General features: G+C 46.6%; 4 protein-coding genes across 5 annotated transcripts; 1 reads left to right on the top strand and 3 right to left on the bottom strand.

Annotated features, from left to right (window-relative positions):
• Window positions 1-49,013: 49,013 nt before the first annotated feature.
• Window positions 49,014-69,858, bottom strand: IDS (iduronate 2-sulfatase). Of its 2 annotated transcripts, none has more exons than XM_066581789.1 (9): window positions 69,710-69,858; window positions 66,326-66,471; window positions 65,721-65,898; window positions 62,191-62,279; window positions 58,831-59,031; window positions 57,060-57,230; window positions 55,828-55,954; window positions 54,594-54,764; window positions 49,014-49,600 (listed from the first exon to the last, which is right to left on the bottom strand). In XM_066581789.1, the coding sequence occupies exons 1-9, from the start codon at window positions 69,813-69,815 to the stop codon at window positions 49,125-49,127; spliced, it is 1,665 nt and encodes a 554-aa protein (XP_066437886.1). In that variant the 5' UTR covers window positions 69,816-69,858; the 3' UTR covers window positions 49,014-49,124. The 2 variants fall into 2 exon arrangements, with proteins under 2 accessions (XP_066437886.1, XP_066437887.1); XM_066581790.1 differs by having other exon boundaries at window positions 69,605-69,735.
• Window positions 69,859-71,814: 1,956 nt separating this feature from the next.
• Window positions 71,815-84,718, top strand: TMEM185A (transmembrane protein 185A). The gene is made up of 7 exons (XM_066581788.1): window positions 71,815-72,015; window positions 74,996-75,172; window positions 77,585-77,795; window positions 78,928-79,011; window positions 79,115-79,291; window positions 81,526-81,649; window positions 81,723-84,718. The coding sequence occupies exons 1-7, from the start codon at window positions 71,978-71,980 to the stop codon at window positions 81,965-81,967; spliced, it is 1,056 nt and encodes a 351-aa protein (XP_066437885.1). The 5' UTR covers window positions 71,815-71,977; the 3' UTR covers window positions 81,968-84,718.
• A 3,350-nt stretch (window positions 84,719-88,068) lies between these two features.
• On the bottom strand, window positions 88,069-92,893 carry LOC136580888 (protein EOLA1-like). Its single transcript, XM_066581787.1, has 2 exons — window positions 92,505-92,893; window positions 88,069-88,564 (listed from the first exon to the last, which is right to left on the bottom strand). The coding sequence occupies exons 1-2, from the start codon at window positions 92,755-92,757 to the stop codon at window positions 88,326-88,328; spliced, it is 492 nt and encodes a 163-aa protein (XP_066437884.1). The 5' UTR covers window positions 92,758-92,893; the 3' UTR covers window positions 88,069-88,325.
• Window positions 92,894-98,035: 5,142 nt separating this feature from the next.
• Window positions 98,036-102,815, bottom strand: LOC136579827 (protein EOLA1-like). The gene is made up of 2 exons (XM_066579882.1): window positions 102,465-102,815; window positions 98,036-98,445 (listed from the first exon to the last, which is right to left on the bottom strand). Exons 1-2 carry the CDS (start codon window positions 102,694-102,696, stop codon window positions 98,207-98,209), a joined length of 471 nt encoding a protein of 156 aa, XP_066435979.1. The 5' UTR covers window positions 102,697-102,815; the 3' UTR covers window positions 98,036-98,206.
• Window positions 102,816-144,179: the final 41,364 nt, after the last annotated feature.

The raw sequence follows: 144,179 nt of genomic DNA, 5'->3' as shown, positions 1-144,179 counted from the left end.
GAATTAGATTCCATACGTAAAATTTGGACGCTAATTCTTTTGCACTTAGAATTGAATAATCGAGTTGGAACCCATTAACTTTTCTTATTTATGACACAATCAATGCTCGTGCCAAATTTCCTGTTTCTATGACACCGGAAAGTGAGAAAAATACATTCCGTACGTAAAATTTTGATGCTAATTCTTTTGCGCATAGAATTGAATAATCGAGTTGGGACCCATTAGCTTTTCCTATTTATGACATAATCAATGCTTGTGCCAAATTTCATGTTTCTATGACACCGGAAAGTGAGAAAATTACATTCCGTACGTAACATTTGGACACTAATTCTTTTGTGCATAGAATAGAATAATCGAGTTGGGCCCCATTAGCTTTTCCTATTTATGACATATTCAATGCCCGTGCCAAATTTCACGTTTCTATGACACCGGAAAGTGAAAGATTTAGATTATGTACGTAAAAGTTTGACGCCAATTCTTTTACGCTAGAATTGAATAATCGAGTTGGGACCCAATTATTTTTCCTATTTTGGAGATAATCTATGCTTGTGCCAAAATTCATGTTTCTACGACATCGGGAAGTTGGAGAACTTTTGGCGAGTCAGTGAGTGAGTGAGTCAGTCAGTCAGTCAGTGAGTGAGTCAGTCAGTCAGTCAGTCAGTGAGTCAGTGAGGGCTTTCGTCTTTATATATATAGATGTATAGACTTTTGGAACCTGAATGGGATACAGTATGTACTAGCAAAACAATACTAACCATCTGCAACCAAAAGGGCCAGCTTTATCTTCAGTTGGAAGAACAATGTCCATCGATTGCAAAGAAGGCATCAGCATAGAGCATCACTCCCTTGTACGAAGTGCATGAAATACAAATAAAAGAACAATCGCAATCTTTAGTATGGAATTTTCCTTAGTTTATTCACTACATACGCAGACGCGAATGACTTTAGATTGAGCAGATATGTCACATGCACATGTTTTGAATGAAGTATGGGAAAATTGTGTGTTGAAGTCCGTACGGTGTTGCCTTTTTTGTGTTTGATGTACACTGTATAAAGCCTCATGCACATGACAGGACCAGATTTCGCCTGCAGAATCCCGCACGGGATCTGGCCTTGACCGTGTAGGGTGACCCTGCGTACCTGTGTGTGCAAGCAGGGGCTTCCGGGAAGATCTCTCTTCTTCCAGGTTTTCTGTACTGCGGATGGTCTGCTTGGCTCGCCGTCCGACATGTGTAGTACAGAATTTTTTTTTAAACTCCTGTTTTTCCCAGGGATTAGATGGCTTCCATTGACTTCAATGGAAGCTGTCCATGTGGAAACCGCAGGAAAACAAAGCATGCTGGAAGTTTTGATCTGCGAGCAGTAACCGCAATTGGTTTCCGCTCGTGTGCATGAAGAATCTTTTTTGCATTGGATGCCATGGTGGGTTATTGCTGCGGAATCTGGAGGCGGATGCCCGCTTTGGATTGCACAGCAAAAATCCACCCGTGTGCATTGGGCCTTAAGGAGTGATCCAGGCAGTAGCTTCGCGACTTTCAATGGGACTTTCTAATGTTAAATCTAGAGGTGAGTGAACATATTCGTTTAGGGCGATTTCGCAATCGAGCACCGCTTTTTCCGAGTAACTGACTACTCGGGCAAGAAGATTCAGGGGACCGGGGGCGACGTGGTGGAGCGGGGGGTAGCAGTGGGAAACAGGGGGGGAGCTCTCTCCCCCCCCCCCCCACTCCCCTCTGCAGCCCCCCGCTCACCCCCGGCACCCCCCGAATCTTTTCGCCCCGAGTAGTCAGTTACTCGAAAAAAAGCGCTGCTTGATTGCGAAATCGCCCTAAACGAGTACGTTCGCTCATCTATATTAAAACCGCATCGCAAGTTGGTGCTTTGCAATTTTTGTGCGATGTGGTTTTAACATTAGAAAGTCCCATCGACAATCCGGTGAAAAAAAAGCAGCGATATCGTGTGAAAAAAATGCGCAAGAAAAACGCAAGTGTGCAGGAGCCCTAACAGTGTGTGTGTGTGTATGTTCATATAAATGTGGCATAGAGTGAGCATCAAAGTATATATGTGCGGGCTTTTATTTGTCTATGTACAGTATGTATATCACTATCCAAGTCTGGCCCCATATGCCCCTAGATCCAGGCAGTAGTAATATGCATGCAGCCCATACTTCTGTGAACCGTGCTGCATTATAGTCAGCTCTATTTGACTTGGAAGAACAAAAAGCAGCTTATAAGTAATATCAGGGATTTTATATTGAAAATATAAAGAGGAAGGCCTTGTGCTTAAAAAAATAGCTATCCATCTTGCTGACAACTTTAATCCTTCCTCTGAAAACAAGGTCAAACAACGCATTAGCAGCAATATCCGTGGTCCTCTAGGAAGGTAAAAAGTTTACACCTTTATCACTGGTTCTATAGAGTTTGTTACAAATTAACACCTAATATTCTTTGTATTTAATGACGAAGGCTCAATAACGTGAGCTTAAACAATGATTTAGGCCGAATGCACATGAACGGGTCGGATTCCGGATAGGGTATCCGCACCAGAATCCCACCCTATGCCAGGCTGTTGCCCCCGCGTACCTGTCATTTTCTGTGCCGCATCCGGTCCAGACGGTTGTCTCATCATTGGCAAAGAATGTGTCTCCTGGAGCAATCAGTTGCTCACCTTGTGTCCCACTCCCAACACACCCAGCAAAAAGTTGGGGGAAGCTGCAGGTCAAATCCACCAGAACGGGAGCCACTTGTACACAATGGCCTTCGCTTTTGGATCATAGTGAGGGTCCCATCTCTGTGTTGTCCATATGCCCTAACAGAGTTTATTGATAGTGGTTGTCTTCATGCGACAACCCCTTTTCAAAAATGCTGGCTACTTGCAGCTGTCACTAGAACAAGATGACTGCATAGATGTTTATACAACTATTAAATGCAAACCAGCTGTATGTGCCAAAATATAATGAACACAATTAAAAATCTGTGTCTAAGGAGCTCCAATAGTGGCAAACACAGGTAGCAACACATTGAACATTATGGCTGTGGAGTTGGCTCATCCAGTTGGCACAGAAAAGGGATTCGCAAAACGTGTTTATTGTCAGATAGAAAACACCAGTGTTTTGACAGTTGGCAACCTTCCATCCGTCTACTGATTGTGTACAAGGCTCACGGTGCTCTGTGATATTCTGGATTTTTTGATCCTAGGCTCCAGCTGAATCCATGCTTTCCATGACAGTATGATGACCCCTTGGCGTCATATAAACCATCCAGGAATTTGCACCTCACTTTGATTGATAAATCTCCCAATATTTTCTTTATGTTTGATACTTATATTAAGTATTTTACCATTTCCAATCCAATTTCCCTGCTATCTGCACACTTATTTATTTCGGGTGGGAAAGCGCTTTGTGGATTTTTTGGAATTACTCAACTGAAACACATAAATATGAACTGTCATGATGATTTTATTAGCAATTTTTTGAAAACTAATAGAGATGAGCGAGCACGCTCGGAGAAGGCAGTTAATCGAGCGAGCATCGCTCTTCTCGAGTGACTGCATTCTCGTCCGAGCAGGCTCGGAGGGGGGGGGGCGGGCGGGGGTAGTGGGGAGAGGGGGGAGAGAGTGCGATCTCTCTTATTCCCTCCCCCTGCCTCCCCTCCACTCCCCCCCCCCCCCCCCCGAGCCTGCTCGGACGAGAATGCAGTTACTCGAGAAGAGCGATGCTCGCTCGAGTAACTGCCTTATCCGAGCGTGCTCGCTCAGCTCTAAAAACTAACAACTTCCAATCCAGTTTTAGCCCTCCTCCGACATTAAGATTTCCCTGCATAGTTCTGATTTCGGAGGCTGCTTTGCATATGTATGCTACAGTATAGAGGACAGCGCTCCATACTTTGGTTGTGATCAATTATGTTGAGCCCTAAATTCTATCTTCATAAACAAAAATGAAAAACTATTGATTTTAATAGTTAATAATTGCACTTACCATTACTTTTTCTTGAGAGTAAGGATAGGTTCCTAGCTTCTAAATCCTCGATGATGTAGCATTATGACACTAGAAGAAAACTTTTTCTGCCAAAAATGTTTTTGGCAGAAAATCCCAAAAGTAAATACTCTGTGAAGATAAAATGTATTCTGCTAATAAAACCTCTATACAGTCATGTCCTGCACTGGAGTAAAAAATGTCACAGTAAAGTACTCGCCTCTCTTCAATCCGGTATTGTATGTATGACAGGATGATAGGAGTGATAGTAGTAGATGAAAGGTATATTTCTCCCAGATGTCTATCATTCTGTCAGATAACAGTCTCACCAGCAAGATAATTTATTAGTTGCTCCAATGGGTTGATGGCAAAGGGCAGATGAAATGTACACGCTCTCTCTGGCTTGGAGACACCTAATCCGGGAGAGCTGCTATATCATGAAACCTGGTGTGAGAACAGGACTTGTTGCTATTATGCTCAGGCTGCATGTAAGTAGTCGATCAGTCGGCAGTTAGCACCAATTAAGCTGCTTAAATTGAAGCACGCCATGTGGACTATAATTCCTGACGATCCAAGCAAATTCCCTCACATTTGGAACAGGCGTTTTTTATTGCGTTTAGCACGGCGTTTGAAATGCCCCCGATAAAAACACTGTGTGAACCTCCATTGATTTCAGTGGGGTTTCTCAGATGAGAGTTCGAACACAGCAATTTTCAAATGCTATCTGTTCCTATTTTGGTACGTTTCCGCGATTTTTAACGCACCCCATCACCCACTGCAATGATGGGGTGCATTCAAAACACGTTTGAACATGCTACTCGAAAACTATGTAAAACGCTGTGTTTTTACTAGTGCCTGTGTCATAAGCAGCAACATGGAAGGCGTGGTAAAAGCGCTGATGAATGCGACAGCAATGGAATAAGATACATGAAGCTACTCAGCAGGCTGCAATCCAGCAAATGTCCCCAGCAGACTAGACATGCAGCTCAACTGTTGTCAATGCAGCTGGCCTTGTTGACCAAGGCTTCAAACAAAGAGCACCAGAGTCTGCAGGAGGTGGTACAGTCTGTGGCCGAACTATCTGTGGTATAAGCAATGGCGCAACTCGTGGCGCAGCCAGCCAGAAAGCTGTGAGCCAATACACCTAGAAGATGACGGCAAACAATGATGTTAGCGCCTTTCTTCCAACATTTAAGAGGATAACGACATAAGAAGCATGGGCAGAAGCACGCTGTGCCAGCCTGATCGCCCCCTTCCTCACTAAAGAGGCACAAAAAGCATATTTTGATCTAGAGCTGGACTCAGCTCAGAAATGTGGTACCCTGAAAGCTGAGGTCATGGCTCGTTAAGTTCTACATCTCCTGTATATAGAGATATGGACCATGCTGATATAACCTGGGTTTGTCCTGTATATAATTATATATCTACAGCTGGTATACGTTATACATCTCATGATATGAAGCATGTTGGTATAACCTGGGTATTTCCTGTATAGAATTATATTTGTACAGCTGATATAAGGTCTTATTTACTTGAGCGTATATTGCTGGCATTTTCATGGCTGGCTGATATATGCTTCCATATGAGCAGTCCCCGCTTTCCCTCTCTCTCACCGTCTCTCTGCATCTCTCCTCCCCCTCCAGCCATTTTCAATAGGAGTGGGCGGGGCGGGGGTGGGCCTAAGCTCCCACCTCTTGTCTGCAGCCAGCAATGGGAGTGGGAGGGGCAGAGTGGGGCTTAGCTTCGCCCCTGCCCCCTCCCATTGCAAACGCCAGAGTGAAGGAGAGAGTCGGTGAGGGGGAGGGAAGGGGGGACTGTAGTGATGCAGCAATTTTATATTGATACTTTCCCTATGTTCTTTGTCTACTTTTAGAAGTCACTTGTTATTGTGCTCAAAAGGTTTTGCACTTATTAACATGGCTGAGCACTTCTCATGGCCCCATAAATGAACTTTGCTCCAATATTCTCTGCATTCTACCTGATGTACCTCGCCAGTCCATTTGGCGCATCAGAGGGTCATCCTGTTCTCCAGCTGTTTCTACTTTCCAACTGATATGACCGTTTAGAGTGCCAGCCACTGCCATTTGCCATAATCTGCTCCAGCTGTCTCTATGTTCCAGTGGATACGACATTCTAGTCTTTGATTACTACTCTAGCTGTCTGCCATAATCTGCTCTAGCTATCTCTATATTCCAGCTGATCCAGTTCTCCACTCCATGCGCTATCAAGAACATCAACAGCTGTCGACCATACCCTTCTCCAACCATTCCTAGGCTCCCGCTGATACACCTCAGCAGACTCCACTCCAGTGTGCCAGCTAATGCTGTCTGCCATACTCACCTCCGGCCACCTTGTTGGCTGTCTGAATATTGTTCGGCTGACTCTGCTTCTGTTTCTACAACATTTGTTCCCAAACTTTATTTTTAACCGAACTGTATCCAGTCCAACATTTCAATAGCTAGTTGCTTAAAATAATCATGACCTTTGGATCCAATTATTCCAACCCATTGAAGTGGTTTTGATGCAGGCAGCCAACTCCATGCTACACAGAAGACTAGAGCAATCAACATTTTTGTTTTTAATAGGAGCCATGTATTAGCTTTTATTCAGTATTTCACATATCACAAGCAATGAAAATCTTTTACAGAACCCGAAAAAATTGCTCGTTATTTTCTAGTGGATCCAAAATTAAGTTGAACTACAACAAGACGAAGTGACCTCCCGTATCCTCAGTAATTACTGAGTCAACAAAATGTTTGAATAAAGCTGATTTGTAACGGTTGTATAGAGACCCGCTGCCTAGACACTTGTTCTCTCTGTTTTATGATGCTGCATAAGCAATGACATTCAACGATACATTATTGCAGGAGATAAACACTACTAATAGCTATAGACTATATATTGCTAGACTGATAACTATAATCTGGAGTGCAATTCCATTGCAGTTCAATTCCTCTTACCAGCTGCACAACTACCAACCGCCAACTAGAGCCGAGATGTTATGCTAAATGCATGCTGAGCAGCCTTAGGATGTGTTCTACCACACAAATTATAAACAGCATGCCTCCTACCCTTCATATGATGTCAATTTCCAAATCACATTGAAATACAGGATCCAATATACCTCCTGTTATTCGGTAAAGCAAGGTTATCGTCAACAGCAATATTCTTCTGATCGACACATGTTTAAAGGGAAACAATATCCCAAAAAATGCCCAGATCAGAATCTAAAGATTTTTCTTAAGCATCTCTCTAAAGAAGACTACAAACAGGTCAGAAGTAAAAGTAAGGAAGGAAAGTATATGATTACTATTACACTTCTTATTTCACTGATATGGCAAAACCGGCGATGTTACCTACTCATGCATTAACCTGTATGATAAGTGCTGAATGGCTGCAATATACATATATCCAATGAGTTTTAAATTAAAGACACCCCAACAGACACTCAACATGTGCTCATTCACCCATCATGAGAAAGTAGAAAGCAGGGGGCTTTACTGTGGCGCTCACCAAAACTTGCAGTGGGCTTCCCACTAGAGATGAGCGAGCACGCTCGGTTAAGGATGATGCTCAAACGAGCATCAGTCTTCTCGAGTAACTCATTACTCGTCCGAGCAAATACAGGGTGGGGGGCGGGGGTAGCGGGGCAGAGCGAGAGGGAGAGGGAGAGAGATCTCTCTCCCCCCACCCCCCCACCCCCCACTCCATTTGCTCGGATGAGTAATGAGTTACTCCAGAAGACCAATGCTCGCTCGAGCATCAGCCTTAGCCAAGCATGCTCGCTCATCTCTACTTCCCACGAAAACTTGATAGGATAAGTGAAGAGTCTTTTTTGACCAAAGACAAAAGAGGACAACTGCTATGCGTCTCACTACTGTACTAGTGGCTTCATCAGGCGATGTGACATTGACCTACCCAATGAAGCCACTAGTACAGCAGTGAAACGCATAGCAGTTGTCCTCTTTTGTCTTTGGTCAAAAAAGACTCTTCAATTATCCTATCAAGTTTTGGTGGGAAGTAGAGATGAGCAAGCACGCTCGGTTAAGGCTGATGCTCGAGCGAGCATCGGTCTTCTCGAGTAACTCATTACTCGTCCGAGCAAATACAGGGTGGGGGCGGGGGTAGCGGGGCAGAGCGAGGGGGAGAGTGAGAGAGATCTCTCTCCCACCCCCCACCCCCACTCTACCCCACATTTGCTCGGGCGAGTAATGAGTTACTCGAGAAGACCAATGCTCACTCGAGCATCAGCCTTAACCGAGCGTGCTCGCTAATCTCTACTTCCCATCAAAACTTGATAGGAAAAGTGAGGAGTCTTTTTTGACCAAAGACAAAAGAGGACAACTGCTATGCGTTTCACTGCTGTACTAGTGGCTTCATCAGGCGATGTGACATTGACCTACCCAATGAAGCCACTAGTTCAGCAGTAAAATGTATAGTAGTTGTCCTCTTTTGCCTTTGGTCAGTAAAGATTCTTCACTTATCCTGTCAAGTTTTGGTGTGAAGCCCACTGCTATCTACTTTCTTCTCCTGAACCAAGCACTTCCGTTGTTCAGGGCTGGCAGTCGCCTCCATGCAGGCAGGGCTGTGAGTGATGCCAGTGATATTCCCTCCTGTATATCAGCAATGGAGCGAGCATCACTGGGACCATGGTGTCGGCCATCATTTGTCCGACAGCTTCTCCCATCTAAATAGGTTATTAGGGTCAAGTTTAAGGGAAAATGCTATTGTAGCTGTGCGATTTACAGCTATCTCAGGTGTGCAGTTCTACTATCTGTGTGGGGGGAAGCTGAAATTTACTATTGGGGTACTACACATGAAGTGCTTATTTCTGTACTTTATCTAGTGCATCCGCCCATCATGACACCCACTGATGTTCTCCCTCACATCCCCTCTCAGCCAACCAAACCCACTGATGTGATCAGTCACCCGAATGGCTTGGACAGCTTCTGGTACTGTATGGATAGGTTCACATACACCGCAATCCCGGCAGAAATCTCGCGGTTTGGCCACAGAGAAAAACTGCGAGATTTCCGCCGGGAGAAGCACTGCTTCAAAACCCGCAGCACTTAGCCGCGGGTTTTGAAGCAGCCTGGCCGCTCACTCTTCCACTGTGGCCGGTGCTCCCATAGAGCAGAGCGTGGCTACAGCGGAAGAAGAAAGAAAATGTACATGCTGCGCCCGGGGAATTCTGAGAAATCTCATCCACATGGCCGGCTAACCCCGGGATTAGCGGCCGCAGGCAAATCCGTGGCAAATCCGCCCCAGCCTACAGCTTATAATCAGTTACATGGGAAAAAAATGGTTGTCAGCTCTTTGTATTCTTGATGCAGTGGAACTGGAAGGAAAGTTGTGGCAACAGCAAGAGGAACATGATTGATTGTACATTCCGCCTACACCACATTAGACCAGCCATATATTATAGACGTGACATTTCATTTATTTTGCAAATGACAGATGGAACAATGCCTCTACAGCGCCACCTATTAGAAGGTAGTATTCCTGCAAGTCAAGTCTGACCTTTTAACAAGCCTTATAACAGTGACTGTGAATATGAGCCAAGGCCAGAGTCTTCTCCAGAAGGCAAAGATAACCATGTACACAGAGACTGATTCGAGATGTTTGCCCTTCATCAGTGTAAGGTAGATTGCTGGTTGGCTGGGTAAGTGGCCTATGACGTGGGTGGTCAAGAGTGGTATGGTAGTTGTTTTACAACATTTGCATTATAATTCAAGACTGCCTGACCATTCTTCCACAAATTGCACCAAATTCTGGGGAATTTTTGGCAACATCAAACTGTCCAGAAAAATGCTGCTTTTTATATATGTGCCTCAATATGGTGTTGATTATCAGTCAATGTCTGTAATAGCATTAGCTACTCTCACAGAAGACTGCTCACAATTAGAGAAACACAAAAACAAAAAAGTAACAACTTTAACATTTTCACCTTTTTTTCACAGCCACGTATAACAATGTGTTAAACGCTATGGAAATTTGGTTTTCTACTTTACTTAACAAAACCTGAATCCAGCTATAAACTTTTATGTGCAAGTAACAGAATGCATATCATATTTTAAAAGCAGATATTTATGGAACATATATTTACGACCAAGCTGAAACAATACATACAGGTAAAATACTGTTCATACTAAAACAGTCAAGGTGTGCCATTTGTAAAACTAAACTCCCACATTTCCGAAATACTTATAAATTCTAAACTAAGGAAAAACCATCATAAATATAGGAAATATCTTTATCTGCCATAACTGCATAATAAGAAATGTAAATGCAAAAGAAGAAAATGACTATTTCAATACCAGCCCAGCAGTTGGACATTACCTCTGTGATGCAAGTGATTGGGTGCTTTTGTCATAACTATCCTCTGGAAAGGTGCACATAGAAGCCCTATACCAGTGGTGGCGAACCTAGGGCACGCGTGCCATAGGCGGCACTCAGAGCCCTTCCTGCTGACACATGCCACTGTCGACCGCTCACCACGTTAGTGAATACGAGCCAGAGGCTGTGGCTTCGCTACCGGTATTCGCTCAGCAGCACTGATCCAGGCGCACAGTGTGATTGCAGCTGGGATCCTCCTCCCCTGACACCTTACTTGGTTCTGTGAAAGAAGAGGGGAGGAAGCATCTGACAGCATACTGATGTGAACCTGGGTTAAGAAATGCTGCAGCATGTCCTCAGCAGAGATTTCCAGGGCAAATTTCTGCATTCAAAAAGCAGTCAAAATCTGCACGCTGTCTATTTTGAAACAGCCCTGTCCTTTTTTTAGAACAATGGAGGTAAAAGTCATACGTCATGAATTCATGAATGGGTGATTGAGAGCTGCCTCTGATTGTGAGGGCTGTGACCAATCAGAGGCAGCCCATTCAGCAGGCGGGGATTTTAAATCCCCGCCTGCTGAATACTACACAGAGCAGTTCAGGAGAACTGCCGGCCGGCCGCGGCTGAACTCCGGCTGCAGGGAAAAGGTGAGTATATATATATATATATATATATATATATATATATATATATATATATATTTTATTTTTACACATTTTAGGATGGTTTTCAGGGAAGGGCTTATATTTTTAAGCCCTTCCTGAAAATTCATCCCGCGCTCGCCGGCAGCCCATTGCTTTCAATGGAGCCGGCTGTATTGCCGGCTCCATTGAATTCAATGGGCGAACATCGTTCTTCTCTGCCACAGCTGTTACAGCTGTGGCAGAGGAGAACGATCTTTATAGTATATGTTTTCAATGGGGTCGGCGCTGCTGCCGCCAGCCCCATTGAGCGCATATATAGAACACAAGGAATCGCAGAACGCAGATAGGCGCGTTCTGTGAATCGTTGTGTCCTTTAATTTATCGCACATATGCATAAAAAGCAGACATGTGACCGATCCCATTGCGAAGCATTGGGTCTATATATGCGCGGATCGCGCGAAAAAAAACGCCCGTCTGACTGAGGCCTTAGACGGAACGATTTTCATTCAGAACATCATTCAAATGAGCGAAACCGAACAATAATTGCTCCGTTTAAATGCAGGAATGAACAATTAGTGCAGGAGAACTTAACAAGAATCATGCAGTCTAAACAGGCTGCCGAGGGCGGACAAGCTGATGATGACGTCACCAACTCATCTGCTCGGGCAAACGAGAATCATGAGCTCCTCGGCCGTGTAAAAGAACCTTGACAGGTGTATAGCTCAATACATCCTACAACAAATGCAATAATTCAATAGTATCTTTGGATCAAGTCAAAGCAATGTGACAGTGAAGTGCGTGGCTTCTTCATGTTCATCAACAGACGATGAACTCTCTAGTAAGTGCATCTTCCTACACAAAAAGCAAAATACACAACGGAAACTTATTGCAGGAGAAGAACATGAAATCATCGATCCTCCGGGGAGCCGCCTTATTGTGTCTCTGGCCTGGAGAGCAAATGTAAGTTCTCATTAATGCCATAAATAAGTCTCTGTGAGCTGGATCCACACCGGCCATGGATCCTGGCGGACTGTTCTCTCTCTGTGATCTGGATGCAAGCTATGTTTTACATTGCCCTACAAATCTTTTTAGTGAGGGTGCAGCAAGAATTAGTGAGTATTTTTAATCATCAAAACACTCAAAACACTGGAAAAACACAATTATACCCATCATAACAACCGCTATAATGTAATATCAGAAGTTTGCTGTTATGAACAATATACACTAAGGCCTTAGTCAGACGGGCGTTTTTTTGCGCGATTTGCGCATGCGCATGCGTCCGGCGATTTTTTAAAACCATTGCTTTGCAATGGTATCGGACACATGAGCGCTTTTTATGCGCTTGTTCGATAAATTATAGAACAGAAATCGCAGATCGCACCTATCTGCGATCTGCGATTTCTGTTCTCTTCTCTATATGCGCTCAATGGGGCCGGTGGCAGCAGCGCCGACCCCATTGAGAACATATAGAAGACAAATCATTCTTCTCTGCCACAGCTGTAACAGCTGTGGCAGAGAAGAACGATGTTTGCCCATTGAATTCAATGGAGCCGGCAAAACAGCCGACTCCATTGAAAGCAATGGGCTGCCGGTGTGCGCGGGATGAATTGTCGGGAAGGGCTTAAATATATAAGCCCTTCCCTGCAATTCATCCAGAAAAGTGTTAAAATAAAAAATATATACATACTCACCTGCTCCCGGCAGTCGGAGTTTCGTGCGGCCGGCCTGCAGTGGGTGTGAAGGGGGTGTGAGTCAGACCTGCCCCCTGATTGGCTCAGCGCTGAGCCAATCAGGGGGCAGGTCTGACTCACACCCTCTTCACACCCACTGAATGGGTGTGAGTGAGACCTGCCTCTGATTGGCTCAGCGCTGAGCCAATCAGGGGGCAGGTCTGACTCACACCCCCTTCACACCCACTGCAGGCCGGCCGCGCGGAACTCCGACTGCCGGGAGCAGGTGAGTATGTATATATTTTTTATTTTAACACTTTTCTGGATGAATTGCAGGGAAGGGCTTATATATTTAAGCCCTTCCCGACAATTCATCCCACACTCACCCGCAGCGCATTGCTTTCAATGGAGTTGGCTGTATTGCCGGCTCCATTGAATGCAATGCGCTGGACAGCTCCAGACCGTTTCTAATGAAACGCGGCTAGGAGCAGATTTTCGAGCGATTTTCTGGCATCGGTCACGCGATTTGCGGATGCGCATCCGTCATTCGATCCGCTAATCGCGCGAAAAAACGCCTGTCTGACTAAGGCCTAAATGTAACCTTTATTTTGTAAACATTTAGCAATCACACAACATATTTATGTAAGGCTGGGTTCTCATGGGGCGGATTCTCGGCAGAAATCTCGTGGTGTGGCCGTAGCGAAAAACCGCGAGATTTCCGCCGGGAGAACCGCTGCGTCGAAACCTGCAGCAGTTTTCAAGCGGCCCGGCTGCTCGCTCTTCCGCTGCGGCCGGCGCTCCCATAGAGGAGAGCACAGCCGCAGCTGGAAAAAAAAAATGGACATGCTGCGGTCGGCAAATCCGCGCCGCAGCAGCGGCTTCTGCCAGCTTAGCCGCAGCAGATTTGCCATCCCATGTGGACGAGATTTCTCAGAAATCTCATCCACATAGCTGGCTAATCCCGGGATTAGCGGCTGCATGCAAATTTGCCGTGGCGAAATTCCGCATGGAATTTCTGCTGCAAATCCGCCCCGTGTGAAGCCAGCCTAATAGATTTTACTACGTTTAGTCTTTTTGCTTATGTTTAGTTTTTTTTAAACTCCCTTTGTCACCATATTCTGAAACCCAGAACTTCTTTTCTGTTCTTCCGTCAGTGGACCTGTGTGAGGTCCGTGGGGAGGGCTGAAGTTTTTCCTGGTACCATTTTGGAGTACATATGTCTTTTTGATTCTAATTTTTGGGAAGTGAGGTGACCAAAAAACAACAAACAATGTTGGTATTGCGTATTTTTATTATAATAGTTCGGGATTTCGTTGGTAATTTCCTGCAGTATCAGTTATGTTTATTTTCTATTTACATTTTTAAGTCATGAATGGCAAAGGGAAGCTTGAACCTTTTCATATGTGGGTTTCTTGTAATTTTTGAATAAACCTTTTCCATTTTTTTGCTAGTCTTAGAACGGGATTGGAATATGAGATCACCTGTGATTGTTAGCCTGTTAACCCCTTCAGGCTGCAGTCATTTTTCGTTTTCTCATTTTCTTTTTTTCCCCTCATTTTCAAAAAAATCTTACCACCTATTTTTCCAGTGACGGAGCTACATGAGGGCTTGTTTTTTGCAGGAGGAGCTGTATTTTTCAATAGTACCATTTAACGTACTATATAACGCAGTTAAAAACTTTTTAAAATTTTGAAGTCGGAACATGGAAAAAATGCAACTGCACAATTTTCAGCAGGCGTATGCTTTTTTGACATTCGTGATTCAGTAAAAATGATGTCATCTTTATTCTGTGGGTAAGCACAATTGGGATGATACTGATTTTATATAGTATGACTTAAAAAAAAAGCTAAAATACTTAAAAAAAAATTTGCTTTCTGTTTTTATCTCTTGACCCCCCATTACTTTTTTTACTTTTTTGCGGCCTGTATTTTTTATCACTATAATTTTGGAGTGCATATGACTTTTGAATCATTTTCAAATTCAGTTTATTCTTGGATAAGGGTGTTTATATTTTGATGAGGCGACTAGGGAAATTTTTTTTTTTAACTTTTATTGCTTTTTAAAAAATATTTAATAAAACTTATTTTTTACTTACTCTTTATAAACGTATTGCACTATACCACGTTCTGACAAGCAGTCTATTAAGATGTGACATGCACACGCCGTGATAGGCAATCATTAATGGCAGTCCTAAGGGCCTTCAAAAGACCACAGGCTGCCATGACAACCAAACGGTACCCCCAATCGCACTGTGGTGGGACGTTTGGGACCCCACGAATGATCAAGGCATTTGAATGCCACTGTCAGAAATTACAGTTGCATAGAAAGTGGGTGAATCCTAATCGCGGCTGTTGCCTATAGGTGTCAGCTGATAAAGATGGCTGACACCTGCTGTGTATGCAGCAGGCCTGGCTCCTGAGCCTGTTCCATATACAGACACACAATGTGTGACTTACATGTATGGCACATGTCGGGAAGGGGGTTAAGCCCTCCCTTTAGCAACGCCTAATAAAGTCCATTTTACATGCAACGGTTATCACTCAAAATTTATTAAAACAATAGCTTTTGAGTGATAATCGTTGTGTGTAAATGCAACCATCGTGCACTTTTTTTTAGTTCAGCATAAAAACCATCCTACACACCGCACGCTGGGAGCAGGAGATTACATTGTATTCTCTGTGCAGCCAATGGCTGAAAACAGCCCTTAAAGGGGTTGTCCCGCGAAAGCAAGTGGGGGTATACACTTCTGTATGGCCATATTAATGCACTTTGTAATGTACATCGTGCATTAAATATGAGCCATACAGAAGTTATTCACTTACCTGTTCCGTTGCTGGCGTCCCCGTCTCCATGGTGCCGTCTAATTTTCAGCGTCTAATCGCCGGATTAGACGCGCTTGCGCAGTCCGGTCTTCTTCTTTTCTGAATGGGGCCGCTCGTGCCGGAGAGCGGCTCCTCGTAGCTCCGCCCCGTCACGTGCCGATTCCAGCCAATCAGGAGGCTGGAATCGGCAATGGACCGCACAGAAGCCCTGCGGTCCACCGAGGGTGAAGATCCCGGCGGCCATCTTCACCAGGTAAGTAAGAAGTCACCGGAGCGCGGGGATTCAGGTAAGCACAATCCGGTTTTCTTTTTTAACCCCTGCATCGGGTTTGTCTCGCGCCGAACGGGGGGGGGGGGGGCTATTGAAAAAAACAAAAAAACGTTTCGGCGCGGGACAACCCCTTTAAGCTGAGTTCTGCAACAGCTCCCGAAGGCTCCTTTGCATGCAAATGAATCTGATAAAGTACTAATGGACATTAGTGCCCATTAGTACTTTATGCAAAATGATCGCTCGAAACTGTCATTCTCCTTATCTTTTGAACAAATTTTGAGCAATCATCTTCGTGTGTAAATGGGGCTTAATAAACTTTTGTACATGGAAGTCTATTGTTAGAGTCTGTTCTGCATTGACAACCACTAAGTACCCTGCAATTGTGGGTTGCCTAATTGGGTAAAAGAGTTTTTTCCCTGTTTTCTAACCACTTAGATGCCATGATCAATATACTCAGGCTGAACCTGCTGTGAATGGAGTGTTTTCAACTTCTGAGCTACTTTATAGCTTGCTCTGCAACTTCCACAATACATATATGTGCAGATGAAAGAAGAAAAAAGTCTGGCACATGGTGCAACCTTCCAAGTAAAGAGGTTTTTGACAATGAATAGTGGATCAAATTTTCGTTCTTGAAAAATCATAGGCAGAATAAAATCAGCATAAAACGCATTTCAAAGCAAATAGCCTAGTCTTTAGTCAAGCCGGATTAAAGACAGCAGGGTCTGATGAGGTGCCAGCTAAGCTATCTATGCTTCAGGCAAAGGGTTACACACCAGTTTGGGACATCCAGAAATGTGCATCCAGCCGGTCTGACCAGCTGACTGAAGAAGAGTCTATTCCCTTTGAAACGCGTTTTATGCTCGTTTTATTCTGCTTAGGACTTTTCAATAAAGAAAGAGTTTTATCCTCCCTTCATTGTCAAAAACATCTTTACTTGGAAGGTTGACTTTTTTCTTCTTGCATCTGCACATCATCTCTCACCTACTACCTGGGAGGCATACATCTGGCTGGCAGCACCTCCACATAGAGCACTAACTCGGTCTGATAGCCTCACCATGGCCTTCACCCAGAGGCGTAACTTGAAGCTCTCGGGCCCCGATGCAAAACTTGTAACAGGGCCCCCAACTATAATGCTTTACTCATAGTACTGGGTTCCCTATATGGAGAAGAGAGGCCTTATGGGCCCCCTAAGGCTCCTGGGCCCGGGTGCAACCGCATCCCCTGCATCCTCTATAGTTACGCCCCTGCCTTCACCTTCGGGAACCACCATAGAGTTGCTCTACCCATCCTCTTCTGGACACAGAATATGGTGGAGTTAGAGGATGTTTACCTATCTCTCGTTAATGGACATAGGATGAAATCAGGGATCTCAAATTAGTTTGACATAATTAGACATTTTTAACTCCATTATCATTTTATATTTTGAGGGAAATGAAAAATTTCCTTCAACATGAAGTCCAATTAATGGAGTATATGATACAGATTGCGGTTACCGTTGTTTGCTAGACAGATATATCAACCCTCAAAACAGAAATCTAAAAAACTTACAAGCCGTAACAATGTGTTTTTGAAGTTTCTACTTCACTGCCCTATAAAAAAAGAACTTCCACAAGAAGTATTAGCAGATGGGCTCTTACTATATGAAACTGTTAGCAGGGATCCAGATGGCGACTAGAAAGGGAACATTAAACTTAAAATTTTAAACATGTAAAAGGGGTATATGGGGATTTCATTAAAACACAGAGCAATAAATGGACTGCTCAGGTCCAACCGGTTTCTTTTATTATCATAACATTTGCAGTGTGTGAGGAAGCAGTATGTATATTCGTATGAAACATTGCCAAAAACCTGCACAGACCCCAAACCACCTTATAAATGCTATACTTGGCAAAGGATTGCTGACCCACATAGTATGCTCTTTGTAAGGCTGAGTCTCAGTCAAATTATAACAGCTAAATAGCATAATTACTTCTTTAGGGACCAATAGTAATTCTTAAAAAATGTCAAGTTGTGACAGAATACGGACAACTTCCTACCATAAGGCTTTAACTTGATTAGACAATAAAATACATAAAATGGGTAATTGAAGAATGGCCAAATAAAGTATCAAGCACATGAAAAAAATATATTCCCAACATGAAATATCATAATTGACAGGTGATTTACATTAGCTGTTTTATAGGTGAAAAAAAAAGGGCACCTGTCAGCTACACGCCAGAGGCGGCCATTTTCGGAGTTAATTGCACCTTATAACCTTATTCTAGCTGGAGTCTCATGAAAAACACTGGTGGGGCTCATGATTGGTTTTACTCCAAGGGTGAAGAGTGCAAATATTTTTAAAGTATTTGAGGCTATTAAAAAAAACATAATCGGCAATGAATTTGATATGGGTTAACCATTCAAACTGGACGAAAAACTATATTAGCTAATCTGGTTCATTGAAACTTTTCCATATACTCTGAAGTATGCACATCTGAAACAACCCGAGCAGGTGAGGGCTCCGTCCTCACTTCTTACTGGGGTAGGCCTGGGTGGGGTTCTTGGTCTATCTTACCAGTCTGTCTTGCTGAAGCTGTGGACATGGTAAGCATCTCTGGCTGCAGGGCCAGCTCCAATGTTTGCACAGCCAAGACTGATATCCCATATGGTTGGAACACCACATCCATTATTCATTCATTCGGCGAGAGCTGCCTGTGATTGGCTGAGCAACTCAGCCAATCACATTCAGCTCTTTCAGCAGGCGGGGATTTTAAATCCTTGCCTGCTGATAGATGAGCACTACAGAGCAGGGGACAGCAGGAGAAGACGCTGCTGAGCCCCGGCAGCTGCAGCAAGGTGAGTATCTATTTTTTGGGGTTTTTTTACAGCACTTTTACTGGATTTTCAGGGAAGGGCTTATATTTAAAGCCCTTCTCTGAAATCAATTGACGGGGTGCCAGCAGCAGAATCCTCTACCGCAGTTGTCATGTGTGACAGCTGCGGTAGAGAATTGAAGAATTCCTCTGCTGCATCTGTCACAGATGTGGCAGATGTAGCAGCAAGGGATTTTTTTTACTAGCTGGGATGAAGGAAACATCTGCTGCCTGCGGTAGATGTGTTCTTCATCCCCGAGGGGGACACGGCAGCAGTGGACAGGTAAGTTTATTTATTTAATTTTTTTTACACTAAAATTTTTGATTTTCAGGGAAGAGCTTATATGTAAAGCCCTTACTTGAAAAAGAATGCAGGGGTGCCGGCAGACCATTGCTTTCAAGGGAGCCGCCGGCAGTAGCCGCGGCTCCATTGAAAACAATACGTGCATTCACTACAGTGCACGCATGTCCTATCTTTGCAGGCACGCTCCTGTAAAGCACGGACATGTGCACACCATAGGGAATGCATTGGAGCTGACAGACGTGTGTTTTTGTGCGCGCGTATGCACACACAAAACACACGCTCGTCTGAAGCCACCCTTAGAGAGTACAACTTCTCTCACAAAACTAAGGCCTCTTACATCTGTATCGGTTACTGGACAGTGTTGCTTCAATTGGACCCTCAGTATTAAAATAATAAAATTAACTATACTTACCTCTCATCACCACCGGGATCCAGAGCTACAGCCTCACTTTGGTCCTGCTGAATGTTCATAGATGTTTTTACAGGCAATGAGGTGACTGGTGCAGCCAAAAAGAGGCGTCTTGTTCCAGAATTTCTGGCATTATGGGTGTAATGCCAGGAGAGCAAGATGAAGTGGTCCCCTGATTTCCCTATCTGTCACAGCAATCACCGGGACCACAGCAGGGCTGCAGCACTGTAGTTGTGGAGGGATAAGTATAATTGACTTTATTATTTTAATACAGAGTGTCCAATTAAAGCAGCAGTTGTCCAGAACTGAACAACATCTCTTTGGGACACCATTGGCGAGATGACACATTTCTGTACATAACTACCAAGATACTTTTATTGACTCGCTGGGAACACACTGCACTTTATTGTGTTGGCTTCATACCAGTGGCAAACAAAGTTTTTAACCGAACCTGCAAGCATCTAACACTTACACAAAATAGACCCGTGCAAAGTGGGGTAATTCTGCTAGTAACTGATATTTATACATCGCACCATAGAGCTAGGGTTAATTTCTTTGAAGGTAGTGAAGAGGAGAAGGTGCAGCACAGGAGGAAAGTGATTATACCATCAAATTCAATCAGCTGGATTATCCGTCTCCACTATCCCTGACCTTGATTCTGTTTGCCAAGGCATGAATAACCTACCCTCAAAACGCAATGATGGGTCCTTATGCAGCACATCACATCTTTCTTTCTGTCTAAAGATGTAAGAGGTCTTGAGAAAAAAAAAACACAAGATGAAGAACGGAAGGAGAGTGAAATAGTTTTATTCAGAGAAAGAGTTTCTGTGAATGTCTAATAGATCTGAATGTGAGGAAAGGTCCTCCTAACTCTTAACCTGCGAGATTGATCAGCTACTTTATAGACATCTCACATACATAGATATAGATAGATATATAGAAAAGGCCGTTGATAATGGGATTATCTTTCTCCGGGTTATTTTATTTTTTACAGACTGAAAGAACACAAAGTGATGCTGATTTCTCACATACGATGTACTTTATAACTTTACATATGAGGGTTTGCTAGTACTGTAGACACATTTAAAGGTTCTCATTCAATTTTCTATTCCAATAAAACTATATCCGGACTCTGAGAGACTTTGGAACTCAGTGCCTCAACATGTGGTTTTTGTGCCCCAGAGAGTATGTAAAGGGGTGCTCCAGCATGAACTGACTAAAGCATCCCTTACACATTGGTGCATTCAGACTTACCCCTCATTGCTGTCAACTAGAGCTGCTGATGTGCAACATGCGACAAGTGGGAAGAGGTCTGCACTCTCTTAGTGGTTTCTGAGGAGTGACTGAGGAGCTGTGTCACGGTGGCAATGAGTGCAATGCTCTCTATATGATCTTGCACACAGATGAAGGTATGCAACAGGATATGGTCAACTAATGGCATTAGATGAACGTGACGCCAGTGCCTGACTTAAAACATCTTGGTAGCGAAATAAGACTCACACACCTGAGTTCCAGAAGTGACAGGAAGTAATGTCAAACGCCAGGCGCGAGCCAGGAGCAGGGTGAAATGGGTCATCGGTGCGGCACCAGAGCTGCCGCAAGGAGACCAAGGTAGCTGATAGAGGATCCGTCCAGCAGGTAGAAGAAGAGGAGTGGGTCTCAAAGCAGCAGGAGGCCAGAGAGTGAGACCGCCCCAGGAGAGGTCCCGACGCTGAGCCTGCGAGTGACGACATTGGCTGCTGAAGAGGAAAACTGCTGCTGCTGCTGACAAGGGCTGTTAAGTATATTCTGTGTGTGTAATTGTCCGTGTGTAAGTGCCTGTGCGTAAGTGTCAGTAAGTGTCTGTGAGCGAGGTGTAAGTGAAGCAGAAATGTGTGACTGAGAGCAAGCAGTAAGTGTGTGTGCTTAAAGAAATAAAAAAGCGTGAGCGGTTGCAAAAAAGGCTGAGGCATGTGAGCAGTTGCGAACGGGCGGAGGCGCTTGAGTGGTTGCAAACGGGTGGAGGCTCGTCAACAGTTGTGAACAGAGGTGCATGAACGGTTGCAAATGGCCGGAGGCATGTTTGGAGTTTGAACTAGTCAATCTTCACTACTTCCATAAGTAAATTGTTGATCCCCATTAGGATGTGCTCCATACTTGACAATGCCGTCCAGTGTGCTACTTTTGCAATTTATGTGGTGCTTAATCAGTCGATCGAGGGTGCATACTATTGCGCAAGATGCGTGCTTGTCACGCATTTGGAAGCCAAAATCCAGGATATAAATGAGCAACTGGCAAGGCTGAGAGCCATTGACAACATGGAAAGGAGTTTGCTGCCCACTGAGCAGGCACTTGCTGGGGTAGAGGCAGGGGGTGGATGGTAGTTTGGAAGAGCAGGGGGAGCAGGCAGCTAGCTGGGTCACAGTTAGAAGGGGTAGCACAAAGAGAACCTGGGAGGCTAGTCATGAACTGGCACACCCCAACAATTTTGCAAAGTTAGCAGTTGAGGGGGATGCCATTACAGAGCCGGCACCACTGCAGCACGACATGCCCTCTGAATGCCAGGGAGATGACTGCTCCAATGAGAAGGGAACGGGGAGCGCAAAGCAGGTTAGACAGGTCTTAGTGTGGGAATTCAATTATAAGGGGGATAAATAGGGCAATCTGCCACAAAGACGGGGATCGTCGAACAGTGTGTTGCCTTCCTGGTGCTTGAGTTCGACACATCGCGGATTGGATTGACAGATTACTGGGTGGGGCTGGTGAAGATCCAGCAGTCATGGTACACATTGGCACCAATGAACAAATTAGAGGTCAATGTTGGGCCCTCAAAAATGATTTCAGGGAAATAAAATTCAAGCTTAGGGCGAGGAGCTCCAAGGTAGTTTTCTCAGACATACTACCTGCACCACAAGCCATGCTAGAAAGGCAGCAGGATCTTAGGGAGGTAAACAAGTGGCTCTGGAGTTGGTGTAAGAAGGAGGAGTTTGGGTTCATGGAGAACTGGGCTGACTGTGCTGTTGGCTACAGGCTCTACCGTAGGGACAGGCTGTATCTTCATGGGGAGAGTGCAACTGTGCTGGGGTAGAAGATGGCTAGAAGGCTGGAGGAGTGTTTAAATTAGGGACTGGGAGAGGGCAAAAAGACAAACGGGGGGGTAGACAGTGTAGATAGCGACCTGGGACCACGTAATGGGAATGGGGGTCAAGCAGGGAGTGGGCTTACTACAGTTAGAACTGACAGAACAGCTAATAGTACCATTAGAAGCACAATGACTATAAAGAGCAACAACAGCCATATAAATTGTATGGCAACGAATGCAAGAAGTCTGATTGGTAAAGTGGGTGAGCTTGAAGCCACAATGTCTGATGAAAATTAGTGGGAATAACGAAAACATGGCTTAATGATAAGTGTGATTGGGTGGTGAATTTACAGGGCTACAATCTCTTCAGAAGAGACTGTGGGGAACAGAAAGGGGGAGGGGTATGTATTACGTTAAATACTACTTATGCCGAGGCTACGGGAGGATATAGGTGCAGCAGATGAACACGTGGAATCTCTGTGGGTAGAAATACAGGGAGAAAAAAGTAACAAAATAGTGGTAGAGGTTTTTTATAGGCCACCAAAAGCAACTGGAGAAGCTGAAATCTTTAATTATCCGGATGTAATATGGGAAGACAAAATCTACAAATCTCACAAGGGTGAAGTTCTTGAGAACAATTAAAGATAACTACCTTACCCAACTCGTGCAGGAGCCAACTAGAGGGAGGACCACTCTTGACTTTTTTATTAACTAACAAACCAGACAAAATCTTGAGGGTGCTGGTTGAGGGACACTTGGGAAATAGTGACCACAATATAATTAATGTCCAGCTGTCATTCAATAAGAAGCCTTGTCAGGGAGCGACAAAAAAAATAAACTTTAGTAAAGCAAAATTTGATCAGCTTAGATCTACCATCGGTAACATTAATTGGGACAACATCCTCATAAATAACAGTGCAGACAGCAAATGGGAAAAGTTTAAAAACATCCTAATCACCTCATGTGAGCAGTTCATACCCTTTAAAAATAAAAGAACTACAACTAGAAGGAAACCAATGTGACTCGACAAGACTGTAAAGGGGGCAATAAACAAAAAAAAGAATTTAAACTACATAAACAAGAAGGCAGCGAAGAACCGTTAAAATCATACAAGGAAAAAAACTAATCATGTAAAGAAAAGATCAAAATTGCTAAGGAGGAGGAAGAAAGACTGATCGCCAAAGAGAGCAAAAACAACCCGAAACTAATCTTCAATTATATAAACAGTAAAAGGATTTGCACTAAAAGCACTGGTCCTCTAACAAATAATGCAGGAGAAACCATAGAAGATGATGGGGGGAAGGCAAATCTATTAAATAGTTTTTTTTTCAACTGTATTTACGAATGAAAAAGAAATGTCACACAAGATGCAGGGGAATAAAACAACCCCCCACCCCCGCGCTAAATATTGCATCCCTAACACAGGAGCAAGTGCAGACCTGGTTAAAGAGAATTAAAATCGATAAATCGCCGGGCCCAGATGGAATACACTCAAGGGTGCTAAGTGACATGATAGCTAGACACGATTTCTTATATTTATGGACACTATTGAGACCGGGGTTGTACCACTGGATTGGCGCATTGCTAATGTGGTTCCAATATACAAAAAGGGGTCTAAATGAGGCTGGTAACTACAGGCCAGTAAGTCTAACTTCAATAATTGGAAAAATATTCGAGGGGTTTGCCATCCTAGAATACCTCAAGGAGAACAACGGAATAACTCCTCATCAGCATGGGTTCATGAGGGGTCAATCATGTCAGACCAATATAATCAGCTTCTACGATGAAGTAAGTTCTAGGCTGGACTTGGGAGAGTCTATTGATTTCGTATATCTGGATTTCTCAAAAGTATTTGACACCGTGCGGCATAATAGGTTGATATATAAAATGAGACAGCTCGGTCTGGGCGAAAACGTGTGTATCTGGGTAAAGAACTGGCTCAGAGATAGAAAACAGAGGGTGGTAGTAAATTGTTCCTACTCTGATTGGGACACCACTGTTAGTGGGGTGCCACAGGGTTCAGTATTAGGCCCCATTCTATTCAATATATTTATCAATGACCTGATAGAGGGACTGCAGAGTAAAAGATCAATATTTGCAGATGATACAAAATTATAGAAGACAATTAATACAAAGAAGGACAATGAGCAGCTACAAAAGGACCTGGATAAAAAGGGGGCTTGGGTAGAAAATGGCAAATGAAGTTCAATATTGATAAATGTAAGGTTATGCACATGGGTAGGAGAAACGACTGTTGCAAATATACACTAAATGGGGTACTGCTAAGGAAAAGTGAGATGGAAAAAGACCTGGGGGTACTAGTGGATTGTAGATTTAACTGGAGCAATCAATGCCAGTCAGCTGCTGCAAAAGCAAATAAGTTCTTGGGGTATAAGGCACTTGTCAGGCCCCACATGGAATGCTGTGTACAGTTCTGGACACCGATGCTCAGGAAAGATGTTGCAGTGCTTGAGGGGGTGCAAAGAAGGGCAACTAAATTAATAAACGGAATGGGAGAAAATTGGGATTATTTACCCTGGAAAAAAGACGGCTAAGGGGCGATCAAATAACTATGTATAAATACATCAGGAGACAATACAAGGACCTCTACTATGATCTGTTTATATCTAGGACTGCAACGGTAACAAGAGGGCATTCTCTACGTCTAGAAGAAAGCAGGTTTTATCACCAACACAGAAGGGGGTTCTTTACTGTAAGAGCAGTGAGACTGTGGAACTCTCTGCCTGAGAAAGAGGTGATGGAGTTTAAGAGGAGACTAGATGCCTTCCTAGAGCGTTATGATATTACAGGATATAGACATTAGGTGACCAGTGGGTTGTGGATCTCAAATGTTGATCCAGGGATTACTCTGGCTGCCATTATGGAGTCAGGAAGAAATTTTTTCCTCTAAATTAGCTAAATAGGCTAGTTGATTATTTTTGCCTTTCTCTGGACCAACAAGGGGGAATGGGTTGAAACAGGCTGAACTACATGGACATTGTCTTGATTCAGCTTAAGATACTATGTTACTATATCCTTAACAGCACTCTAGGTCAATGTCCTGCAGGTGGAGCATGAATTGTGGGACATTCATCCTTGTCTGTCTCCATCTCAACCCCGTCCTCATTCTCCTCTTTATTCACCTCTTCATACCACCTTTCAATACCCTCCACATTGGCACAAATATCTGTATGTGATAAAACCCATCTCCATACAGCATCAGTGACGGGGTGAATCCTCAGGCTGTCTGGGGGCTTCAGCCAGAATGCCACCTGGCTGACCCTTGCTGGGATTGGGAAGGGTCCCATGTAGAGATGAGCGAGCACCAAAATGCTCGGGTGCTCGTTACTCGGGACGAAATTATCGCGATGCTCGAGGGTTCGTTTCGAATAACGAACCCCATTGAAGTCAATGGGCGACCCGAGCATTTTTGTATTTCGCCGATGCTCACTAAGGTTTTCATGTGTGAAAATCTGGGCAATTCAAGAAAGTGATGGGAACGACACAGCAACGGATAGGGCAGGCGAGGGGCTACATGTTGGGCTGCATCTCAAGTTCACAGGTCCCACTATTAAGCCACAATAGCGGCAAGAGTGGGCCCCCCCCCCAACAACTTTTACTTCTGAAAAGCCCTCATTAGCAATGGATACCTTAGCTAAGCACCACACTACCTCCAACAAAGCACAATCACTGCCTGCATGACACTCCGCTGCCACTTCTCCTGGGTTACATGCTGCCCAACCCCCCCTGCACGACCCAGTGTCCACAGCGCACACAAAAGTGTCCCTGCGCAGCCTTCAGCTGCCCTCATGCCACACCACCCTCATGTCTATTTATAAGTGCGTCTGCCATGACGAGGAACCGCAGGCATACACTGCAGAGGGTTGGCACGGCTAGGCAGCGACCCTCTTTAAAAGGGGCGGGGCGATAGCCCACAATGCTGTACAGAAGCAATGAGAAATACAATCCTGTGCCACCGCCATCAGGAGCTGCACACGTGGGCATAGCAATGGGGAACCTATGTGCCACACACTATTCATTCTGTCAAGGTGTCTGCATGCCCCAGTCAGACCGCGGTTTTTAATTCATAGACACAGGCAGGTACAACTCCTTATTGTGAAGTCCCTGTGGACCGACAGCATGGGTGGCTCCCTGGAACCCACCGGCGGTACATAAAAATATCCCATTGCATTGCCCAACACAGCTGAGGTAGTAATGTCGTGCTTTATGCAGGTGGGCTTCGGCCCACACTGCATGCCCCAGTCTGACTGGGGTTCTTTAGATGTGGTTTCAGATGCATTTATAATTCTCTGTGGACCCACAGCATGGATGGGTGCCAGGAAGCCACCGGCGGTACATAAATATATCCCATTGCATTGCCCAACACAGCGGATGTAACGTCAGCTGTAATGCAGGTGGGCTAAAAATTCATTTGATTACACTGTAGGCGAGGGCCCACAAAAATTGCTGTATCAACAGTACTAAGGTACATCCAAAAAATTGGCCATGGCCAACCAAGAGGGCAGGTGAAACCCATTAATCGCTTTGGTTAATGTGGCTTAAGTGGTAACTAGGCCTGGAGGCAGCCCAGTTTAACGAAAAATTGGTCCAAGTTAAAGTTTCAACGCTTTTAAGAGCATTGAAACGTATAAAAATTGTTTAGAAAAATTATATGAGTGAGCCTTGTGGCCCTAAGAAAAATTGTGCGTTCGGCGTGATTACGTGAGGTTTCAGGAGGAGGAGCAGGAGGAGGAGGAGGAGGAATATTATACACAGATTGATGAAGCAAAAATGTCCCCGTTTTGGATGGTGAGAGAGAACGATGCTTCCATCCGCGGGTGCAGCCTACGTATTGCTTAGGTATCGCTGCTGTCCGCTGGTGGAGAAGAGAAGTCTGGGGAAATCCAGGCTTTGTTCATCTTGATGAGTGTAAGCCTGTCGGCACTGTCGGTTGACAGGTGGGTACGCTTATCCGTGATGATTCCCCCAGCCACACTAAACACACTCTCTGACAAGACGCTAGCCGCAGGACAAGCAAGCACCTCCAGGGCATACAGCGCGAGTTCAGGCCACGTGTCCAGCTTCGACACCCAGTAGTTGTAGGTGGCAGAGGCGTCACGGAGGACGGTCGTGCGATCGGCTACGTACTCCCTCACCATCCTTTTACAGTGCTCCCGCCGACTCAGCCTTGACTGGGGAGCGGTGACACAGTCTTGCTGGGGAGCCATAAAGCTGGCAAAGGCCTTGGAGAATGTTCCCCTGCCTGCGCTGTACATGCTGCCTGATCTCTGCGCCTCCCCTGCTACCTGGCCCTCGGAACTGCGCCTTCTGCCACTAGCGCTGTCGGATGGGAAGTTTACCATCAGTTTGTCCACCAGCGCCCTGTGGTATAGCATCACTCTCGAACCCCTTTCCTCTTCGGGAATGAGAGTGCAAAGGCTCTCCTTATACCGTGGATCGAGCAGTGTGTACACCCAGTAATCCGTAGTGGCCAGAATGCGTGTAACGCGAGGGTCACGAGAAAGGCATCCTAACATGAAGTCAGCCATGTGTGCCAGGGTACCTGTACGCAACACATGGCTGTCTTCACTAGGAAGATCACTTTCAGGATCCTCCTCCTCCTCCTCCTCTTCCTCCTCCTCAGGCCATACACGCTGAAAGGATGACAGGCAAGCAGCATGGGTACCGTCAGCAGTGGGCCAAGCTGTCTCTTCCCCCTCCTCCTCATCCTCCTCATGCTCCTCCTCCTCCTCCTGAACGCGCTGAGATATAGACAGGAGGGTGCTCTGACTATCCAGCGACATACTGTCTTCCCCCGGCTCTGTTTCCGAGCGCAATGCGTCTGCCTTTATGCTTTGCAGGGAACTTCTCAAGATGCATAGCAGAGGAATGGTGACGCTAATGATTGCAGCATCGCCGCTCACCACCTGGGTAGACTCCTCAAATTTTCCAAGGACCTGGCAGATGGCTGCCAACCAGGCCCACTCTTCTGTAAATAATTGAGGAGGCTGACTCCCACTGCGCCGCGCAAGTTGGAGTTGGTATTCCACTATAGCTCTACGCTGCTCATAGAGTCTGGCCAACATGTGGAGCGTAGAGTTCCACTGTGTGGGCACGTCGCACAGCAGTCGGTGCACTGGCAGATTAAACCGATGTTGCAGGGTCCGCAGGGTGGCAGCGTGCGTGTGTGATTTGCGGAAATGTGCGCAGATCCGGCGCACCTTTCCGAGCAGGTATGACAAGTGGGGGTAGCTTTTCAGAAAGCGCTGAACCACCAAATTAAACACATGGGCCAGGCATGGCACGTGCGTGAGGCTGCCGAGCTGCAGAGCCGCCACCAGGTTACGGCCGTTGTCACACACGACCATGCCCGGTTGGAGGCTCAGCGGCGCAAGCCAGCGGTCGGTCTGCTCTGTCAGACCCTGCAGCAGTTTGTGGGCCGTGTGCCTCTTCTCTCCTAAGCTGAGTATTTTCAGCACGGCCTGCTGACGCTTGCCCACCGCTGTGCTGCCACGCCGCGTGACACCGACTGCTGGCGACGTGCTGCTGCTGACACATCTTGATTGCGAGACAGAGGTTGCGTAGGAGGAGGAGAAGGGTGGTTTAGTGGAGGAAGCATACACCCCCGCAGATACCACCACCGAGCTGGGGCACGCAATTCGGGGGGTGGGTAGGACGTGAGCGGTCCCAGGCTCTGACTCTGTCCCAGCCTCCACTAAATTCACCCAATGTGCCGTCAGGGAGATGTAGTGGCCCTGCCCGCCTGTGCTTGTCCACGTGTCTGTTGTTAAGTGGACCTTGGCAGTAACCGCGTTGGTGAGGGCGCGTACAATGTTGCGGGAGACGTGGTCGTGCAGGCCTGGGACGGCACATCGGGAAAAGTAGTGGCGACTGGGAACCTAGTAGCGCGGAGCCGCCGCCGCCATCATGCTTTTGAAAACTTCCGTTTCCACAAGCCTATACGGCAGCATCTCTAGACTGATCAATTTTGCAATAACGCTTGAGCGTGCGGGTGCGTGGCGTCGTACTTGCGCTTGCGCTCAAACTGTGTCGCTAGCGACGGCTGGACGCTACGCTGAGAGACATTGCTGGATGGGGCCGAGGACAGCGGAGGTGAGGGTGTGGGTGCAGGCCAGGAGACGGTAGTGCCTGTGTCCTCAGAGGGGGGTTGGATCTCAGTGGCAGGTTGGGGCACAGGGGGAGAGGCAGTGGTGCAAACCGGAGGCGGTGAACGGGCATCGTCCCACCTTGTGGGGTGCTTGGCCATCATATGCCTGCGCATGCTGTTGGTGGTGCCTCCCCAGCTGATCTTGGCGCGACAAAGCTTGCACACCACTGTTCGTCGGTAGTCAGGCGTCTCTGTGAAAAACTGCCACACCGTAGAGCACCTTGACCTGTGCAGGGTGGCATGGCGCGAGGGGGCGCTTTGGGAAACAGTTGGTGGATTATTCGGTCTGGCCCTGCCTCTACCCCTGGCCACCGCACTGGCTCGGCCTGTGCCCACACCCTGACTTGGGCCTCCGCGTCCTCGCCCGCGTCCACGTCCTATAGGCCTACCCCTACCCCTCAGCATGGTGTATTACCAGTGATTTGATTTCCCAGGCAGGAAATAAATTGGCGCAAGCCTGCTGTTAAACGTAGCTGGCTGCGTATGATTTGTTTACTATCTCCACCCACCACACACATACACAGAACGCTGAGGACTGACAGAGGCAGGGCACATAGAATTTTTCCCTTTTTTTTAAAATGAAAAGGCCCACTGACTATATTCAATCAATAATATATGTCTTCTGGCCCTGCCTACACAATTCTCTCCCTGTAGTATTACTGCAGGGCGCAATGCTCTGCACAGCCGATTTTGAAAAAAAAAAATGCAACACTGCTAACAGCACCCTCCACAGTACTGCACACGGATAGATGTGGCCCTGAGAAGGACCGTTGGGGTTCTTGAAGCATACACTCACTCCTAACACTCTCCCTACAGCAGCACCAGCAGCAGCACTTTCCCTCAGCTAACTCAGTCACAAGGCATCTGAGGCGAGCCGCAGGAGGGGCCGACTTTTATACTCGGGTGACATCTGATCTCCCCAGCCACTCACAGCAGGGGGGTGGTATAGGGCTTGAACGTGACAGGGGGAAGTTGTAATGCCTTCCCTGTCTTTCAATTGGCCAGAAAAGCGCGCTAACGTCTCAGAGAGGAAACTGAAAGTAACCAGAACATCGCATGGTACTCGTTACGAGTAACGAGCACCCCGAACACGCTAATATTCGCCCGAGCATCAAGCTCGGACGAGTACGTTCGCTCATCTCTAGTCCCATGAATTTTTGCCCAAGTTTGGGAGAGGGTACATGCGTTTTCAGTTTCTTGATGGATAACCACACCTTTTCTCCAACCTGAAAGGTAGGAGCTGCTTGGCAGTGATGGTCAGCCACTTTTTTATAGGTATTCTGGGCTTCCCATAAGGTTTCTTGTAATTGCTTCTGCGTTTATGACCAGCGTGTTGATGGGGAGGCCAGGAATGAAGTTGGGATGGGTACCATAGTTGGAGTAGAATGGGCTCTGGGAAGTTGAACTGTGTTGAGCATTGTTGTAGGTGAACTTTGCTGTCGGTAAGTAATCCACCCAGTCATCCTGGAGATAGGAGATGAAGCAGTAGAGATACTGTTCCAGAGTTTGGTTTGTTCTCTCGGTCTGGCCATTAGATTGAGGGTGAAAGGCAGAGGAGAGATTCACAGTAGTTCCCAGGGCTGTGCAGAAGTGTCTCCAGAACTTTGAAGTGAACTGTACCCCTCTGTCAGAGACCACATCATCCGGAATTCCGGATCATCAACTCTGCAATGTGCTTGGCAGTGGGAATCTTTTCTATGGGGATGAAGTGAGCCATCTTCGTAATTTGGTCCATGACCACAAGGACAGTAGTCATCCCTTTCAAGGGGTGCAGATCCACTATAAAGTCCATGGATGTAGATCTCCATGGTCTGGATGGGACTGGAAGGGGCTGAAGCAAACCCAGAGGGTAAGCTTGTGGTGTCTTGTTCCGAGCGCATACTTTACAAGAGGTGACATACTTCTTCACATCCTTCCTGCAGTCAGGCCACTAGAAGGAACAAAGCAAAAGTTCTAAAGTCTGCTTTCTTTGTTAGGGAGGTGATGGGAGAGATGACTTTTGAAAAGTCCTTGATAAATATTCTGGAGCAGTTTGCAAAACTGATCAGGCACTGTATTTCCTTTAAATTTCTTGGAATGGGCCAATCCAGGATGGGTTTAATCTTGCTGCAATCCATACTACGGCCATCCGGGGAGATAATGTAACCCAGGAATAGAATTTAGGTCTGTTCAAATTCACACTTTTCTAGATTGATGTAGAGGTTATTCTTTTGGAGTCGTTCCAAGACCACCCAAATGTGCCTGCGATGTTTCTCTAAATTGTCACAAAACATGAGGATGTCGTTGAGATATGCCACTACGAATTGATCCAACAGGTCTCAAAATACGTCATTGATAAAGTGTTGGAAGGTAGCAGAAGCATTGTAGAGACCGAACGGCATCAATAGAGATTCGAAATGTCCATATCTTGTTCTGAAAGACGTTTTTCATTCATCTCCAGGGGGATCCATACCAGATTATATGCTCCTCTGAGGTCCAGTTTAGTAATAACCTTGGCTGCCCAAAGCCTCTCCAGCGGTTCTGGAATTAACGGGAGAGGATAGTCATTCTTAACAGTAATCTTATTTAGTTCCAGGTAGTCAATGTGCGGTCAAAGAGTAGAGTCTTTCTTTTTCACAAAGAAAATGGGAGCTCCCACCGATAAGGAAGAGGGTCAGATGAAGCCCTTCATTAGATTTTCATCCAAATGTTCCTGGAGGGATCCTAACTCTGGTTCTTCAAGATTGTAGGTATGACCAAATGGAATAGAAGATCCAGGGAACAGCTCAATAGGACAGTCATATGGCCAATGAGGTGGCAGCTGGTCAGCTTTCTGCTTGCTGCAGACATCCCTGAACATCTAGTAGTGAACTGGTAATTTCTCAATGTCCTGTTGACTATCCTTGAGATCTTGCACTGGTTTAGGGGCAGATGGTGCTATCTGGCAATTTTCTTTACCGAATTTTGAAGTGAAAGCAATAATCCTTGATTCCCAGTTGATAGAGGGATTATGGGTAGAGAAACAGGGGATCCCAAGAAATTTAGAGGACAGAATGAGCTGGATTTGATCATTTATTGATGGTCAGGTTTCATGTGGAGCTCCAGTTTGACTGTCACCTGTGTGACAAGTCCTGAGGACAAGGGTGACCCATCCAGAGTTCCCATATCAATCGGCTTAAGTTGGGTGGCAATGTTTTTGTCATAAGTGAATTTTAAATCCATAAGGTTTCCTCCTGCTCTTAAATCCAACATTGCTGAACACTGCGTCTTCTGATTAACTATTAAGATCTCTATTGAGAGGACAAAATGGTGGAGCGGGGGAAGGGTTTTCACAGTATCTTGAATTATCGGTGCAAAGGTGTGTTTGGTGACATCCCCTTGTTTTGTGACAGCTAGATTGGTTGTCGCCTTTACGTTGGCTAGTGCGAGAGTCCTTTGGAACTTGTTTGGACAGTTTAAAGCATTATGTCCCGAGTTTCCACAATAAAGGCACAGTTTATCAGCATGGCATCTTTCTTTTTCAGAGGTGGAAAGGGGTTTGCAGATGACATCAAACTGCATTGGTTCTGGTGCGACTTCAGTTCTCGGCGGAGGACTCAATGTGCATTGACTAAAGAAATAAAAGCTGCTAGTGCCCAAACCTTGCAGTCTCTTTTTTCAATGCTCGGAAAGTCTCTGTTCAATCCGGAAGCACAGCTGAATGAAGTTTTCCAGGTTATCAGGAGTCTCCACTCTGGCAAGTTCATCCTTCACCCACTCAGATAATCCTCTGTGGAATTGACTCTGTTGTGCAGCTGGATTCCATATGGTATCATTCACCCGGCGACAAAATATATATAGAGGGCTAATTGGGGAAGGAATGAAACACGGGGTGGATTAGACAGGGAAGACACGGAACTAGGAACAAGTGACAGGAGACAAGGACAAGGAACATGAGACTAAGAATCAGAGGGAGCTATCCAGCATGCTGAATAGCTCAGTATGAAGGGCTGCCACTTGGGGTGCAGGAGGTTGCAGATTTGAATTCTGACAAGAGAAGGGGAATAATATAGGTCCACAAGTAGTAGAGGAGGCTATGCAAAGTTCCTTCAACTGTTCCAGCTATTCTACGTAGGTGGTAGGACCAGCCATAGGCCACTCTTAGGCCTGATCCTGGGGAATAAGGGCCATTACCATTAGGTACTTTGAGGCATATGAGTGCTTTTATTCTGCAGTGCTTGCAGAAAGATCATCACATAGCCCATATCAAAACATCAGATCATTACTGGGTGGCCACCCTCCTTGATCCCCGCTACAAGGCCAAAATGACAGATTTTATTCCGGCAATGGAGAGGATCAACAGTACCAGGGCATACTGTTAAGCAGCTTGAGCAGAGTATTCCCCTTGGCTGCAGAGATGCATCCGTAATGAATCTCAGCTCTGCGGCTCATGGCAGGAGGCCGCCGCAGCAGCACCATCAATGGTGGCAGGGAAGTATAACAGAGGTGTAGTATAGTTTTTGCAGCCTGTCACAGACTGCAGCAAAAACACGCAATAGGACTGACAGTCACAGGCAGCACTTAATCATGATGGTTCAAGAGTATGTCAGCTCCTGCGTGGATGTACTTAAACATGGCACTGGCCCCTTTAATTTCTTGGTGTCTAAGCTGGATGAGTGCCCAGAGCTTGCACAACATGCTTTAGAGGTGCTTGCCTGCCCCACTGCCAGTGTGCTATCAAAAAGGGAGTTCAGCACAGCTGGGGGTGTGATAACTGACAGATGCATCCACCAGTCAAGGTACTGTTGTTGCTTCTGGTGATGCTGCTGCTCTCCTTCTCCTGCTTTCCCCATATTCCCTCCTTCTACTTCCCTCCAAATGAAAACTCTGTCAATATGGAAATACAGAGCTACAGCTCATGTTTCCACAAGGAGCACACTCTGCCCTCAAGGCGATATTGCTGCTGCTGGTGGTGGAACTGCTGCTGCTCTCCTCCTCCTGCTCCCACCATGTTTCCTCTTCCTCCTCTTTCTTTCACAACAAACATTTTCTGAAGCAACAGCTGTGGTTCTACAGCTTTTCCTTGGAGAAGGCCCTTGCTTGGCTGTTCTGTTCACCTGGTCTAATTTATCATTTGAAAACGTTATTACATTGCTTTTAAAACAAGCAGCAGTCCTAATGTCTAACTTGGCATCATTTTTTATCTAGGAGGAGACCCTATTTGGGCCTTCTTTTGCTTTCGGTGACACCCCTGTGCTAGTGTTGACCAATTTTTAGGAGGAACACAGTGTTCTCCTAATGTGTTGCTGTATTCCCATGCAATTTGGAGGCTTTGGCTGCATTAGGGATCTTCTGGAGGGCAAATCGGTGAACCCGATTTTAACTCCCACTGATTGTAATGGGAGTTGGAATTGACCATCCCGATTCACGATGATTTTCATTAAATCGGCCCAACACAAACAGATCATCACTAGTCACGTACACAACCCATGAAGCACTATAAAGAAAATACTCAAACAGCAGCAATTGGAGAAAAATAGAGTCCTCCCAGTGATATATCAGCCCAAATCGCAGGGGCGAGGAGAGTAATTGCACAGCCTGGTTAAAGGTCAGGATCAAGACCCAACACAGCACGGGTCGAAACGCCACTGTTTTTTTATGGAGGAATAAAGTATGCAAGTTTTATTTCATCTTATGCTGCCTGGATTCCCTATTTTCTATTTGAATACACAACCCATGAGCCCTTGTGGTTCGGTGTATAGTTACATCATCAGCAGGTACATCACTAGCAGTGAGCCGTCTTTGCATATGGATGAATCGGGCATATAGTAATGAACATGCATAAGGATAGGCTAGATAAATTGGCCTTGTTCTGCTTGGATAAAAGATGCCTTAGAGGAAATTTCATTTACATGTTGTGGCAAGTAGGGTCACTCGCCTCGGGATCGCTGACCTCTCTTATATGCAAATGGCACACCACATGTGTAGAAACTCCAGAGACGTGGATTTCTTTATCTCTGGCTCCTGCCAGACTTTATTTCAAATCAAACAGCATACAACAAAAACAAAGTCCATATAAGCACCCCACCTGGGTGTTTGAGGTTAGGGTTGTCGTCTCCTTTAGCTCCCCTGAGCTGTCTCTCTGGCTCTTTCAGCCAACGTCTCTCGGGTATAAGTCCAGGGTTGTCGTCCCTGTCTGACTCTGGCCTTTGCTAGGCCACCAGCCTGCAGCACCTCAGCTCTGCTGCGCTGGTCCTTTCTCCCTAACTTGACTCTGGCAGGAACTGGCCCTTTTCTAGTTCCTGCTCCACCCCTTTGTGTTAACCCTCGCACTAGAAGTCCTATCTGCAGCCCTCTACAGGCCCTTCTGTGTGCTGCACTACTACAATGTATAAATATATGTATTTTATGTAGGGTATTACAAAGAACTGGCACAGGATTTATTTTTTTAAGCACCTTACAAAGAACAAGGTGACATTCTTTACAGGTAAAGAAAAGGCAATTTAGACATCTATATAGGAAAGTGTTCCTTACTGTTAAGGCCCATTTAAACATAACGATTATTGCTCAAAATTTTCTCAAAAGCTCCGCTTGTCTTCTGCATCCTCCGCTGGCAGCGCAAGGTGAACGCTCATCTTGAGCGATCATCTTGCACTGTAATCCAAAAGTAGAGAAGGCTCACACTGGGCTGGAAGATTTGAAAATAAAGGAAGCACCAGCTGGTGCTATTTAAACTCTTTCAGAATCCCTGGTGTGCTGCTGCTTTCTCTACTTTTGGACTACAGTTACAAGGATCCGCGGAGTCAGGGATCCACTGGAGCGCGCACCCCCTCAGGCTCTCCCATGTGAGGGCTTTACTGGGAGGTGATATTGTTGTGCTGCTGGCTTTTTTCATTTGCATCTTGCGCTGTAAATGACACAACGATTATCGCTGAAAAGTCGCTTGAGCGACATCTTTTGAACGATAATCGTGTGTCTAAATGGGATTTAGAGTAGTCATTCATACACTAAGAGGTAGTGATGGCAAGGACAATGACAGCATTAGAAAAAGAATTAGATGCTTATCTAACAATTAATGGCACTGAGGTTCATAATTAATCTAGCAAATTAATGATGTATAATGGATCAAAAAATGTTGGACTTCTAGATCGGTTGCTGATGGGGAAATGTCTAAAAATGTCTGAATATGTCAGACGATGTCCACTATTATAACACTTACGAGTTCTTTATCACATGGCCATGCGAATTTGGAGCCTGTTATGTACTTTTATACTAACTTGATTTTGATTGGTGTACCCGATGTGGGAATTGTACCTCTTTTTGCTCAAGTATGATTTCTTTGGAAGGAAGAAATAATTTTCTTCAATAAAAAATACAATTATTAAAAAAAAATGTTGGACTTGTATCTTTTTTTAACCTATATAACTATGTAAAAGCTAAAAAAAAAACTTTTTCTGTTTATCATGTAAAAAAGCTAAAAAAAATAAACATAACAGGTATCACAGTGTCTAACGATCCAAACTATAAAAACATCACGTAAATCCTCTTGCACAGTGAACACCATATTTTTAAAAAAATGGCAGAACTGCTGTTTTTTGGTCACCTCTCCTTCCAAACTAATGAAATAAGTAATCAAACAGTCCTATGTACCCCACTATGGTACCAGTAAACATTACAGTTCACCCCGCAAAAAAAAAACAAGCCCTTACACACCTCTAGTAATGGGAAAATAAAGTGATGGAGCTCAGAGTTTGGCAAAACAAAGAATTTTTTTTTCTTAAAATAGAAAAAAAAAACTTTGTAATTTGTAAAAGTAGTAAAACAGCAAAAACTATTTGAATTTGTTATTTACATAATTATACTGACCCGTAACATTAACCAGTTATCATGACATACAATCCAAATGTCAGAGCTGGCACAGACCTTACAAAGGGAGCGATGCTTAAAGGTTTGAAGCAAATCTATCCGCTTAATATGCTGCTCTATATAAGGGCAGCACATTACAGCTACAGGTCTGAACTACTAGTACCCAAAATGGCGCAACTTATTTTTGGCTACTATTCTTGAATACATCAGAGTCATCAATATATATAAAGGTGAAAGCCCTCACTGACTAAATGACTGACTGACTGGCCACTAATTCTCTGACTTCTCGGTGTCGTACAAAACATTCTTTGGGTCCTAGGTAGGAAAAGTAAAGGGGGTCACAACTCAAATATTCAATGCTAATTGCAAAAGTAAGTGCACCCCTATGTAATGTAGCTAATTTAATTCTCTAACTTCCGGGTGTCGAACAGACATGAAAATTGGCACGAGCATTCTTTAGTGTCCTAAATAGGAAAAGTAAAGGGGTCACAACTCAGTTATTCAATGCTGATTGCAAAAGTAAGAGCATGTAATGTAACTTCCCAGGTGTCGTACAAGCATGAAATTTGGCACGAGCATTCTTTAGGTCGTAAGTGAGGAGAGTGGGAGGAGTGGCACATTCTGCAAAGGGAGAACGGTACATGCAGTCTTAGGAGAATCTAACACTCCTCTATGTGTATACATGATTTATTCCTCGGTTTCTCTGAAGTAACTTTGACTTCATCAAATTTTTTGTGCGAACAGGTAAACACCTGTACCAAATTAACTCGTGCAAAGCCAGGTATATAAGCTGGTAGAGTATATGCTCGGTGTCTGCTTTCAGGGCTCCTGGTAGGCAAATGGGCAGACATTACATATGGCAGTAGATTATAGGGGTTTCCCTGGACCATGGGGTCATAACTTCATTTGGGAGCCCAACAGGTCATGTTTTCGGGATTTTCTCAGTATTGCACAGGTGATGTACTCATTGTTGGTGCCTCAGACATTGCCACAGGTCTTCTTAGTGCAGAATATCCTAAAAACATGACCAACTGTGGACCTCGAGGACTGCAGTTGTGCCCCCCCCCCCCCCCCCCCCTGCTCTGGACCTTTCCAAAAAGTTACTAGTGCAGGAAATGAACTAAAATTAAAAACTAGGCAGAACTCACCCTTAAATGCCCCCCTACTCCAGTGCAGCTGCCCTACTTCCCGAAGCTCCTGCAGTGGTCACATGCCATTCATCATTCATGTGACTGCTGCAGGAGCTTCCAGGACTAAAGCACCATGGACCAGAGCAAAAGGACCTTTAATGGGTGGGAACCGCATATTCTTTTTTTATTTTAAGTCCATTCCTGCTCAAAGCAACTTTTTGAAAAATCTTAAAATACCCCTTAATGTTGAGAGATCCACTTTAAACAACCATTACCTGTACTTTCGTGTAAAAGTATATGCAGCATCTACAGGAAATGGTTTAAAAGGCTTGTTTTATTAGAAACATGAGAATTGCCTCCAACTTCTGAAGCTGACTCACTCCTACTGCATTAACCACTACAGGGGAAAATTGTATGCTATTGAATACACCCAATGGCAGAGCCGTCCTAAGGTAGGGACCTAAGTAGATTTACCACCGAGGAGATCATGGGGCTTCACAGCTCCTCTCTTCTTCTCTAGATCTCTACTGGAAAGCATTTGGAAAGGCTTGGTCATGGGCCTCGCCCGATATCCTACATTGTGTTGACTCATTATCACAGAATGACCACATCATCCCTTTTGCTCAATGTAACGTTTTTTTATTCACAGGAACTTCAGATAATAGCTTTCTGCCACTTATGTGTCTGGTGTTGAGCTTTGTGAATGGATGGAGTTTGAGTTCAGAAACAAACAACGTCTTCCTCGGTCACTCGGTACACTGCTTGGTTCAGCAATGCTCGGTCTATGTGATTCATAGCAGCCTATAGGAGTATAGTTCCTTTCCTTCTGCCCAGACTAAATCTACTGTGTTACTCCTCTACTTCCCTCACTCTGTGGAACTTATTAACTCATCCGTTGCCTACTTACAGGAGGTACTACCTCCTTAGCTCCACCCCGCACCATCACGCCATGTCCCTGAGCAGCTAGAGATACAAGAATGTAAAGAAACAGTTGCATAAAAACAAATATTTTATTAATAATACAACCTAAAACAGTGTTTGTAGATATACTAACACTGTGGACGGAAGCACATGGGTCATGTTACTGGCACACAAAAAACTGTCCAAGACCCATTAAACAACACATGGTAAATATACTTTGGAACAAAATGAAATGTCTCTCACACTACAGGGATGATATTGTATATCTTTTGAAATTCATAGTTGTCCATGTATACTGCTGTAGCGAGCAGGAGTTGGCGGGAGTAGCTCAAGTGGGTGCACTAACTCTGGCCTGGTCACAGTGGTTGCTTCTGGGCCTACAAGGATAGCTTGTGCTGCAGACAGTATTGCAGAGGGGGTTTTGGTCAATGAAATTAGAGTTGCTTTTTCGTGACGCCAGTGCCTTTTGGTAATCTATTCCCTCAGTGGAATAAGGAGACAAGTCAGATGGTAATGCAGTAAAACTGAAGGCACACAGTTTACTGAGATGTGGCAACGGAATACAGTGCACAGATTCAAGTTACAGTGAACAATGAAAATCACCACATAATTGTCTAACACATTGGAAGATCACCATTACTTCCTCAACCCAACTGCAGGATGAGATTTGGGTCACTAGACTGAATTGGGTTTTTGCTTAAACTCTGCAGTGCTCTTACTAGTTGAAGCTAGCACTATAAGGAAAGAGTCAACTTTCAGTACTGGGGGAGCAGAAGGGAGAAAAATGGAGGCTTTCCTAAAGGACAACTAACTCCTGGCTTTGTAAGGACGTCTCCAACTCACAGTTGACTGGTTTTCCCTCTGGCTCACGTGCGGCTCAGACTCCTTTCCCGCCTGGGGCTCTGTCCGCTCCTGGTCATGGGCCGCTCTACTCCCGGGCACTGGCTCCTGTGCAGGCACACCTCCATTTTTCACTGCTTTTTCTCTCACTCCCCTCACTTCCGTTCCCCCTCTAGCTCACTTTCCCAGGCTTCTGCTGAATCCTCCTACTCCACCAATCACCGCGGTTTTCTTTCTCTCTCTTTAGTCACCTGGCCACTTTCTCCAGTAGCATAAACCCTCCTATATGGAGAGGCTGACCAACCCAAAAATTAGCTGCAGGTCATCAATCACAAAGGGCACTGTTGCTAGGCAGATGTTGATATAACCCAATAAGCAGAGGAAAGCAGGTTTTTCTCCTGAAGGGTGTCTGTTATGTCCCCCGAAAGGCTCACAGCGAGGTCCCTGGGACCTATCAACTTGCAGCCTGCCCTTCTGGTCACTACACAGCCAGAACAAAGGTCGCTGCTTGCTGTTTAAATTCAATTATTGCACAAAAAATATCACTTTTTAAAATAAGTGGAATAGGATGAGAGCAGGAAAATCATGCATGTTACCACTTGTGTCACACAACTCTGGAACAATAGTTGTGTTGGCGTTAACAGGAAACAAAAGCCTGTGTGGATTCCCAGTCTAAAAGTTAATCGGTCAACTTGAATATGGTGTCCAAACCCAATGCTATAGAGCAGGTGGAGCTGAGCAGAGTGATGTATAGCTTAACGAGGAACAGTTCAATATAACCTATTTTATTCATCCTGAGCTGAAGAGTCCAATGGGCGGAGCCATCAGTGACTGACAGCTACTCCTCTATGTACAGTCATACACAGCTGCCAGTCCCTGATAGCTCCGCCCATTGGACTGTTCAGTTCAGAATAATCAAAGGTTTAAATGAATAAAGTACAAGTTCTACGGAATCTTTCCCCATAAACCTGTATATTAGTCTGCTCAGCTCCTCCTGCCCCATAACATGTCTGCAGTCTGGACAGCGTGCTCCAGCTGACAGATTCCCTTTAAGTATCTGCAATAACTATAGTGCATGAAGAACAAGAGAAGCACACTACAGCTACTCTGTAATAGTTTAATACAAGTGTGATAAAAAGGAATTTATTAAGTTGCATCATGAAGAAACTATTGTGAGAACATTCTGCTAATAAAGAGAGAAGTCATTGTCTACGGCGCGATATTGAGCAGGAGGCTGCTGCCCTCAAGTGGAGGATTCGAAAAGCAGCTACACAATAGACTAGATATTATTGGGAAAAAATTACAAAAAAAGGGACACTTTCGTATTTTTTCAGATCGCAATGACTCCTTCAGTTTTACTGAGACATGTTTGGCAGGGGCGTCAGCAGATGGGGGGGGGGGGGGGAGGGGGGCTTCAGGTGGTTCAGGTTTTCTAAACTTACAAGAGGAGAGAAGGAGCTGGGATAAAAATGGGTGCAAAAAGAGGACCTGCACGTTCACAGTTGTTGCCCCTTTAAAGCAGTTTATATGGACATGAGCATTCACAGTCACTAGTCCTATAGCAATCATACAATTAACGACATTAAACTTCTATTTGATATTAAGTTTTAGGCAGTATACTTTCTATAGATGGGATATTTATACATTCTATTTCATTTTTTAATTACATTTTTATATGTAATAATATATTTTTAACGATACACACATATATATATACACGTGATTTTAATAATGTTTAATATGTAATAAAGCTGTTAAAATCCCTTTCAGTTCACTTCTTTCATTTTATCCTCTATTATCCTTTTTTTTTACCTTTTTCATTAATAATATAACCATTCAGCATTAACTGACCTTGGTGACCCTCTGTGACGTTACCCTGATTCTAGTCTTTGTTCCTATATATGAGGTTATATTCTTTATTATTATACTTCATTGACAGTTGTTATAAGCCATTTTTTATATTTTATCTCTCTAATCTATTCCCTATTAGAGATGAGCGAGCACCAAAATGCTTGGGTGCTCGTTACTCCAGCCGAGCTTTTTGTAACGCTCGAGAGCTCGTTTCGAGTAACGAACCCCATTGAAGTCAATGGGAGACTTGAGCATTTTTTAAGGTGACCCATGATCTGCATTGTTTTCAATGGAGCTGCGGCTGCTGCCGGCGGCTCCATTGAAGACAATGCTCTGCCGGCACCCCTGCATTGTTTTTTTCTTGGAAGGGCTTTACATATAACCCCTTCCCTAGAAAACAATAATTTTAGTGTAAAAAAAATAAACTTACCTGTCCGCCGCTGCCGTGTCCCCCACGGGGATGAAGAACACATCTGCCGCATGCGGCAAATGTTTTCTTCATCCCCGCTAGTAAAAAGAATTCCCTGCCGCTACATCTGCCACATCTGTGATGGATGCAGCAGAGGAATTCTTCAATTCCCTACCGCAGCTGTCAGACATGACAGCTGCGGTAGAGGATCCTGCTCCTGGCACCCGTCAATGGATTTCAGGGAAGGGCTTTAATATAAGCCCTTCCCTAAAAATCCAGTAAAAGTAGTGTAAAAAAAACAAAAAACAAAAAAAACCATACTCAACTCCCTTCAGCTGCCGATGCTCAGCTGCATCTTCTCCGCGCTGTCCCCGGCTCTGTAGCACTGATCTATCAGCCAATCACAGACAGCTCTTGCCTTTCATTCATTTTCGCCCGTCATACATGTGTTTTTTATCCCCACGGGGGACACTGCAGTGGCGGAGAGGTAAGTTTATTTATTTATTAATTTTTTTTACACAAAAATTTTAGTTTTTCAGGGATGAGCTTATATGTAAAGCCTATCCATGAAAAAAAATTCAGGGGTGGCGGCAGACCATTGTTTTCAATAGAGCCGCCGGCAGCAGCCGCGGCTCCATTGAAAACATGTGGGGAGGTGCTCGCCCGGGTAATGAGTACTCTCGAATATGCTAATGCTCGAACGAGCATGCTCGCTCATCTTTATTCCCTATGCATTCTGACTCTATTTTGCTGCCTTCTTGCTAAATATTATATATTTAAAATGATGAATATTGTCATGTGTAACCAATTGCGGGACCATTGGACTCCAAAAGTACCAAAAACTTTTTTACATTACAGATATAGAATTGTATCACAAAAGTTCATACTTCCAGTTAGGCGGCCATTTTTTTCCGGCCGCTTGTGCTCTCCAACGCACACGTGCATTTTTTTCACGCATGCGGGGACTTCCATTTACCAACGTGTATATAAAACCTCCTATACTAGCGAGCCCTTCAAGGTTTGTGCTTGATAAAGGAGGCAGGCATGTTATAAGGACCTCCGAAACGCGTTGCACGTCTTATACTGTACTCTACTGTCCTAATGAGCAAAGAGCATCTACTCTCCTAAGATAAATATGTATGGAACGTGCATTTTTGAAGAGGTTCGTTGGTCACCGTGAAGTAAGTTCAAACTCGCTCTATATATTTTTTACTTTGCATGGAAACCACACCCTTCGAGGCATGTTTTTTTTTGTATCCTGTCATTGCCTTGATTCTGCGGCCAAAGCGCAGACGTGCCCTGGGCATTCTCTAGATGCTCTCCTCGCCATTTTAGACATCAATAGGGATTAATTGGTGAAGTGGACGACTATAAATGTATCTAGAGGAGAACAAGGATCAGCGGTGTGCCAGCCTGTGCATTGAGGGGCTGCTCACACAACGGAGAGTCCAATTTAACCCTTTACATATCCTATAATCACATTTCGTGGCACTGTCCTCAATCTAAGTGCGCACCATAGCATCCATACAGTCAGCATTTATGAACTCCTGAGAGCAGTATACATGAGGTACTACAGTTCATTTACTGCACTATTTCAGCTGTTCTTCCTTAACCATTTGCAATCCACTGTCTGACCTCTGAAGACATTATGATTTAGGCTGTACAGCTCGGATGTTGGAGGACGTCTGTTGGGGTTCTCTTACTGTATATTGCCAGCCTCTCTGCTGTCGGAGCCTATCCAACGTGTCACCTCATGCAGTACTGGCTTAAGCCAGCAGATAGCGCCATTGTATAACAGCATAAAAAGAGTAAGCCCCCTAGGAAAACCAGGATACAAATTGGATTGGAAAGGGTTAATCCTTTTCTATTAGTCCATATAAGCGCTGTATGAGGCCATCTTCAGCTTCCGGAAGGAGCTAAAAACAGCCGACGAAGCAGGAGCGTTCTGAAAAGGAACGCGCAGGTACTCTTTAAGAGGGAATATATGGAAGACTAATAAAAAAGGATAAAGGAAGAGCGGCTCTAATAACAGTGCAGTAAATTAACTGTAAGAGTCCGGTTGGCGCTAATTTCTCGTTTGAGTGAGCGAATGATGTCAGAGTTTACTCGGCCAGCCATTTATACAGCAGATACATCATTGGCTCGTTCACACGAGAAATCGTTCATTCGCTGTATAGATGAATGAGAACGACTGAATGATCAGGATTTAAACCAAATGATTAGTGAACGAGCCAACGGGGATTCTTAAGGCTGCTTAAAACAGACGATGACTGAAAAGTGAACGATTTATTGTTTATTGGCTGCATTTACATTACCGTCAGGAACAAAATGTGTACGAACTTATTGAAATCAATGGTTCTATTCACTGCATATTGTGCGCACTAATGTTTCCCACATACACCTGTGTGAATAAGCCACTGTTTTCACATAGGAGTCCGCACGTTTATTTATACTTGCTGCGTACGCTCAATCCCCAGTCGATCTTGCCGTGTATGCTCCAGTAATAGACGCCAAAATAGGGCATACCGCATTTTTTTTTGCAAGTGTATTTTGTGTCCATCATGTGAGTAGCACAGTTACAGGCGGCGGGATATGAGTAGGACGTAATGACTAAGCGCTCACTCACACGAGTGCATATGTTCATGGTGTATTGCATGCAAAAGGTTTGCGTGCACAATATACAGCGAACATACGCTCGTGTGAGAGAACCCGTAGTCACATGGACAGTCAATATCAAAGAGGCAAGATCTGCTTAAGGGTGGACGCTCACTGGCGATTTTTTTCTTTCTAGCACTGCGAGAGTACGAGAAAACACTAGCCTCGCAGAGCAAGAAAAACGCCGGTATAGAACCGGCATATCGCTAGTGGTTTCAATGGGGCCAGTGGCAGCAGTGCTGGCCCCATTGAAAACATAGGGAGAATGCCGCGGACTTCTGCCACAGGAGTTTCCTTCATCCCCGCGGGGACCGCGGGGATGAAGGAATCCTCTGCCACAGCTGTCACAGCAGTGGCAGAAGTCCGCGGCATTCTATCCCAATGCTTTCAATGGCATTGAAAGCACTGCTTTGTCAAGCCCCGCGGAATGATTATCAGGGAAGGGCTTGAAATATAAGCCTTTCCCCGATAATCAGCAAAAAGTGTTTAAAAAAATAAAAATATATATTACTCACCTCTCCGGCGCTCAGACGCCTCCTCCTGCTGGCTCCCCTGCACTGCTATTAAGCTCTTTCAGCAGGCGGGGATTTAAAAATCCCCGCCTCCTGAAACGGCTGTGCAGATTGGCTGAGGGCTCAGCCAATAGCAGCTACTGCTTAGCTGTTGGCTGAGCGCTCAGCCAATCACACATAGCCCTTAGCTATTCGTTCATGAATAGCTATATCTTAGCGCTGCTGCCGCTGGCCCCATTGAAAAGACTGGCGATATGCCGGCTTTTTCCTCGCACTGCGCTGCGAGACTTTACTCTCGCAGCGCAGTGGAGAAAATAACGCCAGTGGGTGTCCACCCTAAGGCAAGCTTCACACAGGCGTAAGCGCATTTACGCTGCGTATTTGTGCAATGTGCGGTGCATGCAAAAAAACATGTGCCCTTGATTTCAGTGGCCAATTAGGTTGAATTTTTTTTATTGTGTGGTATGTTTGTACGCAATACGCACGCAAGTGGAATATGTTGCATATCATTTTGGGCGAATGAAATACACGTGCAAGATACGCTCATGTGAACGAACCTATTGAAATCAATGAACTCTATTCGCTGCGTGTGCAAATTTTGTGCATGCAATACACTGTGCAGATGCTTTTGTATGAATAAGCCTTAAATGAATCTCGCACCCCAGTCAGCCTTTGGGCTTATTCACATGAGAGTATATCGGCCGCCATTTTCATGGCCAGTTGATATACGCTACCATCTGATGCATTTGATTCCAATGCATCAGATCATACAGACGTATTCCCGCTGCGTAAAGGCACCTGGCCGTCCATAATAGCACCGGGTGCTTTTATGCCAGTCCTGGAACTATCTTTGTACCCGAAATACGTCGGCCGCTGCATAGACTCTGATGGGAGCCAATGACAGCAGCCGGAGAAGGGATGTCGCTGCTAAACTCCCTCCCCCTTCTCTCCTCCCCTCCAGCTGTTTGCAATGGAAGGGAGCGGGACGGAGAAGGAGCTAAGCCCCACCCCGCTCCCTGCCATTGCTGGCTGCAGACAAGGGGCAGGAGCTTGCAACCCCAACCTGCAACCCCATTCACTTTGTTGTTTGGGAGACGGTTTATTTTTTGCTGTGTCCAATTAAGGCCGCCTGCACATGATTTGCATTGTGGAATCTGCTGTCGGCGTCCGCGCCGTGGATCCGCCGCAAATACAATATCCTTACATGCTATGGAAAAGCGCTTCTTCCTGAACATTTGCGGAATCGAATTGCGATTTCCATAAGCGGCAGAAAAATGGTAGCATGTTCAATCTTTGGACGCCCAGTCAGAACACCTTGCCCATTGTTTTCAATGGTACCCATGAAGATATCAAATTAGACTCGCCTGCGAGCGCGATGCTTCCCATTGAGGTCATGTGTGAGGATCACAGTTTTAGGTAGTTTTCACACGGCCGAGAAAAATCGTGCAATATTTGTGCGTTGTGAGATACATAAATCTCTCATGAATTTAAACCCCCTTCTTTTGAATGGGTCATTTACATGAGCGTGTTGTTCCAACATTGCACCGCGGTGTGGGGGAAACTTTGAAACGCCATGCCTTTCAAAGCCCGCATACTACTGCGAATCGTCCATACGGGCAGTAAATGTGGAATACGCAATTCAAATCTGGTCGTGTAAGACCGGCCTTATGAAAGCTGTCTAAAAGAAAATCTGTCTTTATTGCCCATAGCAACCAATCACAGCGCAGCTTTCATTTTACCTCAGCAGTATGAGAAATTAAAGCTGCACTGTGATTGGTTGCTATGGGCAACAAAATCCGATTTTCTTGCAGACAGCTTTTATAAGAATCTTAGTGGCCCACCCTGTTCTGGCTAACACGGTACTGCACTATGTTTGAAGTAAATACAGATGATGTATATATTTTTAGGATATTGTACTGAGTTTATAAGTGAACTACTTACTTTGGCCACTAGAGGTCACTGCTGCTGCAGCAATAACCAGGGGGTTATAAGAGGAGCAGTTAGTCTGTGCTGAAACCACATGGAGCGTCTGGGGAGCCTCTACTGAATGGTGCACAGGAGCCCATGGATGCTTACCTCGGCTCTGCACCAAAATCTACAACGTGTAGGCGTACCCAGGGTGCACGTTCAGCAAAATTTTTAACATGAAGTCCACCTCAAAAGACTGCATCAGATTCTTGGCTTTTTGCAGCAGTTTTTGTCCTGGATCCTACGTAGAATTTGCCCTGTCAATGGGCAAAATCTGTGCGCAGAATTCTTGACACAAGCACTATTGTCTGCATTGGTATTCTACACGCAAATTTTGCCCATCGACTGGTGCGGATCTGCACCAAAACCAGAGGCAAAAAGTAGTAGATTTTGGCGTTTTTTTTTTTTCACGCAGAATTCAGATGGAAAATTCCACAGTGAATTCCGCAGTAAGAACATACCCTGAAAGAGAATCCACCCCACGTTACATACCAATGAGCTCTGCGCTTTGTGCTATATGTCCACCCTGTCCCGTCCATCCCCTCATTGCCCCTGGATCGGCCTTTGCACATCCCATTGTTTTCTGCAGATCACTCCGACAACATTTCCCAGCCTGTACATGTATCTATTGGAGTCAGTCTAGATCAGTGATGGTGAACCTATGGCACCCGTGCCAGAGGCAGCATGCAGGGCCCTCCCTGCTGGCACGCACCACCATCGGCCACTCACCACTTGTGAATACCGGCAGGGGCCGCAGCTGATCCCAGGGCACACTGTGATGTCAGTGTGCAGCCGGGATCCTCCTCCCCCAATGTCTCAGTGTGCATCAAGTATATGGTTCCCAGGGAAGGGGAGTGGGGTGTCGCTGTCACACTAATGGGCCGATGTGAGGGGGGGGGGGTCACTGTCATACTAATGGGCCACTGTGGGGAGGGGGACGTTGTCAAACTGGGGCCGCTGTGGGGGGAGGGGGGGGGGGTCGCTGTCATACTGGGGGGGTCACTATTATCGCTGGGGTAGGTTTACATGTTGCGGAAATGGGCAGGGCTGTTTCAAAATAGACAGCGTGCAGATTTTTACTGCTTTTTGGATGCGGTAACGCTGCAGAATTTTCCACAGTATTTTCCGCTGAGGACATTCTGCAGTATTTCCGCATCCAAAAAGCAGTCAAAATCTACACGCTGTCTATTTTGAAGCGGCCCTGTGCTTTTTAGAATGACGGGTGTAAAATCATACGTCTTGATAAGCCCCGCCCCCTACGACTTTGGCACTTTGCCATAAATATGTGGATTTTGGGTTGCAGTTTGGGCACTCGGTCTCTAAAAGGTTCGCCTTCACTGGTCCCTCATATGAGAAATCTTGAAGCAGTAACATTCAGTAGAATCAGGCCGACTGAGTGCTCTTATTTTTAATCAGTATAGAAAAATCTATATAAAATCTTCCTGCGATGAAATATGAACATATTTACATTTTATAGTAAAACTAGTTATACAGAATGATTTCTTCAAGTAAACGGTGATCGCTTCAATATGTGGCCAAAGAGCATCTGAGCGAAGTCGTCATGTAAAGACTCGTTGAACAAGTTGTTGTCTTGATTAGGGTCCGTTTTGACCAAATATAACTCCTGAGCATGAATGTCCGTAATGTTGGCCTCAAACGTCACAGGGTTATACCCAACCCATAGGGTGAGCCTGTAGTCTCTGGTTCTCATGGAGTATCCCATGATTCTTATGTCTTCCAGATTCGGCAAGTCTGAGTTGTGCTGGGGAGTATCGGAAGGTCGGGGATAAGAGCTGTAGGCAACAGTTTCAGTAGTTTTCTTTCCAGATGTAATGAAGTAAGGAAGAAGACTTCGACCTTCAGTGCATAAATCAACATGAAAGGAAGGTACAGGGCAGTCTGGGAGAAGAGGGAGTCCAGCAAGTTCAGCAATGGTTGAATACAGAGAAACTAATTCAACAGGATCTTCCAGGACTTTACCTAAAATACCAAGAGTGACATCAGTGAGGCAGAGACCTTTACCCCTTTCCAATCCACTGTCTGAAATCTTCCTACATTCTGATCGAAGCTTGTACAGCTCTAATGTCAGAAGACGTCTGACAGGGTATTCTTACCGTCTATTGCCAGCTACTCCACTGTCGGGGCCTCTCTGGCGCACACACACTGGCTATAGCCAGCAGATGGCACAGTTGTAGAACAAGAAAAAGAGAAAGCCTTTTAGGAAACCCTGAATCCAAAATTGGATTGGAAAGGAATAAGAATGGCCTAATGATATTAGCACAGCCTTGAAAACCATGGTTAAAGTGGTATTTATAGCAATGCCGGCTGGACACAGGACAACAGAACTGGACTTCACCTGTAGGTGTCGCCTTTCCTGGATCTTAACGGTGTTTGCCAGTACACAGATACCTATAGATCTTACAGTAAAGCCAAATTACGTAACAACCAGACAGTCAAATGAGTAATAATATAAAAGCACACATCAACACTAGTAGGTAACAAAAGTGCAAGACTAGGAACTCATCAATAAGTGTGCCATCAATGGTTTACCATTACCATTCTGTTCCTGTCAAACAGATGACGATGATGGTATCTGATACTGGAGCAGATGGTGTGGTTGAACAGATAACAATAATTGACAAACTGTAGCTTTTTCTAATTTTTCCCCAAATGTATGCTTGGCGCTACCCCCAACACCAGACACCACTGTCCCTGAGTATCCCTAATGGAAACCCTATCTGAAACACTGACCCCAACAATGAGAGGGCACCAGAAAACAAGAAAAACAGACTAAGGCCTCATGTCCACGGGGAAAATCAGGTCCCTCCTGCCCCGCGGACATGAGGGCTGAAAATAAGAATAAACTTACCCGCAGCGGACCGTGCAGGTCTTCTCTTCTTCGCGGCCGGATCTTCTTTCTTTGGCTGGCGGATGTGCTCGGCACGCCGGCTGAGTGTCGCGCGCATGCGCCGGGCACATCCGCCAGACTGAAGAAAGAAGATCCTGCCGCGAAGGAAGGAAGATCTGAATCGCCCGGAGCAGGTGAGTTTAATTCAGGCGTGGGTCTCCTGCGGATCCGGACGGCTCTCATAGGCTTCAATTTAAGCCTGCGGGAGCCGTCCCCGCGGGAGACCCGCACCTAAATGGAGCATGTCCCTTTTTTTTCCGTGCTCCAGGATTTTTTAAATTCACTTTTATTGACCATCCGCGGGTATTTATCTACCCACGGGTGGTCAATGCATCCCTATTGGGTGCGGATCCACGTGCGGGTGATCTGCTGCGGATTTAAAATCTTCTTTTCCCTGTGGACATGAGGCCTTAAGCAAAGCTGAGCAATGAATCAAGGCAAGACAGATACAAACAAGGAAAAAGCTAAGAAAACTATAAGGCAAAGATTGGACTTGAAATAACCACAGGAACAAGACAACACTGGCAAGAAATAAACTAGAGTAGGACCACGTTATTAGAAGCAAACAAGGAATACTGTATTTAACTGCACATAGCTTACGCTATAACCAGCGACACACTGCAAAAAAAGAGGCTAAACCATCAGGAACGTCTCTCCAAACAAGCATATGTATTTTTTTTCTTTGTAGAATTTTTTTTAAAAAAAGGTTTCATTTCCCAATACACTTTTTGTATCAATTTCTCATGGCTTCTTAAGATCTTTACTTGCAGTCATTTCATAGACATTTTCATTATCTACTCCTAAGGAATACTGTAAAACTCTATCCTGCCCATATGATGGACACATAGGTGCTTCTTATAGTATGTACGATATATCACATCTGTGTCTAACAAACTGGGCCCCTGTGTGATTATCCCATGACCAGGGCAGGTTTTTATCCTCTGGGAGTAAGCCGGCTGCACATGACCGTGTCAGATTACGCATGCAGGAGCCCGCAGCAGAATCAGACCCTGTGCCCAGCCGTCATCCACACATTCCTGTCATTTCTTTCTTCTTTCTGCATTGCGGATTGTCCACACGGCTCGCCGTCGGATATGCACAGTAGAGTAGTTTTTTTTTTTAATCCCTGCCTGTCCCGCACAATCGCTAGGCGATGACGCGGTTGCCCACAACCTTTCCGCAAGATCATTGCGGAATGGCCGCGAGTCGGAAGGCTTCCATTGAGTTCAATGGAAGCCGTCTGAGCTGAATGTGCACGAAGATAGAGCATGGCGCGATTTTTCCTCCGCAAGGGGGGGGGGGGGGGGAATCGTATTTGGTTTCCACTTGTGTACAGGAAAAAACGCTTGTCTATAGCATGCTATGGAAGGTATTCGCTGCTAAATCTGGAGGCGGACGCCCGCTTCGGATTCCACAATGCGAATCCAGCCGTGTGCCGCAGGCCTTAAAGGGGTTGTCCCGCGCCGAAACGGGGTTTTTTTTTTTTCAACAGCCCCCCCGTTCGGCGCGAGACAACCCCGATGCAGGGACCTAAAAAAAAAATCCGCACAGCGCTTACCTGAATCCCCGCACTCCGCTGACTTCTTACTTACCAGTTGAAGATGGCCGCCGGGATCTTCTCCCTCGGTGGACTGCAGCTCTTCTGTGCGGTCCATTGCCGATTCCAGCCTCCTGATTGGCTGGAATCGGCACGTGACGGGGCGGAGCTACACGGAGGCGGCATCCAGCACGAGCGGCCCCATCGAGAAAAGAAGAAGACCCGGACTGCGCAAGCGCGTCTAATTTGGCCATTAGACGCTGAAAATTAGGCGGCTCCATGGAAACGAGGACGCTAGCAACGGAGCAGGTAAGTGAAAAACTTCTTATAACTTCTGTATGGCTCATAATTAATGCACAATGTACATTACAAAGTGCATTAATACGGCCATACAGAAGTGTATAGACCCACTTGCTTTCGCGGGACAACCCCTTTAACCTGTGGTTTAAGGATTCTATTGAATAACAGCAAGCAGAGATCCTGAAGACAGTGATAAGCGGATATAGAAAGTATGTGGGAAAATACCTAACTTTTCAAAAACATAATTTGCTGAAAATGAAATACCCCTTTAATAAAGTCATAAGCTTTCCTTCTCCATGAAGCAGTTGGCCACTATATGGATGGTACAATATTACCCATGCAACTAAAACAGCTTCAGCATTGAAACCATTTAGATAGATCCCGTATAATGAAAATGTTAGAAGTCGTAAATGAAAGGCGGCCAAAGGCACGAAGATTAGGCTGAAATCAGATAAAAGGAAGTTACATTTCTTAAGCGCCTGCACACAAATACTTTAATAGAATTTAGCAAGTTAGCTGCTGGTAGCGAGGAGTATCCTGAGGCCCGCTTCATACACCGCACATTTCTTCAGTACATACGCTACAATGCAAGTGTACAGACTATTCATTTACAGCACAGCAGAATGTAGTCAAGCTGTGGATTTTAACCCCTTAAGGACCAGGGTGTTTTGTTCCTAAAGGACCAGACACTAAGGCCTTATGTCCATGGGCCCGCATGGTTTCCCCGTGCAGAATCCTGCAGCGGATTCCACCCGGCCCGCAGACATGAGGACAGCAAATACATACTCACCTGTCCGGACGCCGCGGGGCTCTCCTCCGTGCAGGCCGGATCTTCTTTCTTCTCAATGTGCTCGGGATGCTGGCGGTGTCCCGGGCGCATGCGCCGTGTAGTCTTTTTTTTTTTTAAACTCCTGCTTTCCCTCAGTCTCGCAGCACAGAAGCAGTGACAGCTGCGTCTGTACTGCAGATCCGGACGCCTTCCGTTGGCCTCAATGGAAGCCGCGAGAGCCGTCTGTGCGGTAAAACCGCACAAAAATGGAGCACGCTGCGGTTGTTTTCCCACACGTGCAATCCGCATGCTGGGGGAAAATGACATCCAAGGGTATTTGATTACCTGCAGTTGCTCAATGATTCCCTATGTACGTGGATCGCACACATGGGGACCTACGCGTTTTTTAAAATTCCATTTTTGCCGTGGACATCAGGCCTAAGGTTCTTACTAGAGATGAGCGAGTAGTGCCTTAGCCGAGTATCTCCCCGCTCGTCTCTAAAGATTCGGGGCCGGCGGGGAGGAAAGGAGGGGAGATCTCTCTCTCTCCCTCTCCCCCCCCCCCTCCCCCCCGCTCCACCCCGCTCCCCCCCGCTCCCCACCGCAACTCACCTGTCACCTGCGCCGGCCCCCGAATCTTTAGAGACGAGCGGGGAGATACTCGGCTAAGGCACTACTCGCTCGAGGAATGTGCCTTAGCGAGTATACTCGCTCATCTCTAGCTCTTACCCATGTGGTGGTTTTACTGCCCCATTTTTATTACTTTTTTACTTTGGCTACCAGAATTATTTTTGCACCATTTTTCCCCCATGTCATATAGGGCTATTTTTTAATATCTTTTCACTGACATTTTTTGCCCGTCTTTTAGTTTTATTAGGGGCAAAAAAAAAGCTATAAAAAAAAAAACTATTTTTTTTAATTTATAATTTATTTTAGCACAAATTTGCAAATTTTAAAAGTAAAGTACAGGAATGGGTTCCTCATTTTGTTTTTGACATTTTGATATATAAATTTGTCTCGGATTGCAGAGCAAATATGATGCTATGGGATATATATATAAAATTTACTTTTTTTAACATCCAAGTCCCCCATGACATCCTATAAGACCTCTAGGGGCCATTTACTTTATTTTATTTTTTGTTTTGGTCACGTGATCGTCAGGTCGAATAGCAGAAGTAACACTTACCCTTTCTGTCTTCACTACATAGCGCTCATTGAATGCTATATAGCCTGTAAAAGAAGAAGGCAGAAGCAGTTAAAAAGTGCTTATGCCTTCTCCTTAGGGTCCTCAGCTGTGGCTAACAGCTGAGGATCTGACCGCTTCCTGCTCGATTACAGGAACAGGGGCTTTAATCCTGCGTCATATTTTTACCATTGGCCAAGATTACAAAGCAGGCACCAAAAATAAAAACATACACTAAACAAAGTAAGGAATAATAGCCACCATCCCTGACTTTACCTGGTGGTTTACTCGTGGCTTCAATATTAAAGGGATCTATGTATGTGAAGATGTTCTGCTCGGTCTGGTTTGTGGCAGTCAATCCAGGTACATAGAACATCAGCGGCACGCGTGTAGCCACATCAAAATTGCTGTACTTGGCCCATTCTCCGTGCTCTCCTAAAGACCATCCTGGAAAAAACATACAGAAGTTATTAAAGAGAAATCTGTCACTATCTTTTTGCAGCAGAAGGTAGTGCTGGTCCCACTGATTGCAGTGATATGTCTGCTATATGTATCTGTGCAGTTGTTTGGGAGAAACTTACATTTTATTAGTAGCAGCCATACATAGAGGATTACAGGGAGTCGTCCTCAATATTCATGAGTTGCAGCTAGCCCTACTCACCCCACCTTCTAGCTACTGATTGACAGTTGTCTGCCTATGGGTGCCTTCACACTTGCGATCGCGATATCCCTGCGTTTTTTTAACGCAAATGTCTCGCGATCGCAAGTGTGAAAGCACCTCATTACTGTGCATGGAGAGAGAACTGTTAATCAGTAGCTGGAAGGCAGAGTGGGTCTGGCTAACTGCATCTCATGAATATGGACCACTAGTCCTCTATGTCTGTCTGCTATAATCAAATCAAAGTTTCTCCCAAACTACTGCACAGATACATACAGCATAATCAGCATGACGGTCACCACCCTATGCTTCTCTCAGAGAGGGCTGCAAAAAGATGGTGACAGATTCTCTTACAGGGTGCGTCTACCCTTCACTGATTTGCTGCAGATTTTGGTGCCAATTTGCAGCAAATCGGCGACATGTGAACACACCCTGAGGGCTTACTCAGACGACCGTATATCGGCTGGGTTTTCACACTGCACCGATATACGGTGTCCCGCTCTGCAGGGGGAGGGGGCTGAAAGAGTCGGGAGCAGTGCTCTGAGCTCCCACCCCTCTCCGCCCCTCGACACTATTTGCAATGGGAGAGGGTGGGACAGGGGTGGAGCAAAGTTCCAGGACTTAGATCTGCCCCACTCCTCCTATTGAAAATAGTGGTGAGGGGCGGAGAAGGGGTGGGAGCTCAGTGCACTGCTCCCGACTCTTCCAGCCCCCTCCCCCTGCAGAGCGGGACACCGTATATCGGCCGGGCGTGAAAACCTGGCCGATATACGGTCGTCTGAAGCCGCCCTGAAAAAGCAAAAATGTTTAACAATTCAAGTGACATGAGAAGTCCCCATCGTAAATAATTACCATGATCAGAAGCAAACACAATAATGGTGTCATTAGCCAGTCCTAGATTTTCCACTGTACTTAACAACTGGCCAACCTGACCGTCCAGGTAAGATACGGAGGCGTAATAACTCTGGCGGATTAAACGCTGAAATAAGAAAGTATATTAAAGGTGATTTAAATAACACAGTACTATCAGAATAGCATCGCTAATAGAACTGCAATAGAAGTTACTCCATATTAGAGATGAGCGAGCGTACTCGGAAAAGCACTACTCGCTCGAGTAATTGGCTTTATCCGAGTATCGCAGTGCTCGGGTCTGAAGATTCGGGTGCCGGCACGGAGCGGGGAGCTGCAGGGGAGAGCGGGGAGGAACGGAGGTAAGATCTCTCTCTCCCTCTCTCCCGCCCGCTCTCCCCTGCTCCCCGCTGCGACTCACCTGTCAGCCGCAGCGGCACTCGAATCTTCAGGGACGAGCACAGCGATACTCGGATAAAGCAAATTACTCGAGCGAGTAGTGCTTTTCCGAGTACGCTCGCTCATCTCTACTCCATATACAACAGGATTACTAGCTTTAAATGCCGCATCTATATAACATGTGTACTTTAGCTTTAGTGGTCTTTAACCCCTTGAGGACACAACCATTTTCATTCCTAAATTTCAAAATTAAAAGGCAGTTGTGCGTTAATAAAATTTGATTTACTAAATGTCAAATTCCGATGGAGCCTCTAGGAACGTGCTGTAGGACTGGAAACCCAGGCAATGCCGGGTATATAAGCTAGTCTATCATATAATATATTGAAAAGCGTTTAACAATTTTTTTAACTGGGGTAAAATGGAAACAATGCAATTATGCCATTATTTTTGGGGTTACTGTGCAGTAAAACAATATGTTAAAGGGGTTGTCCCACTTCTAGCTGTTTTACTGGAGGAAGCAGACAGCTCTGTACTTTGCATAGTGGCCCTGGTTGGCATTACAGACGAAGTCCCATTTTCTTTATTAGGACTGAGCCTGCAGTACCATCCTGGGCCACTGTACAATGCATGGAGCCATCTGCCTCCTACAGTAAAACAACTATAACCCTGTTAACTTTACTCTGCAGGTCAGTACAATTGATGCATGCAATCCAGGTTTCTGCAAATTAAAGGCTCTTTGTATGTAGATGTATAGTTAGATCCTTTCATTTTAATGAACTATTCCATACACCTTCAACTCCTGAACCCGTGTAGGAGGATACTTGCCCACAGTCTACCTGGAAGTGTGGAGGAATGGGACCATATGGAAAACTGATATTCAATGCTTGAACATCTTCTCGCTTACGAATGTCTGCCCAAGGGTTATAGGCAACAGAGGGAAGATTCTTGGGTATATAAGGATCAGGCGCCAAGGAAATATTTTCAATGGGGTATAGCTTCAGAAACTCCTAGAAGAAACAAACAAAATTGTAACAGGTCCTAAAAGCGCATTGGTGCTCCCTACACTCAAACAATCTAAAGTCCGTGTGTATGTGCTAGTCAGCAAGATACAATGTATCACAATTCCTTATGTTATTTCACCATGTTGCACCAAAATCATAACTTTATAAACCAGGCCTGCCCAATTCTATCTAGTCTGAGGGCCACATTGCCAGACTTAACCACAAGGGTATTCCCATCTGAGACATTTAGGCTGGCTGCATCCGTATTTCGCATGCGGGATCCCTCAGTGGAATCCAACCCTGTGCCCGGCCGGCGACCCCCGTGTACCTGTCCGATGGTCTTCTAATCTGTACTGCAGATGGCCCGGCCGTCGCCCATGCACAGTACAGATTATGCGACGTTGTCGCTAGGCAATGATACGGATCCCGCGACCTTTCCACAATGATGATCGCAGAGGAGCCGTGGGTCAGACAGCTTCCATTGACTTCAATGGAAGCTGTCCATGCGTAGTCCGCACAGAATCGCAACATGCTGCGATTTCTCCTCCGTGAGCGGAAAAATCGCAATTGATTTCGACTCGTGTAGATGAAATCGCATTTTGCCATTGCATGCTATGGGCGGTATTTGCTGTGGAATCTGGATGTGGACGCCTACTCCGGATTCCGCAATGCAAATCCTTAGGCCGGCTGCACACGGCCGTGACAAGCTCCGCCGCGGAATACCACGGCGGAGCCCGTCACGGCGCCCCCCAAAGACCCCAATACTTACCTCCGGATCCGCAGTCTTCCGTCCCGCATGACGCTTCGGCACGCATGCGCAATAGAGCGCGTGACGCACCGCAGCATCATGTGACGCGCCGGCCGCGTCATATGACACGCCCACAGCGTCACATGACGCGCCAGCCGCGTCATAGGACGCGGCTGGCGGGGAAGCGGTTTCACACTATCTTCCGCTGTGTGCTACAGTGGAAGATAGCGTGACGGACAGTTTCCATTGACTGGAATGGAAGCCGTCCACGCGTACACCCGCGGCAAATAGAGCATGCCGCGGGTGAGGTCGGGTGATTTCACGGTGCGGAATTCCGCGATAGAGCATTGAATTCTGTTGAACCTAATAGCTGCGGCCAACACGGCGGGTTTTCGCCGCGTATTACGTGGCGGGAATCCGTCCGTGGGAAGGAGCCCTTAGTACTAGTCCTAATATACAGGGGGCCAGACACGGCTACACAAGGCACCCTTAGTACTTGTCCTGATATATAGGGGCCCAGACATGACTGCACAGTGCACCCTTAGTACTTGTCCTAATATATAGGGGACCCAGGCATGGCTACACAGGGCACCCTTAGTACTTGTCCTGATATATAATGGTCCAGACATGGTTACTTGGTGAAAATGTCCGTTCTGTTGCCCTGCTATATAGCACTACTCTTCACCCTGACATGGAAACTACATGTGAGCAGCCATGTGTCCAGATGATTGGGGCCGGTCAGAATGGCACCGTGGGCCTCATGTTGTGCACCCCTGATATAAACAATGGATATTAATTAGCAATAAGATACATCCTTATATTGTCAAAAAATAATTCATAAGGTGAGAAATCAGTTACCTTTGGGAATCTGAATGGAATATGAGGCTTATGATATCCAACTGCCAGGAAAAATGAGGAGTTCTGCTGTCGGACAGTTTTTAAGAGTCGTATGGCTTCCTCTGTGCTCTGTATATCCGGTAATGTGCCCTCTGGGACTTCGGACACATCAACTGGACATATCAGGTTGGCATGAAGCTGTCCATCTTTGCCCTTGCAGGTCTAAACAGAAAATACAATTCATATAGTTGCAACCTACACCCCATACTGCAATCTCTACACCCCTGCAGGCCGGCGCTGCTAGAGCTCCTGCTACCATGGGTTCCGATAACAACCTTCCAAAATCTATTGATTCCAGTGCAATAAACACACAACAGGGGGATTAATTGTCCAATTTTGGAATTGCAATAGAGTGATGTCTGACTTGCTGACAGTTAGGCCAGAGGCTACACTTACAGTCAACCGAAATCATGAAACATCATTCTGATTGTCAGCTGGCCATTCACTGCACTGAATAGCAACATCAAAGAGCCACCAGCAGGGATGCCATGTTGGCGGGGCTTCCCATCAATTAAAGTTACCTTTCGCAGGTGGGCAGATATTTTTTGTCAACCTGGCCGAACTTAGTTCAGTCTATTTTATTTCTTTGTAAGGCTGCCTACCCACGGGCGATGATCCACTGGCAATAAATCGCCCGCAGATCACACTTGGTGAAGCTTTCCATAGGGTCGCAGCGTTGGCGTCCACGAGCGTCCATGGGATTTAAATAGCAGTATGCTGCGGTTGCCGTGATTGTCCGTGGTGAGCCCATCTATCAGATAGGCTCACCTCGGAGACCTGTTAGCGCTCCACCCTCCTCCCCTCACTAGCGATATTCCGCCTTGGCCATGAACAGGGGGCCTTAAGATCCCTTTACACTTTGCAAGTATCACTCAGATAGTCGCTGAGTAGAGTCGTTGAAGCGTACGAACCACAATAATTTGAAAGCTTTTACACGAAGAGCTTGCTGTTTATTAGTTGTTTGCAGAGATATCATTTGTAGAGGATGGCCATGCAAATTCACTTGCAAATCATGCAAATAAGCCGGGACTCATTTTTGGCCGACAGTGATAGAGGATGCATGTAACAACGGGGTGGCCCGTGTCGTTGCCCTGCTTCAGCTTGTGGCCCTTCAGGCCTCACAGGAGGCATCTTGTCAGGACATCAGCCAATGGATCTTATATAAGACAGTCATTGTGAGAATAGTGCATTGGTTAAGCATTAGAGATGAGCGAGCACCAAAATGCTCGAGTGCTCATTACTCGAGTCGAACTTTCAGTGATGCTTGAGAGTTCGTTTCGAGTAACGAACTCCATTGAAGTCAATGGGCGACTCGAGCATTTTTGTATATCGCCGATGCTCGCTAGGGTTTTCATTTGTGAAAACCTGGGAAATTCAAGAAAGTGATGGGAACGACACAGAAATGGATAGGGCAGGCGAGGGGCTACATGTTGGGCTGCATCTCAAGTTCCCAGGTCCCACTATTAAGAGTGAGACACCCCCCCCCCCCCCCCGCACTGTCAGCATAAAGATCGTTCTCCTCTGCTACAGCTGTGGGAAAGCAATGGTCTGCCGGCGATCGCGGGATGAATTGTCGGGAAGGGCTTAAATATATAAGCCCTTCCCTGCAATTCATCCAGAGATGTGTAAAAATAAAAAAATATATATACTCACCTTGTCCTGGCAGAACGATGTTAGCCCATTGAATTCAATGGAGCCGGCAATACAGCCGGCTCCATTGAAATCAATGGGCTGCCGGCGATCGCGGGATGAATTGTCGGGAAGGGCTTGAATTCATGAATGGGTGAGCGAGTGCTGCCACTGATTGGCTCAGTGAAGGGCTGAGCTGAATGACAGCTGATCTGAGCCAATCAGAGGCAGCACTCACTCACCCATTCATGAATTCATGAATGGGTGTGAGTGAGAGCTGCCTCTGATTGGTCAGGCTGTGACCAATCAGAGGCAGCTCATTCAGCAGGCGGGGATTTTAAATCCCCGGCTGCTGAATACTACTCAGAGCAGTTCAGGAGGACTGCCGCCGGCCGCGCTGAGCTCCGTCTGCCGGGACCAGGTGAGTATGTATTTTTTTTTATTTTTACACATTTCTGGATGAATTGCAGGGAAGGGCTTATATATTTAAGCCCTTCCCGACAATTCATCCCGCGATCGCCGGCAGCCCATTGCTTTAAATGGAGCCGGCTGTATTGCCGGCTCCATTGAATTCAATGGTCAGTGCTCGTTTAACCCATTTACGACCAGCCACTGTATATATACGGCGGCTGGTGCTGGGCTTAAAGGACCACCGATCGTAAAAATACAGCGGTGCTCTAAGTCTCCTGCCTCTGCAATCAGTCAGAGGGAGGAACGGGTTATCAGCTGTCAGTGACAGCTGATAACCTGGAGCAGAAGGCAGGAGGGGTTTTTAACCCTTCCTGCCTTCTGCTTCCCCGATATACAGTGCTCAATGAACACTGTCGGGCCAAAGTGAAAGTAAGAAGTTCTTTCACTACGGGAGCCTCGGGGGGTCATGTGACCTCCCGGGATTCCCTGCTACTGCAGAGCTGGAGGGTCAGACTAGACCCTGGCAGCTCTGCAGGTGACTAATGTCACCATAGGGATTGCTTTCCCCTGCAACTGGAGATCCTATGGATGCCCCAGCTACAGTGGAAAAATGTCAAATAAAGTTAAAAAAAAAAAAAAGAGAGTGTCCCCCAGAGGTCTTATATGACGTCATGGGGGGGACACAGATAGTAAAAAACACAATTACATAAATAAGTAAAACAAAACAACAGAATAAAACAACAATACATACATAAAAAAGAGAATAACACAAAGCAGACGCCAACAAAAACCGTCGCCGTATGCGCCCTATAAACCAAAACCATACATACTATATATCAAAACGTCCGAAATAAATAGAGGAACCCATTTACATACTTTATTTTACTGTAAATATAAAAATAATTTTTAAAAAAACTATAAATGTTAAAAAAATCATTTTTTTTAGCATTTTACCCCCAGTAAAACTAAAAAACGGAAAAAAAAGTCAGTGAAAAAGATATTAAAAAAATAGTTCTATATGTCATGGAAAAAAAAAACACAGCAAAAATAATTTTGGTAGCTAAAGTAAAAAAAAATAGAGCAGTAAAACCGCCACATGGGTAAAATCCCTAAAAAGTGTCTGGTCCTTAAGGTACAAAACAACCTGGTCCTTAAGGGGTTAATCGAGACGAGTACCGCATGGTGCTCATCTCGAGTAACGAGCATCTCGAGCACCCTAATACTCGAACGAGCATCAAGCTCGGACGAGTATGCTCGCTCATCTCTATTAAGCATGCATACCTTTTCATTCTCGTACTTCTCTGAAGATGGGTGGTAAGGCCTAACAGACCAACTGTATGGATAGTCATCACTCCGGTTAGATGAAATGCCTGATGGAGGACAAAGGAATATTACGGCTTAGTATTACAGGTTCATAACAAGGAAACTCCATAAGGCTGGAAACACATCAAGTTTTTTTAACCAAAAGTGGATCCAGAAGAAGTAGAAGTCCTTCCGTATTAGTTTTACTTCTTTTGAATCCACTTCTGGTTTTAGCTCAAAAAAACTGACGTGAAAACTTGTGTGCAATTCCAGCCTTAGGCCGGCGTCATTAAACGTATGCATATTTGCGCGCGCATGAGCGCCGCGTTTTTGTGGAATAAACTATGTGCGTTTTTTTTGCACGTGCGTCGCCGTATTTTACTGTACTTTCTCCACATGCGAGGGCATGTGCATTTGCGAGTGGCAAAAAGAAAATAAAAATCCCGCCAATTAGTTAAATGAGTTCCAAATGTGGTTTTCCTATGCAATATTTCACACATCTCCCAGTGTATTTTGCGTTTATGGGGACTTTTGCTGTGCATATGTGCAGTAAAATATAGCATGCTGCGTTTTTCTTGGGCGATCAAAATGCGCGGGAACCATATATGCATGGGAGTAAACCATTTGAAGTCAATGGGTTCTATTTTCTTTCTATTTTCCCTGGGCAAATACACCTGCCTAAAGGCCCACTTACACTGAAAGATGATCAATCAAAGATTGCTTAAACGACAGTTTGAGTAACAGTTTTGAGCGATCATCTTTGCATAACTCTTAAGTAGCTAATTAGCCACTTAAAGAGTTAAATGCAGGCAGAGCTGGATACCGCTGATAACTCCGAGAACAGCAGCTGCTTTGTTCTCAGAGCTGTCAGCTGGTATCCCGCTGGGAATTCCAAGCGGGATACCAGCTGAAAGAATGCTGTCAGCTCCACCCGCTGAGAAAAATCAGCGTGTGGTGCTGATAACAGTCATTGGTGATTTCTAGCTTGCTAAAAAACACCGATGAACGAATAGTGCATGAACTGTGCACAATGGCCGTGCATTTAGACACAACGATTATCGCTCAGAAAATGGCTTTTGAGCGAATTTTGAGCAATAATTATAATCGTTGTGCCTAAATGGGCCTTTAGAGTGCATTGACACGTGGCAGACAAACAAATAACCAAGGCTCTGGTAGGACTTAGGCACGCCAGAGGAGTAAATATAATCTTTAGTCTCTGCAAGCAGAGAGCATCAGCATCAACTAAACCGAGGTTCTCAAATGTGTGGTGTAAACCTCCGGGCGCTCAGTAGAAGATAGCGACGTGCGAGTACAGAGTCCAGAATAAAGCTGAGGCCCAGGAGTAAGACTGTCTAGAAGCAGGAAACCTCCAGCAGATGCTGAAAGTTTATTTAAGTTTTCTTTAACTAAAAATTGTGCCCACGTTGGGGACTGGTGTATTGCAAATTATGACAGCTGTATTGCCAATGAGACCTATTAGCAATTGTTTCAGCTGTATTCTGCTCCCTGAACACAGGCGGGGTAAGAAGAACACAGCGCTCCAGCTGTATTTTGCATCCCCCGCTCGTAGCGCACAGATGTATAACAGCTGAGCGCTCTGTGAACAGCCAGGGTATGAAGAACACAGCGGTCCAGCTGTGTTCTGCATACCCCACTCAGAGCGCTCGGCTGAGCACTCCGAGCAGAGAACAGCTGGATGCAGAAGACAAGTGGCCCCGCTTGTCTTCTGCATACCCCACTCAGAGCGCAAAGTAATCGCTCAAAAGTCGCTCAAAAGATGTGTGTCTAAACCAGGCTTAAGTCACTGCATCAGGGTGGTCTGACATCTGCTCTGGGAATTCCACATTCTTGCTCTGTTTGGGGAGCAGGAAAGGGGAATCCCCGAGGTTGAATAGCTACATCTCTGGATGCAACTGAACAGCGTTGAATGCATCCTGTTGACCAAAATGAGGTCATGCCACTTTCTGCCCAGCTTTACGACGGAACTAAAAAGGGCTGTGTGCAGCGCTTTATCTTCTGGCATTTTGAGCCAGATCTCCGATGGAACCTCTAGCCGGAGGTGACCTAGCATGTAAATCACTGTCCATACAAAAAGAAAAACCAATATACTCTCACCGACTTGAGGACCTGAACAGAATGGTCATGTGATCACGGGTCCTGCTCACAAACAACAATGCAATAACAGTATCATAACCTTACAGTCATCATAGTGAATTAAAGTCTTGTTGAAACAAAAGAAAAGGTTAAAGTAGATGTTCACAGGTAGGGAAAAATCCACTGCAGATATTAGTGCGGATCCGTGTCAACATCTGCATGTATTAAATGTGACTTGTCATGCGTGTTTTATCCCATCATTTGTAGCAACATCTGTGGTCAAAATCAGCAGCGTAAGTTGACAGGCTGCAGATTTATAATTCCCACGGAAGGTCAGTTTACACTGAGGATTCCTTACATAGCATGTAAAGGAGCCTCCTTTAAAGCTCACCCACAATGCCGATGCTGTAAAACACTGCAGGGTTTTCTAGATAATCCTGCAACGGGGAAGGGGGGGGGGGGGGAATACCTTAAATGCAACAAACACAAGCAAAATATAAGAAACTGAGCGGCCAGAGGAGGTTCCCCATCGGAATCTACTTGTTGTGTAATTGTAACAAAGTATTTAGCTCAGCAAGAACTGAAACATATATTTCTAATATTTTATCTAGAGATGCATTTCTCATTCCGAACCCCAAGAAACCTCAACAGGTCAAGTAGTGAAACCCTATAACCAGCCAGAGGATTTCAGTATAAGAAGTGGATGTCATAATGAGACCGCCAGCGGAAACACTTGTTGGTGAACCGAGGGAGTCATATGCTTGGTATTACGACATGGCATATATGATGAGTGTTTAAATTCGAACCATATGATCTCGGCTGTGCTGATTAGGCAACTACATACTTCCCCAAAACAAGCTATTTAAAGCCTTTTTAAAAGAACACTAACAAAAACACCTTTTTTGATCTTCGCTCCCCTCACTTGTTTGTCTGTCCCACTTTGGATGTCTCCTATGTGAGGGATAAGAGCTGAAGTCCCTATATATATTGCCTTTACTTCCATGCAGTGCACCATCTTGATGCTGAGATTTCTCCTTCACTATTTTGTGCCATCAATCCCATGAACCATCAGTATAGCATCCCATGACCAGCTAGAGCCAGTACCATCTCTGCCAGCTGGGAGGACAGTGCCATTACCTTCACCTAAATAAGCTACAGACCATAAAAATACAGTCAGCAGGATGTACTATCCCTTTAAAAAAAAAATTTCCCCCAGAATAGCAGGTTGCTCCCTATGCACCGGATAGGGGATTACTTGCGAGTCCAACCGCTGAGATCCCAAATGATCCACACTGGGAAGGGACCTGTGGATTTTCTGCAGCCAATTCCACTGCAGATAATCTGAAGCATTTCCGTTCCCTGTGAACGTACATTAACACAAAAAAATAAGAATGATCGGCCGATTTCATTCTTACCTGGGTGGAAAACTTTCCCAACGGACATAGTCACATAACCATGTTCTTTAAAATACTGTGGTAGAGTAGAGTAGTTCCCAGCGTGCTTCCTCCAATAAGAGTTGAAGTCAAACAGTCTGGTGGTCTGAGGTCTTCTTCCAGTTAAGAAGGACACTCTGCTGGGGGCGCACACTGCCTGCTGCAGGAGAGAACAGACAGGAGTATAAAGAATATATACCATAAGGGTACTCCCATTTATACAGAGCGAGAAGCCGCCCAGTAGTTGTTCAGTTTCAGCTTACTGAAATGGACTGACTAGCAACTACTGAGTGACTTCTCGGGGGCCGAGTGTTCATGGGCCAACAGTCGCCCATGAGAATGACTTCTAACATGACCACAACTGTCCTTACGACTCCTTATGCATGCTCGCTCCCGTCTGAGTAGAGCCGATGGGACACAAGGGGGACATTGCTCAGTTTAGCGTTGCTATCCCTTTGTTTTAGCGCCCATTAAGCAAAACTTTGACAAGTCACAAACTTTTTTAAATGGTAGGTACACTTTAAGAAGATCATAGTGGTGAAATCTGAGAGCCTGGACCATTGCTGAATGTATAACATACCACTTACCTGGGCGAAGGCATTTGTAAATCGAACACTTTTAGATGCCAGCTGGTCAATGTTTGGAGACTTAACGATGTTATCGCCATAACAGCCGAGGCTCGTCCGGAGGTCATCGACAATAATGAGGAGGACATTTCTACCGGTCGCACCACCTAAAGGGGAACTCCGAGGATTAATAACTAATTACAGCAAATAGCTACCGAAAGAGTCATAATACTACACAGTGTAGGGTGAAGTGGAGGAAGGATGGTCATGGCCAATTAGTACAGACTGACTGCTGTGTGCCTGCGGCAGAGAGGAAGAGGAGGAGGTGGTAGTTGAGGCACGCTGTGTCATCCACTCCACAACCCTTTCTGCGGATGTAACGCAAAGGAAGAACCACTTCTAAGGAATACAGAAGGTGGAGCTGTTCCTTCAGTGGGAGCCACCTGAAGTGCCAACTTCGCCCGTCCTCTACCACTTCCACGTCCCCCTCTTGCCTTCTTCTTTTAATTTTATTCTTTTTTATGTAGATTTTTATTAACTTTTTAATATACTTTTTTATAACTAATCAGCTAACTTTGTAATTTGCAGAAAACCACTGCTAGCTGCGTAAGGCCTGCAAGTCAGTCATAGTTGCTGCACTGACAACTTCAAACGACGTCTGATGCCTCTGACACGCACTGTGTGCATTTGCTGTTTCCCTGATTTTTTTTTTTAATTCATATAAAAAAAGAAAACCAAACTGCTAAATAAGCCGCAATCCCTGGGAGGCAAAATATGTGAGAACAGAAGACCACAGAGCATGACTTGTATCTTTGTGATCTGTTCCTGTTTGGCGCAGTGTAGTTGAATTCCCCAAACCTCACTGCTAGCTGAGTAAGGCCTGCAAATAGTATGTAGTGGCCGAACTGGCGACCGAACGACATCTGAAGCCACAAGCAGAGAACTGCATCACTCCACTCCAATGTTTAATTTGTTTTTCTGCTTTGCTGCTATATACGTTAACTTCAGCAGAAATATCCCCTCTCCCAACGTATGGATCACGTCGCATATAACCATATAAACGTGATGCAGCTTCTTTCTCTGCTCCCTTTAATATAACGCCAGTATACAAACTTGCACACCAGCAACAATATATCCTCTGTAGAATATCTGTCCCTAACATCAGACCACGTGTTATATAGGCATCTAAATGTCATACGGCTTCATGTAAAATGCCCACCGGTTACACTGTGCCTATGTTATATATGGCTAGGTCATGTGATGCTGGCATCCAACGAAACTGCTGCTCATATAGAAGATGCGGGACACATGGAGTGACATCAGCAAGCCTTCCTGGCTGCCTATTGGCTCCCGCTGACCCCTGCAGCAGGTATTATAGGAAGTTTGATTTTCCTAAGATTTTTGCCAAAATTGGCATGAACTAACCTGATTTTGTTTTGCAAAAATGGGGACGATTTTATCGCCCAGCAGAGAGAATAGAGAGAGATAGAGAGAGATAGAGAGAGATAGAGAGAGATAGAGAGAGAGAGAGAGAGATAGAGAGAGATAGAGAGAGATAGAGAGAGATAGAGAGAGATAATTTCAGTCATGTGAAGAAAAAAAAAAAAACAGAAAAAAAACTGCATGTCCTATCCAGGCCCAAAATACTGTATTTAGTATATATACGCTGTGCAAAAACACGCGCAATTATTGTGTATATACGCTGCATTTGTGTGCTGTGTATTTATGCGACTGCAACCTGCGATATGCCTGTGTGTATGCACCCATAGGGGTGGCTGGTCATGGATGTCGCATACCTTGGCATGTACCATGCGTTACTGCTTGTTGTACCTGTAGCACAGGTGGGCATATTAATCACTCCCTTCATATCTCTTTGGTCAAGGTACTATTCTAAGAGGCGCAGGGCCTTTTTTATTTACTTATAAATCCACCCCAAATGTGAACACACCCCTGAAGACATTTATCACAACCAACAGAATAATTTAACCCTTTACAATCCAATTTTGAATTCAAGGTTTCCTAGGGGGGCTCTCTCTTTCTGCCATTATACAATGGAGCCATCTGCTGGCCAGAGCCAGTACTGCAGTATGTGACATTCTGGAGAGGCCCCACAACAACAGAGTGGCCAGTAATATAAAGTAAAAATACCCTGCCATACGTTTTCCGACATCGGGGCTGCGCAGCCTTCAGTCAGAATGTCTGATAACGTCAGACAGTGGATTGGAAAGGGTTAAGATGTCTCAGATGTCATTGAAATAGTCTCAGATCTTCCTACAGAGTATTTAAGGGGATGTCCAAGTTAATTTTTTTTCTTAAATTCCTGTTCCTCATGCCCAAACTATACTCACCTCTACCAGCTCCCCACAGCTCCGGTCTCCCCTCTATTGCCGTGCTCCCAAGCACCGAGGTCTGTGATTGCCTAGAGCAGTGTTCCCCAACTCCAGTCCCCAGGGACCGCCAACAGGTCATGTTTTCAGGATTTCCTCAGTGTCGCACAGGTGATGTAATTATTGTTGGGGCCCCAGACATTGCCACAGGTGTTCTTACCATAGGATATCCTGAAGACATGACCTGTTGGTGGTCCCTGAGGACTGGAGTTGGGGACCCCTTGTCTAAAGCATTGTGGGACATCACGTTCACAGATGGCCTCTGCAGCTTGTACAGAGATGTGGCGCTGGGCATGTAGGGACCTGAGAGAGGCGAGTATAGGATCTTTTATTACGTTTGGCCGTGGGGAACATGGATTTGAAAAAAAATATCAAGTTGGACATCCCCTTTAAGGAGTCTCTCCCATAGTTCCATAAAAGGTCCATTTACACAGGCCGACCGCCCCAGCCACCATCGCTCCTGCGCTTTTATAGTCACTCTGTGAATGAAGGTAGAGCAGGATCATTCCGACGATGCGAGAGCGCGTGAAATCGCTGTAATATGAAGCCCGTGTATTTCAAGGTCTTCCATCACATATGCGATATTTTCACCCGTGATGTGGCGTGGGGAAAAAATTAAAAACAAAACAAAATCTAAAAAAAAAAATAAATAAATAAAAGAAGAAGTTTAAAAAAAATTTAAACAAAACAAACAAACAAAAAAATTGCAGCATGTTCTATTTTCTAGCCCATGTTTCACTACGGAGCCTCCTTTTTTCCTTTTTAACACATCGCAACGAACTTACGATTTTCGTGCAAAGCGTTTTTAACATTAGAAAGTCCTACTGACTTTCGCACGATAAAGTTGCGGCGGCAGCAGCGATCCAATGCAGGATATTCACAAGAAAAAGCATTGCTGATGCTCCAAAATCACCTGAACAAAGCTGCGATGTTTCCACGATTTTCTCGCGACAATATCGCAATCGCCAGTGTGAAGCAGCCCCGCCTACACTCGTCATACACTCGTAATATCACACACCTGGGGCCGACGTCTGCTGCCCCCCTGTAGTCACTCCATCGGTGATGAGAAAGGATACCCAGAGCAGACAGAGGAGTCCCGGGACGGGGTGATCCGCAGATGGCATGCTGCATCAGCCTCCCCACATCTGTGTCTGCTGCAGACTGAGAGTGGAGTCAGCAGCGACTTCCTAGATGTGTAATGAGCGGCGCCCTGTGATTGGGCGGCTGCTGCCAGAGGGGATTGGGCGCCGTGTGGGAGACGAGGATTCGCTCTGCATCCTATAGTACAGCTATGAAAGCAAAGCTGACACTACAGCCGGTCTACAGCCTGCTACACGGGAAATACTAGGAGCACACTGACTGTCAGAGACGGCCCGCCCCCAGAAGTGGTCGGAATCCAATGTAACTCCTCTGTGATTGTAACATTGTTATAAGTGATTACAGGATCAGCAAAAGGGGGATTTGTGGCAGAAAACTGAACACTTGTAGGAAGGCTCTAGTACCCTGTTGTACCGCCTCTAGCTTGGATACAAGATGTGATACAGGCGGGCATGGAGGCTCTAGTATCCTGTTGTACCGCCTCTAGCTTGGATACAAGATGTGATACAGGCGGGCATGGAGGCTCTAGTATCCTGTTGTACCACCTCTAGCTTGGATACAAGATATGATACAGTGGGCATGGAGGCTCTAGTACCCTGTTGTACCGCCTCTAGCTTGGATACAAGATGTGATACAGGCGGGCATGGAGGCTCTAGTATCCTGTTGTACCGCCTCTAGCTTGGATACAAGATGTGATACAGGCGGGCATGGAGGCTCTAGTATCCTGTTGTACCGCCTCTAGCTTGGATACAAGATATGATACAGTGGGCATGGAGGCTCTAGTACCCTGTTGTACCGCCTCTAGCTTGGATACATGATGTGATACGAGTGGGCATGGAGGCTCTAGTACCCTGTTGTACCACCTCTAGTACCCTGTTGTACCGCCTCTAGCTTGGATACAAGATGTGATACAGGCAGGCATGGAGGCTCTAGTACTCTGTTGTACCGCCTCTAGCTTGGATACAAAATGTGATACAGGCGGGCATGGAGGCTCTAGTACTCTGTTGTACCGCCTCTAGCTTGGATACAAGATGTTATACAGGGGGGGCATGGAGGCTCTAGTACTCTGTTGTACCGCCTCTAGCTTGGATACAAGATGTGATACGGACATGGAGGCTCTAGTACCCTGTTGTACCGCCTCTAACTTGGATACAAGATGTGATACGGATGGGCATGTAGACTCTAGTACCCTGTTGTACCACCTCTAGCTTGGATACACGATGTGGTGCGGACAGGCATGGAGGCTCTAGTATTCTTTTGTACCGCCTCTAACTTGGATACAAAATGTGATACAGGCAGGCATGGAGGCTCTAGTACTCTGTTGTACCGCCTCTAGCTTGGATACAAGATGTGATACGGACATGGAGGCTCTAGTACCCTGTTGTACCGCCTCTAACTTGGATACATGATGTGATACGGATGGGCATGTAGACTCTAGTACCCTGTTGTACCACCTCTAGCTTGGATACACGATGTGGTGCGGACAGGCATGGAGGCTCTAGTATTCTTTTTGTACCGCCTCTAACTTGGATACAAAATGTGATACAGGCGGGCATGGAGGCTCTAGTACTCTGTTGTACCGCCTCTAGCTTGGATACACGATGTGAAACGGACAGTCGTGGAGGCTCTAGTACCCTGTTGTACCGCCTCTAGCTTGGATACACGATGTGAAACGGACAGTCGTGGAGGCTCTAGTACCCTGTTGTACCGCCTCTAGCTTGGATACACGATGTGAAACGGACAGTCGTGGAGGCTCTAGTACCCTGTTGTACCGCCTCTAGCTTGGATACAATATGTGATACAGGCGGGCATGGAGGCTCTAGTACCCTGTTGTAGAAGGGAACTCTGCTTCTGTTATGGGGGCACTCTGCCTCTTATTGGCATTTCTGTGTAATTGATGGCCAGCACTTCAGGTCCCTCCTGTGGAGTGTGTAATGCGCTGGTCCGGCGCCCCCCAGCACTGAGGTGGTACAGTCTCCTCGGGGCGCTCTGCATATTCAGCTCTCTTCTACTAGTCGTCTTCCTTCTGAGGCTTCTTGTGTCGTAGTGAATGAAATACAGGGGCAGCAGCGAGCGCTCATTCATTATACGGAGAAGACGAGTGCGCGGTATGTAGTAGCATTACGGCGGCTTGCGGCGGCGGAGATCGCAATGTCCGCTCCTTAGAGCCCGGTGCGGGGATCTCACCATGAACCTCCGGGGTCTCTTCCAGGACTTCAACCCCAGGTCAGTGTGTGTCCCCGGGGGAGCCGGTCTGAAGACGGCGGGGAGCATGAGGCCTAGACAGGGGGGAGGGAATGGCTGGAGATGGGGGGGAGGGAGGAGTGCAGGCCTGTGCGGTAGATGTCCGGCCGCCCCCCATGTGTCTCTGTGCTGCAGTGCTCGGGGGCATCGTCCTTCCCGTCTGCACCGTGATAGAGGACGGCGCTGATCACAGACCACCCGTGTGATGACCGGCGGCGGTTATTATCGTGCGACCGATTGGACGAGCCGCCGCCAGCTGTAGGGGCCCCGCGCGGGGCAGGATGTCGGCCGTTCAGTTACTGGATGGGGTGATTGTACAGTGTGTGGGGGTCTCACAGTGTATAGGAGGGGGTGGAGGGTCTCGCAGTGTATAGGGGGGGGGGGGGGTGGAGGGTCTCGCAGTGTATAGGGAGGGGGGGGGTGGAGGGTCTCGCAGTGTATAGGGAGGGGGGGGGTGGAGGGTCTCGCAGTGTATGGGGGGGGGGTGGAGGGTCTCGCAGTGTATGGGGGGGTGGGGGGTGGAGGGTCTCGCAGTGTATGGGGGGGGGGGTGGAGGGTCTCGCAGTGTATGGGGGGGGGGGGTGGAGGGTCTCGCAGTGTATGGGGGGGGGGTGGAGGGTCTCGCAGTGTATAGGGGGGGGGGGTGGAGGGTCTCGCAGTGTATAGGGGGGGGGGGGGTGGAGGGTCTCGCAGTGTATAGGGGGGGGGGGTGGAGGGTCTCGCAGTGTATAGGGGGGGGGGTGGAGGGTCTCGCAGTGTATAGGGGGGGGGGTGGAGGGTCTCGCAGTGTATAGGGGGGGGGTGGAGGGTCTCGCAGTGTATAGGGGGGGGGGTGGAGGGTCTCGCAGTGTGGTGGGGGTGGAGGGTCTCGCAGTGTATAGGGGGGGGTGGAGGGTCTCGCAGTGTATAGGGGGGGTGGAGGGTCTCGCAGTGTATAAGGGGGAGGGTGGAGGGTCTCGCAGTGTATAGGGGGGGGTGGAGGGTCTCACAGTGTATAGGGGGGGGGGTGGAGGGTCTCACAGTGTATAGGGGGGGGGGGTGGAGGGTCTCACAGTGTATAGGGGGGGTGGAGGGTCTCGCAGTGTATAGGGGGGGGTGGAGGGTCTCGCAGTGTATAGGGGGGGGTGGAGGGTCTCGCAGTGTATGGGGGGGGGTGGAGGGTCTCGCAGTGTATAGGGGGGGGGGGGGTGGAGGGTCTCGCATGGACAAACTGTAATTGCGGAATCCGGTAAACCCCGGCCCTTTACAAGGCATCGGCTCCTGCCCTTCCTTCACACGGACTGATATGACTCGCGCATTCCACGGGCAGAAGAAAAATCGCAGGGTGCGCTATTGTCCCGCAGACTCCGCCTGGACGGCGTCAATGGAGGCCATCCGACCCGCCGCCCCTACACCATTGCCTATGTGCTGCAGTAACCCGAGCCATCGCCTAGCAACGGCGCGGGAAAGAACTATTAAAAAAACGGGCCTGCGCATAACCGCCTGCGAACGCCGCAGCCATATCGGGTACGCAGGGTGACCGGCCGGGGTGACAGACGGAACCTGCTGTGGGCTGCCCCTCCTGGATGCGGAGTCCCACCCGTTGGTCTGAGGCCGCCTTCACACGGGCGCGAATACGGACGCCATTCTTTTGTACGCAATGCGAGTAGCGCGGCAGCATACAAGATGCTGAGGGCAAATGTCTTTATTCTCCCACGACAGACAAGCCTGAAGGCACAGCGTTTCCACCTGAAGGGTCTTCTTCAGTCCGGCCCACAGGCACACAATGCCCCAGTTATATAGTCCCCACAGATTGCAGGACAGCCAATCAGAAAGCTTGACTCCGCCCCTACAAGGGTGCGTCAAATGAGCATGAAAGTGCATTTGCATACATTTAAAACAAATATGAAATGTTTTGCCACGCTGACCCCTCCGTGCGTCAGATACCGGCGGCGTTTTTGCGTGCGGGAGTTATCCGGCCAAATCTCGCAGTATGGCGCCATCTTGTGTGTGGCAGCGTGTCCCATTCAGCTGCTCCATGTTGTGTGTGGCATATAGAGCCAGGAAGGGCTGTGCCTGCGGGCGATCTAATGCTGAAACCCATTGTATACCAAGGCATATAACAGGCTATGGAAAGCGCGCCGCAGGGAGCACAGTGCCGGATTATTGCCGCGGGGATCGCAATGCAAAAACGCCCGTGGGCAGGCAGCCATAGGCATCTGGGCCCAAGGCTGTATTAGAAAAAAATGGCGTTGGACGACCCGTTTAATGGCGGAGTGAGCTACACAATCATCGGTATTTATCCGCTACTCTGACCAGTTTTCAGGTCATCCGCTGTATTTCTGTGGAACAAGCAACCCCCCTCCTCCTCCAAACCTTCCACTGTACCAGTTGGGGTTAGCCAACCAATCACAGCACAGCTTTCATTTCTTATACTGCTGAGGTAATATGAAAGCTGCGCTGTGATTGGCTGCTATTTTTTATACTGCTGAGGTAAAATGAAAGCTGTGCTGTGATTGGTTACTATTTCTTATACTGCTGAGGTAATATGAAAGCTGCGCTGTGATTGGTTGCTATTTCTTATACTGCGGAGGTAACAAAGGTTTTCCTTTAGACCGCTTTGATAAGGGTGTGGTGCCCGCCTGCTCACCCACGGCCGCCCTGTGTCGCCACCATTACAGCGTGCCATGTCTTTCTGGTTAGCCCTGTGCGATCTTCCGGTCACTTTGGTTGGGTTCTCACAAAGCCCCCTCCCCATGAAGACTGCAGGGGAAACCGATGTTCACCGGCACCGCTGCAGGCAACCTGTTGTAAGCAGAAGCCCCTGAAGGGTGACCGGGCGGTGGGCTCACTGAAGGGTGACCGGGCGGTGGGCTCACTGAAGGGTGAGCGGGCGGGGGGCTCCCATCAGTGTCCGTACACCGCACTGGTCCATCTGGGTGCCGGGTGTTCATCTACCTTCCTTGTACCGTTTGTCTTGCAGTAAGTTCCTCATCTACGCCTGCCTGCTGCTCTTCTCCGTCCTCCTGTCGCTGCGGCTGGACGGGATTATACAATGGAGCTACTGGGCTGTCTTTACACCAATATGGCTGTGGAAGCTGATGGTCATCGTTGGGGCATCGGTGGGCACTGGAGTCTGGGCACGGAACCCTCAGTACAGGTATGACGCCGAAGATCTCACGGTCATCCGCTTGTAGATAGGGGGCGCTCACAGCTCCTTATTTATTGCCTCCCCTACCCCTAAATCCTGGAGAGCCCAACCTCCTGACCAAGGACCACGTGGGACCTCGCTCATCACTGCTGGTAATGGGATAATAGCCCAGCAGGTCGCCCTGGGTGCTCCTGTAAAGTGCCAGGCGCCCGTCTGGAAACACAGTGGGCCCTTCTAGCCAGTGGGGGGCATTCAACGCCATCCCGTTATTAAGCAGCACCTTTCGGCGCTGCTCCAGAGCAGGAAAACGGAACCTAAAAGCTGATGTGAACGAGTCCTTATCCTTCCCAGTGCAATATGTTAAATATGACCTTCTGGTTGCGCTGTTCACACCGGGCAGAAGCGCTGCAGGTTTTCTGCACATATAACATTTACAGCACAAGACGTGTTTTTTAAAATAAATGATTTATTTAAGAACTGAGATCGGAAATGGAGAATGAAGGTATAAACCCCGGGTGTACAAACATGGAGCGCAGCTCGTTAAGGGTCCTCTTAGACCAGGGGTCCCCAACTCCAGTCCTCAGGGACCTCCAACAGGTCATGTTTTCAGGATATCCTATAGTAAGAACCCCTGTGGCAATGTCTGAGGACTGATGATAATTACATCACCTGTACAACACTGAGGAAATCCTGAAAACATGACCTGTTGGCGGTCCCCGAGGACTGGAGTTGGTGAACACTGTGTTAGACGAGCCGATTATACTTACAATGTGCGGATTTCGTTGTGGAACCCACCCCCACAATTCAAGAAGTGGAATCTGCACAGAAAATCCGTGCTATTTTGGCGTGCTGCGGATCCAGAAGCTCCACAGGTCAATCTCCGTAGCGGATGTTTTGCGCAGCATGCGGACTAGACCTTTACAATCTCATCCACTTTGCTGCCACTGTGAATGTTGTGGGTTTTCCGCACGGCCGGTCTGCCCCGTGTGAGCATACCATTATAGCTGTGAAACTTCTAGCTGATTTTGAAAGGTCTCCGAATTGTATCCAAGCCTTTATTGTATGGTTTACCTAGCTGTGCATACATTGGCCATCGCGGTCATGTGACCTATCCCACCACCTAGCTGTGCATACATTGGCCGTCGCGGTCATGTGACCTATCCCACCACCTAGATGTCCATACATTGGCCACCGTGGTCATGTGACCTATTCCACCACCTAGCTGTGCATACATTGGCCGTCGTGGTCATGTGACCCATCCCACCACCTAGCTGTGCATACGTTCGCCGTCGTGGTCATGGGACCCATCCCACCACCTAGCTGTGCATACATTGGCCGTCGTGGTCATGTGACCTATTCCACCACCTAGCTGTGCATACATTGGCCGTCGTGGTCATGTGACCTATTCCACCACCTAGCTGTGCATACATTGGCCGTCGTGGTCATGTGACCTATTCCACCACCTAGCTGTGCATACGTTCGCCGTCGTGGTCATGGGACCCATCCCACCACCTAGCTGTGCATCCATTGGCCGTCGCGGTCATGGGACCCATCCCACCACCTAGCTGTGCATCCATTGGCCGTCGCGGTCATGGGACCTATCCCACCACCTAGCTGTGCATACGTTGGCCGTCGCGGTCATGGGACCTATCCCACCACCTAGCTGTGCATACGTTGGCCGTCGCAGTCATGAGAGCTATCCCACCACCTAGCTGTGCATACGTTGGCCGTCGCAGTCATGAGAGCTATCCCATCACCTAGCTGTGCATACGTTGGCCGTCGCGGTCATGTGACCCATCCCACCACCTAGCTGTGCCTACATGTACCAACATGCGGATGCAACATCTAATTGGTAGGGGAACTAAATTCCCAGTAGAGAGGTTGCTGAGCCTGCCTGGCCACATACAGAGACAGCTGGGCAGGCCCACTGCCAGTAACCAGGTTGGCAGTTTGCCCTGTTCTGTAAGGCCAGTTTCACATGCACACTTTTTTTTTGTTGTTGTTGTTGATTTTAAAAAATCTCACTTTTTTGAGGGGTTTAGCGCAGTGGTTTCTCTTTGGGTTTTGGTCGCAGCGCATTTATGCAACCAAAAATCACAATCTCCTCAAGTATTTGAGCCCTTCTGCAGAATATCTGTGTGGGTAAAAAAAAATGCAGAAGGGCCAATTGTTTAGATGTGTGAATATGTGTGCTTCCCACTTTACTCACTGCGTCTATTGACCTCAATGGCCGATTTCGGCTTGTAATATGCACTAAAATAGGGCATCCTACTGAAAGTTGCATAAATACGCTTGTCTGAATACCCGAACGTAAACCAATGGGGATTCAGCACAGCGCCTAATACTGCGTATATACACCTGTGTGAACGAGCCTTGGCAGTATCCGCACTCATAACCCGCGTTCCTTCTCTGACGCCGCAGGGCAGAAGGTGAGACCTGCGTGGAGTTTAAAGCCATGCTCATTGCCGTGGGGATCCACTTGCTGCTCCTCATGTTTGAAGTTCTCGTCTGTGATCGAATCGAGAGAGGAAACCACTACTTCTGGCTCTTGGTCTTCATGCCGCTGTTCTTCGTGTCACCGGTGTCAGTTGCTGCTTGCGTCTGGGGCTTTCGTCATGACCGCTCTCTTGAGGTAAGGAATAACTTCATACTGGAGTGATGCGAGTCACAGCCGAGGGATCTTCAGGAGGTTCCTCATTTAGGACAAGCCCTACTTGTTGGACGGGTCCTTCACATTAAGTTAATTAAAAGTCCCGTTCCCTGCTGGGGCTCTCCGCAGCAAACGGTGATCTGGGGTATCCGGTCAACGAATGTTCATTGTCACGTTAGCACTGCTACAGGTGAAATTAAAGGGAACCTGTCATCTGGAACATGCAGTATAAACCACAGGCATGTCAATCACTGATGGCTCCGCCCATTGGACTGTTCAGCCCAGGATGAGCAATAGTATAAACTAATAAAATACAAGTTCTGTTGAGAGTCTTTTCCCATAAAACTATATATCAATCACTCAGCTCCTCCTGCTCTATTACATGCCTGTGGTTTATACTGCAAGTAAGCATGATGTCTTTCATCAGCTGCAGCACGTTTCCTTGGCTGACCGCTGCGTCTACGGTCCTCAACCTTAACCTTTTCTTTATGCTTTTTCAGAAGTGCTTGAACAACACCTTTTGAAACCTCAGTTTGCTTTAAAATCTTTGCCTAGGATAGACCTTGTTGATGCAGTAGAATTATCTTATCTTCCCTCTGTGCTCAGTCTTTCCATGGTTTATGAACTGTGACATGAAACTGTCTTCCACAACCTCACCTTGTAGCAGAGTTTGACTGTTCCTTAGCCATTTTTTTAAAAGAGTAGCTGCACTTCCACAAACTTTTGACACAGAAAGACTTGTCAAAAGTTTTGATCGATGAAAATCCGGCTGCTGAGACCCCCGCTGATCGCTGGAAGCTTTTTATAGACCTCTGTGTGACCGTCTTCAGCTGCCAGGAGGAGCAGACGAACAGCAAAAATGGACGAAGGAGCACAGTGCTCAGTTGAGCTCTGCAGCCCCCTCTTTCTAGCGATCAGCAGGGGTCTCGGCAGCGGGACTCTCATTGTTCAAAACTTTTGTCCATTTAATCCTATTTATAGTCCCCTTGTTGGTTCATGAATAAAATGCCAGAGTTACAGTGAAGACTGACATAGTTGCAGTTGATCGGGGAGAGTGGACACTGCCATCTTGTGTTCTTGTTAAGTACTAACTTTGTTTTTTGTCTCTTTGCAGTTGGAAATCTTGTGTTCTGTTAATATACTGCAGTTCATATTCATTGCTCTGAGGCTTGACAGCATCATCACTTGGCCGTGGCTCGTAAGTGCTTCTCCTCACATGTTGATGTGAACCACGTGCTCTTCCTGGCGTGGTGACAGTCTGCCGGTGTAGTTGTGTGATTTGGTACATCTTCTGTGTTTAGGTGGTCTGCGTGCCCCTCTGGATCCTGATGTCCTTCCTCTGTCTGGTGGTCCTCTACTACATCGTGTGGTCTGTCTTGTTCTTACGATCCATGGATGTCATCGCTGAGCAAAGAAGGACCCACATTACCATGGCGGTCAGCTGGATGGCTATCGTTGTGCCGTTGCTCACGTTTGAGGTATGTTAAGTGTATGTAATAGTCCTAATACATTATATATGTTCAGCATGTGATATTAACCATGAGTTCCAACCTAGATGGCGATATCCCGCAGCTATTAGGTTTTATTGAACCTAATAGTTCACTGTTCACGCTGCAGAATTCCGAAGCGTGAAAGAAACTGCGGCATGCTCTAATTGCCGCGGGAAAACGCACGGCCTGTTTCCATTGTAGTAAATGGAAGTCGTCCGTCACGCAATACTTCCGCTGTGAGCACAGCGGAAGTATCGTGATTACGCGTCGTCACCCACTGCCGGCGCGCCATGTGCTACACTGCTTGCGCCCCAGCTCACCAGGCGTGACGCACACAGTGGATTCGGCGAAGTGAGTATGGGGTCTTTGGGGGGCGCCATGTTGGACTCCGCTGCGATATTCCGCCGGCAGAGTCCGACACGGCCGTGGGCAGCAGGCCTTACTCCACGGGATGCAAGTTTAGATCGTAGACGCATGGTGCTGAACGCAGCAGAACATAAAGTTACATCCTGTGAATGACAGAAGTGAGCCTGCGCCATCCCAGAGTGGGACACTGTTGGTGCAGATTTTGACAGGCATCCGCAGAAGACTTCATATGCTTCAATTGAACGCGGAAATCTGTTGCGGGTTTGTGTCAAAATCCACACCAGTGGATGCACTCTTAGTAAGTATTCCTTTATTTTGGAGAATATTCCTTACTCTACTATCTACACTGTATTCCATACTAGGCCAAGTCTTCCTTAAAGGGGTTCTTGTGAGCTATAACATTGAATGCCTACAGGCCGCTAGGTTTGAATGTTTGGTGGGATTGCAACCACTTGGATCCCTGATGATTAGGGGTTGTTGTACCAGGCAAAAATAATAAAGGGACAGCAGCCCGTTAGTAGAATAATCTGTAGGGTTCCACAGGGCAGACCACCCCCACACAAAGAGGGCTGCTGTTGTACCAGGCCAGCCACTAGTAGAGATGAGCTGCTGTCCTTACTTTCAATGGGTTGTTTGGTCAACCAGAACCTTATATCGGTATTGGCAGTATTCAATAAACTTATAACGAGACTCAATCAAACCATTATGGCCTGTGCTAAGGATGGGCCATCAACGTTCTAGTCTTGGAGAACTATTTTAATATGCATATATACAGTACACATTGATAACTTACTAGTTTAAATGGGTTGGCCTATGAAACAAACCTATCCCCTGTCCGAATAAGAGGATGAGTATCTGGTTGGGTCCGACCACTGGGACCCACTCCAATCATTAGAAAAAAAAGGGGGTCCTGATGGTCCCCAAAAGAATGTTGTAGTGGTCACGTGTATGCAGTACCACTCTATTCATTTAAATGGGACTGCTGGAGATTGCTGAGAGCGTGAACCCCAAAATCTTATCTATAGAAACTACAACCTGTCCCCCAAAGGGCCATATTGCTGCAGTAATGCAAACATAAATATGTACCGTATTTTTCGCCTTATTAGACGCACCGGTCTATAAGACGCACCCCCGTTGTAGAGCGGGAAAATAGGGGGGGAAAATCAGTACTCACCTCCCCCGGCGTTCTGCGGCGCTGCTGCAGGCTGTCGCTCCCTCCTGGTCCCCGGCAGAGCATTGCTTTCTGTACGCAGGGCTTGAAATCCCCGCCTCCAGAAAGCTAATACTGTGATTGGCTGAAGGCGCACGTGTGTTAGCCAATCGCAGCCATTCAATGATGTCATTGAATGGCTGTGATTGGCTGACGGTGAGTACTGATTTTTATTTTTTTTTTTTGACAAGAGGAGAGAAATCTTCTAACTGATCGCACTTTTGTTCACGCGATCGCGAATTTAACGCACAATCACGCTAAATAAATCAAATTCGCGATAGCGCTAAAAATGGCGATTGGAACGAATTTTCGCCACATCCGCTTTATAAGACGCAGGAACTCTCTCTCCCCCCCCCACACACACCCCGGCTTTGGAGGCGGAAAAAGTGCATCTTATAAAGCGAAAAATACGGTAATTAATTCTGTAATGGAAGGATGGAAAATCCTAAAAATCTTTGCCTTCATAAAGGACAAAAAAATGCCCAGCCCTTAAGGGGTTAAAGGAGCCAACTATAGATTTACATAGTAATATATTCCCGATACATGAACTCTAACTTGTTGTGCCGAGGACCCCTTTAATGGCCGTATGTTACCGCGTCTTTGCCTCCAGAAGGCCGTTGTCATCCGTTTGCCTTTTCTCCCGTAGATCCTGCTTGTTCATCGTTTGGACGGACATAATTTATTCTCCTACATCCCCATCTTCGTCCCTCTGTGGCTTTCGCTAATTACTCTGATGGCCACGACGTTTGGTCAGAAAGGAGGGAATCACTGTAAGTAGCGTATATGATGTGTAGTGATCAGCATCATTGTGATGGAGGCCTTACTCTAACCATAATCTTACAGGGTGGTTCGGGATCCGGAAGGACTTCTGCCAGTTTCTGCTAGAGATCTTCCCTTTCCTGCGGGAGTATGGCAATATCTCCTATGACATCCACCATGAAGACAGTGAAGATGCCGAGGAGACCCCCGTGCCGGAGCCACCCAAGATAGCGCCCATGTTCCGCAAGAAGACTGGTGTGGTCATCACTCAGAGCCCGGGGAAGTACGTGGTGCCGCCACCCAAACTCAACATCGACATGCCAGATTAATGCCGTTTTCGCAAACTGCGCCAATGCCTTTCTTATTTTTTCGATGGACTGCAGCTGACCTCCGCAATTATTACTAGACTGTAAACGCTACTGACCTCAGTCTTAAGCCTTAGTTTTCTTTTAGCTTTTGTTTTGTCTACTTTGTAACGCCGGTTAAAGAGGACCAGTCCGCCCTCTTGACACGTCTGTCTCATCAGATGCTTGTATGCCCTATGAACAAATGATTCTGGAGCATTCCTACAATTTTGCGTTGTGCCGGTCCTCTGTTGTTATTCCTGGAAAGATAGGAATAATTTGACAATTTGGTGTTACTCTTATCCATTGTCAAAGGGGTGTGTCTCTAAACACTGACTGTCCAATCAGTGCTGACAGTAACAAACTGTGTAAGGACAACCGCTATGAACAGGGGGAGTGGTAATGCCTTTTTTTTTTCTCCTCTGCTACTTTTCCTGAAAATGTATGAATAAACACAGGAATACCAGTATTAAAGGGACCCTCCTCTAGGACACTACAGGCTGCTTTGATTGGCCAGTGCTGCTCACAGGACTACCAATGCATACTAATGCACAGCGGGCATCAGGTAGTCGGGGAAGCCGTGTGGCCATCTCTGTCTGCCCAGTACCAGAGGGTTGCTTTAAAGGGAGGGTACATCACCTGTGGTTGGTCTTTATCACTCCTCTGTTTCACCAGTTCTGAGTCCTGGTTATGGCCATCCAATATGGCTGCAGCAATTTTCTAACTGCCTTATGTGCACTGCTCTCTGATTGCCCAGTGCTGATGTAGTGTATTGGTAGTCTAACACTACCCGTTCACTCTGGAAATTGGGTAGTCTGAAGATTGCGTTGGTCATATTGGATGGTCAAAAATGAGAACCAGAACGAGCAGATCGGAGGAGCGGCAGAGAAGAATTGCTAGTAATCTACCCCCTCTGGTCATGGAACAGGATCCTATCCTGAACCCAGAGGGTCACTTTTAGGCCTCATTGATATGAGTGTTTTTACGTGGCAATTTTTGCCCAAATAAAAAGTCGGACGAGAATCGCAACCATGTGAAGCATTGGATTCCTATACATTCACATGGGCGATTTTCGGGCAGTGAAAAAAAATGTCACCCTCAAAACAGCGACCGAAGATGGTCGCCGGTCTTTTTTTTTTTTTTTTCATGTGTCAAGAGATAGGTTAAGACCTATCTTTTGATGAAAAACACTGGAGGCTCCCATAGACTCCTACTGGAGCTGAAAAAAAGGGAGGAGGAGGGAGTTTAGTTATGTCCGGCACTCAGAAAAGAAGACAGCCGGCTTTGTTTAAGAATTAGAATTTCTACGGACCGACGGGATTCCGCTATGCAGCGTATTTTTTTAATGCGATACGCCCGTATGAGTGGACGAGAAAACTCTAATCTTTGGACTCGATCGACGCTATTTTTCTTTCTTTTTTTTTTATGCCGCAATGTGGCCGACGTAAAAGCGCATCACCCGTGTGAATGAAGCCTAAGTCAAAGAGACGCGTCAGAAGAGCGACAGGTCCTCTTAAACAAATGAGAAGATGGAACAATGCCTCTACAGCGCCACCTGTTAAAAGGCAGCATTCCTGCAAGTCAATGTCAGACCTTTTAACAAGCCTTGTGACAATGACTGGGAATATGAGGCAAAGCAACATGAGTCTTCTCCAGAAGGAACAGATAAACCACGTGCAGACAGCTGTTTCGGGTTTTGCTCATATTCCCAGTCATTGTTAAAAGGTCTAAGTTTGACTTGCACTAATGCTGCCTTCCAAGAGGTGGTGCTGTAGAGGCATTGTTTCATTTTACATAAATGTCCCAGAGGAGCATGCATGGCCTTATACTTCCACACCTACTTGATGCTCTCCCTAAGGAGAAACAATACCCACCCCCCCCTCCCCGACCCAGGTCCTTTTGGCACACATCTCCACGGTGCTGCATTGTTCTCTCCCTCTTTTTGAGACCATGCCGGCTCAGCTTAGAGATCAGTCTACGCTTTACTTGGACAGATTGGAATAATCTTTCCTTTTTAACGAGAATCTGTCAGATCGAACACGCTGCCTAATCTGCAGGCATGATGTTCTAGAGCAGGAGGAGCTGAGCAGATTGTATATAGTTCTATGAGGAAAGATTCTGGACAACTTGTATTTTATTCATTTATATCTCTGCTCATCCTGAGCTGAAGAGTCCAGTGGGCGGAGCTATCGGTGATTGACAATTCTGTATGTACAGTCAGACACGGATAGGACCGCCCATTGGACTGTTCAGCTCACAATGTGTAATCCCACTTGCCTTTTCTTTTAAACTTGAGCAGCCAGTGTGCGAGGAAACCTTGTGCCTGCTCTTGTGTCCTTCCGTTGTGCCACTAGCAAAAGCCTTTTTTTTATGCAATGGTTGTATGCCAGATGCAAGCTTCGTATGTTCTGCATGGGACGGATCCTTCTCGCAGGATTTTCGCCGTCTAGATGTTTCGGCCATGCTTGCTTGTATAGTATTTATGAAGAAGCCCCCGGGTTTTAGCAGTGTGATCTCTTCTGTTGAATTCTATGTCTGTACAGTATAAATACAGAGTATTTTTTTAAGGTTTGTATAAAGCGCGAGAAGCTCCCGTTGTAACGTCGCCATTAACGCTCCGCTGTAACAAGAACGCGCCATTTCATTGTAAAGTATTCTGGATATCGGTATGAATGTTAATAAGTTATTAGGCGGTCTGTCGTACAGCACAACGCGGTGAATAAACCCTTCATCAAATGCTCTACATTTCTTTACGACTCTCGGGTGGGAATATTGCGCAAGGTTTGTGCATTGCAAGACGCACAAAACTCGCATGACCTCCATTCTGTTAAATGTACTGTATTTCCCGTATAAGACGACCCCCGACTTTTCGTCTCTTATACCGGAAATACAGTGTGGGGGGGGGGACCTCCGGCAGCGCTGCTGCAGGCTGTCGCTCCTTCATGCACGCTGGCAGAGCATTGCTTTCTGCAAGTGGGGCTTGAATGCCCCACCTCCAGAAAGCTAATGCTCTGATTGGCTAACTTAGTCTGGCGTTAGCCAATCACAGCCATTTAATGACGTCATGAATGGAAAGCAATGCTCTGCCAGCGCCGTGGGAGGTGAGTATTGTTTTGTTTTTTTTTTTTTGGGACACTATACTCCGCGTATAAGATGACCCCCGACTGCAAAGCAGATTTTTCGGGGTTAAAAGATCGTCTTATATGCTGGAAAATACGGTACTTCTTCACGCTCTTTCTATGTTTTGGATATCGTATCCAGGCATACAAAGTTGTTGTTTCAGTTTTCTCTCAAATTTATCCCCGCGTACTCCTGGCGTGCTCCTTTTGGATGCCGTATGTACCATAGAGCATTGGTTCAGTTTTGCTCCCATAGGGGGCAGTAGAGCTCCCACTAGGCTAACATCTTGTTGGACATTTTATAGATAGCGGCTTTCTTCTGCCTCATCACAGAACTTCTTTAAATCTAGTAAACTTTCTGCTTAAAGAGAACCATCAGCGGGGATCACCACCTAACTCTCCTCAGAAGTCGCTGCCACTGTTTGCCATCATACCCAGGTCGGCCCTTGTCATTTTCCCATAAGCCCCAATGGCATTATTCAAATTTAAAGCAAAAACTGTCGGTCAATAGTTGATTGCCAGGGACCCACCGCTTGAGATCCCCGGGGATCACCTGATCAGCCAACGGTGCAGTGGGGCTGGACAGCCTCATCGGGTACGAGAGTGGAAGCTGAAGCTGGCTGTTAAACTCGCAGCATTTTCACCTCTGCCACAGGGGTGAACCAAGTGTAATTGCCGGCTTCAGCTCCCTTTTGACTTCAACGGAAGTGAAGCAGTCTATGGCACTTCTGCTCCCTTCCTCGATGACTTCGTCCAGCCCCGCTGAACTAACAGTGGGCCAGGCAATCAGCTGATCGCAGGGATCTTAAGCAGCTGATCCAGAGCATAGGTCATCAATAGCTTCTGCCATGTTTTTGCCTCCTGCACCACTGCAGGTTTATGGGAAAATGGTGTAGACCGTGCTGGACATGCCAGGAACACTGACTGACTTAAAGGGGTTTTCCAGTCAAAAAATCCTGATGATAGGTCATCAATAGTAAAGTCATTAATAGTTGATCGGCCGGGATTCGCTGCTTGGGACCCCAACCTGTCAGCTGTGCGGGCGCAAGCTGTCAGCACTGCAATAACTGAGGTCGGAGCTGAGGCCCCCGTGCCGACCTCCCATGTAGTGGCCGGCGCTGGTAACTGCAGGCACAGCACTCATTAATTTCACTGAGAGCCATGCCTGCAGTTGCCAGTGCCAGCCACTCCATGGGTGGCCGGCGCGGATGCTTCCACTCCACCTCTGTTGCTGCAGCGCTGACAGCTTGCGCCCGCACAGCTGATGGTCGGGGTCCCAAGCGGCGGATCCTGGCCAATCAACTATTGATGACCTATTCTGATGATAGGTCTTCAATAGTATTTTTGGCAAGCGGCCGGCATTAAATGTCAGCATGGCTTCTATTATTTAAATAGAGCCAGCTGACATACTTTAGCAGCGCTAGCCACTGCTAAACTCCCTCCCCATCCCTTTGCCGGCAGCTCCCATAGAAGCCTATGGGAGCCCCCAGCTGATCGTGACCGAAAGATAGGGCAGGACCTATCTTTTCCAGCTGTGCAAAGCATATTTAGTTGCGATGTCACATTATTGCGACCGCAATGTTTTGACACGGCTGAAAAGCGGCTATCTGAACGAGTGCATTGGAATCCAATGCTTAAGATGATCCCGATAAAATGCTTGTGTGAAAGAGGCTTTGAAAGCTGTCTGAACGAAAATCTGTCCTGGGTGCCCGTGGCCACCAATCACAGCGCAGCTTTCATTTTACCCCAGCAGTATAAGACAGCTGTGCTGTGATTGGTTGCAATGGACGATAAAGGCAGATTTTCTTTTAGACCACTATCACAAGAGTGTGGCTCTGGGATCAGAGATGGGCTACTTTTCTGTGGCCCGCCCTGTATAATAACCCAACAAGTGGCCAATATCAGTTTACCGCAAACCTATGCAGATGTTTATCATGCTGGAAAGAGACTGGCATTGATACAACTCCTAGCCGGCAGATCTACACCATATTAACAAAAGTTTGGGGACAATTTGATGAAATTCGATCACATTTTTCAATGCGGTGTTGGGCCGCCTTTAGGCTCAATGACAGCAGTAACCCTCTGATAAATGTGTAGGGAGGGGCATAGTTGCCTCCATTCCTCAAGGAGAGCTTCAGAGAGCGATGTGGAGGATGATTGGCATGTGCAGATATGGAGCTCCACTTCATCCTAAAGATGATCAAAGTGATTGAGATCCAGACTTTGGGCCGGCCAATGAAATTTGCAGATTTTCTTCCCTTCAAACCAACCACTGTGTGCCGTATAACATGGTGCTCCGTCATGTTGGTAGAGACACGGAGCTGTACCAAAGTATTGCCACAAGGTAAAAGTGATGCCACGTTGTCCAGAATGTCTCTGTACCCATTGGCATGGAGGGTGGACTTCACTATAATTAATGGCCTTGCTGCTCCCCAGTAGAAATACTCCCCACACCATAGCAGGACCTTCTCCCAACTTCACTGTTGGGAAGATGCAGTCGGGTAAAAACCGCTCTACAGCCAACTGCCACACCCAAGTGCGGCCATCGGAAGACGGTGTACTGTGCCTCAGCTGTCCACATCACTATCTTCCTCAGAACGCCTCGTTCATTGCTTTCAATGGGACCTTTGAATGCCGTGCGCTGTACATGCGAATGTGATGGAATGTTTCCCATTGAAATCAATTACATGTTGTTACAGCACGGTTTCAAACCTCTCCGGATCCTTCCTCAGGCAAAATGGAACAAATCTAAAGATGTATTCGATATATACACATGATCACATGGGAGGGCACGGACACTAGATAAATACCTGAGACAGGATAAAAGGGCATGTTGGGATCAATAGAAGATAGATATATACCAGGGAGGGATGAGCATAACAGTAAAAATTAGTGCAGTGACCAGGAATGCGAAAGTTTATAGACTCTAAATTGATTTTAGGGGAAAAAAAACGAACAGACACTTTTTTTTTTTTTTCCCTTTAAGATCTGCTGGTAGACAATACAGGCTAATATAGAAGCCATTCACATACACAGACTAAGACGTCCAGACTGGTGATAAACATGGACCGCTGCGGCGTTGTATATGAGATGAGTTTATTGCCGCGAGATGGCACACGGATGACAATCCTCTGGCATTAGGAGGCGCCGCCAGCACGTAGGAGACGAGACCGGTATGAGGACATGGCTGCGGTTCTCCTCCGCTCACCGACGGCTCAGGTACATTAGGTATTGGCAGCCGCCTCCGTGGCCCAACAGGGAATGAACTCGTCCGGTATGGTCACTTGCCAAATGTCTCTTCCCCCTCGCGCTGGGATTGGTCTCAGCAACCACCGGGCGTTGGAGACGGCCGTCAGGTATTTTCCTTGCAGCCCCGTTAACAAGGCTTTATTCTCTAGTTCTATGGTGTCCTCAGCGGGGACGTCGTCGGCGTGCTGCCAGGTATCTCCGATGTCCACCAGGCCTGCAACAAGAAAGCAGAAGGTATATAAAGCCCCTCGCTGGGGGATATACGGAGGAAGGACATGATTAGTAGCATCCTAGTATGGAAACAGCAGCAGCGCTCCATCACTGTGGACTGTAGGGTCCATTGTGGCCCCCGCGGCTCTCCACGACCCACGTCACACGGGGGGATGGTGAACTGTAAACCTGAGAAAACACCTAAAACATGGCCGCCACCACACAACATACTGTAGCCACACATCATATAAATACTAGAGACCCCGAAAACAAAGCGTGTGTAGAAGGCTAATGAAGGAAAGCCAATTACTTTGGAAAAATGGTTACTAATTAAAACAACTTTATCGCACATGACAACACTGACCATTACAACAGTAGGAAAAAAATCACAGCGCAGCTTTCATTTCTTATATAGCTGAGGTAAAGTGAAAGCTGCGCTGTGATTGGTTGTTGTGGAGTCTTACACTGCTGAGGTAAAGTGAAAGCTGCGCTGTGATTGGTTGTTGCGGAGTCTTAGGCTGGGTTCTCACTGGCTGGATTCCCGACGGAAATCTTGCGGTTTGACTGCAGCGAAAAAACGAGAGATTTCCGCCGGGAGAACCGCTGCTTCAAAACCCGCGGCAGTTTTAAAGTGGCCCGGCTCTGCGCTCTTCCGCTACGGACGGCGCTCCCATAGAGGAGAGCGCGGCTGCAGCAGAAAAAAAAAATGAACATGCTGCGGTCGGCAATTCTGCGCCGCAGCGGCGGCTTCTGCCAGCTTAGCCGCAGCCAATTTGCAGTCCTGTGTGGACGAGATTTCTGAGAAATCTCGTCCACATGGCTGGCTAATCCTGGGATTAGCGGCCGCAGGCGGATTTGCCGCGGCTAAATTCTACGGCAAATCCACCCCGTGTGAACCCAGCCTTACACTGCTGAGGTAAAGTGAAAGCTGCGCTGCGATTGGTTGTTGCGGAGTCTTGCACTGCTGAGGTAAAGTGAAAGCTGCACTGTGATTGGTTGGGCAATTAAGAGCCTTTCTGTTTGGCAGTTTTCATAAGAGTGTGGTGCCGACTTACCTTATATCCATTCCACCTAGGGATGGGCAATGTTGCGAACAATTAAAATCTTGATTTTTTTTTAAACTTATGGACAAATTTTAATCTCTATTTTGCCCCTAAAAATGGACGAAAAAAATAACCACGGCATATATTTATATTCTACAACACTTCTGCTCGACCCAACCCAAACAACCAATCACTGCGAGCCACCCACCCCAAACAACCAATCACCGTTAGCCAGCCACCCACCCCAAACAACCAATCACCGCTAGCCAGCCACCCACCCCAAACAACCAATCACCGCTAGCCACCCACCCCAAACAACCAATCACCGCTAGCCACCCACCCCAAACAACCAATCACCGCTAGCCACCCACCCCAAACAACCAATCACCGCTAGCCACCCACCCCAAACAACCAATCACCGCTAGCCACCCACCCCAAACAACCAATCACCGCTAGCCACCCACCCCAAACAACCAATCACCGCTAGCCACCCACCCCAAACAACCAATCACCGCTAGCCACCCACCCCAAACAACTAGGGATGAGCGAACGTGTCCGTTACGGACACATCCGCACCCGGACACCGGCTTTGCCGAACACTGCAGTGTTCGCGCGTAAGTGTCCGGGTGCCGCCGGGGGGCGGGGAGATGCGCGGCGGCGCGGGCGGCAGTAGCGGGGAACAGGGGGGAGCCCTCTCTCTCTCCCTCTCCCCCCCACTCCCCGCCGCACCCCCCCGCGCTGCCACGGCGGCCCCCGAACTTTTTCGCCCGAACACTGAAGTGTTCGCAAAGTTCGGTGTTCGGGCGAAAAAGGGGCGGAGCCGAACGTGTTCGCTCATCTCTACAAACAACCAATCACCGCTAGCCACCCACCCCAAACAACCAATCACCGCTAGCCACCCACCCCAAACAACCAATCACCGCTAGCCACCCACCCCAAACAACCAATCACCGCTAGCCACCCACCCCAAACAACCAATCACCGCTAGCCACCCACCCCAAACAACCAATCACCGCTAGCCACCCACCCCAAACAACCAATCACCGCTAGCCACCCACCCCAAACAACCAATCACCGTTAGCCACCCACCCCAAACAACCAATCACCGCTAGCCACCCACCCCAAACAACCAATCACCGCTAGCCACCCACCCCAAACAACCAATCACCGCTAGCCACTCACCCCAAAAAACCAATCACCGCTAGACACCCACCCCAAACAACCAATCACCGCTAGACACCCAACCCAAACAACCAATCACCGCTAGCCACCCACCCCAAAAAACCAATCACCGCTAGACACCCAACCCAAACAACCAATCACCGCTAGCCACCCACCCCAAAAAACCAATCACCGCTAGACACCCACCCCAAACAACCAATCACTGCTAGACACCCAACCCAAACAACCAATCACCGCTAGCCACCCACCCCAAAAAACCAATCACCGCTAGACACCCAACCCAAACAACCAATCACCGCTAGCCACCCAACCCAAAAAACCAATCACCGCTAGACACCCACCCCAAAAAACCAATCACCGCTAGACACCCAACCCAAACAACCAATCACCGCTAGCCACCCACCCCAAACAACCAATCACCGCTAGCCACCCACCCCAAACAACCAATCACCGCTAGCCACCCACCCCAAACAACCAATCACCGCTAGCCACCCACCCCAAACAACCAATCACCGCTAGCCACCCACCCCAAACAACCAATCACTGCTAGCCACCCACCCCAAACAACCAATCACCGCTAGACACCCAACCCAAACAACCAATCACCGCTAGCCACCCACCCCAAACAACCAATCACTGCTAGCCACCCACCCCAAACAACCAATCACTGTTAGGCTGCATTCCCACGAACGTATATCGGCTCGGTTTGCCGATATACGTTGTCCTCGTGTGCAGGGGAGGGGGGGGGGGGTGGAAGAGCCAGGAGCAGGAACTGAGCTCCCGCCCCCTCTCTGCCTCCTCTCCGCCCCTCTGCACTATTTGCAATGGGAAGAGGCGGGGTGGGGGCGGGGCTAATTCTCAGAACTTCGCCCCTCCCCACCTCTTCCCATTACAAATAGTGCAGAGGGGCGGATAGGAGGCAGAGAGGGGGCGGGAGCTCAGTTCCTGCTCCTGGCTCTTCCATCCTCCCCCCCCCCCCCCCCCCCGCACACGAGGACAACGTATATCAGCTCGGCGTGAAAACCGAGCCGATATACGTTCGTGGGAATGCAGCCTTAGACACCCAACCCAAACAACCAATCACTGTTAATCACCCAATGCAAATAACCAATCAGGTTATTGTGGAAGCAGAAGTGTTGTGGAATATAATGATATGCATTTGGGGGTGGGCACAGTGTGGGCAGATCACCGTGATTATGGCGAGGACACGTTTCCACAGGAACACTTGAAAAAATATGTAGAAAAAAATTCTATTTACATGGCCGCATCCCAGGAGCCACAAGACTTGTGTTTCCTGCCGGTGGAGCGCAGTCGTACCATTTTAGGGAATACAGACTTTTTTTTTAATGTTTCATATTTTGTTAAACCTATATATTTTTTAATACTTTTTAGTCCCTCTAGGGGACTTGAAAACGCGGTTGAGGACGCCGTACACAAAACATACAAAAAATGCCGCAATTGTGTTTTTCTTCCATTTCACCCCATTTAAAGGTTTTCATTTTTTTTCAGTACAACATCCGGTACAGGAAACGGCGCCGTTACAAAATACACGTCATCCTGCAAAAAACAATTCTACAACGATGGGAAAAATAAAAAGTGCTAACTCTTTAAAAAACATTTCAAACCCCCCCCCCCCCCCCCCCCCCAAAAAAAGTCCCTGGTGCATGAAGGGTTAACACAGCTGTGGGATGGCGCTGCTAGAAGCTATTAGAGCCCCACCTGCTATGACTCCCCTGCCGAACTGCTCCCCCTGCTGTAACAGCTGCTGCATCTGCTCATCCGGCATCCCCAGTCTGTCCTGCAGAATGTCCCTCCAGTCCTGCTGCTCCCAGTCCCGCACTGCTATGTGTACAGCCAGGCTGCTGTTCCTGTACTCCGCCAGCAGAGGGCGCCAACGTGTTTCCACCGTCTTGACTCCGTTTAGCAGCAGGCCTGCATAGGGCTGCCGGAAGGAGAGACAGCCGAGCTGCATGGCTTCCCCGGAGACTGACCGGCGAGGCGGCAGGCACTGCGGCCGGTACAGTGTCACCGCTCCACCGCTCACCCTCCGGCTGCAGGGAGCACAAGACACGCCGCCCGTCACTAGGCGGTACACACAGTACGGACTACAATACCCACAATGCCTTTCTCACGCTGGGTTTGTACAACTTTATTGACAGCACAAAAGTTCAGAACGTGTGACAATAGAGGACACTTGGAGATATTGCTTTTGGGTGCAAATGTTGCAGAATTTTCGCAGCCAAACCGTAGAGTTCAGTTACAGCAGAACATCTGCAGCATTTTTTCCCTTAACATTTGCTTTAATCCCATTCCCTTTAAGGCTGCGTTCGCACATCGCTGCAGATTTTGTTGCAGATTCACAGCCGATTTCACCCATTCAATTGCGTTCAAATTGAAGAGATGAAATCTGCTGCAGATCAGCGATGTGTGAACGCGCCCCAATAGTAGACCTTTCCTCTGCAGGTTTCCCCGATGTGTGATGGCGCCCTCCTGCTGATCTGGTGCGTCAGGGTTATACGGTTTATTACACAGTTTGGCCCGAGTTCTGTCCTACGAGCCGTTTATAGAGAAAAATTTGGCGCAACATTTCTGTGCTGAGATCGGCCGCTGGAAGCATCCATGAGTATTATCACCGCCGTATATTATGGTTTGTAAAAGGGGTCTGCCATGTCCGGACATAAAAGGGATTTGGTAGGGAAATACTGTTGAGGACCCTCCGATGAGCTGATTGGGCAGCCGCTGTCAGTGCCACAATACACAGGGCTGCTGCTCCGACCAGTGTAGTGGCCGACGCTTGTTACTGCAGGCTGAGGTCTCATGAAAATCAATGAGAGCTGCACCTGTAGTAACCAGCGTCGGCCACTACATGGGTCGGAGCAGCATCCCTGTGTATTGTGCCACTGACAGCGGCTGCTCAATCAGCTCATTGGCCGGGGTCCCAGGCAGTGGCGGACCAAAGATGATCAACTCTTAATGACCTATCAGGAGGATACGTCATCAATATTATTTCCCAGGAAAACCCCTTTAAGGGGTTCCCTTCGCTGAACTGTTGGGAGCGCCACTGTGCAGGGAATGTTTAGACGGGGAGACAGTACTAAACCAGGACAGTGGGATGATACGTGGGGGTCGAAGAAGTCATAGCCCCAACAGTCATAAATTATTGGCATAGCTAGGCATATAGAATTCATGGAGCCCCATAGCTGAACTCAAAATCCCCATCCCCCATCAATAATATATATATAGGACTGGTATAACACAGACGCAGTGATGAGCTCTAGTATACCACTAAATAATGCAGATACCAGTTCTGATAGTGATTACAGTGCAGTTACCTCCGGTGACCACAGTTGGTGTCTTTCTGAGTGCAGTAGTCAGTTTTTGCATTTCTTTTTCTTCTCTATCTAGGCCCAGATCGCCTTGAAGACTTCTTTCAGCCGCAATTTGTCTTTGCACACAATCTCCAGTGTCTCTCTCAGTACTTCCACATCATATTAGTACCCCCTATGTGGCCTCACAAAGTACTTTTTAGTGACCCATTCAAAGTAATGGAACCACCCTGTGGCCCCTCCAAAGTAATAGAGCTCCTTAAAAACAATAGAGCTCCCCAAAATAATAGTGTCCCCTGGAATACTGGCCAGCAGCACAGAAAGCACTTTATTCCTCACCTGCTGCCGATACAGTTTGGCTCCATGCAGAACACCATCCTCCCTTCACCCCCCTGCTCTCAGTACAGTATGGGCGAGGCGCTGCATCCGGTAACAGTGGGGAATAAAGGGTCTTCTGTGCTGCTTGCTGAAGTGTCATACAAGTGATTGGGTGAGACAAGCGGCGGGACCCCATAATGGCATCAGCAGTACAATACTGTTATTACTTCATAAAATGGGAATAGCCATTTAAAGGGATTTTCTGGATATTGCAGCCAAAGCATATTTATTGTATATTAGAAAGTTATGCAAATACTAATTTAGTTTGTAAATCCTGTATGTAAATGCCTGCTCTTCAGTCCTCTGGTGGTGCCTGTAGCACTCCGACTGTGTCAGGCAAGTAATGCACTGTCCTCTCGCCGCTGCCTTCCCCGCCTGCTGACATAAGCACTTGTCATGCTGAAATCATGCGCACAGGCTGTGCGGCCCTCAGCTTGTGCTTTCCATCACACACAGCAAGGCAAAGTAAAATCGAGGTATATACACCTTGCTGCACTACACATGCACCAGGAGAAATGCCAAGTGGCCCCCTGATCACATCTCTGGCGCATGCGCAGTGCAGTCAAAGTATATACACATCACTTCACTGTGCATGCGCTGGAATAGGAGCTATGTGGCCCTCTGTTCGAGGCTTACAGTGCATGCACAGTGAAGTGAGGGGAAGTCTACGTATACATACCCCACTTCACTGTGCATGCACTGCAATATGAGCTATGTGACCCTCTGTTCGAGGCTTCCCATGCATGTGCAGTGAAGTCTAGGTATATACACCGCACTTCACTGTGCATACATTGGAATATGAGCTATGTGGCCCTCTGCTCAAGGCTTCCGGCGCATGCGCAGTGAAGTGAGGCGTGGCCCTCTGCGCATGCGCAGCGAAGTCTATGTGTATAGACCTCTCTTCACTGCGCCGAAAAACGCATTGTGCAGACCTCTACTTGGATCTCCTGGCACATGCACAGTGAAGCAAAGTGTATACACCTCGACTTCACCTCCTTTCAATGTGCATTTGCCAGTAGACACAAGCTGATGGCCATAGGGTGCGATTTTGGCATGATAAGGACTTACATCAGGAGGAGGCAATGAGAGGAGGAGGTGTAATTAGTCTGCAGAGGCAGTGACCTTGGGAGGTGCAAGCACCGCTTAGATGACTCGTGACCATGCATATACACACGGGGCGCCAAAGAATAAAAAGAAGAACTTTTGGAGTAACTTTCTTCATTTTGTGTTTTTAGACAACTGCATGTATGTAATGGCCTGAACATGCCGGACAGCGCTGTGCCGGAGGCTTAATAGAGAAATGCCTGTCGATGGTGGCCTTTAAAACATAATAACGTCTGCATGTGTGTGTGTGATATATATATATATACACATTTTCTGGAAAGCCGCACACATTCCGGAGCCTCTGAGTGCCGGTGACATGCGTTTAGAGATGAGCGAGCATACCCGTTAGGGCGATTTACTCGAGAGAGCATCGCCTTTTTCGAGTACCTGCTGGCTCGTCCCTGAAGATTCGGGGGGGGGGGGGGGGGCACAGGGGGTTGTGGAGGGGATCGGGAGTGAGAGAGAGAGAGATCTCTCTCACTCTTCACCCTGCTCCCCTCCGCCGTCCCCCGAATCTCGAGTAAATCGCCTTAATGTATGTGCTCGCTCATCTCTACACGCGTTACATCTGTGAAGTGCAAATTCATAGCTTGTTAAACAGAAGTGACAATTAATATATATCTTGACCGCCTCTTATTGCTTGAGAGCAAACAGTGCGGCTTCTACATTACGGGGTGAATCTAGCCAGGATTTCAGAGGTAATGAAGTCCCAGATACAATATACTATAGCACAAGTCTAATCCTCGGCTCTACTTCTGCCGGGGTTTATTGCAGTCCTACATCTATTTGTAGAGGTCATTGAGCATCGGCTCCCGGATCTCAGAGTATTTCCTCATAGCTCTTCTTTACAGGAAGTCTTGGTACAGGGTTACCGTATGAATGATGGCAAGTACAAGTAATGCAGATGCAAACTGCAGACGTCATTAGTTATTTGTCGGCTTTTTCACTTATTTTGTGGCTGAGAAAAAAAATTAAAAAATCGAGCTATAATTTAGCCTTTTTTTCCCCCCAAGATTAGGATTTGCAGATAAAAAACTCCAAGTATGGAGAATCTGTCGAACCCGTGGATTGAGTTCACATAGTAGGTTCACACGTAGTGAATTTTGGCTACTCTGAGGGGGTTTATTCACCATCCCCAAAATCAGTGAAATTCACTGCATGTAATATATTTTTGATTATAATATGGAATTCACATCAAATCCACAATGAGCTTCTAAAGAAACCAGGAAGTGGAAGGGGGTGAGGGAATGGGAGGGGAAATCTGAACTTAAAGGGGTTGTCCCGCAGCAGCAAGTGGGGGTATACACTTCTGTATGGCCATATTAATGCACTTTGTAATGTACATTGTGCATTAATTATGAGCCATACAGAAGTTATAAAAAGTTTTTTACTTACCTGCTCTGTTGCTGGCGTCCTCGTTCCCATGGAGCCGACTAATTTTCGCCCTCCAATGGCCAAATTAGCCGCGCTTGCGCAGTCCGGGTCTTCTGCTCTCTTCAATGGAGCCGCTCGTGCAGAATGCCGACTCCGTGTAGCTCCGCCCCGTCACGTGCCGATTCCAGCCAATCAGGAGGCTGGAATCGGCAATGGACCGCACAGAAGAGCTGCGGTCCACGGAGGAAGAGGATCCCGGCGGCCATCTTCAGCAGGTAAGTATAGAAGTCACCGGAGCGCGGGGATTAAGGTAAGCGCTCCGGTAAGCTTTCTTTAGGTCCCTGCATCGGGGTTGTCTCGCGCCGACCGGGGGGGGGGGGGGGGGTTAAAAAAAAAAAACCCGTTTCGGCGCGGGACAACCCCTTTAACCTACTAATGCAGTGAGACCCTACCTGAAAGTGGAGCACTGGCCTGATGAGAGCGACCCCACGTCAGGAACCGGGGATGATCCTGACACTCCTTAGTTGGAGAACAGGGATAATGTTTGCTATAATAGACAATATATGTTGTATAAATGTTTAACGAGCGCGCAATGAGTTAGATTAAATACTAATGCAGAAATAGCAATTAGTTAGGAGATGGTACAACACCCCGAATATCCTTAACGCCAGACAGACTTATCTGACAGTAGAACAGAACAGCAACCGCCCAGAAACACCTTCAGGTTGTTAAAGTATAACCGGTATCCTCAATGAGGAGGAGCCAGAATAAATGTGTACTGATTGGCTGGCCGGAACACACGCCTCCCAGCTAACCAACCCATCCACACACACCAGCAGACATGTGTTCATGTTGGCGTCCAATGCCAGAATGCCCCCTGAGCATGTGCCAGCGTGTGGATCATGTGAGCCGTGGCGTCACCCCAGTACCAATTCGGCACGACCAGCAAGTTGTAATACTGGTTTATAATTATACCAGAACTCTATTCCAGCTCCGATGCTGGTAGACAATGTAGGCGGACATGGCAGGCATTCATATTCCACATATACACAAACTAAGACGTCCAGACTGGTGATAAACATGGAACGCGGCGCGTTGTATATGAGATGAGTTTATTGCCTCTAGATGGCACATAGATAACAATCCTCTGGCATTAGGAGGCGCCGCAGCACGTAGGAGATGGGACCGGTATGAGGACGTGGCTGCGGTTCTCCTCCGCTCACCGACGGCTCAGGTACATTAGGTATTGGCAGCCGCCTCCGTGGCCCAACAGGGAATGAACTCGTCCGGTATGGTCACTTGCCAAATGTCTCTTCCCCCTCGCGCTGGGATTGGTCTCAGCAACCACCGGGCGTTGGAGACGGCCGTCAGGTATTTTCCTTGCAGCCCCGTTAACAAGGCTTTATTCTCAAGTTCTATGGTGTCCTCAGCGGGGACGTCGTCGGCGTGCTGCCAGGTATCTCCGATGTCCACCAGGCCTGCAACAAGAAAGCAGAAGGTATATAAAGCCCCTCGCTGGGGGATATACGGAGGAAGGACATGATTAGTAGCATCCTAGTATGGAAACAGCAGCAGCGCTCCATTACCATCACTGCAGACTGTAGAGTCCATTGTGGCCCCCGTGGCTCTCCACGAGCGGCGTCACACTGGGGAAGGTAACGGGGGGGGGGGGGGGGGGGGATGGTGAACTGTAAACTTGTCATGAACTGTACGCCAATTGTGCATGGGGCTTGTATGGATCAGGATTAGAGCTTACTCGATACATGGCGGGTGCCGGATATGTTCCACAGCTGTCCCCTACCTACCTGCAGTGGCCAGGATCAGAGATGACCCCATTCCTTGCTGTTGACTGTGACACCCAAGTCACCCTCTCCCTCCCCACACGTGCGATGACGGTATTGAGCGGTTTTATGGTAAATGGAGAGTCTTCAGGCTTGCGACCAGCCAGCCTGCATGCTTATCTTCCTGGTTTGAACCCCGTTTAATGCCACTCGGATCCAGAAATTTGATATCAATGGAAACAAACGCCTGGCACCCACATGTAAAATGCACGTTGGCGAGCACGGTATCGGGTGAGTAATTCGGTCAATATCGCACTCATCCGTGTGAATGTAGCCTAAGGCCTCATGTCCACGGGGAAAATCAGGCCCGCTACGGGCAGCGGGTCCCTCCTGCCCCGCGGACATGAGGGCTGAAAATAACAATTACTCACCTCTCCGCACGCTCCGGTTCTTCCCTTCTTCGCGGCTTGATCTTCTCTCCGTCGTAGCTGGATCTTTTTTCTTCGGCCCGGCGGATGTGCTCGGCACGCCGTCTGCATGCCGCTCACATGCACCGGGCGCATCCACCGGCCCGAAGACAGAAGATCCGGCCGCGACGGAGAGAAGATCAAGCCGAGAAAAAGGGAAGATCCGGAGCACCTGAGTATATTCTGATTTTAGGTCTCCCGCGGATCCAGACGGCTTCCATAGGCTTCAATAGAAGCCCGCGGGAGACCCGCACCTAAATGGAGCATGGTCCGGATTTTTTCAAATTCACTTTTATTGACCATCCGCAGGTATTTATCTACCCGCGGGTGGTCAATGCATCCCTATGGGATGCGGATCCGCATGCGGGTGATCCGCTGCGGATTCTAATTGTTCTTTTGCCCGTGGACATGAGGCCTAAGACTATCCTTGTTGCCCATAGCAACAAATGGCAGCGCAGATTTAATTTCTCAAGCGGCTGTGATTAAATGAAAGTTGCGCCGTCATTGGTTGCTATGGGTAACAAAGACAGTCTTAGGGCTCCTGTCCACGGGCAATAATGCAGCCGCGGGGAACATGGTGAACGTTTTCCATAGCGTTGCTATGGAAAGCGCAGCCCCCTGTCCACGAGCGGAAAATCATAGCGATTCTCTGCCCACAGGTGGCAAATCACGGCATGCCGCTATTCTCCGCAGTGAGCCTATCTGTCAGTTAGGCTCACTGCGGAGAACTGACAGTTCTCTCCCGCTAGCGATATTCCACAACACCCATGGACAGGCGGACTTACTGTTAAACAGTTTTGCTAAGGGCGACCCAAAAAGTTTTACTGTAGTCGTCGCTAGGTGGGATATGGGACAAACGGCTGCCAACGAAGACAGGAGAGCGTCTTGTGTCCTTGATTTTCACATCTGCCAACCTGTTTGTGTTCAATGCAATTTTCGAAAAAAGTTGGGTGACGATCCCTCCAGGGGCGCACAAGCCGGGAGTGGAAGAAGGTGGCAACTGTAAACGAAAATCATTCGGCCGTCCACCAGTAAGCGTGAAAGCGGTGGAACGCGTACGTTTCATATGAAGTCCTCAGAGATCCACCATCAGAGCAGGCAGGGCATTGGACACTCCGCCGCCGGTGGTGTACACAAATGTCGGCAATGTTATCCCTGGACATGTACAGATATGGCGTCGGCCGCGGCTGGTGCAGAAAATCCCAGGTTCCATGTTTCAGGAGAACAGGGCAACCCCCCTCCCCAGTTTGTGATAATAGCGAACTTCTTCCTTGGCCTTCCTCTACTATAACAGCCGGCCCTCGGCCGCAGCGGTCACTGCTCCCACCCAGGCGTCTACCTGGACGTCCCATCCAATACCAGCAGCAGCCATCAGCTGCCTCCTGGGGCTCCAGGGCTGGCGAGTATAACGGCGTTGTTTTATCTTAGGCAGATCCTAGCTGGGGGATGGGCTACGGCCACAAAGTGAGTGGTGCAGGGATCGGAGGTGGGCTACTTTTCCATGGCACAGGGTGTTAAAGGAGATGTCCCGAGGCAGCAAGTGGGGTTATACACTTCTGTATGGCCATAATAATGCACTTTGTAATATACATTGTGCATTAATTATGAGCCATACAGAAGTTATAAAAAGTTTTTTACTTACCTGCTCCGTTGCTAGCGTCCTGGTCTCCATGGTGCCGACTAATTTTTGGCCTCCGATGGCCAAATTAGCCGCGCTTGCGCAGTCCGGGTCTTCTGCTGTTCTCTATGGGGCTCCGTGTAGCTCCGTGTAGCTCCGCCCCGTCACGTGCCGATTCCAGCCAATCAGGAGGCTGGAATCGGCAGTGGACCGCACAGAAGAGCTGCGGTCCACGAAGATAGAGGATCCCGGCGGCCATCTTCAGCGGTAAGTATTGAAGTCACCGGACCGCCGGGATTCAGGTAAGCGCTGTGCGGGTGGTTTTTTTAACCCCTGCATCGGGGTTGTCTCGCGCCGAACGGGGGGGGGGGTTTAAAAAAAAAAAAACCCGTTTCGGCGCGGGACATCTCCTTTAAGGCAACAGAAATACAGTCCTAAGCTCTCGCTCACGACCTGAAGGTTGCGGGTTCAATCCCTGAATGGTTCAGGTAGCCGGCTCAAAGCTGACTCATCCTTCCGAGGTCAGTAAAATGAGCACCCAGCTTGGTGGGGGGTAATAAATGACTTGAAAGCACTATGGAATAAGTTGGTGCTATACAAATAAGATTTTATAGAAACAAGTTAGAAGGTCAAAAGAACCTTTCACCATTCTTTGAGGTTAGAAAACCGGGACAAAAACACATCTTTTCTTCAAGTTTTTAATTTTTTTTATTAAAAAGTACTAAAGCGTAATAAAATCAATAGAAATTTGGCCTCACATTTCATTCTACCGAGAGGATAGAGCTAAAGGGGTCACACTAAGTATCACAATGGATGGCATATCCCCCGGATCGGTGGGGGGCCGCCAACCAGCTGCCTGAAGGGGTCACATGACTGGAGCGAGCGCTGCAGCTTCCTCAATGTCTAAATCTGAGCGCGATCCTGGGACCAATCATAACGCTGGATTTACTGCTCGCCGGCCACCAAGACCCCCACCGCTGGGTCCTGATATTCGGGCCGGGCGCTGGATATATTACTACAGGAGGAAGGGGTTAAACCTCGAACACATAACCTGCGGCTATATAATAAGGCCGTTTCCGTTCACCTCTCTTCCCAAAATGTCATCCATCTCCGGGTTGCGCCAGAGTCCGAGTTCTCTTTCCTCTAATCATGGTATTATTTATGGCGGCCGTTCTGCGTGCTGCAGTCGTATCCGGTCACTTCAGCGTGAGGAGCCCGCCGTGCGCAGAACGACCGCTATAGAGAATACCGTATTCTGAACACTCACAGGACCGTTAGTTATCTCGCTTGGGACAACGAGGGTCCGATCTAGAATGACGACCAAGAGCATTGTTCCACAGGACCGTACTCGCGTGTAAACACTGGAGAGGCTGGGGTCCTTGCAGCAGCGCCGCCGCGGAGACCCCGAGCGGCGGCCGCCATCGGTCAGATATCGCCGGCCCATTCTGATGATAGGACATCAATCTGAAAAAGCTGGATAACCCGTTTAATGTCATTTTTACAGCACAATTTAGGGTGGTCTCACACAGGCGTATTTGCGCACCTTTTTGGAATGCACAAAATTTGTCCCTGGTGCATGAAGGGTTAACACGGCTGTGGGATAGCACTGCTAGAAGCTATTAGAGCCCCACCTGCTATGACTCCCCTGCAAAACTGCTCCCCCTGCTCATCCGGCATCCCCAGTCTGTCCTGCAGAATGTCCCTCCAGTCCTGTTGCTCCCAGTCCCGCACTGCTATGTGTACAGCCAGGCTGCTGTTCCTGTACTCCGCCAGCAGAGGGCGCCAACGTGTTTCCACCGTCTTGACTCCGTTTAGCAGCAGGCCTGCATAGGGCTGCCGGAAGGAGAGACAGCCGAGCTGCATGGCTTCCCCGGAGACTGACCGGCGAGGCGGCAGGCACTGCGGCCGGTACAGTGTCACCGCTCCACCGCTCACCCTCCGGCTGCAGGGAGCACAAGACACGCCGCCCGTCACTAGGCGGTACACACACAGTACGGACTACAATACCCACAATGCCTTTCTCACGCTGGGTTTGTACAACTTTATTGACAGCACAAAAGTTCAGAACGTGTGACAATAGAGGACACTCGGAGATATTGCTTTAGGTGTATTTGTGCATGAAAATGTAGTTCATGCAACATGCAGAACATAGAAAGTGCAGTAAAATGTACCAATGCAGACCCGAAAACACAACACCTATTTAGCAAAAGCGCATCCGCTCGTGTGAATCCGTTTACATGTTGCAGAAACACTGCGGGATTTCCTCAGCGGACGCCCAACAGAACCGCAGGCCTAACCGGCTTCACACAACCCAGAAAACCGTGTGCACAAATATGAACCCCATTCCATTGAATGCGGTCATACACATTCGCCATGTTTTCCTGTACAGCACCGCGATGCGGCAATCAAATCGTGACATGTTCTATCTTGTGCGTGATCTCGCATCGCAGCGCTCACTGTTTTCAATGGGCTGGTGGCAGCTGTGACAGCCGCGCCGATGGATCCCAGCGTCCCCGAAGTGATGTTTTCACATGAAACCACCTCGCATCCTGGGGCATTCACGTGGCAGGGTGCGCGATATGAGAGCGGGATTCACGGCCCGATATATCCCTCACCCGTGACAAGTTAGCTAACAGTGACCGCAGACAATCCACGCCGTGTTTCCCGCTACACGTGAGGATTTGCTTTAATCCCATTCGCTTTAATAGAAAAAACTAGAGATGAGCGAGCACCAAAATGTTCGGGTGCTCGTTACTCGAGTCGAACTTTTCGCGATGCTCGAGGGTTCGTTTCGAATAACGAACCCCATTGAAGTCAATGGGCGACCCAAGCATTTTTGTATATCACCAATGCTCGCTAAGGTTTTCATTTGTGAAAATCGGGGCAATTCAAGAAAGTGATGGGAACGACACAGAAACGAATAGGGCAGGCGAGGGACTACATGTTGGGCTGCATCTCAAGTTCCCAGGTCCCACTATTAAGCCACAATAGCGGCAAGAGTGCCCCCCCCCCCCCCCCCCCCCGCACTGTCAGCATAAAGATCGTTCTCCTCTGCCATAGCTGTAACAGCTGTGGCAGAGAAAAACGATGTTAGCCCATTGAATTCAATGGAGCCGGCAATACAGCCGGCAATAAAGCAATGGGCTGCCGGCGATCGCAGGATGAATTTTCAGAAAGGGCTTAAAAATATAAGCCCTTACCTGAAAATCATCCTAAAATGTGTAAAAAAAAAAAAAAAAATGTATACTCACCTTTCCGCTTAAGCCGGAGTTCAGCCGCGGCCGGCCGGCAGTTCTCCTGGACTGCTCTGAGTAGTATTCAGCAGCCGGGGATTTAAAATCCCCGCCTGCTGAATGAGCTGCCTCTGATTGGTCACAGCCTCACCAATCAGAGGCAGATTCCACTCACGCCCATTCATGAATTCATGAATCTTTTCGTCCGAGTAGTCAGTTACTCGGAAAAAGCGGTGCTCGAGTGCAAAAACTCCCGAACCGAGTACGCTCGCTCATCTCAATTTGTTAACCCCTTCATGACGGATGTTCATGCCCAGACCCAAATTTCACCTTTTGGAACGCAGATTTATTTATTTTCTTGCTCCTTGGGGCTTATTCACACTGTGTATTATGTAGAAAATAGGGGTCACGGAGAGCGCCAACACACTATGTATATATACCACAATGATGCTCGTGTGGTAACTCACCTGGTGCAAGGCATATCACACTCAGGTGATTATGCCTGCACCTGACATCCTGGTGTGCTTGTAAAGATTACTTTATCCAGGGTATACCAAAGACAGATAAGCAGAAAAAATCCAACTTTCTGGAGAGCTGCGGGTCACAGTATAACTCCGTTCCTCCTAGGAGGTCGGATGAATCCAAAGAAACTACAGAAAAAAGACTATAGACCTGCGCTACTTGATATACCAGATCAATTATGCATGTCTCAATAATCAGTATTTCCAATAGAGACAAACAAAACGCTTTTTTTATTTTATACAAATAAAAGAAAAGAGGTAGCAACCTCCTCAGTTTGATATATAAAAATACTTGCGGGATCCTTATGCATGCGACGCGTTTCGGCGCAATATACGCCTTTCTCAAGCAACTGTGTATTATGTGCACCTGTTATACGCAGTGACTAGGACCCGCTGATTTCAATCGATTTGAGAGTATTTTGCGCGTACATTTCGTTCACATGCGTCTTTCTTATTATTTAAAATTGGAGCCAATGTTAATTAATTTTGTGGGTCCTTTTCAGGTAAAAATACAGTTTTTTTCCCCTCATTTTCTCATGCTATTTTTAAGGTACTTTGTTCTATTAACATTTATTCCCAAATGACTCCTGTAATCTCCCGTCCATGACAGTATCACACGTGTGTATAGCGTAATGCATGACCTCACTATAGGGGCCGTGAATGGACCTGCCGCGGCCTCTGTATGCAGGTCATACACATATTTTTAGTTAGGGCTTATTCAGACGACCGTGTATCGGCCGCGTATTCACGCCGGCCGATATACGGCGTCCCTCTCTGCAGGGGGAGGAGGCTGAAAGAGCCGGGAGCAGTGCACTGAGCTCCCGCCCCCCTCCGCCCCTCGGCACTATTTGGAATGGGAGGGGACGGGGTAGAGCCAACTCCCTGGGACTTAGCCCCGCCCCGCCTCCTCTCATTGCAAATAGTGCCGAGGGGCACAGAGGGGGTGGGAGCTCAGTGCACTGCTCCCGGCTCTTCCATCCTCCTCCCCCTGCAGGGAGGGACGCCGTTTATTGGCCGGCGTGAATATCCGGGCCAATATACTTCGTTTGAATAAGCCCTTAAGGTGTAAAAGCAGTTATAGAGTCGGGTAGAAGAGAGCAAAATTGGTGGGTGCAGGTTTTATTTTTAAATTATTTTATGTTTTTTGTAACATACATTCTGTGTGACAGCGACATATTAATGCAGGAGCACCGGGCACTTATGCCAAACCCGTCCATGCCACACAGGATGTCTCAACTCCTTATCAGCACGTGTTTATGAGGGGTCACTGCTGTCAAACCACACTGATCAACTTCTACAAGGAGGTAAGTTCTAGACCGGACCGGGGAGTCACTGGATCTTGTGTATCTGGACTTTCCAAAGCGTTTGATACTTTGCCGCATAAAGGGGTCCACAGGAGCTAGTATGTGCGAGGATGAGTGTCGGGCATCGTTTCCCAACACTCGACCCGTCTAAATGGGCCTATAGAAAGCAGAGCAGATATGCAGATGATTAGAGTTGTGGTGTGATTAGATGAACGATCTTGTCACCTAAGGCCCTAAAAGTGGTTCCACTCCTGACCTATAAGAGGCTCTCGGGGGCTACTTGTGTGTAGTGATCTCTTCTTCCGCTTGTGTAGAGCTTGTTGCCTCCATGATGCAATTGAATTTATTTCTACCAGTTAACAGAGTCTGAGAGGGGGCACAAGAGTGGAATTCGAGAAGCTGGATGGTCGCATCAACAAACTTCGTGCTACCTGGACCATTCTGTCCAGACTGTTAGGGGGTGTTGGGACCAGTGGATGTGTGAGGGCACACGTGGTGACCAGGCTCAGGATGCAATGGCCGACCACCAGTAGATAGGATCGTATGATAAGCACGAGCAGCTCCAAGTGATGTCCGCCATCCAGAGACCGGTGGTGCCAGCGTTACACCCCCTGTGCCTGTCAGAACCATTTCCAGGTGCTTGGCTGAAGAACATTTGGTCTCACGGCCCCCATTACAAGTACGGTCTTTGGCACTAACTGTTGCCTCTGCTTGCAGTGGTTATGTGAATGGCGAAACTGGACTGCTGTGGAGTGGAATCGGGTTGTCTTCAATGATGAATCCAGGTTCAGTTTGGGCACTGTCGACGGCTGTGTTCGTGTCTGCAGACCTCGGGATGAGCTCCTCAATCTTGCCTTTGCTGTGGAGCGACACAGTGCCCCCTGCTGGTGGGATGGTGTGGGGGGCCATCACAAATGACAATTGGTGACCCCCTAGTAGTGGCATGAGGTTTATTAATAAACAGACCTGCCAGAATAACAGGGGTGTAAGTTGGGGGCACCTGGGAAATAGTGACCATAATATAATAAATTTTAACTTGTCTTTCAAGAGAGAGTTTTATAGGGGAGCTCCAAGAATACTAAACTTTAGGAAGGCCAAGTTCAACCAGGTCAGAGATGTCCATAACTTTATTGACCAGAATAACGTCCTCAAAAATAAGAGTACAGACAATAAATGGGAAATTTAAAAAACTTACTGTGAGCGGTTCATACCCTACATGAATAAAAGGGATGGGAATAGGAGAAAACCAATGTGGTTCAGTAGAGATATAAAGGGGGGAGGGGGGGATAAGAAGCAAAAAGTAAGTGTTTACTAAAACAAGAAGGCAATGAAGAAGCATTAAAGACCAAAAAAGAAAAAGTTATGTGAAAAGCTGATAAAAGCAGCAGAGATAAAGACAAAGACTTATTTCTATTGTGGGTAAAATGTTTGAAGGGTTTCTAAGAGATGCTATCCTGGAGGACCTCAATGAAAATAGCTGTATAACTCTTTATCAGCATGGGTTTATGAAATATCGTTCCTGTCAAACCAACCTGATCAGCTTCTACGAGGAGGTAATTCCTAGACTGGACCGGGGAGAGTCACTGGATCTTGTGTATCTGGACTTTGCCAAAGCGTTTGATACTTTGCCGCATAGAAGGTGGGTATATAAAATGAGAATGCTTGGTCTGGGCGAAAATGTGTGTAAGTGGGGAAGTAACTGCTCAGTGATAGGAAGCAGAGTATGGTTATTAATGGTACATACTCTTATTGCATATTAGCCCCTTACTTCCGACTTCTACACGAAACAACCAATCCCCGTGAACCAGGCAAACCAAATAACCAATCACTGGGAACCAGGCAAACCAAATAACCAATCACCGTGAATCAGGCAACCCAAAAAAACAATCACCGGGAATGAGTAAATCCAAACAACCAATCAGGTTGCAAATGATGTGCATTTGGGGAGTAATATAGATATATGCACTCTGATTGGGTCACCATTACTAGTGGGGTACCACAGGGGGCAGTATTGGGCTCTATTCTATTTAATATATTAATGACCCAGGAAAAGGATTGTACAGTAAAATAGCAATATTTGCAGATGGTACAAAACTATGTAAAGTAATTAGCACGAGAGAGGATGGTATACCAGTGCAAATGGATCTGGATAAGTTGGGGGCAGAAAAGTGGCAAATGAGGTTTAGCACTAATAAATATAAGGTTCTGCACATAGAATAAATCAGAGACGCGCCAGGTGAAAAAAAGCAATAAAATATTAATGAGCCAATATTAACTCACCTGGTGCCTGACGGGGAAATCAGCCTGATAAACCCCGTCGGCACCGATGTCCAGAATAGCCTTGTACAGGTTCTTTTTCTCCCACATCCGCAGCACAACGGAGAGCAGCAAAAGTATATACAGCATACAAGCACCTGTCCGGCGCTTGATAGACGGCAATATTAAAGGAAAAAAGGCTGCTTTTGCGCTCGTCGGGATAAAAGATAAAAATAATGTAAATATATTAATTTTATTTACATAAACACGAGCTCGTGTTTATGTAAATAAAATTAATATATTTACATTATTTTTATCTTTTATCCCGACGAGCGCAAAAGCAGCCTTTTTTCCTTTAATATTAAGGTTCTGCACATGGGGATACTTGAAGGAGGTCAGTAAGTACACTCTCAGGAAACTGATTTAGAGGTTCAGCAAAACTAGTAGTGTCAAGGACAAACTGAGTGCTGGCCGTCTGAGCCGTGTCCCCAATCCTAAGGTGTTGTTTGTGACTCGCTGATTGTCTACCTGGGTGTTCTAATTGAAAGCCTCGGCCTCCTCACATTAACAAATGTTCATCAGGATGATCTCAATCCTGTTCTGGATTCCTAAAAGCATCTTGTGGTACCTGAAAAGACATGTGATTAGTGTTTTCCATTCCACATAATTAAACATAACTTTATTAATACTCAACATGATATCATCCATAACCTGTAATCGTAGCAGGTATTGAAAACAATGGCTGCATCTATCAATTTCTGTTTCAATTCTACCCTTAAACCCTGTATCCCATGACCCCCTTTTCATTGAAGTTTCTTGGGCTGAATCCAAGATGGCAGACAAGCACCATCACTGTGCCAAAAAGTTCTCATCAACCCATCTAAGTGTTCTGCAAAGTTTCCTACTTTTTTCTCTTTTCACTCAAAAGCATGAAATATGGTATTGGCTCCAGAGGGTCGCAGTAGGACGGCAGTGTTAAAGGGGCAGCAATATGGGAAGTACTGGATGTTCTAGAAAGCGGAGATGTTTCACTTGAATGTCCGTCCATGTAATGCATGGATGTGCCAGGTCCACCAGAATAAGGGAGCTCTTACAGAGCCGCACGTAGAATGCTCCTAAGTGGACTTGTTACATAAAATGCATTTACCTAAATCCAGCAGATCCTTTAGACGTGACTTGCTATTCTATGACTTTCTGCATGCACATTTATATATATTTTCTGGAAGCCGCACACATTCCGGAGCCTCTGAGTGCCGATGACACACGTTACATCTGTGAAGTGCAAATTCATAGCTTGTTAAACAGAAGTGACAATTAATATATCTTGACTGTCTCTTATTGCTTGAAAGCAAACAGTGCGGCTTCTACATTACAGGGTGAATCTAGCCCGGATTTCAGAGGTAATGAAGTCCCAGATACAATATACTATAGCACAAGTCTAATCCTCGGCTCTACTTCTGCCGGGGTTTATTGCAGTCCTACATCTATTTGTAGAGGTCATTGAGCATCGGCTCCCGGATCTCAGAGTATTTCCGCATGGCTCTTCTTTACAGGAAGTCTTGGTACAGGGTTACCGTATGAATGATGGCAAGTACAAGTAATGCAGATGCACTTTTCAGACGTATTTAGTTCTTTATCGGCTAATTTACTTCTTTTGTTGCTGAAAATTAGCTTTTTTTTCCCCCAAGATCAGGTTTTGTAGGTACGAAACTCCTAGGAAGAATCTGGCGAGTCTGTGGGTTGAGATCACATAGTATTTTTACAAGCGCGGGAAGTCTTGGCCTTAGATGGCTGTATGGTAATGGTCATAGTAAAGGGCAGGCAATGGAATGTTGAGGTATCAAGCAAGCGATCCACAAAGTTGATGGATAAGTCTTCTCCAAGCAGAGTGCATTGACTACAATTAATAAAAAGGTAGAATACTATTGGTCTAAGCCAAGAGGTTTAACACATTTTTTTAAATACTAAAGGCAAAGTGATTCCACTAGTTGGTGGATGTGTTCTTCCTGTGGCTAAGTGTTTCGATGCCGTATGGTGGTTGCTTCATTATTCTAGTGCACATTGTCATTGTATATATGCATTTAAGTGGACCTTTCTGGAGAATAGCATCAGGCTGCTGTGGCTTCCAATTGGCTGTAGTGGTCAAGCGGTAGCCATTCCGAAACGAAGACCGTTGGGTTGTGGCACTAGATCACTGAGTCTGAGAATGGGTAAGAACCTCTGCTTGTACTATTTTAACATTGGACCTATTTTTAAAAACTTGTATTGCAGCCTATAATAAAAATGATATTTTTGTATCCATTTCTATGTAATAGCACTCATTTTATTTGTAGGTCATTGTAACGGCAACGTTAGTTGGTGCCTCTTATAAGTTATGCAATAAGAGACAAAATAATTAAAACACATGAAGAAAGGAAAGTGTTGGCAGCCACTGGAGTCCAGTGTCATTAGTATAGCTATTAGAGATGAGCGAGTATACTCGCTAAAGGCAATTGCTCGAGCAAACATTGCCTTTAGCGAGTATCTCCCCGCTCGTGAAAGAAGGTTCGGGTGCCGGCGCGGGGGAGCGGTGAGTAGCGGCAGTCAGCAGGAGGGAGCGGGGGGGAGAGAGGGAGAGAGAGATCTCCCTTCCGTTCCGCCCCGCTCTCCCCGCAGCTCCCTGCCCGCTGCTGGCACCCGAACCTTCCGTCTCAAGCGGGGAGATACTCGCTAAAGGCAATGCTCGCTCGAGCAATTGCCTTTAGCAAGTATACTCGCTCATCTCTAATAGCTATGAATGTCAATATGCAAAAGCATAAGGAATCTAAGAAATCACCACACATAGCTCTAGTGGAGGCTCTGACGTATGCCATGGTATAGACATGCTGTGGCTTACATCTTCCTAAGCTCACAAAGTATACCATACAGGATCTATATTTTTTGTGAGATACCTTTGCATAGACTACTGTAGTTGTAAAGCAAGCCTTACTTCCGGTTGTGGACAGGATCAAACCTAGATATAGCCGAGCGACAAATTGAATACGTTGTCATAAACAGGAGGTAGTTTCCAGAATATAGGTGGGTTTACTAACCATTTGGCCATAATGTGTGTCAATGCCTGAATCATGCTTGGACAGCAGAAGGGCGGGCATTCAGATACTACCTGACTGCTGATTGGGCCAGAGACAGTGCAGTGCAGCATGGGAATTCAGGGTAAGGAAGTGCCGGACAGTGATGACCCAGACAATGTAAATATTTTATGTATCGTGAATGCTGTAAAACCAATTTTAAAAAATAGTGCCAGAATTGCTATTTTTCTTCACCGCCCCAAAAAATGCAATAAAGGCAATCCAAAAGTCACATGTACCTCAAACTGGTAGCAATAGAAACTACGACTCTTCCCACAAAAAAACAAGCCCCAACATAGCTCTATTGCTAGAAAATTGAAAATGTTATGGGTTGTTAGAATGAGGCGATGCAGATTCAGTTGTTTTTCTATAAAAATGTGTTTTTATTTTGCAAAAGTAGTAAAAAAAAATCTCTATAACCTTGGTATCGCAGTAATCATGCTGATCAGATAAGAAAGTCGTCATGCTACTTTTACTGAAAGTTGAATGCTGTAAAAACAAAGCGCAAAAACAGTGGTGGAATTTTTTGATGTTTTTTCTATTCCTCACCCCCATCCTCCGCCCACCACCACAAAAAAAAAAAATGGTAGAATGCTAGGTTTGCTGCACGCTCCCTCCCTGAAAGTGGATTGCAAACAGCAAAAAATGGGAACGACCACTTGAGAATCAAAACTTACCGACTAGAGATGAGCGAACCTACTCGGTTCGGGTGTTTTTGAACTTGAGCACCGCTTTTTCCGAGTAACTCACTACTCGGACGAAAAGATTCGGGGGGCGGCGTGGTGGAGCGGGGAACAGGGGGGAGCTCTCTCTCTCTTTCTCCCCCCCCCCCCCCACTCCCCTATGCAACCCCCCGCTCACCCCCGGCGCAACCCGAATCTTTTCGTTCGAGTGGTGAGTTACTCGGAAAAAGCAGTGCTCGAGTTCAAAAACACCCGAACCGAGTAGATTTGCTCATCTCTATTACCGACATAAAACAGGGTGCAAATAAGTGATTAAGGGTAACCTGGTGTATTATGAAAACTTGTTGAAAACTCACATAAACCTTAACAAGGAAAGCACTAACTGAACGTCACATCGCTACATCGTCTACTATGTTATTCTAGTGAATGCCAAAAACACACTATTTTGACATCTGTCTAATGAATGGAGTCTTAGGCTGGGTTCACACGGGGCGGAATCGCCGTTAGAATGTCCATGTGGGCTTTTCGCACGGAAATTCCACCTGAAATCTTAAGCAGCAAAGTGGACAAGATTTGCAATAAGGCGCACAGAAACTGACATGATATGCGAAATTCTAAACCGCGGCATGTCATTTGTATCGCCATTGCCACTGCGGGCTCTTTCTATGGGGAGAGATGGCCGCAGCGGAATAAGCCACTTTTAAAACCCGCGACAAAACCCACGGGTCTTCAGCTGCGGTAATCTTGCGGAATTCCATGGGATTTACGCCCCGTGTGAACCCAGCCTTACCGATATGTTTGATAAAGCTTTTCTGGCATATATGACACATGTATGGCTGTAATTTGACGTGAAAAGATTCTGGCTATGGTGGTCATTTTTCCTTCAGTTTAACCCCTTATTGACGAAGCCTGTTTGCGCCTTAGTGACAGAGCCAAATTTTGGAAATCTGACATGCGTTGTTCAGCGTAGCATAACTCCGTAAATGCTTTACATATCCAAGTGATTCTGACATTGTTTTTTCGCCACATGTTGTACATCATTTTGGTTGTAAAAAGAGACCGATATAATTTGTGTATATTTATTAAAAGTACCAATATTGGAAAAATTTTGAAAAAATTGTCATTTTTTCACATTTTCAACTGTAATATCTCAAATATGTCCAAACATACTGTACAAATTTTTGATAAGATATATATTTCCATCTGTTTACTTTATTCTGAATGCACACTTGAAATACTTTTGTGTTTTTTTTAACCATTTAGAGGACGTACAAATTTAACATTACTTTTCAGCATTTTGAGGAACACTTTGTTTTCCTGCACCAAGCCAAGTGTGCAAAGGCTCATGAGTGTCAAAATAATAGATCCCTCCCAAATTACCCAATTTTAAAAACGACACCCCTTAATGTATTCACTGAGGGGTGTCATGAGTATTTTGACCCCACCAGTGTTTTTCAGGAATTAATTCAATTTAGAGGAGAAAAAGTAAAATTTCATATTTTTGCAAATATGTCATTTTAAAGACATATTTTTTTCCTATAGTGCCCATGAAAATGAGGATTTACACCCAAAAATGGATACCCTCGTTTCTCCCGTGTTCGGAAACATACCCATTGTGGCCCTAATCTTATGTCTGGATGCACAATGGGACACAAAATGAAAGGAGTAGTCAGTGTCTTTCAGAACATAAATTGAGCTTGAAGGCGTTTTAGGCCCCATAGCACATTTGTAGAGCTCTTGAGCAGCCAAAACCAAAGAGAACCCCCACAAGTGACCCCATTTTGAAAACTAGACCCCTCAACGAATTTATCTAGGAGTGTACTACCCATTTTTACCCCACAGTTTTTGAATGAATTCAAGCAAAGCAAAAGGAAAAAAATGTCCCGTGTTTAGAGACATACCCGCTGTGGCCCTAATCTTATGTGTGGATGCACAACGGGGCCCAAAATGAAAGGAGTAGTCGGTGGCTTTCAGAACAGAAATTTAGCATGAAGGTGATTTAGGCCCCATTGCCCACTTGTAGAGCCCTTGAGCGGCCAAAGCAACAGAGAACCCCCACAAATGACCCTATTTTAAAAACTAGACCCCTTAACGAATTCATCTAGGGGTGTACTGTGTATTTTTACCTTACAATTTTTGAATAAATCTAAGCAAAGCAGTAGGAAAAAAATTATAATTTTCATTTTTTTGGCAGTTGTATCAATTTAAAAACTGTTTTTTTTTTGTACAGCACACACAGGAATGAAGACTTTCACCCCAAAATGGATACCCCTGTTTGTCCCGTGTTCAGAACCATACCCCTTGTGGCCATAATCTACTTAAAGGACACATGGCTAGGCCTATAATGGAAGGAGCACCCGTTGGATTTCAGGGTACAACGGAATAAATTCCAGGCCCCATTGCCCACTTGTAGAGCCATTGGGCATCCAAAACGATAAAAAAAACCACACAAATGACCCCATTTTAAAAACTAGACCCCTGATGAATTCATCTAGGGGTGTATTGCGTATTTTGACCCCACAGTATTTGAATAAATCTAAGCAAAGCAGAAGGAAAAAATTACGATTTTCATTTTTTGGCAATTTTGTCAATTTAAAAACAGCTTTTTTTGTACAGTGTACATAGGAATGAAGACCTTCACCCCAAAATAGATACCCCCGTTTGTCCCGTGTTCAAAAACATATCCCTTGTGGCCCTAATCTACTTAAAGGACACATGGCAAGGCCTGTAATGCAGGGAACATACGTTGGATTGCAGGGCACAACTGAATAAATTCCAGGCCCCATTGCCCACTTGTACGAAAAAAAAATTAACACCTTAAAAAAATCCCCCCCCCCCCCCACCTCCGCGCCCTTTTCGGCATTCCCCAAATCTGAGATAAAAGTAATAATGTGAACTGAATAACGCCGGGCTCACGCAGCCGTAGGTGGAAACCGCTTGCGGAGGCCCGCAGTGGATCCCAGCTGTGAGCCGGCCATGACCCTGCGTACGGCCATGTAATGTACTGTGCATAACTGCCTACTCACACAGGCGGTCATGCGCAGTACATTTTTTTTGTTTGTTTTTATTTCCCGCACTGTCACTTAGCGTATACAAGGTAGTTGCATATGGGCTGCGGGTATATCCATGACTATGGAGCACAATGGGCTCTATGTTGCGGATATCCGCGGTAAAATAGAACCTGCTGCGCTCTCTTTTCTGCGAGTGGATTACGCAATTCCGACCCACTAATGTGGGTGGAATTGTGTAATCCAATGCGATTGATCTGCGTATTACCACGGATCAGACGCATGCGGAATCCCTATTTCCTATCCGGTCATGTGAGACCAGCCAAAGGTAGATCGCTACCTTTTTTTCACGTGACCAGGGACCGCTCAACGAGGCCACCCGTCACTGCTCCAGGCTCTCGGCGACCGTTGGTCACTGGGAGTAAAGAGATTTTAAATTTCCTGGGCTCCGCGACTCCTGCACATGTGTCCGGTGTTTTGCCGGCGGTCGCATGTGCAGAATTCTGGAAACTTCACGGAGGAAAATCGCATCGGGGTGCAAAATACGGAGGCCTCCGGTAAAAAGTTTCATCTCATCTTACCGGTCCCCGGTAACATCTCCTGGTTCCCGGCTACCTTCAGGAGTCGGGAGCCAGGAGATTTTAAATTTGCCGGGGGCTCCCGGGCTTCTGCGCATGCGCCTGATGTCATCGTCTGGCGCGCATGCACAGAAGGCCGGCGGCGGGCCGGGAGGACCCGATCTTCGGGGGACACCACGGACAAGCCGGGTGAGTATTTTCAGCTGCCCTGATGGATCTGATCCATCAGGGCTGCTGAATATCTACATTTTTACACAGTTTTATTTACTTTATTGCGATCGGCGCTATCCATTGGATAGCGCCGATCGCAATGCCGGGGGGAACTGCCCGCATCCTGAGATGACAGCTCCATGCTGTCGGCTACCTGCGGGCACCGACAGCATGGAGCTGTCATCTCAGGATGCGGGCATTAATCCTAAGAGGACGCATAAAACTACGTCCTCCAGGATTAAAGCCCACTTACTGAGGACGTAGTTTCCCGATGGGGCCGTCACTAAGGGGTTAAATCTCATAGACAATGCTTGTATAAGGAGGAAAGTACTATTGAGATATATATATATATCTATCTATATATATATATCTATATATATATCTATATATATATATCTATATCTATATATATATATATATATATATATATATATATATATATATATATATATATATGTGTGTAGGGTTTAACATTTTGGGGAATACATTAGCTGCCATTCTAAGTGGAATGACTAAAAATAGGTAAATCAGTTCTATAGAAATGTAAGAGTTACTTTCAGGTATAAAGGTCATATAAATGATTACTAAAATAAAATGCGAATACTCTGCCAATAGAATTTTTGTCTTTTGAGGTGGCTTTTAATAGAAATTAATGTAGCATCAACCTGAATTTCCTCAAAAACATTCACAGCCACACAGATTACTCCCATGGTTGGCACCAGCCAAAATACCCCATATACGGTACCATATTCACAAATGCCTCAATTACGGTCAACCAACAACAGTGGTTGCAAGAGGTCAACTGGTTTGTCTACTTAGGTAGTACAATCACCAATGATAAGGATGCCACACATGATGTCCAGCATCGTATCAGGAAGGCATGGGCAACTTTTCAACGTCTACGCCCAATATAGGCTACTGCCTCACTCCCATTACAATCAATATCCTCCTCCATACATACGACTTCTGAACACTATCATAATCCCTACTGCATTATATGCATCTGAAACGTGGAAAGCAACCACACGTATCAACGAGGGACTTGATGTTTACAGAGTTAATATCACTGCTCAGTACTCCTTCCCATCTATACACAGGATCAGTATATTCTGCATAAATAAAATTATACTATGTCATTACAAAAAACCCTCAAACTTGCTACTCAGGCATTGTACACAAAGCTGCACATAGCCACTCACACATGGGACACATGCAATGTACATGCTCAACACATATCTCGCTACACATATCAACTTACACGCTGCACACCTCACTACACAATGTGCCACTAACACATGCTATACATGCAACACACATAGGACACATGCCACACAAGAACCACTCATGTACAGAGCACTTTCCACACATTGCACTGAACACACTGGACACATGCCTCACAATCGCTTTCATATTACATGCTAATCACATGCCCAGTGTTCAACAATTTGTATAACGTAGAGGAGGAGATTGAGGGGAAGCTGATCAAATTTGCCAATGACACAAATCTAGCAGGGATAGCTAACATTAGAGAAGAAAGAGAGAGGATTCAAAAAGATCTAGATAAGCTTGAACAGGGTGTGGCGTCTAACAGAATGGTATTTATCAAGGAGAAATTCAAAGTCCTACATCTGGGCAAGAAAAATGAAAAAAGCACATACAGAATGGGAGGAATTGGGCTAAGCAGCAGCACATGTGAAAAAGACTTGGGTATACTAATAGATCACAGACTGAACATGAGTCAACAATGTGATGCAGCAGCAAAAAAGGCAAACACAATTCTTGGATCTATTAAGAGAAGCATAGAGTCTAGATCACGTGAGGTCATTATCCTCCTCTACTCTTCCTTAGTCAGACCTCATCTGGAATACTGTGTCTAGTTCTGGGCACCCCACTTTAAAAAAGACATAGACTAACTGGAGCAAGATCAGGGAAGAGTTACCAAGATGGTGAGCGGTCTGCAAATCATGTCCTATGAGGAACGGTTAAAGAATCTGGGAATGTTTACCTTGCAAAAAGGAAGGCTGAGAGGAGATTTAATAGCGGTCTACAAATATCTGAAGGACTGTCACAGTGCAGAGGGATCAGCCCTATTCTCATCTGCACAAGGAAAGACTAGAGGCAATGGGATGAAACTGAAAGAGAGGAGACACAAATTAGATATTAGAAAAAAACTTTCTGGCAGTGAGAGTGATCAATGAGTGGAACAGGTTACCATGGGAGGTGGTGAGTTCTTCAATGGAAGTCTTCAAATAGAGGCTGGATAGACATCAGTCTGGAATTATTCTGTAAATTCTGCATTGAGCAGGGGATTGGATCCGATGACCCTGGAGGTCCCTTTAAACTCTACCATTCTATGAAATTTATCACTGGGCAATACAGAAATCTTTCCCATGATCTGTTTATACCCAGGACTGTGACTGTAACAAGAAGGCATCCTCAATGTCTAGAACAGTGGTTCTCAACCTTTTTCAGCTCAGCGCCCCCTTTAGGTATTGGAATGGTAGTCAGTGCCCCCAAAGCCTAACAGTCAAAGTTTACCTTGTTTCATTTGAATATTGATGGCATTTCTTCTTCTCAGCCATTCATATAAAGTATGTGTTATGTCCACTGGGCTCACATCCCCACAGCATGGACGCCGGAGTGGTATCATGTTCAAACAGGACATGCTGGCTGCAACACCAAAGGGACAGTGAACTGCATACTGGGAACTGGACTCACGGACAGACCTAACATAAGGACTGACAAACGACCAAAATGCTCACTTTGCATACCTGCACACATAACAGATGGAATTGCTAAAAAAGTATGAGGTATTAGTTCATGGATTAGCCAAGTCACTTGAGCCCGAACTTCAAGGGTCCTCGTCTCACGGGTCCCTACTCTAATGAGAAAACATCCACCAGAACCCTGCCTGCAAGCAGGGTGATCACCCCGATAAGGATGGCCCTGCACTGGAACCTGAGGGCCTAACTAGCCCAGAGATAACAAATGATTCAGCAGGACAGGACACCGTTCACATCAACACACTAGGGCTAGCATAGAAGACAGAAAACACACACACAAAAGGACTCTCCACCCATAATGTCTGGCAACCTGCACAGACACTGGACAAGACACTGTTCACACACATAATACATACACAGGCATGCAGGAAAACCAAACCCTATAGTGAAGGGATACCAGTTTCCTCTTGCAGAAGGACTGGTGTGTATATGTGTATATATATATATATATATATATATATATATACAGCAGACCCGTGCTGCATGTATAGTACCACAGGTCCCAGAAGCACAAACCTAACAGTATGCTTCAAAAATGCACTGCTTATGTCGCTCTATCATATAATGATGTATGACTTTTATAATTCCATGACTCCGCTACAGATCAATCATACTGAATAACCTAAAGAACAACCTAATCGGCTGTATTCCATAATGCCGCTGATTGGCTGGAACTTTCAGTTGTGTGGGTTTCTGGAAGTTGTAGTTTATATCAGTGTTTTGGAAAGACACTTGGCGTCCACTAAGACTAAAACTCCCGGAGACCCACACAAGTGAAAATTTGAAGTGGTTCCAGCCAATCAGCAGCATTATGCAATACAGTGTGTAGGTTATCCAGGGTTATCCAGTGTTATGAAGTGTGATTGATCTGTAGCAGAGTTATAAAAGTCATGCATTATATGATAAAGGTGCACAGGCTGCACACAACTCCCATTACATGTAAGGGATCCATAATTGCCTTGGTTTTCGTCAGTTCAGATTTCACCTATCTGTTTTTGGACGGATTGACGAAAACCAAGACATCACTACTAATTTTTAGAAAAACGTAATTACTGAATGAAAAAAAATCATCGCCCCCTTGAGAAGTAAAAACGCCCCCCAGGGGGCAATAACACCCACGTTGAGTTCCATTAATCTAGAAGTAAGGTTTCTACACTAACATAGAAAGGGTTCTTCACTGACTATGGAACTCTCTACTTGAGGATGTGTTGATGGCAAATTTAATTAAAGTATTCACTTTTTCTTATATGGGGAAAATTGTCTTCTATCTCATTGGGGTTTTTTTTGCCTCTGGAGCAACATTCTGGGGTAATAGACTGAACTCGATGGACACATTGCTTTATTCAGCCTTACATACTATGTTAACTGTCTTTACATCCTGACTATACGTTCCTGGGATGAAATACTGCTATCAATCAAAGGAGAAATTATTAACTAGGATTATGAGTCATCTGAGAGGTTAAGCCCAAAACCAGAACCAGAAGTCAACCACGAACTCAATGCATCTACTCTCATTGTTGTGCGATCTCCGGAATACATGGAATCGCATTCCCTCTGGACTACACATTAGAGATGAGCGAACACCAAAATGTTCGGGTGTTCGTTATTCGGAACGAACTTCCCGTGATGCTCGAGGGTTCGTTTCGAACAACGAACCCCATTGAAGTCAATGGGCGACCAGAACATTTTTGTATTTCGCCGATGCTCGCTAAGGTTTTCATGTGTGAAAATCTGGGCAATTCAGGAAAGTGATGGGAATGACACAGTGACGGATAGGGCAGGCGAGGGGCTACATGTTGGGCTGCATCTCAAGTTCACAGGTCCCACTATTAAGCCACAATACCGGCAAGAGTGGGCCCCCCCCCCCTCCCAACAACTTTTACTTCTGAAAAGGCCTCATTAGCATGGCATACCTTTGCTAAGCACCACACTACCTCCAACAAAGCACAATCACTGCCTGCATGACACTCCGCTGCCACTTCTCCTGGGTTACATGCTGACCAACCGCCCCCCCCCTCCCCCCCACAGCGCACACCAAAGTGTCCCTGCGCAGCCTTCAGCTGCCCTCATGCCACGCCACACTCATGTCTATTTAGAAGTGCGTCTGCCATGAGGAGGAACCGCAGGCACACACTGCAGAGGGTTGGCACGGCTAGGCAGCGACCCTCTTTAATAGGGGCGGGGCGATAGCCCACAATGCTGTACAGAAGCAATGAGAAATATAATCCTGTGCCACCGCCATCAGGAGCTGCACACGTGGGCATAGCAATGGGGAACCTATGTGCCACACACTATTCATTCTGTCAAGGTGTCTGCATGCCCCAGTCAGACCGGGCTTTTTAATTCATAGACACAGGCAGGTACAACTCCCTATTGTGAAGTCCCTGTCGACCCACAGCATGGGTGGCTCCCTGGAACCCACCGGCGGTACACAGAAATATCCCATTGCATTGCCCAACACAGCTGAGGTAGTAATGTCGTGCTTAATGCAGGTGGGCTTCGGCCCACACTGCATGCCCCAGTCAGACTGGGGTTCTTTAGAAGTGTACAGATGTAGTAAAAACTCCGTGTGCACCTACAGCATGGGTGGGTGCCAGGAAGCCACCGGCGGTACATAGAAATATCCCATTGCATTGCCCAACATAGCTGAGGTAGTAATGTTGTGCTTAACCCTTTCCAATCCAATTTGTATATGGTTTTCCTAGGGGGCTTACTCTTTTTCTGCCGTTATACAACGGCGCTATATGCTGGCTAAAGCCAGTACTGCATGAGCTGACACGTAGGATAGGCTCCGACAGCAGAGAGGCTGGCAATATACAGTAAGAGAACCCCGACGGACGTCTACCAACAACGGAGCTGTACAGCCTTAAACCCTAATGTCTTCACAGGTCACACAGTGGACTGGAAAGGGTTAATGCAGGTGGGTTTCGGCCCACACTGCATGCCCCAGTCAGACTGGGTTTCTTTATAAGTGGAAACAGATGCATTTATAATTCCCTGTGGACCCACTGCCTGGGTGGGTGCCAGGAAGCCACCGGCGGTACATAGAAATATCCCATTGCATTGCCCAACACAGCTGAGGTAGTAATGTTGTGCGTAATACAGGTGGGCTTCGGCCCACACTGCATGCCCCAGTCAGACTGGGGTTCTTTAGAAGTGTACAGATGTATTAAAAACTCCGTGTGCACCTACAGCATGGGTGGCTCCCTGGAACCCACCGGCGGTACATAAAAATATCCCATTGCATTGCCCAACACAGCTGAGGTTACGTCAGCTGTAATGCAGGTGGGCTAAAAATTAATTTAATTACACTGTAGGCGAGGGCCCACAAAAATTGCTGTATCAACAGTACTAATGTACATCCCAAAAATTGGCCATGGCCAGCCAAGAGGGCAGGTGAAACCCATTAATCGCTTTGGTTAATGTGGCTTAAGTGGTAACTAGGCCTGGAGGCAGCCCAGTGTAACGAAAAATTGGTTCAAGTTAAAGTTCCAACGCTTTTAAGCGCATTGAAACTTATAAAAATTGTTCTGAAAAATTATTTGAGTGAGCCTTGTGGCCCTAAGAAAAATTGCCCGTTCAGCGTGATTACGTGAGGTTTCAGGAGGAGGAGCAGGAGGAGGAGGAGGAATATTAGACACAGATTGATGAAGCAGAAATGTCCCCGTTTTGGATGGTGAGAGAGAACGTAGCTTCCATCCGCGGGTGCAGCCTACGTATTGCTTACGTATCGCTGCTGTCCGCTGGTGGAGAACAGAAGTCTGGGGAAATCCAGCCTTTGTTCATCTTGATGAGTGTTAGCCTGTCGGCACTGTCGGTTGACAAGCGGCTACGCTTATCTGTGATGATTCCCCCAGCCGCACTAAACACCCTTTCCGACAAGACGCTAGCCGCAGGACAAGCAAGCACCTCAAGGGCATACAGGGCTAGTTCAGGCCACGTGTCCAGCTTCGACACCCAGTAGTTGTAGGGGGCAGAGGCGTCACCAAGGATGGTCGTGCGATCCGCTACGTACTCCCTCACCATCCTTTTACAGTGCTCCCGCCGACTCAGCCGTGACTGGGGAGCGGTGACACAGTCTTGGTGGGGAGCCATAAAGCTGGCCAGGCCCTTAAAGACTGTTGCACTGCCTGGGATGTACATGCTGCTCGATCTACGCACATCCCCTGCTACCTTGCCCTCGGTACTGCGCCTTCTGCCACTAGCGCTGTCGGCTGGGAATTTTACCATCAGCTTGTCCGCAAGGGTCCTGTGGTATAGCAACACTCTCGAACCCCTTTCCTCTTCGGGAATGAGAGTGGGCAGGTTCTCCTTATACCGTGGATCGAGCAGTGTGTACACCCAGTAATCCGTCGTGGCCAGAATGCGTGCAACGCGAGGGTCACGAGAAAGGCATCCTAACATGAAGTCAGCCATGTGTGCCAGGGTACCAGTACGCAACACATGGCTGTCCTCACTAGGAAGATCACTTTCAGGATCCTCCTCCTCCTCCTCCTCCTCCTCAGGCCATACACGCTGAAAGGATGACAGGCAATCAGCCGGTGTACCGTCAGCAGCGGCCCAAGCTGTCTCTTCCCCCTCCTCCTCATCCTCCTCATGCTCCTCCTCCTCCTCCTGTACGCGCTGAGAAATAGACAGGAGGGTGCCCTGACTATCCAGCGGCATACTGTCTTCCCCCGCCCCCGTTTCCGAGCGCAAAGCAGCTGCCTTTATGGTTTGCAGGGAATTTCTCAAGATGCATAGCAGAGGAATGGTGACGCTAATGATTGTAGCATCGCCGCTCACCACCTGGGTAGACTCCTCAAAATTACCAAGGACATGGCAGATGTCTGCCAACCAGGCCCACTCTTCTGAAAGGAATTGAGGAGGCTGACTCCCACTGCGCCGCCCATGTTGGAGTTGGTATTCGACTATAGCTCTCCGTTGTCCATAGAGCCTGGCCAACATGTGGAGCGTAGAGTTCCACCGTGTGGGCACGTCGCACAGCAGTCGGTGCACTGGCAGCTTAAAGTGATGTTGCAGGGTGCGCAGGGTGGCAGCGTCCGTGTGGGACTTGCGGAAATGTGCGCAGAGCCGGCGCGCCTTTACGAGCAGGTCTGACAAGCGTGGGTAGCTTTTCAGAAAGCGCTGAACCACCAAATTAAAGACATGGGCCAGGCATGGCACGTGCGTGAGGCTGCCGAGCTGCAGAGCCGCCACCAGGTTACGGCCGTTGTCACACACGACCATGCCCGGTTGGAGGCTCAGCGGCGCAAGCCAGCGGTCGGTCTGCTGTGTTAGACCCTGCAGCAGTTCGTGGGCCGTGTGCCTCTTATCGCCTAAGCTGAGTAGTTTCAGCACGGCCTGCTGACGCTTGCCCACCGCTGTGCTGCCACACCGCGCGACACCGACTGCTGGCGACATGCTGCTGCTAACACATCTTGATTGCGAGACAGAGGAGGAGGAGGAGGAGGAGGAGGGTGCTTTAGTGGAGGAAGCATACACCGCCGCAGATACCAGCACCGAGCTGGGGCCCGCAATTCTGGGGGTGGGTAGGACGTGAGCGGTCCCAGGCTCTGACTCGGTCCCAGCCTCCACTAAATTCACCCAATGTGCCGTCAGGGAGATGTAGTGGCCCTGCCCGCCTGTGCTTGTCCACGTGTCCGTAGTTAAGTGGACCGTGGCAGTAACCGCGTTGGTGAGGGCGCGTACAATGTTGCGGGAGACGTGGTCGTGCAGGGCTGGGACGGCACATCGGGAAAAGTAGTGGCGACTGGGAACTGAGTAGCGCGGGGCCGCCGCCTCCATGATACTTTTGAAGGACTCCGTTTCCACAACCCTATACGGCAGCATCTCAAGGCTGATGAATTTTGCGATGCGGACGGTTAACGTTTGAGCGTGCGGGTGCGTGGCGGCGTACTTGCGCTTGCGCTCGAACACTTGCGCAAGCGACGGCTGGACGGTGCGCTGAACTACACTGCTGGATGGGGCCGAGGACAGCGGAGATGAGGGTGTGGGTGCAGGCCATGAGGCGGTAGTGCCTGTGTCCTGAGAGGGGGGTTGCATCTCAGTGGCAGGTTGGGGCACAGGGGGAGAGGCAGGGGTGCAAACCGGAGGCGCTGAACGGCCTTCGTCCCACCTTGTGGGGTGCTTGGCCATCATATGCCTGCGCATGGTGGTGGTGGTGAGGCTGTTGGTGTTGGCTCCCCGGCTGAGCTTTGCGCAACAAAGATTGCACACCACTGTTCGTCGGTCGTCAGGCGTCTCTGTGAAAAACTGCCAGACCTTAGAGCACCTTGGCCTCTGCAGGGTGGCATGGCGCGAGGGGGCGCTTTGGGAAACACTTGGTAGATTATTCGGTCTGGCCCTGCCTCTACCCCTGGCCCTGGCCACCGCACTGCCTCTTGCAACCTGCCCTGCTGATGCCCTTGACTCCCCCTCTGAAGACCTGTCCTCCTGAGTAAGCGTTGCACACCAGGTGGGGTCAGTCACCTCATCGTCCTGCTGCTCTTCCTCCGAATCCTCTGTGCGCTGCTCCCTCGGACTTACTGCCCTTACTACTACCTCACTGCAAGACAACTGTGTCTGATCGTCATCGTCCTGCTCACCCACAGAAAGTTGTTGAGACAGTTGGCGGAAGTCCCCAGCCTCATCCCCCGGACCCCGGGAACTTTCGAATGGTTGGGCATCAGTGACTATAAACTCCTCTGGTGGGAGAGGAACCGCTGCTGCCCAATCTGAGCAGGGGCCCGAGAACAGTTCCTGGGAGTGTTCCCGCTCCTGAGCAGGTGTCATTGTAGTGGAGTGAGGAGGCTGGGAGGAAGGAGGAGCAGCAGACAGAGGATTCGGATTTGCAGCAGTGGACGGCGCAGAACTGCGTGTTGACGATAGGTTGCTCGAAGCACTTTCTGCCATCCAGGACAGGACCTGCTCACACTGCTCATTTTCTAATAACCGTCTCCCGCGTGGACCCATTAATTGGGCGATGAATGTGGGGACGCCAGAAACGTGCCTCTCTCCTAATCGCGCAGCAGTCGGCTGCGACACACCGGGATCAGGAGCTCGGCCTGTGCCCACACCCTGACTTGTCCCTCCGCGTCCTCGGCCGCGTCCACGTCCTCTAGGCCTACCCCTACCCCTCAGCATGCTGTATTACCAGTGATTTGATTTCACAGGCAGGAAATAAATTGGCGCAAGACTGCAGGCCAAATATAATTTTTGCCCTTTTTGGAAAACGAAAGGCCCCACTGCCTCTAGTGAATGAATAATCTAAGTTTAATAACTGTGCTGTGTCCCTGCTAATGTGTCACAGAACGTGAGGGTAGCAGAGTTACTATAACTCTGGCAGAGCAGGTATTTTTTTTCCCAATGAAGGAAAGCAAATGGCGAAGCCAGCAGTAAAGCGTAGCTGGGTGCGTATGATTTAGCAATGTTGTTCACGCAGCTCACACGTGTCCACAGGCGTTAGGACGGACAGAGGCTGGACAAATAGATTTGTTTTCAGTTTTTTTCCACCAAAAGGCAGCACTGCGTATATTCAATGAACATGAGAAGTTTAATAACTGTGCTGTGTCCCTGCTTATGTGTCACAGAACGTGAGGGTAGCAGAGTTATTATAACTCTGGCAGAGCAGGTATTTTTTTTCCCAATGAAGGAAAGCAAATGGCGAAGCCAGCAGTAAAGCGTAGCTGGGTGCGTCTGATTTAGCAATGTTGTTCACGCAGCTCACACGTGTCCACAGGCGTTAGGACGGACAGAGGCTGGACAAATAGATTTGTTTTCAGTTTTTTTCCACCAAAAGGCAGCACTGCGTATATTCTATGAACATGAGAAGTTTAATAACTGTGCTGTGTCCCTGCTTATGTGTCACAGAACGTGAGGGTAGCAGAGTTATTATAACTCTGGCAGAGCAGGTATTTTTTTTCCCAATGAAGGAAAGCAAATGGCGAAGCCAGCAGTAAAGCGTAGCTGGGTGCGTCTGATTTAGCAATGTTGTTCACGCAGCTCACACGTGTCCACCGCCCGTAAGGACGGACACAGGCTGGACAAATAGATTTGTTTTCAGTTTTTTCCCACCAAAAGGCAGCACTGCGTATATTCAATGAACATGAGAAGTTTAATAACTGTGCTGTGTCCCTGCTAATGTGTCACAGAACGTGAGGGTAGCAGAGTTATTAACTGTGGCAGAGCAGGTATTTTTTTCCCAATTAAGGAAAGCAAATGGCGAAGCCAGCAGTAAAGCGTAGCTGGGTGCGTCTGATTTAGCAATGTATTTCACGCAGCTCACACGTGTCCACAGGCGTTAGGACGGACAGAGGCTGGACAAATAGATTTGTTTTCAGTTTTTTTCCACCAAAAGGCAGCACTGCGTATATTCTATGAACATGAGAAGTTTAATAACTGTGCTGTGTCCCTGCTTATGTGTCACAGAACGTGAGGGTAGCAGAGTTATTATAACTCTGGCAGAGCAGGTATTTTTTTCCCAATTAAGGAAAGCAAATGGCGAAGCCAGCAGTAAAGCGTAGCTGGGTGCGTATGATTTAGCAATGTTGTTCACGCAGCTCACACGTGTCCACCGGCGTTAGGACGGACAGAGGCAGGACAAATAGAATTATTTTCACTTGTTTTACAAGCAAAAGGCCGCACTGCGTATATTCAATGAATAATAACTGTGTTGTGGCCCTGCCTATACAATTCTTTCCCTGCAGTATCAATGGAGGGTGGAATGCTCTGCAGAGGCGATTTTGAGAAGCCCAAAAAAAATGCAGCACAGCTAACAGCAGCCAGCACAGTACTGCACACGGATAAATATGGCCCTAGAAAGGACCGTTGAGGTTCTTGAAGGCTACACTCACTCCTAACACTCTCCCTGCCTATGCAGCACTTCTGTCCCTAATGCCAGGTGCAACGCTCTGCAGAGCCGATTTTGAGAAAAAAAAAATGCCACTGCTAACAGCAGCCAACACACAGCTATCAGTGGCCCTAATAAGGACCTTTGGGGGGTCTTGAAGCCTACACTAACTACCAATTCTTTCCCTACAGCAGCTCCGGTACAAACAGCACTGTCCCTCATCTAACTCACACGGCATCTGAGGCGAGCCGCGGGAGGGGCCGACTTTTATATTAGGCGAACACCTGATCTTCCCAGCCACTCACAGCAGGGGGGTGGTATAGGGCTTGAACGTCACAGGGGGAAGTTGTAATGCCTTCCCTGTCTTTCAATTGGCCAGAAAAGCGCGCAAACGTCTCAGGGAAGTAAGTGAAAGTAACCAGAACACCGCATGGTGTTCGTTACGAATAACGAACATCCCGAACACCCTAATATTCGCACGAATATCAAGCTCGGACGAACGCGTTCGCTCATCTCTACTACACATATTTCGCATATCATGTTTGGTATTTACTTGTAGATAAATCCTTGCTATGAAATATGGCGGCTATAAATTCCCTTCTGGAGCACCTCTTGAGAAAATATAGCCAACATATTGAATTGTGTTTTCATCCAGCAAATCTGTGCATCCACGTAGCCAGCATCTTCCTTATGACATATGGGGAAAGTCAGAGGTGCGTCTCAAAGAGCCTTTAAAACTATGGAGTGGTTTTATCATTTTATGTGTATTTTGTATGTTTCTTACCATTTTGTACATTAAATAAATAAATCTTGGTATTTGTATAGCGCCAACTTATTCTGCAGCGCTTTCAGGTAATTATTACCCTCCACCAAGCTGGGTTCTCATTTTACTGACCTCAGAGGGATGAGTCAACCTTGAGCTGGCTACCTGAATCATGTGGAGATTGAACTTGCAACCTTCAGGTCATAGGCGCTTACACTCTGCGCCGCACGAGGCTCATTAGCCTTTTTGTATAGTCTTATATAAGCACTGTTACCTTTTAGAATAAAGTCTTAACTTTATTAGTCTGTCCTTGAGTCTCTAAGCGATCCAGATGTAGTTATTTTTTTGGGCTGTAATCCAGCTAGCAAGCATAACCAAGGCGGCAGACCTACCTGCCAGAAATGGTCAGAAATGGCAGTAAAGTGTTTTGTGCATTCAATACCTTGTTTGGGTGTGATTTAGGCTCCATCTTGCAGAATTGAGGGAGCTGGGAATAAGTCCCTATGTAAAGGTCCATTTACACACACAAATATCTTTCAAAAGATTGAAATATCAGTGATCATTTTGCATAAAAGTACTAATAGGCACTAATTGCTATTAGTACTTATCAGCTCCGTTTGCATGCAAATGAGCTTCTAGGAGCTGTTACAGAACTCAGCAGGAGGTCTGAGCTCTGTAATTAGCTCCATTGTTCAGACATGGGTTCCCCTTGGAGAATTCAGCACCATGAACAGCAGACACAGTATGCGGTCCTGCTAATCAACTGTTCTGCTGAATGATGGTTTTCAAGCAGAACGAAAACCGTCGTTCAGCAAAAAACTGAAAGATGGGCACTTTTAGACACAAAGATTATTGCTCAAAAGACGGCTTTTGAGCGAATTTTGAGCGATAATCATCGTGTCTAAACGGGGCTTAAGGGATCAACAGAGGGCATCTGTATTCTCACCGATCCCTGTCAGTCACAGACGCCTTCCACTGTGAATGGTGAAGACTCAGCAGTGAGCCTTGTGTGATGCAGAGTGTAAGCTCTTGCCTACGACCTGAAGGTTGCAAGTTCAATCCCTGTGTGATTCAGGTAGCTGGCTCGAGGTTGACTCATCCTTCTGAGGTTGGTAAAATGAGAACCCAGCTTGGTGGGGGGTAATAAGTAATAATTACCTGAAAGTGCTGTGGAATAAGTTGGTGCTATACAAATACCAAGATTTATTTTTATTTATTTCTCTGAGCCCGTACCATCTATAGAAGATAAGTGTAGGCCCTCGGACAGGTACTGCTTCCCACCCAGGGTGTACATTTACGCCCAGGGGCGGAAAGGGGTTAAGGAGTAACTTCATGAGAAAGCTTACTTGAATACATGTATTTCTACTGTGATCATCTATGGCGATCCCAAGTTCTAAGAAGTGTTCTTAGAGCGGTTTCTGTGGACAGCTACCTGGTTGTGAGCTTCAGTTATGTGGTTTTTCTGTTCTGCTCTTTTTCCCTATTGAAGCCAGAGCCCTTAATATTCTCCGTGAGTGATCATTATTATAAGCATGTCCATAATCTATAAGTATTTTTTGTGCTGGGTGCAGTAATTATACCGCAGTAAGATCTTTAAGTAAAATACGCCAGACGTTACACGCTGCACTCTGTCTGGATTTCTGTGATTGTCTTGCCTTAATGAAACATTTATCATTCTAATAGCAATTTAAAGGCACATTATATTTCTGCTTCTGCATAAATTATTTACTGCTCTTTTACATTACCTGGTGCTACAATTTATTTACCCCTGCTAACAAAGAATAGAATTACATTCCGCAACACAGCTTGTGCGCAGCAAATCAGCGGCCGAGCTAATTAAACTAAAATACAGTCTACTTGGTGGAGCCTGGAACAAGATGCCGCCTTTCGCCAAATTAACTTTTATTTTGTTACTCTTTTGAGAAACTGAATGTCTATGAATTTGTGATGATGCTTAAATTCTCCACAGTACTTTGTCTTCCCTGCACTTCCTCCATCCAGTGATTTGTAACAGCGTAGAAGGTAACAAGGTTCTAAAATGTCTTTCTCCCCCCCCCCCCCTTCCTCAAAGGATCCTTGTTTTAGAATGCAGATACTTTCTCGCCTACAGTGCATGGCATGAAGAATTTATACCGCAGAAATCCTTGTTGTCTTAATAGCTAATTCATTTACATGGTTAGTAAGATACCTCTCGTTTCCACTTTGCTCCTTAAGGCATTTATCTTGTTGTATGCAGTGACTGCATAATGAGCACCTGCAGTGACTACTTGTGTAATACATACTTGACAGGATCAAATCCACAACGGTTTACACTTTAATCATAGGTTCCTCTTACTGTGTTGAAAGAGACGTTTGTGTGGATGTCTATAGGGGGCATTCATAAAAATTCTCATTTTGATGACTGTTTTGGGTCTGCAACAGTAGTAATTTTATCGAACATTCGCCATATTCATAGAACTGTGTGTTAAAGGCCTTGCACCACAATTACAAGTTGTCCCCCTATTCACAGGATAGGGAATAACTTGTTGATCGTGGGGTCCCAACACTGAAAACCCCACCGATCTCGAGAATGAGACTGCTGTGTCCCCGCATTGAAGTCACTATGAATGAGTGTCGGACGAGTTTCCGCATTGTTTTCAATTAGACTGGCGGAAATAGCCGAGCGGGTGTCTCTCGGGTATTGGAAGTGAATGGAGCTTTACTGCACATGCGTGACCAGAGCTGCAGAGATGCAGTAACCCTACAGTGAGAAGGAGGGAGGATACGTGACTCACTTTCTCAAGATCGGTGGGGTTCTAAGTCGTGAGATCTTCACCGATCAACAAGTTATCCCTAATAACCTGTTCATGGATTCGGTGCAAATTACATACTGGATATATTATATATATATATATATATATATATATATATATATATATATATATATATATATATATATATATATGTATATAAGCTTACTTATAGAATCATAGAATGGTAGAGTTGGAAGGGACCTCCAGGGTCATCGGGTCCAACCCCCTGCTCAGTGCAGGATTACTAAATCCTCCCAGACATATATTTGTCCAGCCTTTGTTTAAAGACTTCCATTGAAGGAGAACTCACCACCTCCTGTGGTAACCTGTTCCACTCATTGATCACCTAATATCTAATGTGTCTTCTCCCTTTCAGTTTCATCACATTGCTTCTAGATCTTTTTGAATACTCTCTCTCTTCCCTAGTGTTAGCTATCCACCCTACGTTTGTGTCATTGGCAAATTTGATCAGTTTCCCATCAATTCCCTCCTGATCATTAATAAAAATGTTAAACAACACTGGGCCTAGGACAGAGCCTTGTGGTACCCCACTTGATACAGTCTTCCACTTGGATGTACAGCCATTTGTGACCATTCTTTGAGTATGATCACTCAGCCAGTTGTGAATCCGCGTAACAGTTGCCTTGTCAATCCCAGATTTGGTCATTTTTTCAATAAATATGGTATGAGATACTTCGTCAAATGCTTTACTAAAGTCAAGATATACTATATCCACCGCATTTACCTGATCAACTCAGTCGGTGATTCTGTCATAGAAGGAAATTAGATTCGTCTGGCATGACTTGTTTATTACAAACCCATGCTGGCTCCGGTTAATTACTCCATTTTTATCCAAGTACTTGCATAAATGCTGTTTAATAATTTGTTCAAAGATCTTTCCCGGTATAGAAGTCAGGCATACCTTCATAGAGGTATACTGTAGGGCATAGGGCACTGCAATAAAAGGCAACACAACTACACATGAGAAGGTCAGGTATAATACCATATTACAGCTCTGATTTTTACATATTAGAGCTTCCATAGAGGTGAATAAGCTTTCTAGTTTATCTTCTTATGCCTCTGATATCATAAAGAGACACGCAAAGCAACGTTCTGTCAATTTCTGCATTATTCTGAGAGAAGAAAATATCATGCTCCACTGGAATCAGTATGTACGGAGGTATTCTCTACCAGAAGCATTGCCACTAGGGGAGAATAACTTGGAATACACAAAGTGCATACTAAAGAAGTTGTACACGCTTCACGCCAATGGGTATGAGTCCTAAAGGATAAAACATTGGGAAACTGACAGAGAAACTAACTGTGGTTATTAGTGAAGGTGTGAGGGGCGTTTTACATCAATATTCGGTTTCTTTACAAAAATATTGAATGTGACCTCTAATGTATTGGTGCACAGCAAAGTGTGAGAGTGACACGTGTAGAAAGGGCCATACGTCATATCATCCTTTCCATTCTTCCTCAGCCTATTGGTTATTTTGTAATGTCTGATAGAAGCAGAAACCAAAAATGGCAACAGCACGCAAAATAAATTTACTATCGGAGGTATACCTACCTATAATCAATACTCTAACCACATTAAATAATGCAAGGTTCTTGGTACATAATTCGATCGAATTACATTGGCCCATTTACCAGGTAGATTCGATCGAATTACATTGGCCCATCTACCAGGTAGATTCGATCGAATTACATTGGCCCATTTACCAGGTAGATTCGATCGAATTACATTGGCCCATCTACCAGGTAGATTCGATCGAATTACATTGGCCCATCTACCAGGTAGATTCGATCAAATTACATTGGCCCATCTACCAGGTAGATTCAATCGAATTACATTGGCCCATCTACCAGGTAGATTCAATCAAATTATATTGGCCCATCTACCAGGTAGATTCGATCAAATTACATTGGCCCATCTACCAGGTAGGTGGTCCAATGTAATTCAATTGAATTATATACCAAGAACCTTGCATTATTTAATGTGGTTAGAGTATTGATTATAGGTCTGTATACCTCTGATAGTAAATGTACTTTGGTGCTGTTGCCATTTTTGGTTTCTGCTTTATGTTGCAGCCATGGTTTAATGTGCACCTATATATTTCTATTGAGATATATTTCGATTTGGTAGTGTTGACCTATTTTATCTTTTTTTTGTACAAATATTGTGAAGTTTTGGCTGTCTTCACTTGATCGTGCACACCCGCTGCCCATTTGCCTTCTGTCCCTCCTACTGCAGCATATGAATGGTTTCCTACCTTCCCTGGTTTTATTTGTAGGCTTAGTCCCAAGAGAGGAGCATTCTGAGAGGTAGGAACTCCGCTTTCCCAGGTTGAGATTTACCACCTGGTATTAGAGTTAGGACCCATCTGAGCTTGGTCACCTGGATGTTGGTAGATGGGCCAAAGTAATTCGATCGAATTATATACCAAGAACCTTTCGTTATTTAATGTGGTTAGAGTATTGATTATAGTTATGTATACCTCTGATAGTAAATGTATTTTGCGTGCTGTTGCCATTTTTGGTTTCTGCTGTATGTTGCAGCCATGGTTTAACGTGCACCTATAGATTTCTATTGAGATATATTTCCAATTGGTAGTGCTGACCGATTTTATCTTTTTTTTGTAATGTAAGTTATAGCACTTTGAATGCAGTGATTTTAGAAAAAAATTTTTTCCAAAAAAAGGGTTTTTATTGTGAAAAAGTGGAAAAACCTTAAAAAGATATAAGAATTTTGGTATCGTTGCAACCGTACCGACCCACAGAAAAAAAATGTAGTGTGTCATTTATGCTGCATAATTAACGCTTTAAAAAAAAAAATAAAATCTATGGCAAAATTGATGCATTTTCTCTTCCCATGATCATAAAAAAAATAATAAAAGTTTTACAATATAGCCTATTTACCCATTTAATGTAATTCGATCGAATCTACCTGGTAGATGGGCCAATGTAATTTGATCGAATCTACCTGGTAGATGGGCCAATGTAATTTGATCGAATCTACCTGGTAGATGGGCCAATGTAATTTGATCGAATCTACCTGGTAGATGGGCCAATGTAATTTGATCGACTCTACCTGGTAGATGGGCCAATGTAATTTGATCGAATCTACCTGGTAGATGGGCCAATGTAATTCGATCGAATTATGTACCAAGAACCTTGCATTATTTAATGTGGTTAGAGTATTGATTATAGGTAGGTATACCTCCGATAGTAAATTTATTTTGCGTGCTGTTGCCATTTTTGGTTTCTGCTTCTATCAGACATTACAAAATAACCAATAGGCTGAGGAAGAATGGAAAGGATGATATGACGTATGGCCCTTTCTACACGTGTCACTCTCACACTTTGCTGTGCACCAATACATTAGAGGTCACATTCAATATTTTTGTAAAGAAACCGAATATTGATGTAAAACGCCCCTCACACCTTCACTAATAACCACAGTTAGTTTCTCTGTCAGTTTCCCAAAGAGATCATTGTTGGAAAATATAAAGTCACTGTGAGGCGCAGAATGTTAAGGCAGCAGTATGCAGTCCTCAGCTCTCACTCACGACCTGAAGGTTGTGAGTTCAATCCTGGCATGGTTCAGGTAGCCGGCTCAAGGGTTGACTCAGCCTTCCATCCTTCCGAGGTTGGTAAAATGAGCACCCAGCTTGGTAGGGGGTAATAAATAAATTACCTGAAAGTGCTGTGTAAGAACAAGATTTTTTTATTGTATTCACCGATTGATACTTGAGGCCATTTTCCCTGTTTCAGATACATATAATGTAATGGGGATCACTATAGTGTTCAGAAGTTGTATCTTTGTTTGTAATGGGAGTGGTAGCCCTAATAGGGCATAGACATTGGAAAGGTGCCCACGCCTTCCCGATAAGACACCTGGACATCATGTTTGTCATATACTTAATTGATGATTGTACTGCTTAAGTAGACAAACCAGTTGACCTCCTGCAACTGCTGTTGGTTGACGGTGATGGAGGCATCTGTGGATGTGTCATATATAACTCACATAATCTGTCTATTCACAGTTAATCCATAAACCAACCATTGCCACTTCTTGTTTCGCTCTTGATAAAACAAGGTATAATTATACAACTCCATCTATGTAACATTTATTGTGCTGTTGACCTCTATTATGTCAGTATCCTTTAAGCTGCTTCACACACGAGGGCCTATTTGAGACAGCCAAGAGCTAGACCCCCTATATCTGTACCACTAGTGGAAAACTCTAAATATTCATGCCTCACTGTGAAATGTTCTGTAAATCATTGTTTTTGCTTTCAAAGGGCCACTCCAGTGATTTTTCTTCTTAATTCCTTTACTATGTAGCTATCCCCCAGTGTATGTGTGTATGTATGTGTATATATATATATATATATATATATATATATATATATATATAATGTGTGTGTGTAAGCTAATGTTATCTTATAGTAATAATAGTCTTTATTTGTATTGGCCTAACTTATTCCGCAGCGCTTTCAAGCATGGGAAAAACACAAACAATACAGCAATTACATGTGATATACAATCAGTTTGAAACAAATGGGGTAGGGGTGGTACAGGAGGTACAAGGGTGGGGGGGATGAGGCATGGGAGAACACAGGCAGTACGGGAATTTCATGTGGAAATCAGTTATTAAAAAGCAGACAGGGTGGAACGGTAAGGAGGTGCAGGGGTAGAGGTCGTATGTGATAGGCAGGGTGGAAGGTGTGGGAAGCCATAAGAAGCAGCTGGGGGACTAGGTCACTGGATTTGGTATGCTTCCCTGAAGAGGTGAGTTTTTAAGGTGCATCTGAAATTTAATGCATTGGGAATTGTCTGGATGTCTTAGGGTAGAGCGTTCCAGAGGATGGGTGCTGCTCTGGTGAAGTCCTGTAGATGAGCATGTGAGGTTCGTATTAGAGCTGTGTTTAGACTGTGTGTATTAGCGGATCGGAGTGTGCGGGCTGGGTGGTGTACAGACAGGAAGGAGGCGATGTATGATGGCGCGGCGCCATGGAGAGCTTTGTGGGTGAGATTGAGGAGTTTAAATTTAGTTCTGCAGTGGATGGGCAGCCAATGCAGCGACTGGCATAGTGCAGAGGTGTCTGAGTAACAGCTGGATAGAAAAATGAGCCTAGCTGCTGCATATAGTATGGATTGGAGTGGAGCGAGTCTGGTTCAGGGAAGGCCAATGGATAGCAGGTTGCAGTAGTCAAGTCGGGAGTGGATGAGGGCGATCATGAGTGTCTTTAGTGTGTTCGTGGTAGGGATTGGACGGATTTTAGCAATATTTCTGAGGTGCATATGGCATGTTTGGGTGAGAGATTGGATGTGGGGCGTAAAGGAGAGGTCAGAGTCCAATGCAGTGGGCATGGGGGTTATGATGGTGCCAGACAATGGAATGGAGATGTTGAGGGGAGGTTGGTTGGAAGGCGGAAAGATGAGATGGTCAGTTATAGAGAGGTTAAGTTTAAGAAAAAGCGAGGACATAGTGTTAGAGACAGCAGACAGACAGGTGGTGATATTTTGGAGGAATGGTTTGGAGATCTCATGGGAAGAGTTGTATAGTTGGGTGTCGTCAGTGTAGAGGTGGTATTGGAGGCCAAATTTGATGATGGCTTGTCCAAATGGGGCTGTGTAGATAGACAAGAGAAGGACCAAAGGACCGAGCCCTGGGGTACTCCGACAGCGAGAGGAAGTGAAGAGGAGATAGAGCCAGTGAAGGAGACACTGAAAGAGCAGTCAGTGAAGTAGGAGGAGAACCAGGAGAGAGCAATGTCCTTTAGGCCAATAGAGCGGAGCATAGTGAGAAGGAGGTCATGGTCGACAGTGTCAAATGCAGCAGAGAAGTCAAGGAGGATTAGTAGGGAGTAGTCAGCTCTCGACATTGCCGTCATCGGGTCATTTGATACTTTTGTGAGGGCACTTTCTTTCGAGTGTAGAGAGCAGAAACCAGACTGGAGGGGGCCGAGGAGTGAGTTGTCAGAGAGAAAGTGTGTGGGGTGGGAGTAGACCGGACGTTCTAGTAATTTGGAGATGAAGGGGAGGTTTGAGGCCGGTCGGTAGTTGGCGGCAACGGTAGGGTCAAGTGTTTGATTTTTTTTTCAGAGTGGATATGATGGAGTGTTTAAATGAGGGGGGTAAGGTGCCAGAGGTTAAAGAGAGATTGCAAAGACTGGGATCGGGGCTAGCCATGCAGTTTTTGGAGATTTCTTTTCAGATGTTGTCGATTCTTTTTTTTTATTTTTTTTTCTTTGAAGTAGGCGGCTAGTTCTCCAGCAGTCAGATCCGTCATGGGGCCTTTTTTTATTGCTTAGGAGTGAGTGGAAGGTGTCGAGGACTCGTTTGGGGTTGTGGGAAAGTGAGGAGACAAGGGAGGGGAAATAAACTTGTTTGGCATGGTGAAGGGCTAGGTTATACGTTTTAAGCATGAATTTGAAAAGGGAGGAAGTCTGTGGGCTGCTTTGATTTTCTCCACAGCCGCTCGGTGCACCTAGAGCACCGCCGGATAAAGCGCATTTGGGAAGTAAGCCAAGGTTGCCATGGTCTGCGGTTGATTGCTCTGGTCACGGGCGGTGCTACTTCATCCAGGGCACTGCTGAGGGTGGTGTGGTAGTATTTGGCTGCTAGGTTATGGCAGGGGAGGAGAGAGATGGGGGACAGGGAGGACTGAATGATCTTTGCAAACTGTTGGGTGTGGACGGACTCAAGGTTCCTAGAAGTGCGATAGATAGGAGGGTCAGGGGAGATGCTAGGGTGCATGATGGAGAAAGAGAGGAGGTTGTGATCTGAGAGTGGAAGGGGGAGTTAGTAAAGTGAGAGGCAGAGCAGAGACGAAGGAAGATTAAACCAACAGTGTTGCCATCTCTGTGAGTGGTGGAGTCAGAGATTAGTGATAGGCTGAGTTGAGGAGGTAAGCGTTAAAAGCCGGGAGGTAGATCAGGAGCTGGGGTTGTTAATAGGGATGTTGAAATCACCATGGATGAAGGTTGGGATTTCACAGGATAGGTAGTAGGGGAGCCAGGCAGCAAAGTGGTCTAGGAACAGGTGGGTGGGACCTGGGGGGCAGTAAATAACTGCAACAAGCAGGGGCAGTTGGCGGAAGAGTCGCAGGGTGTGGACTTCGGATGACTGGAAGGTGAGCAAGGGAGCCCAGGGAATGACCTGGAAAGTACAGTTGGGCGAGAGGATGACGCCATCATAGGACAATGTAGCAGGGGAGCTAGAATCAGACAGCTGTATCCAGGTTTCAGTGAGGGCGAGCAGATTGAAGTGTTTGGTGGTGAAGAGGTCGTGGATAGTTGGGAGTTTGTTGGATGCAGATTGGGAATTCCATAGAATATATTTGAATGAGGCGGGGGGGGGGGGGCATTTTGGTAGAGAGCAGTACAGGGTGGGCCTTGGTTGGGGAATATCTCTCCTGCAGTTAGGAGTAGCAGGGTAGCGAGGGTGAGCTTGTGGTTAGGGGATTTGTGTGGGTGGATGAGGTGTTTCTTGGCGGTATGGGGGGGGGGTTAGAGGCATCTGAGGAAGTTGGAAAGTGCATGTGAGCTGCGCATGGGTGAGGAGAGGATGGAGGGGCTGATGTGGATGGAGTGTGTTGGGGCTGGGTGTAGGAAGAAAGTGTTATGGCTTGAAAGGAGGATAGAGGTGAAGATTAGTGCAAGGAGGAGAGTATTTTTCTCCAGACTATGGGTGATTGTTGATTTTACCTGTCTTCTGCTCTGTCGAACTGCGCTGTATAACTGCATCATTGGACTGCATAAGACACTTGTTTCTGGACACTTAATGCTCGACACCCATGCATGGCTGTGAGGACTTTGCTAGCTTTAAAGTTCTGGCTGCAAGACTGCAGATGGGAGTGGCTTCTTAGATTTCACTAGTCAACCAGCTGGCTCCATCTTTGCATGGCTAATGAACAAGCATGGGGGGTAATTGGTTTGTAATTTCTTTCTGCTTGAAACTCCTGCCCTCTTTTTTGTCAGGTGGCCTTGTGATCTCAGTCTTGACCAGCTCAGATCTACTTGGGGTTATGGATTCCTTTTTTAGTCAGATTCTCAGTTTATGTGATGCTGTTGCATGATCCCTACCACAGAAACTGCTGAGACAAAGACACTCCTGTCACAGTTACTGATGATGACCACACAGCTCCTGTCACACAGGTATAATAGAGGAGATCACAGCTCATCCTCCTGACTGTCTACTTCTGGTCTGTAGCTTATTTAGGTGGATATAGAAGGTAATAATAATTAAACTGGCCCCCCAGAAGGCAGATGTTGGCTAATGTAGTGCTAGTGTATCATGGGATTGATGTGAAACTGAAAGTAAAAAACCTCAGCCTCAAGATGGTTGCTGATAAGCATCAGACAGGGGGCTGCACTGTAGGGAAGTGGCTGGAATATATAGAGGAGACCTCCAAAGTGTGAGGGACAGGACAGGCATGGAAAAATGTGTTTTTGCCAGAGTGGCCCTTTAATTTTAGTCACAACTTAAATGGTACAATTCATATAGCAGTTTGTGTAAAAATATACATTTTATCCTCATAAATTCCCGATCTGCAGTAGATTTCGCTTTTATTAATCCACATATGACCCGCACCTTTTACAAGGACCAGCCAGTAAAGGGCACCCAATGTAGGAAACGACGTATATGTGTGTTATGATTAGAACTGAAATAGTAATTATTGTAATTGCTGCAATGTGTTAATTTATGTTAGTTTCATGTGATTTCCCATTAAAGTGTGCATTTATCTCGCTCAGTTCCTGTAGCTCTAGTTCACTAAGTCTGATGATCCCGGCACTTTTTCTTCTTAATTGAGGCTGATGAAGCAATGGATGGTCAAAGCATTACAATTTATAGTGGAAAAGGTCCCATTCGAGGAGGGGGGGAAGGACTTCTCCCATGTTCTGCAGCCATTCTGTCAAAAAGACGGTCTCTGAGAGTAACGCAGTAAATACGGGGAGGATTCATGACCCTTTACACATTCAGCGTGCAGGATGGATTTCCACTGTTGCAAAGTGAGAAAAATAGGAAACATGTGGCCTGAAATGTTTACTTGTGAAGAAAATGCAAGGAAGAGAATTGTGTATTTCTTGTATTTTATTTTGTGCACCTTATTAAATACTCAACATATAACCATCAGGGGGGTAGGTAGCTATAGGTTTATTGTCCCGGATGCAAAAGTTTACCTTGGGCACTCCCCCTTACCCTGGCATTAGCCCTCCCCGCCCCCCCCCCCTCCCCATGTAAAACTATTGGGGCCACTACTAAGAGCACTATTAATATTAGTGCCCCTAGTGGTAGTAATGCCCCAGCTGTGGCCCAAATATTAATAGTGCACTTAGTAGTGGCCCAAATAGTAATTATGTACCCCTCAGTGGCCTTAATAGTAATGGTGCCTTCCAGTAGTGATCACAATATAGTAATAACACCCCTAGTAGTAGTAATACACCCAATTGTGGCCCCAATAGTAATAGTGCCCAGTAGTGGCCCCGATAGTAATTTTGCCCGTCTTATGGCCTTGATAGAAACAGTGGCTGCAGTAGTGGCTCCAATATAGTAATAGTGCGTCCCAAAAGTGATAGTGCCCCCAAATAGTAACAGTGCCACCAGTAGTAATAATGCCCAGTTGTGGCCCAAACTGTAATATCTACCCCAGTAGTGACCCCAATATTAACAATAATACCCCCAGCTGTGGCCCAGTTACTATTTGGGCCACAACTAGGGGCACTGTTACTATTAGGGCCACTACTGTGGTAATTATTACAATAGGGGCCCTGTTACTATTGGGACCACTAATTGGGATACAGTTACTAGTTGCGACCACTAGAATAATTTAGGTAAAAACCTATGCCATGATAAGCCACACCCCTAACCACACCCCCTTTCCCCTGTACTTCATTGTGACAGCCCTAACTGTATATAGCGGGATGGTTTCCAGCGCATACCTCCGATGGACGCCACGGTGTAGTCATGCAGCGGCATCTGTCACCCTTAGGCTCCGTCTCTGTAACAATAACATAAGGTAACACGTTTCTGCCGCTTTTCTTTTGTATTAGCTTGTACATTATTTATGCAGATTTTCACTAGAATCCAGCAAGCAAATCATAAGGAAAGCTTTGCATAATTAAAGTGGTTTCATCTGCAGCGTATTCCCAGTTTTTGGTGCTACTGTAAAAGCTGCTGATGGTTGGCTGATCTGCACGGTAAACCGTCCGCTGAGAACACCATGATATAATCCACCTTGTGATCTTCCCTATATACTGTATTGTCACATCTCATCAAAAACATTTCCTCGTCTTTATGACCTTAAAAGGCTGCAGAAATGTTTTTGTTTCCATCATGGTCTTTGCTTTATCTGGCCACAAGAGGGCGCAGTTGTTCTTTGATTACCGCATTGTATAAATAGTTTTATGAAAGGGATTTAAATAAGGTTTTCCCAGCAAATCTCTAAGATATGCCATCACATTATGATTAGTGAGGGGCCAGCTCTAGGACCACCACTGAGAATTAGGTGGCCACAACAATCTCCATTGGAGTCAATGCTGCACGGCGGGTGGCCACAATCTGCGAAATGGGTGATAAAAATTAGATTGGTGGCGGTTGGTTGTTGGGATCTCTGCTTACCCCTGTGCCTCTTTACTCCCCACCAGTACATCTGTACTGGGAAGCAAGAAGCTATATGGATTGAGAACACTCAGCCACTTCCGCATGTGCGTAACTACCACTCCCTACAACTCTGCCCCACATGCTGGTTGAGTGGAACAGGGTACTGGGAACCCCTTTTTTAAAGAGAGATTTGTGAGGGTTCAAGGAGTTGTACCCTCAAAATTCAACATCTATTGCCTATCAAGTAGACAGGTAATAATTATTAAAGCGGTCATCCAGGACTTAAAGGGGTTGTTCCAATATTATAAGTTATCTCCTATCTCAGTCCTATTGAAACTGAATTCAGTGTCTTCCTCACTGTGGGGGATGGATTAACCCCACAGTGAGAAGAACAGGGTGCACGGGATTGGCGAGGGTCTCAGCGCTGAAACCCCCACTAATCATCAAATTATTTCCTATCCTGTGAATAGGGAAAAACTTGTAATCTTGGTACAATCCCTTTAAGATTAACACATAAGTGCACAAGTTAACTCAATATATTCTGCACAGCTAAACAGTTAAATGGGTAGTCTAGTAACTATAGCAGCTATCCAGGGCTTACATATTGATGACCTACTGTATGCTTAGGAGAGGTCATTAATATCAAATTGTTGAAGGGGGGGAGCTAGATTCCTGGTGCCCCCACCGATCAGCTCGGTTATGGGACCGTGCCACTTACATGAGCAGTGCAGCCTCCTTATTGTACAGTATATAGAGTGAGCAGATGTCCCGATTTGGGATTCTGTGTCCGGCTGTTCCCAGGCCCCATTAAAGGGGTTGTCCCGCGCCGAAACGGGTTTTTTTTTTTCCAACAGCCCCCCCGTTCGGCGCGAGACAAACCCGATGCAGGGACCTAAAAAAAAATCCGCACAGCGCTTACCTGAATCCCCGCGCTCCGGTGACTTCCCACTTACCGGTTGAAGATGGCCGCCGGGATCTTCTCCCTCGGTGGACCGCAGCTCTTCTGTGCGGTCCATTGCCGATTCCAGCCTCCTGATTGGCTGGAATCGGCACGTGACGGGGCGGAGCTACACGGAGCCGCTCTCCGGCACGAGCGGCCCCATTCAAAAAAGAAGAAGACCCGGACTGCGCAAGCGCATCTAATCTGGCGATTGGACGCTGAAAATTAGACGGCACCATGGAGACGAGGACGCTAGCAACGGAGCAGGTAAGTGAATAACTTCTGTATGGCTCATAATTAATGCACGATGTACATTACAAAGTGCATTAATATGGCCATACAGAAGTGTATAACCCCACTTGCTTTCGCGCGACAACCCCTTTAAGCGGGACAGCCTTTTGTCCCACTTTCGGGATGTTGAGGCACCATGAAAGTTATTACCAGCCGGGGTGCTGCGACTTCCCTGCTGGTAATCACTCAACGGCACTGCTGCAGAATGCACACACTGCCGGCAGTATGTGCACCCAGGATCTTCCTCCCTTTGATTCTGCAAGAGGAGAGGAGAAAGGACGAGGAGTCCAGGGCGCGCACACTTCCACTCACAGCAGCACCCAGCAGAGAAGCAGCGGCGCTTTAAAAACCAGGAGGAGGGCGAGTATATCTGTCTGGGGGGAGCGCTATTACTACTGGAGCCACCAAAAGGGGACACTACTACTGGGGCAAATATAAGGAACACTATTACTACTGGGGCCAATATAGGGGAAACTATTACTACTGGGGTTAATATAGGGGACATTATTACTACTGGGGCCAATAGGGGGGACGCTATTACTACTAGGGCCAATATGGGGGACCTTATTACTACTGGGATCAATATAGGGGACGCTATTACTACCGGGACCAATATAAGGAACACTATTACAACTGGGGCCAATATAGGGGCCGCTATTACTACTGGGGCCAATATGGGTCACGCTATTACTACTGGGATCAATATAGGGGACGCTATTACTACTGGGACCAGTATAAGGAACACTATTACAACTGGGGCCAATATAGGGGACGCTATTACTACTGGGGCCAATATAGGGGATGCTATTACTACTGGGGCCAATAAAGGGGATGCTATTACTACTGGGGCCAATATAGGGGATGCTATTACTACTGGGGCCAATATAGGGGAAGCTATTACTACTGGGGCCAATATAGGGGATGCTATTACTACTGGAGCCAATATAGGGGACGCTTGTACTACTGGGGCAAATTTTCTGCAGAATATACAGCAGCAAAGGGGATTAAAAATCTCATCCACACGCTGCAGAAAAAATCTTTACAAAATTATTGTGCAGAAATTGACCTGCAGTGCGGATAATCTGGTCACCCTACAGTATACCAAGTGCAGCGATGCACATTTTGTAGCTGCCAGTGTCTGGTATTGCAGCGCAGTCTCATTCATTTGAATACATGTGAGCTGCAGAAAGACAGACGGACATGACACCATAGACTGAGGAAGAGACTGCAGCGCTGGCCTGAGCACTGAGCCCCCTTTAAATAGCTGTTCAGTTGGAGAACACAGAAGTTGAACCGACACCAGTTTGATGGTGATGACCTATCCCAATGCCGTATACACATGGTCAATAGCAAGTTGTGTCACATATTCGTCCATGCAACTTGCGGATACTCCATCTATGTGCTGTGCCATGTATGGGACAGTGCACATTTCA

This window comes from Eleutherodactylus coqui, chromosome 10 (genome assembly GCF_035609145.1).
Source record: "Eleutherodactylus coqui strain aEleCoq1 chromosome 10, aEleCoq1.hap1, whole genome shotgun sequence".
In the NCBI taxonomy this organism is placed as follows: domain Eukaryota; kingdom Metazoa; phylum Chordata; class Amphibia; order Anura; family Eleutherodactylidae; genus Eleutherodactylus; species Eleutherodactylus coqui.
The sequence above is the reverse complement of the archived record's forward strand: the minus strand, read 5'-3'. Positions and strand labels throughout refer to the sequence as shown.

Excerpts from the sequence above, each read along its gene's own strand:
- LOC136579827 (XM_066579882.1), bottom strand. The coding sequence starts at position 102,696 with ATGCAGCTCGGCTGTCTCTCCTTCCGGCAGCCCTATGCAGGCCTGCTG. Across the intron at positions 98,446-102,464 it reads TTGCAGGGGAGTCATAGCAG|GCCTGGTGGACATCGGAGAT; the intron begins GTGGGGCTCTAA and ends TTCTTGTTGCAG.
- IDS (XM_066581789.1), bottom strand. The coding sequence starts at position 69,815 with ATGCCATCTGCGGATCACCCCGTCCCGGGACTCCTCTGTCTGCTCTGG. Across the intron at positions 65,899-66,325 it reads TTACAAATGCCTTCGCCCAG|CAGGCAGTGTGCGCCCCCAG; the intron begins GTAAGTGGTATG and ends TCTCTCCTGCAG. Across the intron at positions 62,280-65,720 it reads TGGGAAAGTTTTCCACCCAG|GCATTTCATCTAACCGGAGT; the intron begins GTAAGAATGAAA and ends GTCCTCCATCAG.
- LOC136580888 (XM_066581787.1), bottom strand. The coding sequence starts at position 92,757 with ATGCAGCTCGGCTGTCTCTCCTTCCGGCAGCCCTATGCAGGCCTGCTG. Across the intron at positions 88,565-92,504 it reads CGGCAGGGGAGTCATAGCAG|GCCTGGTGGACATCGGAGAT; the intron begins GTGGGGCTCTAA and ends TTCTTGTTGCAG.
- TMEM185A (XM_066581788.1), top strand. The coding sequence starts at position 71,978 with ATGAACCTCCGGGGTCTCTTCCAGGACTTCAACCCCAG. Across the intron at positions 72,016-74,995 it reads TTCCAGGACTTCAACCCCAG|TAAGTTCCTCATCTACGCCT; the intron begins GTCAGTGTGTGT and ends TTTGTCTTGCAG. Across the intron at positions 79,012-79,114 it reads TCATCACTTGGCCGTGGCTC|GTGGTCTGCGTGCCCCTCTG; the intron begins GTAAGTGCTTCT and ends TTCTGTGTTTAG.